This window comes from Nuphar pumila, chromosome 8, assembly GCF_984573655.1.
Source record: "Nuphar pumila chromosome 8, dmNupPumi1.hap1.1, whole genome shotgun sequence".
Classification (NCBI taxonomy): Eukaryota; Viridiplantae; Streptophyta; class Magnoliopsida; order Nymphaeales; family Nymphaeaceae; genus Nuphar; species Nuphar pumila.
The window spans coordinates 86,085,850-86,230,028 of NC_143256.1; positions in this window are offsets into that span (position 1 = coordinate 86,085,850).

The following is a 144,179-nucleotide window of genomic DNA, read 5'->3' on the forward strand; positions in this document are numbered from 1 at the left end:
GGGACAAGGCTCCTATATTTTTGGGTTTTTCAAAATTCAAATTTTCAAAAGGAAAGCTTGTGTGACACCACCTCAGTGTGGGTCCCACATTGCTTCTTTATTGAAATAAGGATAAAACCACAACTTCTTTTTGGAATTTTCATAAAATCTGGACTAATGGGCAAAACAGGAATTTTGGAAAGAGTTGGCCCTTGTAGGGCGATTTTGTAAAAGAAAGATATTTGAAATTGTCAAAAAGGGCAAAATCTGAGGTGAAGTGACTGAAATCCATATTGAAAACTATCCAGATGGTTTTCCTGAGGAAATATTTTGGAATTCAGAGTCCTGGGGGTAAAATGGGAAAAATTGATAATTTTGAAGACCCAGGGTTTTGAAATCAATTTTGAAAAGAGTTGAAATTCTAATCTGGATTGAAAATTTTGAAATCAAGAGTTCTGGACCTCGAAATGACATGCTGTGCAGTGCAGTGATTTGAAATGCTCATGCAATGATATGCAATGTCATGTCTTATGAAATGCAATCTTGAATCAAGACTTGGAGATGTCTGTCTCCTGTCAGGAGTAAAATTTTGAACATCTGAGCTAAAATTAGAGAAATTTTGAGAGTTGCAGATGAAATTTGGACTTTTGCAAGGTCCGAGCTCAGAAAATGACCATTTTGCCCTCCAGCGATTTCAGAGGCTGGATGTTGATGCTTGGTGGAAATGTTGGGGAGGTGAGTGAAAATTTGGGGTGTTTACACCCCTGATTACATTTTCTGAGCAATTGAGTCACTTTTAAATATAAATCCCATTTTATTTCTCAAGTTTTCTGAAATTAAAATTCATTTTGTATATCTGAATCAATTTCGGATCAGGATCCAGATAAAAGATCCAAACCTGATATTCATTGTCCCAATTTTTTAAATCAAATTTTTAAAATTACCAAAATAACCTTTTGAAAGGATCAGACAATCCATCCAACATCCGTTTGGATCCATCAAGTGTATTTCTCGATTCGAGGTTTAAAACTCGAATATTTTCTTAAAACTCGGGTTCGAACCCATTTGCTGAAGAAATTTCCCCAAAAGATAAACCCAAATTCTCAGAAAATACTTCTTTGATAAATATTTATAAATTTTTGCCAAATTAATTTAAAAACCCTTTAGTTTTCAAAATTTTATAGAAAATGCAAAGAAAAAGAATAAAAAATTCAAAAATAAAAAAATAAACTCGAAAAAACTAGCTTTTAAACACCCTTTTTGAAAAAGAGGGCGAGAGAACCCCTGTTTTGAAAATTTGAAAACATGAAAGGCCAGCTTTTTGAAAAAATCAAATTTAAGGGGGACCTCCTTTGAAAGAAACCCAACGGCCTCCTGTTATAAAATAGAAGGCGCATCTCCCCGATTTCTCATCCATTTTATCCATCCCTTGCCTATCGATCCCCTGCCTATCTACCATTCGCCTCCCCTCCACGATCTGATCCCCTCCCTTCCTCCTTCCTCCTTCATGAACCTTCTTCCCTCTGAGAGATCGCCCTCCTCCCCCTCTCCACTGTGCATCCTCTGATCCGTCTTCACCCGTCCTGGTTCGCCCATTACCTTCTGATCCGTCTCCTACATCTCCACTGATCATTCCCGAATCCCTCCAATTTCCTCTCCTTCTCTCTTCTTTGGAAAAGATTTTCAGAAGAAAAGCAAAACGAAAGCTCTCTCCATCTCCAAGATATTCTGCAAGATCAAGGTAAGAGTTTCTTCTCTTTTCTCTTTTTGTTTTCTAATCTCCTCCTGATTTCTTCTTTTTTTTATTTTTATTTACTTCTCGTCTTTACTCCTTTAACGCATCATGGATTGTGCTGGGCTGCTGGTAGCAATTTTAACACAATCCCGTGCAACAACAACAGAATGGAATTGTTCCAACATCACCTTAGATTTGTATTTATTTTTTTTATTACTTTCTTTTTCCACTTTCTCCGATTATATGTTTTGAATTTTCTTATTTCAGTAGTACATTCCATTGGCTTCTGTTCGTAGCATTTCATTCATCCTAATATTCATCTTATGCATTTATTCTTCTGCTTTAATGCAAGATGCTCTGCATCTCGATTTTTTTTTATCGTCATTGTGCATACTTTCTAATTTCTCTTGCAAATTATGTCATCTCTAGCATTTTTGTTAATGATGTTCTGCCATTTCTAAGGAGTTCTGCATTTCATGCGCATCACACTCCCTCTTCCCCTTTTACTGGTGGTGATCTCTGCATCACTCAAGACCAGTGATATTAGGGCTGCGGTCAAGCTTCAATAGATGCCTCGATTTAGCTTAATTAGCAGTGTCTTCTGAATTCTCATTCAATCCTCATATCCTCTTCATCAAACTCCGCGTTATATGGTTCATTTACGTTCTTTTCCTTCAAAAAATATTCACCAATACTTTTATATCCCATCGTAGTTTGCATAATATTCTCATGTAGCCAATGCTGCTCCATTTAAGAAGTTTTCTATATATTTATCGGCAATAGTCCCAATGTTGAACCTACCTTGTCATATGTAGGGGATTTGTTCACCTGTTTGTGTTATAATCCACTGATGAAGCCATTACTCTGTGCATTATATACTATCAGAACCATATTTTCACCAACACCCATGCATCGTTGGCTTTCCCCCCTTTGTTAATTTTTCTTTTAGATAAGATAAGGACAGGTGATTTCAGTCTCCAGAAGATAATTGAATTGTAAATGGTCGTGAGATTCGTACTTTGCAAATCTGGAAGGTATACAGTTAATGTTTAGGCTATAGATTGGCCATGGCATTGATAACCCAAAGGGAATGTGTGTTTCATTCACAGAGTAAGTGGTTTTGCTCTCATACACTTAGGAATTTAGGAAAAGGTAATTATCGACCCCTGAGTCGTTCTTGAACACACGCTGAAGTTATTTTTTTTTTTTTTCTCTTGATCTAGTTTTTAATTTGTTCCTGTATATGGGTTTTCAGTGTCATGATTCCATTGATACATCCACTTGTCTTCACAGGTAATTATCATGTAATTGCTCTCATTCTCGTATGCATTCCTTTTAAAGCTATAGAAGATATTTTCCTTTTGTATTGCTAGCATGTTGTTCAACTATTGTCCTGTGTTTCATTACATTCATATTATGTATAGCAGCATTTCCACTTACTCTACACAGCCCCCCCCTTCACAAGCATTCCTCCATATATCATTTTTTTTTGTACTCTATAGTATCCCCTCTTAGCCTTTGCTTTACCTGCTACAATAGCATTCTGCATAGTATACATGTATCATGGAGTGCATCCGGGGAATGCCAACTGAATGTGATTTTCCCTACATAAAATATGCTATATCACATAAATATGTTATTGCATTCAAACTCTATTTATTATATGGGAGTCCAATCATCTGTATGATTGATGTCTATATAACACCCTTTTTTTTTTTTAGCTTGATTGTGATCTTCTGCTTTCCATCATAATATCTCATTTTTTTTTGTCTCCCAAATACAAACCCAAGAGTTGACCATTATCATTAACATCTACAGTCCTTGCCACTGCAAGAGCCGTCATTCCAGACCCTGTATGTAGCCAGCCTTATCTTCTCACTTTGCTGGTTTGGTCAGCGTTAGGGCTGTTTTGCTGTATTTTCTTAACAACATAGTGGTGTCTTGTGGTTTCATGACATAACAGTTTTAAGCATCACCACTATCTTACATTCCACATTTCACCTGCAAGTAACATTAGTCACCTCCCTTTTGTCTTTGGTATCTTCCATCCTGTGCACGGCTGGTGCGCATCACCTACAACACCATCACTCCACTTTACATCAACTATAGCTTCCTAAATTACCGGGGACTTTCTCAAGATTATCCCAGTTCCCCTCCAAAATTAATCCCAACATGGATCTTCTTAATGGTGAAAATCATCAGTCTTCAGCTAGTGAAGATGTGTTAGCTCGAGTTCCAGTTGGTGAGCCAAGTTCTAGGTCATATGGGTCATAGATATTGTCACAATAATATAACATATCCAGATCAATTCTCTCAGGTTTTGGCAGCCGATCCTCTCAATCCTCAGATGGCTTTACTGATATCTCAGGTAATCTTCTAATCTTGATACTACAAGAGCAATAGTAAGTACAACCTATACCACCTGCCAATGGGATTATCCTAAACCATGGGATCATTTCTATAGTTGTAGCAACAAACACAGCCTATATTCAAAAGGAATTATCCTGATCGCAGAGGTACTTTAACATTTTTTCCTGTATACCTATCTGCTATATCATTTTCTTCATAGCAATACCTCACTGCTGTATATTTGCACTAATCACCACAAGTAAATTAGTATCCTTACATCCATATACTTTTTTTTTTACCTCTTACATACCACTTTACTTACATTTCACAATGTCTTTACATGATTGTCACTATCTGTAATACCCAAAATTTTTAATGATTTATAAATTCTGAAGAAAATTCAAGTTTTAATTTTTATTTATTCTGAATGTGAATTATAGTGTTAAAACCCTTATTTTTATGGTTAGTATTGTTCAAAGTAAAGATCTGAATATATATTTAAAATCCTGATAAAATTTTGTTGAGGCTTGTTCAAAAATCAGAATTCAGGGACATTCTAGTCATTAATCAAATTGTCAAAGGGTAGCTTAGTAATTTGCCAATTCAGTGGCATTTTTCGGTAAAATACCCAACTATATAAGGTCAAAATAGTAATCTTTCTTTTAGGATATTTTCAGGGAATTAATAAAATTGTCAGGGACGAAAATGGTAATTTACCATTTTCAATGGCAGACTATGTAATTTATTGAACTACAGAAGGACACTCAAGTAATTCTAAATCTCCTATGGCATTTCTGAAAGATGGAATTGAGCCAAGGTTAACTTGGGTATTAAAAAGTAGCAAATTGAATAAAATATATTAATTTATAATATTTTAATCTCAGACCATGGTTTTAGAAAAACCACTGGCCCAAAACCATGGACAGGCCATGGTTTTCCAAAACCATGGGAGGACAAGTGTCACTCCTCAGTGAGGAGGTGACACTAAGCCTCTCTCTCTCTTTGACACTTGTCAGAAGAATGACAAGTGTCATTCAAAAATTAATTTTTTAATTACTTTGGTGACAAATGTCACCAAAGTGGGCCCCACAAGGGGGGGGCGACCTCCCTTCTCTCTCCTATAAATACCCCTCACCCCCTCTCTCTCTACTCAAGTTCAAAACCCTCCCTTCTCTCTCTAAGCTCTCTCTCTCCTACTTTCTCTCTCTACCTTTGATTTTTTCTCTCTAACTTTTAAACCAAAACCTCCGTAGAATCTCAGATTTTTTCTGAGAAACCTCTTCTAGCCCTTTTCCTCTTTCTTTTAGCAAAGTCTGTTCTTCTGCAAGAAGCTCCGTCAGATCAGAAACAGCCTCAGAAGCACTACCTGCAGGAGTTCTGCTAAACTTAGCAGAAAAGTCAGATTTGGATAGCGGAAGCGCTGCTCAAATCAACTAAACAAGGTTAGTATTCAAGAACCATCTTCTGAATTCAAATTCTCCTTCTAAACCCCAATTCTACTTTGTGTGGATTTAAATTTTGACAATTTTGTCAAAATTTAATCCAACCCAGCCTCTACGCAAGGGAAGTTCTGTTCAAATTTTTCTAAATATTTTTAAGTATTCCAAACTACTTTAGCAGTAGTTCTGGCAAAATTTTATAAAAGACTTTTGAAAAATTAAGTTTTTATAGCAGGAGTTCTGTCAAAATGATTTAAAGATTTTTGAAAAAAGTAGAATTAGTATAGCAGTAATTCTGACCAAATTTTTAAATAATTTCTAAAGATTAATTATTTTAATCAGAATTTTGGCAAAAGCTTTTCAGATAGTTTAGAAATTTTTAGTAGAAGATATATCAAAATTTTTATAATTATTTCAGAAAAAAATTTGATTTTTATAAAAGAAATTTTGTTAAAATTTTTCAAAAATCCTTTTAAATATTTAAATCAAAATTTTTGAAAAACCTTTATAAAAATATTTGTGACGCAAAGTCATGTTCGAATTCTTACAACTCGAATTCAAGTTCAAACCTTTTTTCGAACATTTGAGTTATTACAGAGGAAACTCTGTGAAAATTCTTATAAAAGTTTTAAAGTCAATTACAAATAAATTTTTTTAGATTTTTAATAATTTCTTCAAAAGATACTTCTTTAAATCATAGGGCAAATACTACTCAAAATTTGATATAAAAATATTAACTAATATAATGAATTCTATCAGATTAAATCAAAGCACGAGCGCTTTATCCTATCGAAATCCAAGTAAGTTATTCTATCAAAATCTTATAATTTTATATTAGACATGCTTTTGATTCATGTTTTTGATTCATGCATGATTATCTAAATTTGATTTATGATCAAATGCATATTTCAATATCTGCATATTTCAATTTCAAATCTTATGATTTTAAATCGAATACTATGGTTAAGACATTGATGATATTGATAAATAGAAGAATTTTGTATAGCATGTTGATTTTTGAAAGATTTTATTGCTGCATGAGTCATGTCTACACAAACTTAATTCTCGCCTTCACAGGCGAATGCTCGTTATGATAGAGCAAAATTCTGGATGGGCTGGATACATATGAACCGTGTTTATTTGAAAGGAATGATTTGGCTATTGAGCCTAGTTTTTTTGAAAAGATGAAAAGTCCTATAAAAGAATCCTTCAAGCCCATCTAGGTTTAGCCTACCCTGGAAGGGGTAGTGGTACAACCAGGAGTGACATTGTGAAGATGATAATTGTTGGGAGCGATAGATTCCCTGGACCTCCTGTCACTCGGGTTGAGGAGGTCGAGACAACGGGTCTCAAGGCTGCCGCATGCCAGTGGATGCATCCAACTCTCCTTGTTTGCTCGCCATTGCTGAGAATCTTCCCGGTCGTTGACCGCTCGCATGGGAGCCCGTTTCACTCAGGTATCCGGGTAATCCACAATAGAATAATATACCCCCGGAATACTTAGTTTGAGATCGGAGTACTCTCCACCGTACCAGGAGGGCGTTAATATCGAAACAATGACCTCTTTCTTTCACAGAATTTGATCTGAGATTATGCATTATTTTAAATTGTTTTTAATTGCCTTATTTTGCATAATTGTTCTTGAATAAATGCATTTTGATTTGTAAATTATTGAAATCATGCTTAATATTTGAATTGTATGGTTTTGATTAATGACTTACTTGGCTATCATAAGTCTAACCCTGTTTTATGGGGATTTCAGGTTCAAATATGGAATAGGAAATATTACAATGGATGTTGGACAAGTGTGGCATCGAAGAATCCAGATTCCCAAGATCCTGAGATTAATTTAGGATTTATTTTAAATTTAATCCTAAATGTTTTCATTTTTGAACCTTGTGAAAAGACTATGTATATAATGTTGATATAAATTATTGTTGTTTTTGTTGTTAATTGGAATGTGACGTGCCTGAGGTTTAGGAAACCGAAAATCAAAAAATTATTTCCGCTGTTTAAAAAAAAAAAAAAAAAATCTGCATTTTTAAAGGTTTTAAAACCCCGGGGCGTTACAGTTGGTATCAGAGCAGAGTTTTGGGAAATCTGGTTCGAGATCCACCTTGTTCATACATTACACTGTAAGTATGTACTTTAGATTTTTATTTTATTATTATTGTTAAATCATTATTCTTCTTATAGATGACTCCTCAAGATCTGGTCAATATCATTAAAGAACTTGTCAAGGATGTTCAAAAGCTAGAAGAATCACAGACAGTACAAAAACGGCTGGTGGATAATTTAGAAAATCAAGTTCTAAGTCTCACAAAAGAAAAAGAAAACTTAGAAAAATGTCATAGGTGTTTACAGACCCATTTATCACAACCTTGCCCACTGGAATTGGAAGAATGTTTATTTTGTGGAGAAGTTGGGCATATAGAAAAAGAATGCCAAGTGAAGACGGGTTGCATTAAAAGACAGCAAGCCGCTGAAAACCTACCAGATCAACAATCCCGTGTGGATATTCTTGCTCCTCCTCCTCCAATGGAACCTATTGTCATTTCATCCGACTCAACCATAATACCTGCTCCTGCACCCACTTTAACTCCTTTGGACTTTGTATTTTCACTCCAACCTCCTGATCCTATATATACCCCAAGGGAACCTACGGATGACCTTAGCTTATATTTAGGAAATCCAGATAAACAAGTTTATAATATAGATCCAAATATTGCAGGGCCTTCTCATCCACCAGAGCGGATTTGAAACAAGAGAAATTATTTGGGAAAATTCCTCAAGCTTCCATAGGATATCTTTTGTTTACTTTTGTTAAATATGTAAATTCTTGTAAATATGGGTTTTGATGTATATATATGTTCATATGAATAAATGTTCTTTCTACTTTAATCTAAGTCTGATCATTATTTATCAAGGATGCCTCGTCAAACATCAAAGAAGCAACCCAAGGAGCAGAATGGTCAACAAGAATTCATTATGGAAACATTAAATAATTTGGCAGCTGTTATAAGAGATCAGAATCAGAATAGGCAAGACTCAGCTACATCTTCAAAATCCTATCAAAACCATAATGAAGTATCTTATGAGAAGTTTCTCAAATTAGATCCACCTACATTTTCAGGAAAGATGGATCCAGAAGCTGCTGAGGTTTGGATCCGAGAAATAGAAAAGATTTTTCGTGTTCTGACCGTACCTGAAGATCGTAAGGTGAACTATGCAGCATACAGATTAAAAGGAGATGCAGAAAGATGGTGGGCATCCACCTTAGAAATTAAATTTAGCAATGGATCCGTTACTTGGGAGCAATTTGTTGAAGTTTTCTATGCTGCATATTTCCCCAAGCATGAAAGAAGCCGTAAAATGAGGGAATTCCTTGAATTACTACAAGGAGGACTCTCTTTATCTGAATACATTACTAAATTCAGAAATTTAGAGAAGTATTGCCCAAATGTCTATAATACGGAAGACGAGAGGGCAATGAAATTTACTAGAGGATTGAAACCAGTTCTACGAACCAAAGTCCTCACTAGTAGGCCAGAAACTTTAGACAAGGCGGTGGAAATAGCTACATTGATACAAGAAGATTGGGAAGAAATACAGAAGAATCAATCTGGCAGAACGGTTTCTCAATTCAGAGGCCAAAGGAGTTGGCCTAAAAGAAATTTTGAAGGAAGAAGGTTCATCCCTCCAGCAAAGAGGCCACGACAGCAGTTTCAAGTCAATCAACCACAATTACCAGCTACACAACTACCAGCTAGATCGTGTCAGAATTGCTATCGATCCCATCCAGGACAACCCTGCCCCCGAACAACTGGTGGTTGTTTATATTGTGGTAAGTCTGGCCATTTCATTAAAGACTGCTATAAAAAGGAAATGGATGAACATGCTCGAGGCCTTATTAGACCTCGCCCTCAGCAACAACCCCAGTATCCGTACCAGCAACAACAACAACAGCAGCAACAACAACAACAACAACGACCGCAGAATAAAAAAGTACCAGGTCGCGTTTATACCGCCAATGTTGATCAACTACCTAAGGGTGACCTGATTCAAGGTACTTTATCTATAGCTGGACATGCTGCTTTTACTCTATTTGATTGCGGTTCAACTCATTCTTTTATTTCCAAGAAGTTTACTACTTTACTTAATATGCCTATCAAGTCTTTGAACTGTGCTCTGGAAGTGGTCAACCCAGTAGGATGTAAATCTTTTTGTGGGTTATACTTGCCGAATCTAGAAGTATATATTGAAGGACAGAATTTACCTGCTGACCCAATTCTATTAGACATGTCAGATTTTGATATTATATTGGGTATGGATTGGCTACATCAACATCATGCAAGAATATTTTGTCAGGAAGGAAAAGTTACTTTTTCTCAACCAGGTATTCCTAAGGTAGAATTTAGATTATCCAATTCTACTCCTAAAAATCGAGTTATTTCTTCTTTAAAGGCCCAGAAATATTTGAGGAATGGATGTACAGCCTTTCTAGTCAGCATTACTCTTGCCAGACCAGCAGAAATTTCTCTTGAAAGTCTGGATATTGTTCATGAATTTTCAGATGTTTTTCCTGATGAATTACCAGGACTTCCTCCACATAGAGAGATAGAATTCGGTATTGAGTTAATGCCAGGAACTGCACCAATTTCTAAAGCTCCTTATAGGATGGCTCCAGCAGAACTCACAGAATTAAAAAAACAATTATTGGAATTAATGGAGCTGGGATTTATTAGACCAAGTATGTCTCCCTGGGGTGCACCAGTATTATTTGTAAAGAAGAAAGATGGGTCATTAAGATTATGTATAGATTACAGACTTCTTAATCAAGTTACCATAAAGAATAAATATCCGTTGCCACGAATTGAAGATTTATTTGATCAATTACAGAAGGCTAAGGTATTTTCAAAGATTGATCTTAGATCTGGATATCATCAACTTAGAATCAAGAAAGAAGACATTTCTAAGACAGCCTTTCGGACAAGGTATGGACACTATGAATTCACTGTCATGCCTTTTGGACTTACAAATGCACCAGCAGCCTTTATGGATCTTATGAACCGTGTGTTTAGACCGTTTGTAGATACATTTGTGATTATTTTTATTGATGATATTTTAATTTATTCTGAAAATAAGGAACAACACCAGGAACATTTAAGGATTATTTTGGATACTTTGAGGAAAAATCAGTTATATGCCAAATTTTCTAAGTGCGAATTTTGGCTGGAAAAAGTTATGTTTTTGGGTCATGTAATTTCAAAAGATGGAATCTCAATAGATCCTGCTAAAGTGGAAGCAGTATTAGAATGGAAACAACCTAAGAATATTACAGATATTCGAAGTTTTCTTGGACTTGCTGGATACTACCGAAGATTTATTCAAGATTTTTCCCGTATAGCATCACCACTGACTAGACTTCTGAAGAAGGGTGTTAAATTTGATTGGGACATTAAATGTGAAGAAAGTTTCCAAATTTTGAAAGAAAAGCTCACTACATCTCCAGTGCTTACTTTACCCTCGGGACATGGTGGATTTGAGGTATATGCAGATGCTTCTGGTACTGGTCTAGGTTGTGTATTGATGCAACACGGAAAAGTTATTGCTTATGCATCAAGACAGTTGAAAAATCATGAGAAGAATTATCCAACCCATGACTTAGAACTTGCGGCAGTTGTTTTTGCACTAAAGATCTGGAGACATTATTTATATGGAGAACAATTTGAAGTATTCAGTGATCACAAGAGCCTCAAATATTTGTTCTCGCAGAAAGAATTGAATATGAGACAACGACGTTGGCTAGAATTTATTAAAGACTATGAGTTCACACATTCTTATCATCCTGGAAAGGCGAATATTGTAGCTGATGCTCTTAGTCGCAAAACTAGAGACACTTTGGCAAGTCTCATAGACAAAGAATGGAAACTTATTGAAGATTTCATTAATTGGAAACCCTTTGCAACTAATACAGGAAGGATTTTATTATCAAACTTAATTGTTCGACCAGAAATCCTCATCCGAATTATTTCTGAACAAAGTAAGGATTCTCAACATGAAGAATTTTTAGCTCGAGCCCAACAGGATGATGATGTTTCTTTTCGACTTAAAGAAGATGGGAGTATTTTGATGAATGATCGAATATGGGTACCAAATAACCCTGAATTGAGAAATGAAATCCTTGAAGAAGCCCATAAAAGCAAGTATACTATCCACCCAGGAAGTACAAAGATGTTCAAAGTTTTGCAAAGAAAGTACTGGTGGACTGGTATGAAGAGAGATGTGGCAAATTATGTTTCAAAGTGTTTGATTTGCCAACAAGTTAAGGCAGAACATCAGAAGCCAGGTGGAATGATGCAACAAATTGAAATTCCACAATGGAAATGGGAAGAAATTACTATGGATTTCATAGTGGGTTTACCAAAAACTCGAAAACAGCACGATGCAATTTGGGTTATTATTGACCGATTAACTAAATCAGCTCACTTTCTACCTATTCGTATAAGTCAATCTTTGGAAAGTTTGGCAGATTTATACATTCAAGAGATTGTAAGACTACATGGAATACCATTTTCAATTATCTCTGATCGTGATCCCAGGTTTACTTCTCGATTCTGGAACCAACTTCAGCAGGCTTTGGGAACAAAGTTAAAGTTCAGTTCTGCATTTCATCCCCAAACTGATGGACAATCAGAGCGTACTATTCAAACTCTGGAAGATATGTTACGCGCCTGTATGCTAGAATGGAAAGGAGATTGGGATATTCATATTATGCTAGCTGAATTCGCTTATAATAATAGTTATCATACCAGTATTGGAATGGCGCCATACGAAGCTTTATATGGAAGACCTTGTCGATCGCCACTCTATTGGAATGAAATTGGTGAACGAAAGTTAGAGTCACCAATGATACTACAACATTATACTCAGCAAGTAAATTTGATCCGAGACAGACTACGCGCTGCCCAGAGCCGACAAAAAGGATATGCTGATCAAAGACGGAAAGAACTCGCTTTTGAAGTTGATGATATGGTCTTCGTCAAAGTATCTCCAACCAAAAGTGTGTTCAGATTTGGAAAGAAGGGAAAGTTAAGTCCTAGATTTGTAGGACCTTTTAAGATTCTAGAACGAATCGGTGAAACTGCTTATAGAATCGAATTGCCTCCTCAGTATGCACAGATTCATAATGTATTTCATGTTTCAATGCTGCAAAAATATGTTTATGATCCATCTCATATTATCCAGCATCAAGATATAGCAATTCGAGAAGACATGACTGTTGAGGAAAAGCCTATAGAAATTATGGATAGAAGAGATCAAATTTTGAGAACAAAGATTATTCCTCTGGTTAAAGTCAGATGGCAGCATCACGGAATTGAAGAATGTACTTGGGAACCTGAAAACAACATCAGAGAGAAGTATCCAAAATTGTTTGTTTAAATTATACATAAATTTCGAGGACGAAATTTTTTCTTTTAGGGGGGTAGAATGTAATACCCAAAATTTTTAATGATTTATAAATTCTGAAGAAAATTCAAGTTTTAATTTTTATTTATTCTGAATGTGAATTATAGTGTTAAAACCCTTATTTTTATGGTTAGTATTGTTCAAAGTAAAGATCTGAATATATATTTAAAATCCTGATAAAATTTTGTTGAGGCTTGTTCAAAAATCAGAATTCAGGGACATTCTAGTCATTAATCAAATTGTCAAAGGGTAGCTTAGTAATTTGCCAATTCAGTGGCATTTTTCGGTAAAATACCCAACTATATAAGGTCAAAATAGTAATCTTTCTTTTAGGATATTTTCAGGGAATTAATAAAATTGTCAGGGACGAAAATGGTAATTTACCATTTTCAATGGCAGACTATGTAATTTATTGAACTACAGAAGGACACTCAAGTAATTCTAAATCTCCTATGGCATTTCTGAAAGATGGAATTGAGCCAAGGTTAACTTGGGTATTAAAAAGTAGCAAATTGAATAAAATATATTAATTTATAATATTTTAATCTCAGACCATGGTTTTAGAAAAACCACTGACCCAAAACCATGGACAGGCCATGGTTTTCCAAAACCATGGGAGGACAAGTGTCACTCCTCAGTGAGGAGGTGACACTAAGCCTCTCTCTCTCTTTGACACTTGTCAGAAGAATGACAAGTGTCATTCAAAAATTAATTTTTTAATTACTTTGGTGACAAATGTCACCAAAGTGGGCCCCACAAGGGGGGGGCGACCTCCCTTCTCTCTCCTATAAATACCCCTCACCCCCTCTCTCTCTACTCAAGTTCAAAACCCTCCCTTCTCTCTCTAAGCTCTCTCTCTCCTACTTTCTCTCTCTACCTTTGATTTTTTCTCTCTAACTTTTAAACCAAAACCTCCGTAGAATCTCAGATTTTTTCTGAGAAACCTCTTCTAGCCCTTTTCCTCTTTCTTTTAGCAAAGTCTGTTCTTCTGCAAGAAGCTCCGTCAGATCAGAAACAGCCTCAGAAGCACTACCTGCAGGAGTTCTGCTAAACTTAGCAGAAAAGTCAGATTTGGATAGCGGAAGCGCTGCTCAAATCAACTAAACAAGGTTAGTATTCAAGAACCATCTTCTGAATTCAAATTCTCCTTCTAAACCCCAATTCTACTTTGTGTGGATTTAAATTTTGACAATTTTGTCAAAATTTAATCCAACCCAGCCTCTACGCAAGGGAAGTTCTGTTCAAATTTTTCTAAATATTTTTAAGTATTCCAAACTTCTTTAGCAGTAGTTCTGGAAAATTTTTATAAAAGACTTTTGAAAAATTAAGTTTTTATAGCAGGAGTTCTGTCAAAATGATTTAAAGATTTTTGAAAAAAGTAGAATTAGTATAGCAGTAATTCTGACCAAATTTTTAAATAATTTCTAAAGATTAATTATTTTAATCAGAATTTTGGCAAAAGCTTTTCAGATAGTTTAGAAATTTTTAGTAGAAGATATATCAAAATTTTTATAATTATTTCAGAAAAAAATTTGATTTTTATAAAAGAAATTTTGTTAAAATTTTTCAAAAATCCTTTTAAATATTTAAATCAAAATTTTTGAAAAACCTTTATAAAAATATTTGTGACGCAAAGTCATGTTCGAATTCTTACAACTCGAATTCAAGTTCAAACCTTTTTTCGAACATTTGAGTTATTACAGAGGAAACTCTGTGAAAATTCTTATAAAAGTTTTAAAGTCAATTACAAATAAATTTTTTTAGATTTTTAATAATTTCTTCAAAAGATACTTCTTTAAATCATAGGGCAAATACTACTCAAAATTTGATATAAAAATATTAACTAATATAATGAATTCTATCAGATTAAATCAAAGCACGAGCGCTTTATCCTATCGAAATCCAAGTAAGTTATTCTATCAAAATCTTATAATTTTATATTAGACATGCTTTTGATTCATGTTTTTGATTCATGCATGATTATCTAAATTTGATTTATGATCAAATGCATATTTCAATATCTGCATATTTCAATTTCAAATCTTATGATTTTAAATCGAATACTATGGTTAAGACATTGATGATATTGATAAATAGAAGAATTTTGTATAGCATGTTGATTTTTGAAAGATTTTATTGCTGCATGAGTCATGTCTACACAAACTTAATTCTCGCCTTCACAGGCGAATGCTCGTTATGATAGAGCAAAATTCTGGATGGGCTGGATACATATGAACCGTGTTTATTTGAAAGGAATGATTTGGCTATTGAGCCTAGTTTTTTTGAAAAGATGAAAAGTCCTATAAAAGAATCCTTCAAGCCCATCTAGGTTTAGCCTACCCTGGAAGGGGTAGTGGTACAACCAGGAGTGACATTGTGAAGATGATAATTGTTGGGAGCGATAGATTCCCTGGACCTCCTGTCACTCGGGTTGAGGAGGTCGAGACAACGGGTCTCAAGGCTGCCGCATGCCAGTGGATGCATCCAACTCTCCTTGTTTGCTCGCCATTGCTGAGAATCTTCCCGGTCGTTGACCGCTCGCATGGGAGCCCGTTTCACTCAGGTATCCGGGTAATCCACAATAGAATAATATACCCCCGGAATACTTAGTTTGAGATCGGAGTACTCTCCACCGTACCAGGAGGGCGTTAATATCGAAACAATGACCTCTTTCTTTCACAGAATTTGATCTGAGATTATGCATTATTTTAAATTGTTTTTAATTGCCTTATTTTGCATAATTGTTCTTGAATAAATGCATTTTGATTTGTAAATTATTGAAATCATGCTTAATATTTGAATTGTATGGTTTTGATTAATGACTTACTTGGCTATCATAAGTCTAACCCTGTTTTATGGGGATTTCAGGTTCAAATATGGAATAGGAAATATTACAATGGATGTTGGACAAGTGTGGCATCGAAGAATCCAGATTCCCAAGATCCTGAGATTAATTTAGGATTTATTTTAAATTTAATCCTAAATGTTTTCATTTTTGAACCTTGTGAAAAGACTATGTATATAATGTTGATATAAATTATTGTTGTTTTTGTTGTTAATTGGAATGTGACGTGCCTGAGGTTTAGGAAACCGAAAATCAAAAAATTATTTCCGCTGTTTAAAAAAAAAAAAAAAAAAATCTGCATTTTTAAAGGTTTTAAAACCCCGGGGCGTTACAGTTGGTATCAGAGCAGAGTTTTGGGAAATCTGGTTCGAGATCCACCTTGTTCATACATTACACTGTAAGTATGTACTTTAGATTTTTATTTTATTATTATTGTTAAATCATTATTCTTCTTATAGATGACTCCTCAAGATCTGGTCAATATCATTAAAGAACTTGTCAAGGATGTTCAAAAGCTAGAAGAATCACAGACAGTACAAAAACGGCTGGTGGATAATTTAGAAAATCAAGTTCTAAGTCTCACAAAAGAAAAAGAAAACTTAGAAAAATGTCATAGGTGTTTACAGACCCATTTATCACAACCTTGCCCACTGGAATTGGAAGAATGTTTATTTTGTGGAGAAGTTGGGCATATAGAAAAAGAATGCCAAGTGAAGACGGGTTGCATTAAAAGACAGCAAGCCGCTGAAAACCTACCAGATCAACAATCCCGTGTGGATATTCTTGCTCCTCCTCCTCCAATGGAACCTATTGTCATTTCATCCGACTCAACCATAATACCTGCTCCTGCACCCACTTTAACTCCTTTGGACTTTGTATTTTCACTCCAACCTCCTGATCCTATATATACCCCAAGGGAACCTACGGATGACCTTAGCTTATATTTAGGAAATCCAGATAAACAAGTTTATAATATAGATCCAAATATTGCAGGGCCTTCTCATCCACCAGAGCGGATTTGAAACAAGAGAAATTATTTGGGAAAATTCCTCAAGCTTCCATAGGATATCTTTTGTTTACTTTTGTTAAATATGTAAATTCTTGTAAATATGGGTTTTGATGTATATATATGTTCATATGAATAAATGTTCTTTCTACTTTAATCTAAGTCTGATCATTATTTATCAAGGATGCCTCGTCAAACATCAAAGAAGCAACCCAAGGAGCAGAATGGTCAACAAGAATTCATTATGGAAACATTAAATAATTTGGCAGCTGTTATAAGAGATCAGAATCAGAATAGGTAAGACTCAGCTACATCTTCAAAATCCTATCAAAACCATAATGAAGTATCTTATGAGAAGTTTCTCAAATTAGATCCACCTACATTTTCAGGAAAGATGGATCCAGAAGCTGCTGAGGTTTGGATCCGACAAATAGAAAAGATTTTTCGTGTTCTGACCGTACCTGAAGATCGTAAGGTGAACTATGCAGCATACAGATTAAAAGGAGATGCAGAAAGATGGTGGGCATCCACCTTAGAAATTAAATTTAGCAATGGATCCGTTACTTGGGAGCAATTTGTTGAAGTTTTCTATGCTGCATATTTCCCCAAGCATGAAAGAAGCCGTAAAATGAGGGAATTCCTTGAATTACTACAAGGAGGACTCTCTTTATCTGAATACATTACTAAATTCAGAAATTTAGAGAAGTATTGCCCAAATGTCTATAATACGGAAGACGAGAGGGCAATGAAATTTACTAGAGGATTGAAACCAGTTCTACGAACCAAAGTCCTCACTAGTAGGCCAGAAACTTTAGACAAGGCGGTGGAAATAGCTACATTGATACAAGAAGATTGGGAAGAAATACAGAAGAATCAATCTGGCAGAACGGTTTCTCAATTCAGAGGCCAAAGGAGTTGGCCTAAAAGAAATTTTGAAGGAAGAAGGTTCATCCCTCCAGCAAAGAGGCCACGACAGCAGTTTCAAGTCAATCAACCACAATTACCAGCTACACAACTACCAGCTAGATCGTGTCAGAATTGCTATCGATCCCATCCAGGACAACCCTGCCCCCGAACAACTGGTGGTTGTTTATATTGTGGTAAGTCTGGCCATTTCATTAAAGACTGCTATAAAAAGGAAATGGATGAACATGCTCGAGGCCTTATTAGACCTCGCCCTCAGCAACAACCCCAGTATCCGTACCAGCAACAACAACAACAGCAGCAACAACAACAACAACAACGACCGCAGAATAAAAAAGTACCAGGTCGCGTTTATACCGCCAATGTTGATCAACTACCTAAGGGTGACCTGATTCAAGGTACTTTATCTATAGCTGGACATGCTGCTTTTACTCTATTTGATTGCGGTTCAACTCATTCTTTTATTTCCAAGAAGTTTACTACTTTACTTAATATGCCTATCAAGTCTTTGAACTGTGCTCTGGAAGTGGTCAACCCAGTAGGATGTAAATCTTTTTGTGGGTTATACTTGCCGAATCTAGAAGTATATATTGAAGGACAGAATTTACCTGCTGACCCAATTCTATTAGACATGTCAGATTTTGATATTATATTGGGTATGGATTGGCTACATCAACATCATGCAAGAATATTTTGTCAGGAAGGAAAAGTTACTTTTTCTCAACCAGGTATTCCTAAGGTAGAATTTAGATTATCCAATTCTACTCCTAAAAATCGAGTTATTTCTTCTTTAAAGGCCCAGAAATATTTGAGGAATGGATGTACAGCCTTTCTAGTCAGCATTACTCTTGCCAGACCAGCAGAAATTTCTCTTGAAAGTCTGGATATTGTTCATGAATTTTCAGATGTTTTTCCTGATGAATTACCAGGACTTCCTCCACATAGAGAGATAGAATTCGGTATTGAGTTAATGCCAGGAACTGCACCAATTTCTAAAGCTCCTTATAGGATGGCTCCAGCAGAACTCACAGAATTAAAAAAATAATTATTGGAATTAATGGAGCTGGGATTTATTAGACCAAGTATGTCTCCCTGGGGTGCACCAGTATTATTTGTAAAGAAGAAAGATGGGTCATTAAGATTATGTATAGATTACAGACTTCTTAATCAAGTTACCATAAAGAATAAATATCCGTTGCCACGAATTGAAGATTTATTTGATCAATTACAGAAGGCTAAGGTATTTTCAAAGATTGATCTTAGATCTGGATATCATCAACTTAGAATCAAGAAAGAAGACATTTCTAAGACAGCCTTTCGGACAAGGTATGGACACTATGAATTCACTGTCATGCCTTTTGGACTTACAAATGCACCAGCAGCCTTTATGGATCTTATGAACCGTGTGTTTAGACCGTTTGTAGATACATTTGTGATTATTTTTATTGATGATATTTTAATTTATTCTGAAAATAAGGAACAACACCAGGAACATTTAAGGATTATTTTGGATACTTTGAGGAAAAATCAGTTATATGCCAAATTTTCTAAGTGCGAATTTTGGCTGGAAAAAGTTATGTTTTTGGGTCATGTAATTTCAAAAGATGGAATCTCAGTAGATCCTGCTAAAGTGGAAGCAGTATTAGAATGGAAACAACCTAAGAATATTACAGATATTCGAAGTTTTCTTGGACTTGCTGGATACTACCGAAGATTTATTCAAGATTTTTCCCGTATAGCATCACCACTGACTAGACTTCTGAAGAAGGGTGTTAAATTTGATTGGGACATTAAATGTGAAGAAAGTTTCCAAATTTTGAAAGAAAAGCTCACTACATCTCCAGTGCTTACTTTACCCTCGGGACATGGTGGATTTGAGGTATATGCAGATGCTTCTGGTACTGGTCTAGGTTGTGTATTGATGCAACACGGAAAAGTTATTGCTTATGCATCAAGACAGTTGAAAAATCATGAGAAGAATTATCCAACCCATGACTTAGAACTTGCGGCAGTTGTTTTTGCACTAAAGATCTGGAGACATTATTTATATGGAGAACAATTTGAAGTATTCAGTGATCACAAGAGCCTCAAATATTTGTTCTCGCAGAAAGAATTGAATATGAGACAGCGACGTTGGCTAGAATTTATTAAAGACTATGAGTTCACACTTTCTTATCATCCTGGAAAGGCGAATATTGTAGCTGATGCTCTTAGTCGCAAAACTAGAGACACTTTGGCAAGTCTCATAGACAAAGAATGGAAACTTATTGAAGATTTCATTAATTGGAAACCCTTTGCAACTAATACAGGAAGGATTTTATTATCAAACTTAATTGTTCGACCAGAAATCCTCATCCGAATTATTTCTGAACAAAGTAAGGATTCTCAACATGAAGAATTTTTAGCTCGAGCCCAACAGGATGATGATGTTTCTTTTCGACTTAAAGAAGATGGGAGTATTTTGATGAATGATCGAATATGGGTACCAAATAACCCTGAATTGAGAAATGAAATCCTTGAAGAAGCCCATAAAAGCAAGTATACTATCCACCCAGGAAGTACAAAGATGTTCAAAGATTTGCAAAGAAAGTACTGGTGGACTGGTATGAAGAGAGATGTGGCAAATTATGTTTCAAAGTGTTTGATTTGCCAACAAGTTAAGGCAGAACATCAGAAGCCAGGTGGAATGATGCAACAAATTGAAATTCCACAATGGAAATGGGAAGAAATTACTATGGATTTCATAGTGGGTTTACCAAAAACTCGAAAACAGCACGATGCAATTTGGGTTATTATTGACCGATTAACTAAATCAGCTCACTTTCTACCTATTCGTATAAGTCAATCTTTGGAAAGTTTGGCAGATTTATACATTCAAGAGATTGTAAGACTACATGGAATACCATTTTCAATTATCTCTGATCGTGATCCCAGGTTTACTTCTCGATTCTGGAACCAACTTCAGCAGGCTTTGGGAACAAAGTTAAAGTTCAGTTCTGCATTTCATCCCCAAACTGATGGACAATCAGAGCGTACTATTCAAACTCTGGAAGATATGTTACGCGCCTGTATGCTAGAATGGAAAGGAGATTGGGATATTCATATTATGCTAGCTGAATTCGCTTATAATAATAGTTATCATACCAGTATTGGAATGGCGCCATACGAAGCTTTATATGGAAGACCTTGTCGATCGCCACTCTATTGGAATGAAATTGGTGAACGAAAGTTAGAGTCACCAATGATACTACAACATTATACTCAGCAAGTAAATTTGATCCGAGACAGACTACGCGCTGCCCAGAGCCGACAAAAAGGATATGCTGATCAAAGACGGAAAGAACTCGCTTTTGAAGTTGATGATATGGTCTTCGTCAAAGTATCTCCAACCAAAAGTGTGTTCAGATTTGGAAAGAAGGGAAAGTTAAGTCCTAGATTTGTAGGACCTTTTAAGATTCTAGAACGAATCGGTGAAACTGCTTATAGAATCGAATTGCCTCCTCAGTATGCACAGATTCATAATGTATTTCATGTTTCAATGCTGCGAAAATATGTTTATGATCCATCTCATATTATCCAGCATCAAGATATAGCAATTCGAGAAGACATGACTGTTGAGGAAAAGCCTATAGAAATTATGGATAGAAGAGATCAAATTTTGAGAACAAAGATTATTCCTCTGGTTAAAGTCAGATGGCAGCATCACGGAATTGAAGAATGTACTTGGGAACCTGAAAACAGCATCAGAGAGAAGTATCCAAAATTGTTTGTTTAAATTATACATAAATTTCGAGGACGAAATTTTTTCTTTTAGGGGGGTAGAATGTAATACCCAAAATTTTTAATGATTTATAAATTCTGAAGAAAATTCAAGTTTTAATTTTTATTTATTCTGAATGTGAATTATAGTGTTAAAACCCTTATTTTTATGGTTAGTATTGTTCAAAGTAAAGATCTGAATATATATTTAAAATCCTGATAAAATTTTGTTGAGGCTTGTTCAAAAATCAGAATTCAGGGACATTCTAGTCATTAATCAAATTGTCAAAGGGTAGCTTAGTAATTTGCCAATTCAGTGGCATTTTTCGGTAAAATACCCAACTATATAAGGTCAAAATAGTAATCTTTCTTTTAGGATATTTTCAGGGAATTAATAAAATTGTCAGGGATGAAAATGGTAATTTACCATTTTCAATGGCAGACTATGTAATTTATTGAACTACAGAAGGACACTCAAGTAATTCTAAATCTCCTATGGCATTTCTGAAAGATGGAATTGAGCCAAGGTTAACTTGGGTATTAAAAAGTAGCAAATTGAATAAAATATATTAATTTATAATATTTTAATCTCAGACCATGGTTTTAGAAAAACCACTGGCCCAAAACCATGGACAGGCCATGGTTTTCCAAAACCATGGGAGGACAAGTGTCACTCCTCAGTGAGGAGGTGACACTAAGCCTCTCTCTCTCTTTGACACTTGTTAGAAGAATGACAAGTGTCATTCAAAAATTAATTTTTTAATTACTTTGGTGACAAATGTCACCAAAGTGGGCCCCACAAGGGGGGGGCGACCTCCCTTCTCTCTCCTATAAATACCCCTCACCCCCTCTCTCTCTACTCAAGTTCAAAACCCTCCCTTCTCTCTCTAAGCTCTCTCTCTCCTACTTTCTCTCTCTACCATTGATTTTCTCTCTCTAACTTTTAAACCAAAACCTCCGTAGAATCTCAGATTTTTTCTGAGAAACCTCTTCTAGCCCTTTTCCTCTTTCTTTTAGCAAAGTTTGTTCTTCTGCAAGAAGCTCCGTCAGATCAGAAACAGCCTCAGAAGCACTACCTGCAGGAGTTCTGCTAAACTTAGCAGAAAAGTCAGATTTGGATAGCGGAAGCGCTGCTCAAATCAACTAAACAAGGTTAGTATTCAAGAACCATCTTCTGAATTCAAATTCTCCTTCTAAACCCCAATTCTACTTTGTGTGGATTTAAATTTTGACAATTTTGTCAAAATTTAATCCAACCCAGCCTCTACGCAAGGGAAGTTCTGTTCAAATTTTTCTAAATATTTTTAAGTATTCCAAACTACTTTAGCAGTAGTTCTGGCAAAATTTTATAAAAGACTTTTGAAAAATTAAGTTTTTATAGCAGGAGTTCTGTCAAAATGATTTAGAGATTTTTGAAAAAAGTAGAATTAGTATAGCAGTAATTCTGACCAAATTTTTAAATAATTTCTAAAGATTAATTATTTTAATCAGAATTTTGGCAAAAGCTTTTCAGATAGTTTAGAAATTTTTATTAGAAGATATATCAACATTTTTATAATTATTTCAGAAAAAAATTTGATTTTTATAAAAGAAATTTTGTTAAAATTTTTCAAAAATCCTTTTAAATATTTAAATCAAAATTTTTGAAAAACCTTTATAAAAATATTTGTGACGCAAAGTCATGTTCGAATTCTTACAACTCGAATTCAAGTTCAAACCTTTTTTCGAACATTTGAGTTATTACAGAGGAAACTCTGTGAAAATTCTTATAAAAGTTTTAAAGTCAATTACAAATAAATTTTTTTAGATTTTTAATAATTTCTTCAAAAGATACTTCTTTAAATCATAGGGCAAATACTACTCAAAATTTGATATAAAAATATTAACTAATATAATGAATTCTATCAGATTAAATCAAAGCACGAGCGCTTTATCCTATCGAAATCCAAGTAAGTTATTCTATCAAAATCTTATAATTTTATATTAGACATGCTTTTGATTCATGTTTTTGATTCATGCATGATTATCTAAATTTGATTTATGATCAAATGCATATTTCAATATCTGCATATTTCAATTTCAAATCTTATGATTTTAAATCGAATACTATGGTTAAGACATTGATGATATTGATAAATAGAAGAATTTTGTATAGCATGTTGATTTTTGAAAGATTTTATTGCTGCATGAGTCATGTCTACACAAACTTAATTCTCGCCTTCACAGGCGAATGCTCGTTATGATAGAGCAAAATTCTGGATGGGCTGGATACATATGAACCGTGTTTATTTGAAAGGAATGATTTGGCTATTGAGCCTAGTTTTTTTGAAAAGATGAAAAGTCCTATAAAAGAATCCTTCAAGCCCATCTAGGTTTAGCCTACCCTGGAAGGGGTAGTGGTACAACCAGGAGTGACATTGTGAAGATGATAATTGTTGGGAGCGATAGATTCCCTGGACCTCCTGTCACTCGGGTTGAGGAGGTCGAGACAACGGGTCTCAAGGCTGCCGCATGCCAGTGGATGCATCCAACTCTCCTTGTTTGCTCGCCATTGCTGAGAATCTTCCCGGTCGTTGACCGCTCGCATGGGAGCCCGTTTCACTCAGGTATCCGGGTAATCCACAATAGAATAATATACCCCCGGAATACTTAGTTTGAGATCGGAGTACTCTCCACCGTACCAGGAGGGCGTTAATATCGAAACAATGACCTCTTTCTTTCACAGAATTTGATCTGAGATTATGCATTATTTTAAATTGTTTTTAATTGCCTTATTTTGCATAATTGTTCTTGAATAAATGCATTTTGATTTGTAAATTATTGAAATCATGCTTAATATTTGAATTGTATGGTTTTGATTAATGACTTACTTGGCTATCATAAGTCTAACCCTGTTTTATGGGGATTTCAGGTTCAAATATGGAATAGGAAATATTACAATGGATGTTGGACAAGTGTGGCATCGAAGAATCCAGATTCCCAAGATCCTGAGATTAATTTAGGATTTATTTTAAATTTAATCCTAAATGTTTTCATTTTTGAACCTTGTGAAAAGACTATGTATATAATGTTGATATAAATTATTGTTGTTTTTGTTGTTAATTGGAATGTGACGTGCCTGAGGTTTAGGAAACCGAAAATCAAAAAATTATTTCCGCTGTTTAAAAAAAAAAAAAAAAAAATCTGCATTTTTAAAGGTTTTAAAACCCCGGGGCGTTACAGTTGGTATCAGAGCAGAGTTTTGGGAAATCTGGTTCGAGATCCACCTTGTTCATACATTACACTGTAAGTATGTACTTTAGATTTTTATTTTATTATTATTGTTAAATCATTATTCTTCTTATAGATGACTCCTCAAGATCTGGTCAATATCATTAAAGAACTTGTCAAGGATGTTCAAAAGCTAGAAGAATCACAGACAGTACAAAAACGGCTGGTGGATAATTTAGAAAATCAAGTTCTAAGTCTCACAAAAGAAAAAGAAAACTTAGAAAAATGTCATAGGTGTTTACAGACCCATTTATCACAACCTTGCCCACTGGAATTGGAAGAATGTTTATTTTGTGGAGAAGTTGGGCATATAGAAAAAGAATGCCAAGTGAAGACGGGTTGCATTAAAAGACAGCAAGCCGCTGAAAACCTACCAGATCAACAATCCCGTGTGGATATTCTTGCTCCTCCTCCTCCAATGGAACCTATTGTCATTTCATCCGACTCAACCATAATACCTGCTCCTGCACCCACTTTAACTCCTTTGGACTTTGTATTTTCACTCCAACCTCCTGATCCTATATATACCCCAAGGGAACCTACGGATGACCTTAGCTTATATTTAGGAAATCCAGATAAACAAGTTTATAATATAGATCCAAATATTGCAGGGCCTTCTCATCCACCAGAGCGGATTTGAAACAAGAGAAATTATTTGGGAAAATTCCTCAAGCTTCCATAGGATATCTTTTGTTTACTTTTGTTAAATATGTAAATTCTTGTAAATATGGGTTTTGATGTATATATATGTTCATATGAATAAATGTTCTTTCTACTTTAATCTAAGTCTGATCATTATTTATCAAGGATGCCTCGTCAAACATCAAAGAAGCAACCCAAGGAGCAGAATGGTCAACAAGAATTCATTATGGAAACATTAAATAATTTGGCAGCTGTTATAAGAGATCAGAATCAGAATAGGTAAGACTCAGCTACATCTTCAAAATCCTATCAAAACCATAATGAAGTATCTTATGAGAAGTTTCTCAAATTAGATCCACCTACATTTTCAGGAAAGATGGATCCAGAAGCTGCTGAGGTTTGGATCCGACAAATAGAAAAGATTTTTCGTGTTCTGACCGTACCTGAAGATCGTAAGGTGAACTATGCAGCATACAGATTAAAAGGAGATGCAGAAAGATGGTGGGCATCCACCTTAGAAATTAAATTTAGCAATGGATCCGTTACTTGGGAGCAATTTGTTGAAGTTTTCTATGCTGCATATTTCCCCAAGCATGAAAGAAGCCGTAAAATGAGGGAATTCCTTGAATTACTACAAGGAGGACTCTCTTTATCTGAATACATTACTAAATTCAGAAATTTAGAGAAGTATTGCCCAAATGTCTATAATACGGAAGACGAGAGGGCAATGAAATTTACTAGAGGATTGAAACCAGTTCTACGAACCAAAGTCCTCACTAGTAGGCCAGAAACTTTAGACAAGGCGGTGGAAATAGCTACATTGATACAAGAAGATTGGGAAGAAATACAGAAGAATCAATCTGGCAGAACGGTTTCTCAATTCAGAGGCCAAAGGAGTTGGCCTAAAAGAAATTTTGAAGGAAGAAGGTTCATCCCTCCAGCAAAGAGGCCACGACAGCAGTTTCAAGTCAATCAACCACAATTACCAGCTACACAACTACCAGCTAGATCGTGTCAGAATTGCTATCGATCCCATCCAGGACAACCCTGCCCCCGAACAACTGGTGGTTGTTTATATTGTGGTAAGTCTGGCCATTTCATTAAAGACTGCTATAAAAAGGAAATGGATGAACATGCTCGAGGCCTTATTAGACCTCGCCCTCAGCAACAACCCCAGTATCCGTACCAGCAACAACAACAACAGCAGCAACAACAACAACAACAACGACCGCAGAATAAAAAAGTACCAGGTCGCGTTTATACCGCCAATGTTGATCAACTACCTAAGGGTGACCTGATTCAAGGTACTTTATCTATAGCTGGACATGCTGCTTTTACTCTATTTGATTGCGGTTCAACTCATTCTTTTATTTCCAAGAAGTTTACTACTTTACTTAATATGCCTATCAAGTCTTTGAACTGTGCTCTGGAAGTGGTCAACCCAGTAGGATGTAAATCTTTTTGTGGGTTATACTTGCCGAATCTAGAAGTATATATTGAAGGACAGAATTTACCTGCTGACCCAATTCTATTAGACATGTCAGATTTTGATATTATATTGGGTATGGATTGGCTACATCAACATCATGCAAGAATATTTTGTCAGGAAGGAAAAGTTACTTTTTCTCAACCAGGTATTCCTAAGGTAGAATTTAGATTATCCAATTCTACTCCTAAAAATCGAGTTATTTCTTCTTTAAAGGCCCAGAAATATTTGAGGAATGGATGTACAGCCTTTCTAGTCAGCATTACTCTTGCCAGACCAGCAGAAATTTCTCTTGAAAGTCTGGATATTGTTCATGAATTTTCAGATGTTTTTCCTGATGAATTACCAGGACTTCCTCCACATAGAGAGATAGAATTCGGTATTGAGTTAATGCCAGGAACTGCACCAATTTCTAAAGCTCCTTATAGGATGGCTCCAGCAGAACTCACAGAATTAAAAAAACAATTATTGGAATTAATGGAGCTGGGATTTATTAGACCAAGTATGTCTCCCTGGGGTGCACCAGTATTATTTGTAAAGAAGAAAGATGGGTCATTAAGATTATGTATAGATTACAGACTTCTTAATCAAGTTACCATAAAGAATAAATATCCGTTGCCACGAATTGAAGATTTATTTGATCAATTACAGAAGGCTAAGGTATTTTCAAAGATTGATCTTAGATCTGGATATCATCAACTTAGAATCAAGAAAGAAGACATTTCTAAGACAGCCTTTCGGACAAGGTATGGACACTATGAATTCACTGTCATGCCTTTTGGACTTACAAATGCACCAGCAGCCTTTATGGATCTTATGAACCGTGTGTTTAGACCGTTTGTAGATACATTTGTGATTATTTTTATTGATGATATTTTAATTTATTCTGAAAATAAGGAACAACACCAGGAACATTTAAGGATTATTTTGGATACTTTGAGGAAAAATCAGTTATATGCCAAATTTTCTAAGTGCGAATTTTGGCTGGAAAAAGTTATGTTTTTGGGTCATGTAATTTCAAAAGATGGAATCTCAGTAGATCCTGCTAAAGTGGAAGCAGTATTAGAATGGAAACAACCTAAGAATATTACAGATATTCGAAGTTTTCTTGGACTTGCTGGATACTACCGAAGATTTATTCAAGATTTTTCCCGTATAGCATCACCACTGACTAGACTTCTGAAGAAGGGTGTTAAATTTGATTGGGACATTAAATGTGAAGAAAGTTTCCAAATTTTGAAAGAAAAGCTCACTACATCTCCAGTGCTTACTTTACCCTCGGGACATGGTGGATTTGAGGTATATGCAGATGCTTCTGGTACTGGTCTAGGTTGTGTATTGATGCAACACGGAAAAGTTATTGCTTATGCATCAAGACAGTTGAAAAATCATGAGAAGAATTATCCAACCCATGACTTAGAACTTGCGGCAGTTGTTTTTGCACTAAAGATCTGGAGACATTATTTATATGGAGAACAATTTGAAGTATTCAGTGATCACAAGAGCCTCAAATATTTGTTCTCGCAGAAAGAATTGAATATGAGACAGCGACGTTGGCTAGAATTTATTAAAGACTATGAGTTCACACTTTCTTATCATCCTGGAAAGGCGAATATTGTAGCTGATGCTCTTAGTCGCAAAACTAGAGACACTTTGGCAAGTCTCATAGACAAAGAATGGAAACTTATTGAAGATTTCATTAATTGGAAACCCTTTGCAACTAATACAGGAAGGATTTTATTATCAAACTTAATTGTTCGACCAGAAATCCTCATCCGAATTATTTCTGAACAAAGTAAGGATTCTCAACATGAAGAATTTTTAGCTCGAGCCCAACAGGATGATGATGTTTCTTTTCGACTTAAAGAAGATGGGAGTATTTTGATGAATGATCGAATATGGGTACCAAATAACCCTGAATTGAGAAATGAAATCCTTGAAGAAGCCCATAAAAGCAAGTATACTATCCACCCAGGAAGTACAAAGATGTTCAAAGATTTGCAAAGAAAGTACTGGTGGACTGGTATGAAGAGAGATGTGGCAAATTATGTTTCAAAGTGTTTGATTTGCCAACAAGTTAAGGCAGAACATCAGAAGCCAGGTGGAATGATGCAACAAATTGAAATTCCACAATGGAAATGGGAAGAAATTACTATGGATTTCATAGTGGGTTTACCAAAAACTCGAAAACAGCACGATGCAATTTGGGTTATTATTGACCGATTAACTAAATCAGCTCACTTTCTACCTATTCGTATAAGTCAATCTTTGGAAAGTTTGGCAGATTTATACATTCAAGAGATTGTAAGACTACATGGAATACCATTTTCAATTATCTCTGATCGTGATCCCAGGTTTACTTCTCGATTCTGGAACCAACTTCAGCAGGCTTTGGGAACAAAGTTAAAGTTCAGTTCTGCATTTCATCCCCAAACTGATGGACAATCAGAGCGTACTATTCAAACTCTGGAAGATATGTTACGCGCCTGTATGCTAGAATGGAAAGGAGATTGGGATATTCATATTATGCTAGCTGAATTCGCTTATAATAATAGTTATCATACCAGTATTGGAATGGCGCCATACGAAGCTTTATATGGAAGACCTTGTCGATCGCCACTCTATTGGAATGAAATTGGTGAACGAAAGTTAGAGTCACCAATGATACTACAACATTATACTCAGCAAGTAAATTTGATCCGAGACAGACTACGCGCTGCCCAGAGCCGACAAAAAGGATATGCTGATCAAAGACGGAAAGAACTCGCTTTTGAAGTTGATGATATGGTCTTCGTCAAAGTATCTCCAACCAAAAGTGTGTTCAGATTTGGAAAGAAGGGAAAGTTAAGTCCTAGATTTGTAGGACCTTTTAAGATTCTAGAACGAATCGGTGAAACTGCTTATAGAATCGAATTGCCTCCTCAGTATGCACAGATTCATAATGTATTTCATGTTTCAATGCTGCGAAAATATGTTTATGATCCATCTCATATTATCCAGCATCAAGATATAGCAATTCGAGAAGACATGACTGTTGAGGAAAAGCCTATAGAAATTATGGATAGAAGAGATCAAATTTTGAGAACAAAGATTATTCCTCTGGTTAAAGTCAGATGGCAGCATCACGGAATTGAAGAATGTACTTGGGAACCTGAAAACAGCATCAGAGAGAAGTATCCAAAATTGTTTGTTTAAATTATACATAAATTTCGAGGACGAAATTTTTTCTTTTAGGGGGGTAGAATGTAATACCCAAAATTTTTAATGATTTATAAATTCTGAAGAAAATTCAAGTTTTAATTTTTATTTATTCTGAATGTGAATTATAGTGTTAAAACCCTTATTTTTATGGTTAGTATTGTTCAAAGTAAAGATCTGAATATATATTTAAAATCCTGATAAAATTTTGTTGAGGCTTGTTCAAAAATCAGAATTCAGGGACATTCTAGTCATTAATCAAATTGTCAAAGGGTAGCTTAGTAATTTGCCAATTCAGTGGCATTTTTCGGTAAAATACCCAACTATATAAGGTCAAAATAGTAATCTTTCTTTTAGGATATTTTCAGGGAATTAATAAAATTGTCAGGGATGAAAATGGTAATTTACCATTTTCAATGGCAGACTATGTAATTTATTGAACTACAGAAGGACACTCAAGTAATTCTAAATCTCCTATGGCATTTCTGAAAGATGGAATTGAGCCAAGGTTAACTTGGGTATTAAAAAGTAGCAAATTGAATAAAATATATTAATTTATAATATTTTAATCTCAGACCATGGTTTTAGAAAAACCACTGGCCCAAAACCATGGACAGGCCATGGTTTTCCAAAACCATGGGAGGACAAGTGTCACTCCTCAGTGAGGAGGTGACACTAAGCCTCTCTCTCTCTTTGACACTTGTTAGAAGAATGACAAGTGTCATTCAAAAATTAATTTTTTAATTACTTTGGTGACAAATGTCACCAAAGTGGGCCCCACAAGGGGGGGGCGACCTCCCTTCTCTCTCCTATAAATACCCCTCACCCCCTCTCTCTCTACTCAAGTTCAAAACCCTCCCTTCTCTCTCTAAGCTCTCTCTCTCCTACTTTCTCTCTCTACCATTGATTTTCTCTCTCTAACTTTTAAACCAAAACCTCCGTAGAATCTCAGATTTTTTCTGAGAAACCTCTTCTAGCCCTTTTCCTCTTTCTTTTAGCAAAGTTTGTTCTTCTGCAAGAAGCTCCGTCAGATCAGAAACAGCCTCAGAAGCACTACCTGCAGGAGTTCTGCTAAACTTAGCAGAAAAGTCAGATTTGGATAGCGGAAGCGCTGCTCAAATCAACTAAACAAGGTTAGTATTCAAGAACCATCTTCTGAATTCAAATTCTCCTTCTAAACCCCAATTCTACTTTGTGTGGATTTAAATTTTGACAATTTTGTCAAAATTTAATCCAACCCAGCCTCTACGCAAGGGAAGTTCTGTTCAAATTTTTCTAAATATTTTTAAGTATTCCAAACTACTTTAGCAGTAGTTCTGGCAAAATTTTATAAAAGACTTTTGAAAAATTAAGTTTTTATAGCAGGAGTTCTGTCAAAATGATTTAGAGATTTTTGAAAAAAGTAGAATTAGTATAGCAGTAATTCTGACCAAATTTTTAAATAATTTCTAAAGATTAATTATTTTAATCAGAATTTTGGCAAAAGCTTTTCAGATAGTTTAGAAATTTTTATTAGAAGATATATCAACATTTTTATAATTATTTCAGAAAAAAATTTGATTTTTATAAAAGAAATTTTGTTAAAATTTTTCAAAAATCCTTTTAAATATTTAAATCAAAATTTTTGAAAAACCTTTATAAAAATATTTGTGACGCAAAGTCATGTTCGAATTCTTACAACTCGAATTCAAGTTCAAACCTTTTTTCGAACATTTGAGTTATTACAGAGGAAACTCTGTGAAAATTCTTATAAAAGTTTTAAAGTCAATTACAAATACATTTTTTTAGATTTTTAATAATTTCTTCAAAAGATACTTCTTTAAATCATAGGGCAAATACTACTCAAAATTTGATATAAAAATATTAACTAATATAATGAATTCTATCAGATTAAATCAAAGCACGAGCGCTTTATCCTATCGAAATCCAAGTAAGTTATTCTATCAAAATCTTATAATTTTATATTAGACATGCTTTTGATTCATGTTTTTGATTCATGCATGATTATCTAAATTTGATTTATGATCAAATGCATATTTCAATATCTGCATATTTCAATTTCAAATCTTATGATTTTAAATCGAATACTATGGTTAAGACATTGATGATATTGATAAATAGAAGAATTTTGTATAGCATGTTGATTTTTGAAAGATTTTATTGCTGCATGAGTCATGTCTACACAAACTTAATTCTCGCCTTCACAGGCGAATGCTCGTTATGATAGAGCAAAATTCTGGATGGGCTGGATACATATGAACCGTGTTTATTTGAAAGGAATGATTTGGCTATTGAGCCTAGTTTTTTTGAAAAGATGAAAAGTCCTATAAAAGAATCCTTCAAGCCCATCTAGGTTTAGCCTACCCTGGAAGGGGTAGTGGTACAACCAGGAGTGACATTGTGAAGATGATAATTGTTGGGAGCGATAGATTCCCTGGACCTCCTGTCACTCGGGTTGAGAAGGTCGAGACAACGGGTCTCAAGGCTGCCGCATGCCAGTGGATGCATCCAACTCTCCTTGTTTGCTCGCCATTGCTGAGAATCTTCCCGGTCGTTGACCGCTCGCATGGGAGCCCGTTTCACTCAGGTATCCGGGTAATCCACAATAGAATAATATACCCCCGGAATACTTAGTTTGAGATCGGAGTACTCTCCACCGTACCAGGAGGGCGTTAATATCGAAACAATGACCTCTTTCTTTCACAGAATTTGATCTGAGATTATGCATTATTTTAAATTGTTTTTAATTGCCTTATTTTGCATAATTGTTCTTGAATAAATGCATTTTGATTTGTAAATTATTGAAATCATGCTTAATATTTGAATTGTATGGTTTTGATTAATGACTTACTTGGCTATCATAAGTCTAACCCTGTTTTATGGGGATTTCAGGTTCAAATATGGAATAGGAAATATTACAATGGATGTTGGACAAGTGTGGCATCGAAGAATCCAGATTCCCAAGATCCTGAGATTAATTTAGGATTTATTTTAAATTTAATCCTAAATGTTTTCATTTTTGAACCTTGTGAAAAGACTATGTATATAATGTTGATATAAATTATTGTTGTTTTTGTTGTTAATTGGAATGTGACGTGCCTGAGGTTTAGGAAACCGAAAATCAAAAAATTATTTCCGCTGTTTAAAAAAAAAAAAAAAAAATCTGCATTTTTAAAGGTTTTAAAACCCCGGGGCGTTACACTATCAATCTCAATTATCATCCTAGGTCATCTGTATGCATCTTGCCATCCCCTTGCATTGTCCAGCATTTCCTGCACTCCCTGCTGCACTGTTATAAACGCCATCTTAGGAATCTCTTACATTATTTCCCTGCCATTTCCTAACCATTTAATTGTACCATGTGTCTGATTGGCATACTTCACCTACATTGCATATAGGCCACACACACGCACACACATATATATATATATATATATATATATATATTATATACATATGCATATATATATATACACATATATATATATGTATATGTATGTATATACATATATGTATATAGGCATATATCACTTTTCATCTGTCCATATGAGCATCTCATTTTGCATCTTTGAAATCAAAGTGATATTCTTTTCATACTAACTAAGTGTTTTTGCAGGGAATATGTGGAAAGATCATTATTTGGAGTTGTGAATTCAATTTTTATGTATTGTAATAGTTAGATCTTAATGAGAACTTACATTTCTTGTTTTAGATAGAATGAATGAGCATTGTAAATATCATAAATTGCTTATTTTCTTGCATTTTTTCCTTTATTTCTCAAAATCTCACAATGGTGAAACATGAATGGCACGTGCACCATTTTGTAAGTGGTAATTAACCCTAAGTTGATGATTTACATCAATGGCCATAGTCAGGATGTAAACAAAACTTAGGATTTTTATCTTTTACAAAATAACATTGGATCCCCACTTGATCCTATTCAAAAATCATCATATTTTCAAATATTTCCTTCTTTTATTAGAGTTTAACTTAAAATTGGCTCAAAATATATACCAATGGCCATAGTCAGGGTATATTGAGAGTTAATTTCATTTTAAACTCTATAAAGGCACAAAAATATGTTTTATTCTTCACTTGAATTTAAATATAGATTATTGTATAATACATTCAATGACCATAGTCAAGGATGTATTATATTTTCAATCTTATTTCAATTCATGTAAAGAATGAAATACGATTTTTCAAAATCCAATTTCAAAATTTAAATTCATTCATCATTTAGGATAGAACTGCATCATATTTTCGAAATTCTTTTCAAAAATCCAAATGATCTCAAATATCCTTCTTCAATCTCTATTTCAATTCATTCTTCTATCTTATTTCAAAGATTTAGATTTCAATTTCAAAGTCCAATTTGACTTTGAGATTTCAAAAATTCAATTTTATATTAAAAAATTCTAATTCAAATCAGATTTCAAAGTTCAATTTGACTTTGAAATTCCAAAACTCATCTTGTATTCAAAACTCCAATCAAGTTCAAAGTTCAATTTAAACTTTGAAATTTCTGATTCATCTTCTGATTACAAATCCAAACTTCAAATCCAAAGTCTAAATTGACTTTGAAATTCATTTGTATATTCAAGATTCAAATTCTAAATTTCATTTTCCAAGTTCAATTCAAACTTGGAAGTTCTTGATTTAAAAACTCCAAATCCATTTTTAGGATCCAGGATTCAACTTTCATATTGGATCTCAGACTTCAGATCCAATTCCATTTTTAGGATCCAGAATCCAATTCCACCTTGGATCTCAGACTTCAGATCCAAATCCATTTTAGGATCCAGGATTCAACTTTCATATTGGATCTCAGACTTCAAATCTAAATCCATTTTAGGATCCAGAATCCACTTCCACTTTGGATCTCAGACTTCAGATCCAAAATCCATCTTAGGATCCAGAGTCCAACTCTACCTTTGGATCTCAGATTTCAGATCCAATTTTATTTAGGATCCAGAATCCAATTCCATTCCCAATTCTATATTCCAAATCCAATTCCATTTTCAGATCTCATCTGAACTTCCTAAATACATTTCTATACCATTTGATTTTCTCAGATCCATGTTGATTTCAAATTTGAAATTCAATTTCCATTTTAAATACTCATTTCCTTCCTAAATCCATGATTAAAATCAAAGTCCATTTCTGACTTTGAAACTTCATTTCCTTTCATTTCAAAGCTTTAAATCATTCTTTCTCCAAGTCAAGGGTTATTCTTCCAACTCTGGTTTACTTCAAAGACTTAGAAATTCTCTGATTTGTCTAAAGTTCTAAGTCAAATTCAATCATCTTTTCACTCTCTTACCAAGTTCATCTCAAAGTACTCGGAAATTTTCAAAACATCTTTCAAAAAGAGCATACATTCTTGCATTACACAGGCATGATTCTTTGTGCATTTAGAGTTAGAATAAATTCTTAGATGATATTTAGGCAAAGCAAAAGGCATAGATTCAATCCTTGGTTCGATTACCCCTGGTAAAGGCGCTAGGAATGGTCAAACCTCGTACCGACGAGCGAATCCCGTCTCTCCATTTTTCCCGCAAATTTTCAAAACGGAGGCGAGTTAAATTTTCTAAATATTTTCAAATCAAGGTCAAGTGAGACCCCGCAAAAGAGTTCCTCTTCTCTTTTTCTTCTTTTCTTTTTTTTCTTCTCTCTTTTCTTTTCTGTCTTTTTTGATTTTCTCCCTTCAAAAAGGAGGAAAATAGAGGTTAGAAAAGGAAAAGAGAAGGAAGAGAGAGAAACCACAAGAGAGGAAAAATTTTGTGATGATCACAATGACAAATGAAAAAAAAAAAAAACTAGTTTGAAATGTAAAGGCATGGTGGATTAGTTCAAATGTGAGGAACTTTACCTGGTTGTGACGTTAAGGCAGGAACGACCTACCTTGAATCTGATGAATATCCATCCTGTGGCCATTCCCAAAGGAATGTGCGTCTGATCTTAAATCCCAGATAACATATTCTCAAGTTAATTACCTGCGAATGCTTGCAACAATTCAAAATGGATGGGATTCATGATGAGGTCAAACCAGAGACCATCGACACACTATCGTTGGGTTTTAAAACTCCCATCACCACTGTTAGCCATAAATGGCCATTCGTGAATTCGTGTGGATGCAAAGTAAAAGATCAAGAAGACATAGATAAAGGATAATCTATTGAATCTAATAGAGAGGAATTTATGATAAAGTTGCTAATCACGGCGATCCACTGCATACGGCAAATACAGGGGGTCTTCAAAGATATCCCGATGATATTGGGCTAAAATGCATATAACACACTTGTGAATCAGATTGGATACAAAGAAGACTGATGTTACTGTAAAAAAAAAATGGATAGAACGAAGGAAAAGCGTCCCAACATTATCATTTAGCCGATTTTAGAAAGAGAATCTGATGTCGCAGATGATGCCATAAACAACACTAAATAGGAAATATGAAAGAAAGAAAGAAAAGAAGAAAAAAAAAGAAAAAAAATTATAAATAAGAAAGAAGATGTTGGAATGAAATCACTCTGTCGATGTTGCAATGGATGGATCAATTCTGCATATATTTCAGGTCGATTCCACCATTTTTGCTTGGTAATAAAAGAAAGGAAATGAAGAAAAATGAAAAACCATAGCAGATGAATGCTGAAAGCGAAGGGAAAGAAACGCTTATAGAAAAAGAAGAGACCAAACAGAGGGAGATGGTCACTTACCTATAAAAGAGGCACCGTGAAGGAGGAGTTGATGGCAGCCGCTTGCAGAGGAGGCACCGTGAAGAGGGGTCGATGGTAGCTGCTTGCAGAGAAGGCACCGAAAGGAAAGGGGTTTAGAGAAGGGAAAAGAGATGAAGGTAAAAAAAATGGATCCGAAGGAAAAAAAGAGAAGTCCGATGGTGGTGAAAAATGAATTAGTGAGGGGAGAAAGATCAGACGCAGTGAAACCCAAAAGAGATGGCTGCCTTTTGATGGTTGTGATCGATGTCCTCTCCCTTGACCCCCCCCCCCCCCTATGCTTGCTTTTATAAGAAGCGGAGGAAGGATCGAGAAGGGTGCCAAACGGTTAGGGATGAACGGGAGATAAGGCATGCGATGGAGGGGAGATTGATCGAGCGGGCGAGAAAGGGAGAGATGCAGAGGCCGTTGGAGATTGAGGGTCGATGATGGCCATGGTTGATCGAAAGGTGGTGGTTGCTCGACGATGGAAGAAGAAGAGGATCGGAGGGCGGTGGAGAGGAGGTTGCACATGGGGAGGAGATGGTTCTGGAAGAGGAATAGAAGGGGAGGGATAAGGCCAAAGAACCGAGAGTATGCGAGAGAGAGTGGAGAGAGAATCTGAGAGAACCCTAACTCGTTTGCAAAAAAAAGAAAGAGAAAAAACAAAATTTTCTCAAAACGGGTCTTTAAAGCCATTTTTTTTTATAATTTTCTTCATTATAAGGATTTTTTCATTCTTTTCTCGATATTTCCTGATTTTTTTTGTTATTATTTTTTGAAAATATAATTCTAAAACCTAAGCAGTGCGAGAGAAAAAACTATTTTTTGTATTTTTGGGAAAATATTTACAAAAAGAGGGGTTTTCTTAAAATTTGGGTTTGATTTCTTCAGAAAATGGGTTTGGACCCAGGTTTTGAGAAAATATTCAAGTTTTAAACCTTGAATCGAGGAATATAACATGATGGATCCAAATGGATACCGGATGAACTTGTATGAGCTTTTTAAAAGTTATTTTGGTAATTTTGAGGATTTTGTTTAAAAATTGGATGACGAAACTCAGATTTTGGATTCTGATATTGGATCCGGATCCAAAATTGAGTCAGATATATAAAATGAATTTACTTTCAGTAAAATTTGAGAAATAAAATGGAATTTAGATTTAAAACTGACTCAATTGCTCAGAAAATGGGTTCGGGGGCAAAAAGGGAAATATTTACAATATTTTGAAAAAATTGGGGTGTTCACAGGGTCTCACTTGACCTTGATTTGAAAATATTTAGCAAATAACTCGCCTCTGTTTTGAAATATATTGCGGGAAAAATGGAGAGACGGGATTCGCTCGTCAGTACGAGGTTCGACCGTTCCTGTCGCCTTTACTAGGGGTAATCGAACCAAGGATCGAATTTATGTCTTTTGATTTGCCTAAATATCATCTAAGAATTTATCCTAAGTCTAAATGCACAAAGAATCATGCTTATGCAATGCAAGGATGTATGCTCTTTTCAAAAAACTGGTTTATAGAAATCTCCAAGTATTTCTGAGATAGATTTGATAATAGAAAGAAGAAATGATTTCTGAATGATTGAATCTAGCCTAGAACTTGAGATAGATCAGAAAAGATATATGAAGTTCTAAGTATTTGAAATAATGAGAGTTTGGAAGGATAAATCTTGATTTTGAGAAAGAATGATTTGAAGCTTTGAAATGAAAGGAAATAAAGTTTCAAAGTTTCAAAGTCAGAAATGGACTTTGAATTTGGATTTTAAACTTGGATTTAGGAAAGAAAATGAATATTTGAAATGGAATTTTCAATTTTCAATTTTGAAATCAGAATGAACTTGAGAAATACAAATGATATTAAAATATAAAAATGGATTTAGGAAGTTCAGATAAGATCTGAAAATGGAATTTTGGATTTGAAATCTAGAATTTGGGAATGAAATTGAATTTGAAAGTTGGAATTGAAGATAGAATTTGATTTGAAATCTGGAATGGAATTCAAATCCAAAGTCTGGATCTTAAGATGGATTTGGATCTGAAATCTGAGATCCAAAGTGGAATTGGATTCTGGATCCTAAAATGGAATTGGATATGGAGTCTGAGATCCAAAGTGGAATTAAGTTATGGATCCTAAGATGGGTCTTGGATCTTAAAACGGGTTTAAGATCAGAAATCTGAGATCCAAGATAGGGTTGGACTCTGGATCCTAATAGGGATTTTGGATCTGAAGTCTAAGATCCAAAGTAGAATTGGGTTCTGGATCCTAGAATGGTGTTGGATCTGAAGTCTGAGATCCAATGTAGAATTGGATTCTGGATCCCTAAATGGATTTGGATCTGAAGTCCGAGATCTAAAAAGTGGAGATTGTACTTGGAAATCTGGATCTAAGTTGGGATTAAGATCTAACTTTGGATTTGGATTTTGAAAGTCCAAATGGGACTTTTGAATATGGATCTGGGTTTTGAAAACCCAGATTGAATTTAAAATTTAGAAAAAGACTTGAATCTTGAGATTCAGAACCAATCTCAAGAGGATTTTGAGGATAAGAAAATAAACTTGATTTTGAACTTGAAATGAGGAGATGAATCTGAAGTTTCAAAGTTAGATTAAACTTTGAAAATGGAATTTTGAGATATTGAATTTGGATTTGAATCATGAATCTTGACAATGAATCTTGGAATTTTGGTTTGAAAATTGAATTTTGAGTATACAAATGAATTCCAAAGTCAAATGGGACTTTGGAATGTGGATTTTGAATTTGGAATCAGATTTGAATTGGAATTTTTGAATATAAATTGAAGTTTGAAATCTCAAAGTTAAATTGGACTTTGAGATTGAAATAGAATTGAAAAATGAAAAGATGAATAGGATTTTACAAGAATTGTAGATTGATTGAAGAAGATATAAACATCACTTGGAATTTTGAAAAAGAAATTTTGAAAATATGATGCAGTTTTATCCTAAGTGATGAATGAATTTGAAGAATTAAAAATTGGATTTTGAAAAGCATATCTTGTTCTTTAAATGAATCAAAATAAGATTGAAAATATAATACATCCTTGACTATGGTCATTGAATGTATTATATAATAATCTATATTTAAATTCAGGTGAAGAATAAAACATATATTGGTGCTTTTATAGAGTTTAAAGTGAAATTAACTCTCAATATACCCTGACTATGGCCATTGGTATATATATTGAATCAATTTTAAGTTAAACTCTAATAAAAGAAGGAAATATTTGAAAATATGATGATTTTTGAAGAGGATCCAGTGTGGATTCAGTGTTATTTTATAAGAGATAAAAATCGTAAGTTTTGTTTACATCCTGACTATGGCCATTGATGTAAATCATCAACTTAGGATTAATTACCTCTTACGAAATGGTGCACGTGCCATTCGTGTTCCCATTTGTGAGATTTTGGAAAATAAAGGTAAAAAGCATGAAAACGAGCAATTTATGATATTTACAATGCTCATTCATTCTATCTAAAAGCTGGAAATGTAAATTTCTCATTCATACCTAATTTATTACAACTTTGTATTGCAAATATCAGAAATTTCTAATCCAAGAGAGAAATTCAAGTTTCTCATATCTTCCTGCAAAACAGAGTTAGCACAGGACATTGAATATATAATAGACGGATGTTATATTAAGAACTGATATATATCTATGTAGGCAATGTACATATATATATATATATGTATACATACATATATATATAGGTATATATATATATATATATATCTATATATATATATATACATATATATATATATATATATATATATATATATATATAGAGAGAGAGAGAGAGAGAGAGAGAGAGACACAGAGAGAGAGAGAGCTGGTACAGTTGTATTTGTGCTAGCAGCACTGCTGGGGTGGATTATGGAGTAGTTCCTTGAATGAGGGCAGCAGCTGGAGTTGAATTGGCTGGGCGGTAAAAGGGGCAAGGCGAAAAGGCTGTTTATGAGAATGGAGATGTGATAAACAAGAAGAGATAAAGTGATGAAGGTGGTCATAGCAAGGTGGTGCTATGGAAAAAGAGATGTTGTACAAGAACCTGCTGAATTGCAGGGGAATACCTGGGAAAAATGATAGTGAAATGCAGCTGGATGTTAAAAAGAGGCAGTACTGAAATGCTGATGCAATTATGCTATAGTAGTGGCTGTGTAAATGAACATAAAGGTAAGGATGGGAAGCTGCAGTGATAAAAATGAGGGGTAAAGAATGTTGTGATAACCAGCCAGACCTAACTGATGATGCAGAAGTAAAGATGGATAACAGCATAGCCTAACCATGGTATGGGTTCTGACTTACAACAGAGAAATGTGAGGGTGCATCAGGGGATGATATAGATATACCTGTAATAGTAAATGGAGTGAGAGTTTGATACAGGTGTTGATAGTGTAACTACTACCAGCAGGGATATGACAGGGAAATAATGGGCTGGAAGTAGGTGGGAGTAATGGGTAGATGAAGGGATGTTGTACATTGTGTGCAAGTAAGGGTGAGGCAGCCATGGTGACAATAACATGTTTGTTGTGCGTTAGGACAGATAGCACAGATGGTTGCTGGGTGTAGGTTATGGAGATGCAGCAAATCATTGTTGTATTGTAAATGCACAAGGGAGCAATGAGGGTATGATGATGGTGATGTGTGATCAAATGGAGTGTTGGAAGGTACAGGTGGTATAATATGCATGTTGTGATGATATAGGGCAGTGGATAACTTGTTTCCATAGAGACGGTAGGCTAGGGCTGGGAGCAGTATTAAGGGAGGAACTGGCGTAGCAAGGATTCCAATTGGTGAATGAGTGCTGATAGTGCTTGTGTGTAACAGGAGTAACAGTGGAGATGTGGCAGGAGAATGTGTTTGGATGCCTTACAAGTGCAGAAAAAATATGTGTAGCAGGGTGGATACAATAGGGAATGAATTAGGCATGGTGAATGATAGCAGAGCAATGATAAAAGGCGACGTACGATGGATGCCAATGCATGAAACATGGTGAGAGACAGATGAACACTTGAATGACCAACATATGAGTGTCTAACCTGATGCAAATGTTAATAAACAAACTATCATACAAACAAATTAATAGATTAAATTCAGCAGGTGGATAACTCGAATTGGCAAATCAATTTATCGCAGCATATTCTCTTAGCGAGCCTCCTTCAGCAGCAACAAATTGACCATCAATGATATCATGACAATGTGTGATGGCTGCATTAATACAGTGAATGTAGGAGAATTGATGCTAATGATATATACCGTAAGGTGAGAGAAATAAAAATTTTCAATTTACCACCATTTGCTATACTGGCAGTTTCCCTCATATAAGGAGAAAGGAATAGTTAGACCTCCACTTGAAATGGCTTCTCATGTCTAAAAGGAAATATTGAGAGGTTTGGTTCGTGTAAAAGACTTGATCAGCTAGTCCTCAAAACTCCAGATGGTTTCTCCTCTTTGCAGTAACAGGTAGCCTTCCAACGAAAAAAAAAATTGACAGATGGAGGCAACTAAAGTTTCTATTGAGTTGGCCTGGACCTAATAGGGTTTGGTCTGTTAGGTTCATGGAATGACCAGACCCTGCCCAGACTTAATCCCTTCAAAAAAAAAAATTCAAATTCAATGCAATATACTAGCTGCTTCAGAAATGAGATAGAATCTCCAGGGGTACACACATAATAAAGAAACTAAATGAAACTGGAATGAGCACGGGAGGGACACTGAGGTAAAATTGAAATGGACAATGTTGAGAAAATGATATTGACTGCTGCAAACCAAAAGAAAAAAAAAGAAAGAAACATGCAACGTATCAGGTTATGCTCATGATGAAGTAAAACACATACAAATGCCCAGCTGAATATACTGATCTGATGTTATGAATGTATATGAAAAGGGTAATTTATTGCACAGCAGATGCATATATCATTAAAGATGGGTATACCACAATACAAATAATAAAAATAAAATAAACATACTACAGAATGAGAGCTAAGGAATCCACATCTTCAATTGAAAACTCAGAGAGGGAACTCACTTTCAACTCCATCCTTCTGATTAACTAGTTGTTTTGATTAATTCAGAGAGGAAACAAGAGAACTAAAATATAATCCATGTTGGATGATAAGAGTTCTGAAGGATTGTTTATATTGAAAGAGGCAAAAGAGATCAAACCTGAATGTTGAAAACATATGAGAGGGGTATATTCTGCAACATACAGATATACATTAGCATCTTGAAAACAATTAAAAGAAAAACCTGATTCTTAAGCAAAGACGAAGGCAACTCAATATGAGGGATCTAAAACACAATGCACTAACTTTGAAATGAAAGTTAGTAAATAACAACACACACTAATGTATGACTATAAACTAATGCATGACTATGAAATGATGGGTAGGTAATTTGCAGATTATTACAGAAAATATATATGTCTCTCTCATCACCTACAAGGCGACGAGTAATTTCTTAATTGGCACCAGCAGCAATAGTTATAAAACATGATTCCTTTGACCTGCGGTTGTTCTGAATCTCCAATACTTACCTCATCCCATTTTTTTCTTCTTTGACTTAAGAAGGTGGGAAAAAGAACCGATGTATTGATATGAAGACGATGGAGGTTTCCCAATATAAAGTTAATGGTTAGAGTGTGACCAAATAATGTGGTAGATGTTATGCCAGTAAAAATTGTGACAACAGTTGATGGATATTTCTTCAGAATGGTATCTGCATATTTTCCCTGTTGCCAATAAAAATTGTGACCACAGGGAAAAATATAGTACTATTCAAAAATTGCTGCGTAGATGGAGAAGGGCGTGAAGGGGCTGATGAAAGAGATTTTAACAGGGGACGCAATGTAATAGCAGATATAATACACCTGTGGAACATAGAAGGTATAATGTAAAGGGGAAGTTGCTTGCTATTGCACAGGCCATGCACAGAAAATGAAAACAAAGAGAGAACATAATAAAAAGCAATACAAACGAAGCCTACTATCACACTAAAGCAGAATCTTAGGTTTGGACACCATCTTAAAAGAAAAACTCAAGATTATACTTATGGAACTTAAAACCAGAGAGTACCTACAGAAAAATATCAATAAAGCAAGAGGTTGGAACCTAAGATTTTCCCCTAAAATCAAGATTCTAGTACCAAAAAGTGTAGAAACCGAGGTAGGTATTTTGAAAGAGGGACCTATCTAAACAATGGCTGAATGTTGAAGCGGAACCTCAGGACCAACACAGGGACTAAGCAAGAAACCTGTAGCAAAAGATAACTAAAAATCAAAGATCGGAAGGTACTTTATAACAGTAAATAGTAAATTGAAGCTTCAAAGAAAATGAACAAAAAAAATAAAATAAAATCTAAAGAAATATCAGAAGGCATCAAGTTTAATACAACCAGATATAAGTAAATCAAAGTGACTTATAAATGGATCTAAAGAAATGAAAAGAAAGAGTGCAGGGAGATTGGTATAAGGTGATAAAGATCCGGAACACAAATACAGTAAGTGCATAATGATTTTGAAAGTAAATCATAAAAGAGTCCATGAGGAATTGGGTACAAACCTCCACAACGAGTTGATGCAGATGGCACTCAAGATGAAATAGAACCGAGGGTAGCCAGATATCAGACTTGCTTGCAGAGATTTTGAAGGAGGGAGCTCCACCTTGATTCAATCGGCTGAAGGCTTCTTCGCTGGTTGCTGGAGAAGAAGCTAGGGAATCGTAGCCGATGCTCCAGAGTGGTCACTCTCCTTCAATCAAACGGAAGAAAACCGGGGGCAGTAAGAGATGGGCCAGAGGAAGAAGAAGGGTAGTGGAGAGCGTGTGGGGGATATTAAATAAAGCAAAGACAACGAGAATATGCGGTTACTTGAGGTCCTTGCAGAGGTAGCCGGCCTCCTTCGGCTTGCTTGGGAAGAAAACAGTAGAGACCAGAAAAAGAAGGAGAAGAAGAATGAAGGAGGGTGAAGAAGAATGAAAAAGAAGGGGAATCAGGAGCGTGGTGGGGTGAAGGCGGATGTTTCGGTGGATGGCAATGGAGAGGTAGGAGACCAATCGTGAAAGAGAGTGAAGAGGATGCTGGGGTGAAGAAGCGGTCCTCCTTGTTAGCTGGGGAAACCAGTAGAAAAGGAGAAGAAGGGGGTGTGATGGTGAAAAACGGATGCTGAAGTTGAAGGAAGGTGTGGGGGTGAAGAGCGGTCCTGAATCCTTCCCCTTCGTGCTTCTCTTAAGGAGGAGAAAGGGGGATTCAGTTGCAGATTGAGGGTTTACAGAGGAGGAGATGAAGGTTGTTGGGAGATGAACGGTAGATGGTGAGGAGATCGCACATGGGGGCGTGTGATGAGGGTTTGGCTGGAGGGTTTCGGGCGATGGAGGTTGAGAAGAAGCTTCTGGAGTTCTTTTGGAGGGGAAGTGAAGGGGAGAAGGCGAGAGTTAGGGTTTTCAAAACCCTAACTCGACTCTTAAACATTGAAAATAAAGTTTTTCACAAAAGGGCCTCTTAAAAGGTCTTTTCCAAAAAACGGGTTTCTAAAAAAAACCATTTTTTTTTGTAATTTCCTTCATTATTTTTTGATTTTTTTGTTTTTTTCTTGAATTTCAATATTTTTGTGTTTTTTTTCTTTGAAATGAGATTCTAAAAACTAAGAAAAAAAATGATTTTGCAAAATTTTTCAAAAATATTTACAAAAAAAAGGTTTTTCTGAGCAAATTTTGGAGAAAAATGGGTTTGGAATCGAGTTTTGAGAAATTATTAGAGTTTTAAACCTCGAATCGAGGAATACTACGCAATGGATCCAAACGGATGCCGGATGGACTGTCCGAGCTATTTAAAAACTATTTTCGATATTTTTTGTAATTTTAATTTAAAAGTTGGACAACGAGACTCAGATTTGGATCTGGACAATGGATCCGGATCCGAAATCAAGTTAGACATATAAAATGAATTTAATTTTAGTAAAATTCGAGAAATAAACTGGAATTTAGATTTAAACGCGACTCAATTGCTCAGAAAATGATATTAGGGGCAAAAAGGGGATATTTAAAAGATTTTGAAAAAAATTTGGGGTGTTTACAGATGCCCCTCTTTGCTACTAAGCCGGTTGAAAGCCGAGCTTAGTGGCAAAGAAAACACTCCAAATTTTAAAAATGCCCCAGTCAGCAGATCTGAACTGGGTGTGGAAGAATTGATTTGAAAGACATGGCTTCTCAGGCTTAATACCTTATCCTGAATGGCTTTGGGAAGACGAAATCCTCGAAAATGATATGATTGAGTAGAAAATGAGGAAATCGTGATGGGACTTTTGGTGAAGATCCCGAAATGATGAAAGGTAATAATTTTGATCAAGTCTCACGGGTGAGACAAGATCAACTTTTCATAATGACTCAGGTTTAACCCTTAACCTGGATGGGACGAATGTATCTCAAAATAACATGAATGGGGAAAAGAATATATGATGACCTTGATGGGACATTTTTGGAAAATGCCTTGCGAGATGAAACTCAAGTAGGATCCTGTCCTGGGTGGATATACAAAGCATGGATTCCTCGATGGGAAGAACCATGATGGGACTTAAAGAAAACACCTCGTCAAAGCGAGGAAAACTCATTGGAACGAGATTCAGGTTTAACCAAAACCTGAAAAAGGAAGATACCTCGAGGGGCGAGGTTCATGCTTAACCCTTATCCTGAAGGAGGCGACCAAATGGAATCCTCGAATGAAGAAACCATGATGGGACCTTCAGAGTTTGGACGAAAAAATCCGAAATGGGTTTGCGAAAGGAGGAAAATGAGGTTCCCTAAAGCTTGGAAAAGGGATGATCTGGAGGTGTCTCATTGCTGAGACTGAAATAGCTTTTGAATTCAAATGACCTCTCGCAGAGAATTCAGGTTTTGACCCTTAACCTAAGTGGGAACAACCATACGGATTTCTCGAAACCGTGATGGGACAAGAGAGATACTTCAACTGAATGGGGCAACTCTTCTGGAAGATATAAACAACGCTAGGTTGCATCAAAATGGATATTGAATATTTATTTTATTCTTAGAATATCTAGAAAATTTTGCCAATAGGATAAATTTATAGTTGACTTTAACGCTTGAAAATATGCACATATGTGCAAAAATATTCCCTCTTTTACCCAAAGTATTTCCCCCAACGAGGTTAACCTCTTGGTCTTAAGAGTCAAATTCAAAATTTTAGCGATGATGACTTTCTTCAAGGAAGCTATCCATTTCCCTGATATGAGAAGAGAAGAAATATTCTCACTTTCATAAAAGTAAGTAGTGAAAAGATATTGATAAAAGATATTTTTCATAAGAAAAGATGATCTCTGGCAATTTTGGCAGTTTGATATCTGGATGTTTTCTCATGATAATATTTTTGCACTCTTTTTTAGTCATTGAACTTTTTCGGGCTTTTTACATCATCCTTCATTTTGGAGATGTCCTAACTTTTCTCTCTTTTTCCAGGAAAGGTACGTCACAAACTCCTTCATCTTGAAGATGTTTCGATCCTTCTTTTATCTCAAGGATTCTATTGATGATATTGGCTCAAAAGGTCTATTGATGATAGCAGAAATCAAATATCATTTAGGGTTTGTCGGTAGGTTCATCACACTCGCCTTCATCTCGACGGTGATTTAAACTTTCTCTGGAAGGATCCTTCACAAACTCCTTCATCTCGGTAGATGATCCAGATCTTTTTTGGCCGCAGGGGTCTGCTCGCATATTTGCCTTCATCTTGACAACAATTGAGAGATCTCTTTTGCAGATATTTGATTGCAGCTTTAGAAATGAGAAGATATGGATTAAGTGGATTCTTTTTGTAGCTTAAGATATTTCCACTGTCTGATTGCCAGAAAATCATCTTTAAACATGCGTCATAGCCATGATCAATATCAATTCGCTTCTGGCTTTTCAATGTCATCGAATATTTTTTTCGCCAATCATACCGAGGATACTTCTCTCATCCTTTTGGTTGCTCAATAGGGAAAAGATTTGAATTTTACCTCTTTTTCGCAAAAAGTTTCACATTTTTGGAAAGAATACTAAAGGTAATTTGAGGTGATTCTTTTTGTGTAGAATATTGGAATCAACAAATATTTTTAGCAAATTGGCAAAGTTTTCATGAATTCTTTGTGAAATAATCACTCAATATAGATTTTCATGCGACCTTTAGTTGTAATTTATGATTTTGGACATTCTGACCAGTAAAACTGGGACCTTTCATTTAACGACCAACGAAGGAGCTGGAACCTTTCATTTAACGACCAGTGAAGTAGCTGGGACATTTCATTTAACGACCAACGAAGGAGTTGGAACATTTCCTTTAACGACCAGCGAAGGAGTTGGGACCTTTCATTTAACGACCAACGAAGTAGCTGAGACATTTCATTTAATCATTTAACGACCAGCGAAGTAGCTGTGACATTTCATTTAATCATTTAACGACTAGCAAAGTAGCTGGGACATTTCATTTAACAACCAGCGAAGTAGCTGAGACATTTCATTTAACGACCAGCGAAGTAGCTGGGACATTTCATTTAATCATTTAACGACCAGCGAAGTAGTTGAGACTTTTCATTTAATCATTTAACGACCAGCAAAGTAGTTGGGACTTTTCATTTAATCATTTAACGACCAACGAAGTAGCTGGGACTTTTCATTTAATCATTTAACGACCAGCGAAGTAGCTGGGACTTTTCATTTAATCATTTAACGACCAGCGAAGTAGCTGGAACTTTTTATTTAATCATTTAACGACCAGCGAAGTAGCTGGGACTTTTCATTTAATCATTTAACGACCAGCGAAGTAGCTAGGGCTTTTCATTTAATTATTTAACGACCAGCGAAGTAGTTGGGACCTTTCATTTAATGACCTGATTTAAGTTCGAAACTTTTGAAAGACAACCAGTTTGAGGACTGAACTTGATCTTTAGATTTGAAAACTTTAGCAAAATAACCAGTGCGAGCACCAGGTTTTTCCAACTGAGAGTCGGGAAGGAGACCAGCATTCTTAAGATATTTAGAGATTGAAGCAGGTATGATTGCCGGGGTTTCAGGATTATCCCTTATCCTGAAGGGGAAATAGAAGATTTTATGAAGAGATAACCTGAGACTTGAATTTAGAAGGGATGTGACAAGATTTAGAATTTATGATTTAGATGGGCCAGGTATGCGGTCCAATTTTAAGGATTAAACCCTTATCCTGAACGGGGAAATGAAAGAATAAACTTTGAGAAGACAGAAGGATATAGAACTTTGAAAAAAATGTTGAACATTTGAGGAAATTGATTTATTTTTGTAAAAAGAATTCTCACAGGTACCATGGTTGCCCCTATGAGTGATCTCAGGATTATCCCTTATCCTGAATGGGAAAAAGAATAGAATTAAAAGAGAAATGGATATAAATTTAGAAATCAATAAGGATCGATAAAACTTGTATTTGCAAAAAGAATTCTCATAGGTAGCATTGTTGCCCCTTCGAGAGGTCTAGGGATTATCCCTTATCCTGAATGGGAAAAGGAATAGAATTTAAGAAAATTTAATAAAGGGCAATTGATATAAATCTAGAAAATCAACAAAGATTGACAAAACTTGTATTTACAAAAGAATCCTCATGTATAGCGTTATTGCTCCTACGAGGGGTCTCAGGATTATCCCTTATCCTGAATGGGAAAAAGAATTTAAGGAATTTTAATGAAGAGAAATTGATATAAATTTAGAAAATCAATGAAGGTTGACGAAACTTGTATTTACAAAAGAATCCTCATAGGTAGCATTATTGCTCCTACGAGGGGTCTCAAAATTATCCCTTATCCTGTATGGGAACACCTCGGACAACGAGGGTCAGGTTTATCCCTTAACCTAAGGGGGGACACCTCGGACAACGAGGGTCAGGTTTATCCCTTAACCTGAAAGGGCAAAAAAGAAGATTTAGAAAATACCTCATGGGAAAGAGGCATCAGGTTTATCCCTTAACCTGAAAGGAAAATGGATTTGATAAAATTTAATAGAATTGAGGAAAATTTGATAAAACTTGATAAAATTGATGTCAACTTGATAAAAATACGAATAATGAATGAAACTGATAAAGATATCAAAATTAACTGAAGATTTATAAGATTTGAGAAAAAGGAGTTTTTCTGATCCTGCCTGCATATGGGATCTTTGAAAGGAAAATGTTTATTTAAAAGATAAGTGAGAAATCGTTTTGGGGGAAGAAAATCCACAACAAGATGAATGATCAGCGCGAGATCTGATCCTTTAAATCAAACATGAGAGATCATCATGAGGGTCAATTTTTTGAAGGCAATGGTTTGAAAACCTATTTTTAAAGAAGAAGATCAACAATAGATCTGATTTCTAAAAATAACAGTTTGAAATTGATAATAAGATCAATACAAGGGTTGATCTTTGAATATAATGATTTTTAAAACCAATCTTGGAAGATAAGACCAACACAAAAGTTGATCTTTGAATATAATGATTTAAAATCAACACAAGGGTTGATCTTGGAATGATTCGAAACCCATTTTGGAAGATAAGACCAACACAAGGGTTGGTCTTTAGATATAAAGATTTGAAATCCATTTTGGAAGATAAGACCAACACAAGGGTTGATCTTTGAATATAAAGATTTAAAATCCATTTTGGAAGATAAGACCAACAAGAATGTTGATCTATAAAGATTTGAAATCCATTTTGGAAGATAAGACCAACACAAGGGTTGATCTTTGAATATAAACATTTGAAATCCATTTTGGAAGATAAGACCAACACAAGGGTTGATCTTTGAATATAAAGATTTAAAATCCATTTTGGAAGATAAGACCAACACGAGTGTTGATCTATAAAGATTTGAAATCCATTTTGGAAGATAAGACCAACATGAGTGTTGATCTATAAAGATTTGAAATCTATTTTGGAAGATAAGACCAACACAGGGGTTGATTTTTGAATATAATGTTTTGAAACCAATCTTTTGGAAGATAGGATCAACATGAGTTTTTGAAATTTTAATGCAATGGTTCGAACACTTATTTTTGAAAATATGTTCAACACGAGGGTTGATTTTTGACAAAGGTTTGACCAAAGAATATTTGAACTCTTTGGTCATAACGAAGACTTTTTAAAATTTCATGATTTTCGAAAACCCCTCATAGGTAATATCATTTCTCTCATGAATGATGTCAGGATTGTCCTGCATTCTGAAAAGAACAGAAATTTAAATGCCCCAGCATGGCAAAGGAAAAAAAGAAGTATTGGATATAAAAGGTATATAAAGGAAATTGACATTTCATTGATAAGCATAAGGTCTGATAACAAAACTAAATATTTACAAGAATTTTGAAAGGAAAGGATTAAAAAAGACTGGGCTGACTTGCCCCTACAAGATAACTAACAAAAAGCGACGAAAGCAAAAAACTTTGGCTTTATCAATTCTTCGAGTGGTCCGGAAATGGTTTTGTCAGGACTACTGGCTGCTTTTCTTCCTTGTCCTCTATCAGCTCACTTCTGTCAATGCAGTCTTGTATCATGTGCTTGAGGATGAAGCAGTGCTCTGTGTCGTGCCCTGTTGCCCTTTGGTACTTGCAGAATTGGTCCTTGAACTTTCCCAAGATTACGAGAGGATCCGCTATTTTAGGGAGTTTGATCATCCCATGCTTTAAAAGGTAATCCAGAACTGCTTCCAAAGTTTGATCTAATGGAGTGAAGACTCGATCTTTCTCCCACTTGATGTACTTGGGCTTCTCTTGAAGATCAGCCTTTTGCTGAAGGCCAATTGGAAGTGGTTTGTCATTGTTCTTATAAGATCTTTCCTTCTGCCCTTTGCTCTAATCTATTTTCTGGCCACTGCCACTCTTGTTTCTGTTTCCTTTGCTGCTATTGCCAAGATTATTGCAGGAGACATCAATTGAATGAGTGAATTGCGCCTTCTTCTTCTGGTCTTGGATATTCTAGACCAGAGGCGTGCCCTCGTAAAGCCCGCTTTCTATTCCTACTTTGAGCCATTCGGCTCGCTCAATCAATTTGATGAAGGATTTCGTCGGGGAAGTGGCGACGAGGCTCCTTATGGGCTGAGAGAAATTGTTGAGGATCACCTGCAATGAGTGCTCCTCTGGAATGGGTACCTTCATCTTATTACAGGTGCTTCTCTACCTGTGAATGAAATCACTTGCTCTTTCAGTCTCTCCTTGCTTCAGGTTGTAAAGATGATTTAATATAGGTGAGGTTTCAGTGTTGAATAAGAAGTGCTCGATGAACATATTTACTACCTTATCGAACTCTCGTAGTTCGATAGGATTTACGTGGTCAACATACCATCTGGCTGCTACGCCCTCTAGACTGCGGGGAAAACAGATGAACAAAGCCCTGTTATCTTTTCTGAAACGGTTGCACTCTGCATAAAATGTGCCTAAGTGGGCTTTAGGGTTGCCAGTTCCATCAAACTTGAGAAATTTACGAGGAAGGTTCTCGAGGTTATCATCCCCATCTAGACCATCGTAAAAATCTTCGCCGGTGTAGGTCTGCGTTCCCTTACCCTTGGCTTGAATATCCTTGATTGCTCGATTCATCTCCTTCATCTGCTTGCTCATCAGGTCTTCTGCTGGAGCCCCAGACTTGGGCTTGTTGACGGATTCGGGCTCTTCTGCAGCTATCTGTACGGACTGTCTCAGAGGATTTTGTTTGTAGACAATCTGCTCTTCCTCTTCTGATTCTTCCTCGACTGACTCTGATTCCTCGGAAGCAGTGTTTGGCTGTACCTTCTTTTTGATGATTCTGACTTGCTTTTTTACAGGCTTCTTCCTCAGCTTGCTTTTAGAAACTGCCACTTTTAGCTTGGCCTTGGCTTGCTCCGACATCATTCTTGCCATCATCTTTTGGAACATATCATACATAGCGGGGTCGATGTCATCTTTCTTGTTCTGACCCTGTCCCCTGACTGGTTTAGGAGAGCTCATCCCTTCCGCCCCACTGTCGCTGTGTTGAGGAACTGTTTCTTTTCATGCTCTTGTTTGAACCATTTTTTTGAATATCAGCGCTCTCTCTGTGGAGGAAAGTGGAGGTTTTTAGACCAAAGAAACTTTTTTGAGAAGTTTTGACAAAAGGAAGGATTTAGGTTGAAATCTAAAATTTGTAACCTATTTACTAGGGATTGAGTCGCCACAAATTTTGTGACAATTGCGTTGTTTACTCTACGAGGGGGAGTAACCAACTAAAACATGAAGAAAAAATATTTATTTTGAAAAGGATATCTCTTGATGAAAAGAGATTTTTATGAAAATATAAACAAGAATATAAACTCAGAAGAAAATAATTGAAAAAAAATAAAATTTGGGAATAAATGGTAAAGATTTAAAATTTGAAGAACTTGCAGGTAGGATCAAAGAATTTTTGAAGAAATCAGAAGAAAAAGACAATACACCTGGGTTTTAAAAGAGGAAATTTTGAATAATATATACCCATGGTTTTAGAAAATATAAGGAAGATATATATATATATAATATCATTCAATCACAGACATACAAGCAAGGATGCACAAACAACACTCCCTAAAGCTGACTCTATATGCAATATTTGAAATGGAAAATAGGATCTTAATCCTAACTCTAAGATTTAGATCATCTGATTCCAATCAAGATACGCCGATATACTCAAGCCGAATCTTGAAGTACGTGGCATATAAGATATCTCTCTGATTCTAAGGTAAAAGGCTTCCCAACATCCTTGAGCACCTACCGATATACCTCAGACTATGGCCCTTAGGTACGTGGTAGGGGGGCGCGAACCCAAATAAGTGGTCCAGTTGTGAGGCTCTCTCCCGAACTATGGTTCAGTGAGACAACCCAGTAACGTGAAGACCGGGACAATATAGGTAGGGATGTTTTCAAAAACATGATCAACATGCAAATAAAACCAGAAAAGCTTTAATGCAAGTCCTAAAGAGATAGAATTTCAAATGAAAAGAAGCATACACTTGCATACATTGTTTACATTCAATCCCTAAAATTGAGGAGTGTTGTATTTCAAACCTAAATCTAATGTGAACATGGAATAATCTCCTCAATATGGTCCTACCAAACCATACTTAGATTCTATATGCAATGATGTCAGCTTTAGGACAGAGTCTAGGCTCCTAAGTTTTGCATGGAAATGAAGCTGACATAGAAGAATAAAGACTTAGAAAATATTAAAGCAAAGCAAAGGCATAATTCGACCAGACGGAGATGAGTCCCATCACGGTCGCCAAAACTGTGATCATCGCAAAATTTTTCCTCTCTTGTGGTTTCTCTCTCTTCCTTCTCTTTTTCTTTTCTAACCTCTATTTTCCTCCCTTTTGAAGGGAGAAAAATAAAAGATAGAAAAGAAAGAGAGAAGAGAAAAGAAAGAAAGAAAAAGAGAAGAGAAACTCTTTTGCGGGGTCTCACTTGACCTTGATTTGAAAATATTTAGCAAATAACTCGCCTCCATTTTGAAATATATTGCGGGAAAAATGGAGAGACGGGATTCGCTCGTCGATACGAGGTTCGACCGTTCCTGGCGCCTTTACCAGGGGTAATCGAACCAAGGATTGAATTTATGCCTTTTGCTTTGCCTAAATATCATCTAAGAATTTATCCTAAGTCTAAATGCACAAAGAATCATGCTTGTGCAATGCAAGGATGTATGCGCTTTTCAAAAAAATGGTTTTTAGAAATCTCCAAGTATTTCTGAGATAGATTTGATAATAGAATGAAGAAATGATTTCTGAATGATTGAATCTAGCTTAGAACTTGAGATAGATCAGAAAAGATATATGAAGTTCTAAGTCTTTGAAATAATGAGAGTTTGGAAGGATAAATCTTGATTTTAAGAAAGAATGATTTGAAGCTTTGAAATGAAAGGAAATGAAGTTTCAAAGTCAAAAATGGACTTTGAATTTGGATTTTAAACTTGGATTTAGGAAAGGAAATGAATATTTGAAATGGAATTTTGAAATCAGAATGAACTTAAGAAATCCAAATGATATTAAAATATAGAAATGGATTTAGGAAGTTCAGATGAGATCTAAAAATGGAATTTTGGATTTGAAATCTAGAATTTGGGAATGGAATTGAATTTGAAAGTTGGAATTGAAGATAGAATTTGATTTGAAATCTGGAATGGAATTCAAATCCAAAGTCTGAATCTTAAGATGGATTTGGATATGAAATTTGAGATCCAAAGTAAAATTGGATTCTGGATCCTAAAATGGAATTGGATCTGGAGTCTGAGATCCAAAGTGGAATTAAGTTATGGATTCTAAGATGGGTCTTGGATCTTAAAATGTGTTTAAGATCTGAAATCTGAGATCCAAGATAGGGTTTGACTCTGGATCCTAATAGGGATTTTGGATCTGAAGTCTAAGATCCAAAGTAGAATTGGGTTCCGGATCCTAGAATGGGGTTGGATCTGAAGTCTGAGATCCAAGATGAAATTTGGATATGGGGTCTGAGATCCAATGTAGAATTAGATTCTGGATCCCTAAATGGATTTGGATCTGTAGTCCAAGATCCAAAAAGTGGAGATTGTACTTGGAAATCTGGATCCAAGTTGGGATTAAGATCTAACTTTGGATTTGGATTTTGAAAGTTCAAATGGGACTTTTGAATATGGATCTGGGTTTTGAAAACCCAGATTGAATTTAAAATTTACAAAAAGACTTGAATCTTGAGATTCAAAACCAATCTCAAGAGGATTTTGAGGATAAGAAAATAAACTTGATTTTGAACTTGAAATGAGGAGATGAATCCGAAGTTTCAAAGTTAGATTGAACTTTGAAAATGGAATTTTGAGATATTGAATTTGGATTTGAATCTTGAATCTTGACAATGAATCTTGGAATTTTGGTTTGAAAATTGAATTTTGAGTATACAAATGAATTCCAAAGTCAAATGGGACTTTGGAATGTGGATTTTGAATTTGGAATCAGATTTGAATTGGAATTTTTGAATACAAATTGAAGTTTGAAATCTCAAAGTGAAATTGGACTTTGAGATTGAAATAGAATTGAAAAATGAAAAGATGAATAGGATTTTACAAGAATTGTAGATTAATTGAAGAAGATATAAACATCACTTGGAATTTTGAAAAAGGAATTTTGAAAATATGATGCAGTTTTATCCTAAGTGATGAATGAATTTGAAGAATTAAAAATTGGATTTTGAAAAGCATATCTTGTTCTTTAAATGAATCAAAATAAGATTGAAAATATAATATATCCTTGACTATGGTCATTGAATGTATTATATAATAATCTATATTTAATTTCAGGTGAAGAATAAAACATATATTGGTGCTTTTATAGAAATTAAAGTGAAATTAACTCTCAATATACCCTGACTATGGCCATTGGTATATATATTGAATCAATTTTAAGTTAAACTCTAATAAAAGAAGGAAATATTTGAAAATATGATGATTTTTGAAGACGATCTAGTGTGGATCCAGTGTTATTTTATAAGAGATAAAAATCCTAAGTTTTGTTTACATCCTGACTATGGCCATTGATGTAAATCATCAACTTAGGATTAATTACCTCTTACAAAATGGTGCATGTGCCATTCGTGTTCCCATTTGTGAGATTTTGGAAAATAAAAGTAAAAAGCATGAAAACAAGCAATTTATGATATTTACAATGCTCATTCATTCTATCTAAAAGCTGGAAATGTAAATTTCTCATTCATACCTAATTTATTACAACTTTGTATTGCAAATATCAGAAATTTCTAATCCAAGAGAGAAATTCAAGCTTCTTATATCTTCCTGCAAAACAGAGTTAGCACAGAACATTGAATATATAATAGACGGATGTTATATTAAGAACTGATATATATTTATGTAGGCAATGTACATATATATATATATATATATATATATGTATACATATGTATATATAGGTATATATATATATCTATATATATATACCTATATATACATATGTATACATATATATATATATATATATATATATATATATATATATATATATATATATATATATATATATATAGAGAGAGAGAGAGAGAGAGAGAGAGTGCTGGTACAATTGTATTTGTGCTAGCAGCACCTGCTGAGGTGGATTATAGAGTAGTTCCTTGAATGAGGGCAGCAGCTGGAGTTGAATTGGCTGGGCGGTAAAAGGGGCAAGGGGAAAAGGCTGTTGATGAGAATGGAGTTGTGATGAACAAGAAGAGATAAAGTGATGAAGGTGGTCATAGCAAGGTGGTGCTATGGAAAAAGAGATGTTGTAGAAGAACCTGCTGAATTGCAGGGGAATACCTGGGAAAAATGATAGTGAAATGCAGCTGGATGTTAAAAAGAGGCAGTACTGAAATGCTGATGCAATTATGCTATAGTAGTGGCTGTGTAAATGAACATAAAGGTAAGGATGGGAAGCTGCAATGATAAAAATGAGGGGTAAAGAATGTTGTGATGACCAGCCAGACCTAACTGATGCAGAAGTAAAGATGGATAACAACATAGCCTAACCATGGTAGGGGTTTTGACTTACAACAGGGAAATGTGAGGGTGCATCAGGGGATGATATAGATATACCTGTAATAGTAAATGAAGTGAGAGTTTGATACAGGTGCTGATAGTGTAACTACTACCAGCAGGGATATGACAGGGAAATAATGGACTGGAAGTAGGTGGGAGTAATGTGTAGATGAAGGGATGTTGTACATTGTGTGCAGGTAAGGGTGAGGAAGCCATGGTGACAGTAACATGTTTGCTATGCGTTATGACAGATGGCACAAATGGTTGCTGGGTGTAGGTTATGGAGATGCAGCAAATCATTGTTGTTTTGTAAATGCACAAGGGAGCAATGAGGGTATGATGATGGTGTTGTGTGATCAAATGGAGTGCTAGAAGGAACAAGTGGTATAATATGCATGTTGTGATGATATAGGGCAGTGGATAACCTGTTTCCATAGAGACGGTAGGCTAGGGCTGGGAGCAGTATTAAGTGAGGAACTGGCGCAGCAAGGATTCCAATAGGTGAATGAGTGCTGATAGTGCTTGTGTGTAACAGGGGTAACAATGGAGATGTGGCAGGAGAATGTGTTTGGATGCCTTACAAGTGCAGATAAAATATGTGTAGCAGGGTGGATACAACAGGGAATGAATTAGGCATGGTGAATGATAGCAGAGCAATGATAAAAGGCGACGTACGATGGATGCCAATGCTTGGAACATGGTGAGAGACAGATGAACACTTGAATGACCAACATATGAGTGTCTAATCTGATGCAAATGTTAAAAAACAAACTATCATACAAACAAATTAATAGATTAAATTCAGCAGGTGGATAACTCGAATTGACAAATCAATTTATAGCAGCATATTCTCTTGGCGAGCCTCCTTCAGCAGCAACAAATCGACCATCAATGACATCATGACAATGTATGATGGCTGCATTAATATAGTGAATGTAGGGGAATTGATGCTAATGACATATACTGTAAGGTGAGAGAAATAAAAAATTTCAATTTACCACCATTTGCTATACTGGCAATTTCCCTCATATCAGGACAAAGGAACAGTTAGACCTCCACTTGAAATAGCTTCTGATGTCTAAAAGGAAATATTGAGAGGTTTGGTTCATGTAAAAGACTTGATCAACTAGTCCTCAAAACTCCAGATGGTTTCTCCTCTTTGCAGTAACAGGTAGCCTTCCAATGAAAAAAAAAAATTGACAGATGGAGGCAACTAAAGTTTCTATTGAGTTGGTCTGGACCTAATGAGGTTTGGTCTGTTAGGTTCATGGAATGACCAGACCCTGCCCAGGCTTAATCCCTTCAAAAAAAAAATTCAAATTCAATGCAATATACTAGCTGCTTCAGAAATGAGATAGAATCTCCAGGGGTACACACGTAATAAAGAAACTAAATGAAACTGGAATGAGCAAGGGAGGGACACTGAGGTAAAATTGAAATGGACAATGTTGAGAAAATGATATTGATAGCTGCAAACCAAAAAAAAAAGAAAAAGAAACATGCAACGTATCAGGCTATGCTCATGATGAAGTAAAACACATACAAATGCCCAGCTGAATATACTGATCTGATGTTATGAATGTATATGAAAAGGGTAATTTATTGCACAACAGATGCATATATCATTAAAGATGGGTATACCACAATACAGATAATAAAAATAAAATAAACATACTACAGAATGAGCGCCAAGGAATCCACATCTTCAATTGAAAACTCAGAGAGGGAAATCACTTTCAACTCCATCCTTTTGATTCACTGGTTGTTTTGATTAATTCAGAGAGGAAACAAGAGAACTAAAATATAATCCATGTTGGATGATAAGAGTTCTGAAGGATTGTTTATATTGAAAGAGGCAAAAGAGATCAAACCTGAATGTTGAAAACATATGAGAGGGGTATATTCTGCAACATACAAATATACATTAGCATCTTGAAAACAATAAAAAACAACCTGATTCTTAAGCAAAGACGAAGGCAACTCAATATGAGGGATCTAAAACACAATGCACTAACTTTGAAATGAAAGTTGGTAAATAACAACACACACTAATGTATGACTGTAAACTAATGCATGACTATGAAATGATGGGTAGGTAATATGCAGATTATTACAGAAAATATATATGTCTCTCTCATCACCTACAAGGCGACGGGTAATTTCTTAATCGGCACCAGCAGCAATAGTTATAAAAGATGATTCCTTTGACCAGCGGTTGTTCTGAATCTCCATTACTTACCTCATCCCATTTTTTTCTTCTTTGACTTTAGAAGGTGGGAAAAAGAACCGATGTATTGATATGAAGATGATGGAGGTTTCCCAATATAAAGTTAATGGTTAGAGTGTGACCAAATAATGCGGCAGATGTTATGCCAGTAAAAATTGTGACAACAGTTGATGGATATTTCTTCAGAATTGTATCTGCATATTTTCCCTGTTGCCAATAAAAATTGGGACCACAGGGAAAAATATGGTACTATTCAAAAATTGCTGCGTAGATGGAGAAGGGCGTGAAGGGGCTGATGAAAGAGATTTTAACAGGGGACGCAATGTAATAGCAGATATGATACACCTGTGAAACATGGAAGGTATAATGTAAAGGGGAAGTTGCTTGCTATTGCACAGGCCATGCACAAAAAATGAAAACAAAGAGAGAACATAATAAAAAGCAATACAAACGAAGCCTACTATCACACTAAAGCAGAATCTCAGGTTTGGACACCATCTTAAAAGAAAAACTCAAGATTATACCTATGGAACTTAAAACCAGAGAGTACCTACAGAAAAATATCAATAAAGCAAGAGGTTGGAACCTAAGATTTTCCCCTAAAATCGAGATTCTAGTACCAAAAAGTTTAGAAACCGAGGTAGGTATTCTGAAAGAGGGACCAATCTAAACAATGGCTGAATGCTGAAGCGGAACCTCAGGACCAACCCAGGAACTAAGCAAGAAACCTGTACCAAAAGATAACTAAAAAGCAAAGATCGGAAGGTACTTTATAACAGTAAATAGTAAATTGAAGCTTCAAAGAAAATGAACAAGAAAAAAAAAAAGAAATCTAAAGAAATATCAGAAGGCATCAAGTTTAATACAACCAGATATAAGTAAATCAAAGTGACTTATAAATGGATCTAAAGAAATCAAAAGAAAGAGTGCAGGGAGATTGGTATAAGGTGATAAAGATCTGGAACATTAATACAGTAAGTGCATAATGATTTTGAAAGTAAATCATAAACGAGTCCATGAGGAATTGGGTACAAACCTCCACAACGAGTTGATGCAGATGGCACTTGAGATGAAATAGAACCAAGGGTAGCCAGATATCGGACTTGCTTGCAGAGATTTTGAAAGAGGGAGCTCCACCTTGATTCAATCAACTGAAGGCTTCTTCGCTGGTTGCTGGAGAAGAAGCTAGGGAATCATAGCCGATGCTTCAGAGTGGTCACTCTCCTTTAATCAAACGGAAGAAAACCAGGGGAAGCAAGAGATGGGCCAGAGGAAGAAGAAGGGTAGTGGAGAGCGTGTGGGGGATATTAAATAAAGCAGAGACAATGAGAATATGCGGTTGCTTGAGGTCCTTGCAGAGGTAGCTGACCTCCTTCGGCTTGCTTGGGAAGAAAACAGTAGATACCAGGAGAAGAAGAAGAATGAAGGAGGGTGAAGAAGAATGAAAAAGAAGGGGAATCAGGAGCATGGTGGGGTGAAGGCAGATGTTTCGGTGGATGGCAATGGAGAGGTAGGAGACCAATCGTGAAAGAGAGTGAAGAGGATGCTGGGGTGAAGAAGCGGTCCTCCTTGTTATTTGGGGAAACCAGTAGAAAAAAGGAAGAAGGGGGTGCGATGGTGAAAAATGGATGCTGAAGATGAAGGAAGGTGCGGGGGTGAAGAGCGGTCCTGAATCCTTCCCCTTCGTGCTTCTCTTAAGGAGGAGAAAGGGGGATTCGGTTACAGATTGAGGGTTTACAGAGGAGGAGATGAAGGTTGTTGGGAGATGAACGGGAGATGGTGAGGAGGTCGCACATGGGGGCGTGTGATGAGGGTTTGGCTGGAGGGTTTCGGGCGATGGAGGTTGAGAAGAAGCTTCTGGAGTTCTTCTAGAGGGGAAGTGAAGGAGAGAATGCGAGAGTTAGGGTTTTCAAAACCCTAACTCGACTCTTAAATATTGAAAATAAAGTTTTTCATAAAAGGGCCTCTTAAAATGTCTTTTCCAAAAAACGGGTTTCTAAAAAAAAACATTTTTTTTTTGTAATTTCCTTCATTATTTTTTGATTTTTTTGTTTTTTCTTGAATTTCAATAAATTTTTTTTCTTTGGAATGAAATTCTAAAAACTAAGAAAAAAAATAATTTTGCAAAATTTTTTAAAAATATATACAAAGGAAAGGTTTTTCTGAGCAAATTTTGGAGAAAAATGGGTTTGGACCCGAGTTTTGAGAAAATATTCGAGTTTTAAACCTCGAATCGAGGAATACTACGCGATGTATCCAAACGGATGCCGGATGGACTGTTCGAGCTATTTAAAAACTATTATCGGTATTTTCTGTAATTTTAATTTAAAAGTTGGACAACGAGACTCAGATTTGGATCTGGACAATGGATCCGGATCCGAAATCAAGTTAGACATATAAAATGAATTTAATTTCTGTAAAATTCGAGAAATGAACTGGAATTTAGATTTAAACACGACTCAATTGCAAAAAAATGATATTAGGCGCAAAAAGGGGATATTTAAAAGATTTTGAAAAAAATTTGGGGTGTTTACAGACCATGGGTTTGTACCCCCTGGTCTGGCCTAGTCCCTGGGTCAGACCAGGTCACTGGTTGACCAGCGTCCCATCAAGTGGGTGCGCCAAGCAGAACCCGGGTACTCAAGGCACCCAGTTTGCATAGGTGGCACCACCACCTGAGGGAGAAGAGGGGGAAACGACCCCACCCAACGGTGGACCCCCAGGTGGGTCTGGGCCCTCCGTGGCCCCGAGCCAACTGGCTCAAAGAGGGCTGCTGCAGCAGCCCTCACATCCCCCCTCGCCAAGGGGGCGCCCAACATGAGCCCGGACTGACCCACCCATGGTCAGTCTGGGGCTGTGCTGCTAGGGCAGCAGCCACGCCCAAGAGGGCCCTGGGCCCAGCTGCCCACCAAAAGGCTTGGGCTGGCCATGGAAGGCCCAACCTAGCAACCTTAGAACCAACCCTTCAAAAAGGGCGCTACCATCATAAAAGAGAACAAAAAAAACAAAGAGGAAAATAATTTATTTTTTTTTAACATGCATTAGTGTCATTGTTGGAAACCAGAGGTTTCCCCAGCATTCGTGGGTTTCACCTACCCCCGAACCCACTGCACCATGCGTGCAAGGGAGCGGTTTGGCCCATGCCCCAAACCGAAAGCAAAATGAATAAAAAAAAATGAAACGTATGAGGGGGGGGGGGGGGGGCTCACCTTGGTGCTGGGTCGGTTCAGCTGGAAGGGAGTCTGCAACGTGAGGGATGGAGGAAGGGAGAAGAGAGGAGAAAGAGAGGAGTTGGGGAAGAGAGGAAGAGGAGAGAGGGTGTCGACCCTCTCTCTCCCCTCTTCCTTCACTTAAAAAGAGGAAGGATGAGATGGGTGGTGGGGAGATGGGTGGTCTCCTTCTCCCACGCCCCACCCTAGTGGCTATGAGCCTAAAAAAAGGGTCAAGGGTGGCCCCAACCACTCCCCTTGATTTAAGGGGAGTGGTTGGCCTTGACCTCTCAAGGTCAATCTCAAGGTCAAGGTCAACCCTCTCATAAAAAAAAATCGATGTCTCTTATTTTTTTTTTTGAAGCCATTACTTTTTCTTCCTTTTTTTTTTGAAAAAAGTAGGGGCTACCCCCTAAGGGGCGCCCAGCCTACCTTCTCAAAACGTGGACTGAGCCCACTAATTTTTCAAATTGCCTTTTTAAGGCCCCCAAGCTTGCATTTTGCAACTTTTCTTTCTATTTTGAAAACTACTTTTATTTCTATTTTGAAAACTTTGGGCTGGAGTGGGGCCCATGCCCTCCACCTCTTATAATGCCCAAAACCAACCCCTCAAAACAATTTTTTTTTTTTGAAAAACCACTTCAAGGTTTTAAAAATTTTGCAATTCACTTTATAAAAACCCAATTCAATGGATATTTAAATGGACATGATTAAATTAATTTAAAAACTAAATATTTAAATTATATTTCATGAATTAAAGTCTAAATGATAATAAAGTATATTTAATTTCCCAATTCCAACGAAATTGGGCCTCGATATGACTCATAATTACCGATATACCCTTTTTCACCAAAATACATGAAATAACGAGGTATTTTTCTTGTTTAGGCTATAAATTCGAAGCGAACCCAAATGAATATAATATAAATCTAATCTACCAGTTTTGAGGTTTGATTCATCGCGGTTTACCCCGAATCACCTCGTAGAGCGAATCTACGCGATTCAAATCCTCAAAAAGCAATAAGTGCCATATTTACGAGCAATGCTTGTGCCGAAACAAGAAATTTCCCATCAATGGAATATATATCAATTAAAATTCTTCTGAAAAACAATGGGTAATGGGAAGGACCAAAGTCTTAACTTAGGAATCCTGTTACAATGACCAAAGGTGATGCTTCAAGGAGGTGCTTCAACGTTGGAGAAAGTGGAGCCACAAAGGGGGATGGCTGCTGTCAAGAGGCTCCTTGTGGCGCCGGTTGGAGAGAGTAAAGGACCTGGAAGCTTGAAGGTGGCTGTTGAGGGTGGCTGGAGGTGAAAACGTCCAGCAATGGGATTGTTTGAGGCTAAGCAATAGAGTTGGAGGTAGCTGTCACCGTGGCAAAGCTGGAGCAATGGTGGCTGCTTCAGCTATGCTGTGAATGGTGGCTTGGAGATGTTGGAGCAGATGCTGCACAGGCTGGAAATGATGGGCTGCCTTGGTGTGGCTGAAGCTGGAGATGGTGGAGACGTTGAAGCAATGGCTGCTGTCAATGATGCTGAACTGATGGGGAGTTGCTGAAGGTTGAAGTCTGTTGAGAATGAGCAGACGTGCAATGGCTCTTGTGTGATTACTTAGGAAAAAATAGAAAAATACCAAAGTTTCAATGAGAGATGGGTTTAATGTGAGAGGAGAGGTGTGCGTGAATGGGGAGGGAAGCAACAACCGCATGGAGTAGTTGAGAGAATAGGAAAGGGGCTAGAGTAATAAGGAGGGGAAGAAAGAAGGGAAAGAAAGGTGGGAAGAAAGGAAAGAGGGAAGAAGGGAGAAAAGGAAAGAAAGTAGGAAGGAGGGAAGGAAAAAAGAGGAAAAGAAGAGGGAGATAGGGTTGTACGTGAATGAGAAGGAGAGGAAGGAAAGAGAAGGAAGAAAGAAAGAAGAAGAAAAGGAAGAAAGAAAGAAAGAAAGAAAAAAAAGGAAAAAGGGATAGAAAGAAAAGAAGAAAAGAAAGAAGGGGAAAAAGAAAAGGGAAAGAAAAAGAGAGGGAAAAGAAGAGAAATCTGGATTTTTTTTTTTTTACATGTGGTGCCACCTTGGAGTGGGCTCACGTGCTTTTTCAAAAAGGGTTTCAAAGTGGGCACCACTTTGGAGTGGGCCCACACGATTTCTTAAAAAGGAAATTTTAAAACCCGAAACGGTTTCAGTGTGACGCCACTTAGAGTGGGTCCCACTTTCAATTTTGAAATTTATTTTGAAGACCAAAGGGTAAAATGGTCTCTCAAAAAATTTCTGGATGAAATGAGCTATTTTTGGCAGTTTTTGAAACGAGCTCAGAATTTGAAGTTCCGCACCTCATTGCGAAGCAAATCCAATTTAGAATTTGAAAAAACAAGTTTGAAAAGAATCCAGATTGTTTTCTCGAAAAATATTTCCAAATTTAGAATCTCAGGGGTAAAAATGTTAAATTTGAAAATCCAGGGGTTGAAATTGATTTTTGAAAACTTTAAAACTCAAATCTGGATTGAAATTTTCAAAACTGGAGTTCTGGATCTCGAAAATGAAATGAAATGTTATGAAATGATGAGAAATGATATGAAATGCCATGCAAAATGCTAACCGTGGATGAAGAAATTTGGATATTAGACCCCGATTGACAGTTGTACCAGTTCAGAAAATGATAATTTTGAAAAAATGGGCAAAATGGTTCAAGAAATGATTTTTGTCACTGTCGAGCCAGAGTGACACTGAAAATTAGAGTTTGAATTGAAATGAACTAGATTGAACTGGGTTTTATGGTTTCAGAACTTGACTGGACTGACAAGACACTAACTCAACTGAACTCCTAGACTGAATTGTTAAGAAAAGCTGTCATTTTTAGAGAAATGGTGATAAATGATCACTAGAGTAAAGTGAATTATAAACATGAGTTGTGTTTGAGCTGGAACAAAGGTCAGTAATACTGAGATGAACTAAAATCGAAGCTCAAACACTAGCTCAACTGGCTGGACTCAGCTCAATTTTAGTTGAATGAGCTGAAACATGCTAAAATGGGATCCTAGAAACTTGAAAGTAGTTTTGAACTGAAACTGGAGAACTTGAACTCCTAGTGAGCTCAAGCTAGACTCAGAGGAATACGATTGACTGAGAATGACTGACTCAGAGATAATTGGCTTGGATTTGAGTGAAAACTAAGCTCATTTTTTAAGAAATGATCCCATTTTGGTAGGAATGGTCAGAAATTAACATGGTCGACTCACTGTGATCTCAAGTGAGCTTAAAATGACTGATATTCTAATTGTTCTAAGCTTATAAATGAGCTTGGCCGAATCTGACTGACACATGAGTCTGGGACGACCTAGGGGTAAAATTATAATTTTCCTAATAAAAGTGGGTAAAATGGTAGTTTCCTAAGATAGACTCGGGATTAGACTCCTACATTGTTTTATCATGGTTGGCATTCACACGAGGAATGTGTCTGAAAATGGATGAGAAAAATTTGGGATGTTTATAGATGCCCCTCTTTGCTACTAAGTCGGTTTAGAGCAGAGTTTAGTGGCAAAGAAAAACACACCAAATTTGAACTATAAAAATGCCCAAGTTAGAAGGATCTGACTGGATATGAAGATTAGCCCTGATGAAAATGGTAGGTATGAAATGGAGAATGGAGAATGGAGAATGGAGAAGAAAATTTGCTTTGTAAGAGTGAAGCTTAGGTTTTGCCCTTAACCTGGATGGAACGGAAGATACCTCGTGTAGAAACGAGGCTCATGTTTGACCCTTAACCTGACCGGGAGATGAAATTCCTGTGAGAATGAGGCTCAGGTTTAACCCTTAACCTGATCGGGAGGATAGAAAATGGTATGTTGGATGGCGAATAAGATAACTTTTTTGAAGAAGAATAAGGCAGCTTTTTTGACAACGCAAAAGATGACAAAGGTGATCCAAAGGAACAGGGCGATTCTTTCGACAACGCGAAAGATAAATTCTTTCGATAATGCGAAAGATGATAAAGGCGAACCAAAGGAGTGGGGTGATTCTTTCGACAATGCGAAAGATGAGTTATTTCGACAACGTGAAAGATGACAAAGGTGATCCAAAGGAGCAGTGTGATTCTTTCGACAATGCGAAAGATGAGTTCTTTCGACAACGCGAAAGATGACAAAGGCGATCCAAAGGAGCAAGGCGATTCTTTCGACAATGCGAAAGATAAATTCCTTCGACAACGTGAAAGATGACAAAGGTGATCCAAAGGAGCAAGGCGATTCTTTCGACAATGTGAAAGATAAATTCTTTCGACAACGGGAAAGATGACAAAGGCGATCCAAAGGAGCAAGGCGATTCTTTCGACAACGTGAAAGATGAATTCTTTCGACAATGCAAAAGATGACAAAGGCGATCCAAAGGAGCAAGGCGATTCTTTCGACAACGCGAAAGATGAGCAAGGCGATCCAAAGGAACAAGGCGATTCTTTCGATAATGCGAAAGATGACAAAGGCGATCCAAAGGAACAAGGCAATTCTTTTGACAATGCGAAAGATGAATAAGGTGATCCAAAGGAGCAAGGCGATTCTTTCGACAACGCGAAAGATGATAAAGGCGATCTAAAGGAGCAGGGCGATTCTTTCGACAACGTGAAAGATGAATTCTTTCGACAACACGAAAGATGATAAAGGTTATCCTTTCGGAGAGAAGGCTAATCTTTCAACGACGCGAAAGATGACAAAGGTTGTCCTTTCAGAGAGAAAGCTAATCTTTCAACAACACGAAAGACGACAAAGGCTACTTTCTCAAGGAGGTAAAAGGTGATGCCAGAATGTGTCAAGATGGGCATCGAGCTTCTTACTTCATCGGGATAACTAGAAAATATTGCCAAAATGTTAAAAATTATTTGTTGATTCAAAATACTTGAAACTGATGTATATTGGTATGAAAATATTTCCTCTTTTCTACTCAAAGTGTTACCTCCATTTGGGCTTACTTCATAGAATTGAGATTCGAATTCAAATTGCTTGCAATTGACTTTCTTTCGAGGAGGCTATCAATTTCCTTGATATGAACAAAAAAGAGAGTATTCTTGATATTGTGAAAGCAATTGGTGAAAAAATATTGATAATAGAAATTCACAAAATTTAAAGAGGATTCTTGGCAGACTTAGCAGTTTGATATCCTGGGATTCTTTTCTCATGATGATCTTTTTTTTTTTTTGCCCTTTTTTTTTTACAGAATTGGAGCTCTTTTGGGTTTTTGTGGATTACATCATCCTTTATTTTGGAGATGTCCTGACTTTTCTCTCTCTCTTTTTTTTTTTTGAAGGGTACGTCACAAACTCCTTCAACTTGGAAATGTTCTGATCCTTCTTTGCCTCAGGGATTTTCTTGACGATATTGGCTCATTGGTTGGAAATCTCTTGATGATAGCAGAAATTAAATATCTTTTAGGGTTTGCCAGGAGGTTCGTCGCATTTGCCTTTAACTTGGCGGTGATCTGAACTTTCCCTGAAAGGATCCGTCACAAACTCCTTCATCTTGAAGATGATCCTAATCTTCTTTGGCCCGGGGGGTCTAACTCATCCATCAGCCTTCAACTTGACGATGATTGAGAGATCTCTTTTGCAGATATTTAATTGCAACTTAAATGATTGAGGAGATATGAAAATTGAGTAGATTTTTCTATATCACCCAGGATATTTCGACTGCCTTATTTCCACAGGAATGATTTTTAAAAATATGTCATTGACTGTGATCAATATCGATCACTTATGGATTTGCGACAACATTGAATTTTCTTTGCTGGCCATATCGAGAATCTATTCTTTATCCTTTTGGTTGGCCAATAAAAAGATTTTGAATTTTGAATTCTTCTTCGCGAAAGCTTTGTCCTTTCAGAAGTAATACTAAAGGTATTCTGAGGTAATTCTTTTGTGTAATAAAGATTTTGAAATCAACAAGCATTTGATGAAAAATTGGCAAAATATTCTTGAAATCTTTCGTGAAAGCGAGCATTTGAAGCACGACTCAACGCATCCATGGCAAAAAATTTCCTCTCCTTTCTTCAAAAGAGAAGATTTAGAAATGGAAAATAGAAAATACTCCTCTCTTACCTGAAGAGGAGGCGTTTGCAAAATGAACTTTCGAAGAGAAATTAAGCTTTTTGTCAATACTTCCTAACATTAGGCTTCTCTTATGGAAATAGGGCCGGTAATGGTAAGATTGGTGAATTGGTCATGAATGAACGAATCCATCACACTCTCCCTGAAAAGAGGGTCCTCCATGATGAAATGGCCTAGTATAGAAATTGGGGGGGGGGGGGGCATAAGGAAAGCGAGCCTCCATCGAAGCTCTCCCTGAAATTAGGGTTCCTTGTGTGAAATTGGAAATTGGATGACCCGAAGGTCAAAATTGAGAATCGGGTGACCCGAAGGTAGAAATTAGAAATTAGAAATTAGAAATTAGAAATTAGAAATTAGAAATTAGAAATTAGAAATTAGAAATTAGAAATTAGAAATTAGAAATTAGAAATAAGAAATAAGAAATTAGAAATTAGAAATTAGAAATTAGAAATTAGAAATTAGAAATTAGAAATTAGAAATTGGAAATTAGATGACCTGAAGGTCGAAATTGAGAATTTGGAAATTAGAAATTGGAGATTGGGAATTTGGAAATTGGGTGGCCCGAGGGCTGAAATTAAAAAATGGGTGTCCCAAGGGCCGAAATTGGTATAGATCTTGAATTTTGATGAATAATCAGCATGAAGATTAAACCTAAGAGATTGACTGACACGACCAACCAGTGAGACACTAATACGAGTGCTAAATTTTGAAAGAATGCCAGTATGAGTACCAGGTTTTGAAAATGTATCAATATAAGCATTGGATTTTAAAAATTTATTAGCAAGAACACTGAATTTTGGAAATGAACCGGTGTAAAAACTAGATTTTGAAAATCAACATTGTTTTTGAATCGAGACTTGAATTTTTGGAAAGAGACCGACGCTCTAAAAAAATTTGGGAATTATGACGGGAATGATTGTCAGGGTCTGAGGATTATCCCTTATACTGAATGGGTAGCTCAGGTTTATCCCTTAACCTGAAAGGGAAAGGAATTTGATATAAATGGATTCAAATGAATACAGATGAAAATGCAAATGAATGCAAATATATGCAAATGAATGCAAAATGATGTAAATGGATGCACATGCGTACAAAATGAGAGATTTGTTTGATCCTGCCTACATATAGGATGTTTTGAAGACAATTTTCAAAATAATGCCCCAGTGTAACTGGGGAGTGAGAGGTTGGATGAAAGGATAAGTAATTGATATTTGAAGAATGCTCTCTGACTTTTGATTGATTCTGGAGGGACTCTAAAGAGGTCATTCCTTATGAGAAATATCTTGCAAGAGAAACAAGGTAAATTGATGTTTATTGATGTACTAGAAAAATAAACTGATAGGAGAATTGGGGCTACATCTTCTTTTCAAAATGACAAAAGTAAGATGGAAAGGATGAGATCATTAGTATCATCATTCTTCTTTGTGTTTAGGTAAGATAGCTGATTGATATTCTGACTCAGCTCTTACAAGCAATCCTTTGTCGATGCAATCCTGCACGATGTTCTTGAAGATGAAACCATGGTCAATATCGTGTCCTACTGCCCAATGGAATTTACAGAACTGGTCCATGAATCTTCCCATGATCGTGGGAGGATTTGTGGCTCTTGGGAGCTTTACCATTTTTTTGGTCAACATATATTCAAGGATTTCATCGAGAGGCTGCTCAAGAGGAGTAAACTGGCGATCGTCACCCCAACCATCCCGCTTTATCTTTTCTTTTTGTTGACTCAATTTTTCATTCTTCTTTGAAGACTTTTCTTTCTGCCCCGTATGATTGCCCTTGCTACTTTTGCTGTCACTGCGGCCGACATTGGCGGAGAAGGTGAAATTTGCCTTCTTCTTTGAATCTTGATTATTCTTGACGAGGGTGATGCCATCATAGACCCCATTCTCCATTCCCATCTCGAGCCACTCAGCCCGTTCAGTAAGCTCAATGAAAGATTTGGAAGGCGAGGTGGAGATAAGGCCTCTCAAAGGCTGTGAGAAATTGTTCAGAATAATCTAGAGTGTGTGCTCCTTTGAGATGGGATTTCTCATTTTGTTGCAAGTGCCCATCCATCTGCAGATGAAGTTTCTGGCTTTCTCATTATCCCTTTGCTTGGTATTGTAGAGATGGTTTAGCATTGGCAGTGCTTCAGTGTTGAAAAGGAATCATTCAATGAACAGATTGACCACCTTATCAAACTCTCGTAGCTCGATTGGATTGATATGCTCGAAGTACCACGTGGCGGTGGTGCCCTCCAGGCTACGAGGAAAATACCTGAACAAAGCACGGTTGTCTCTCTTGAATCGATTGCATTCTACAAAGAACATAGCCAGGTGAGCCTTGGGGTCGCCAGTCCCATCAAATTTGACAAATTTACAAGGGAGATCCTCTAGGCTATCATCCCCGTCTAAACTATCATAGAAATCTTCACCTGTGAAGACTTTCTTGCCCTTGTCGCGGGCTTGCAAATCCTTGACTATCTTGACCATGTCTTTGAGCTGTGGTTGTTCAGGGTCATTAACAGATTGATACTTGAACTTATGGGCCAACCTCTGTCCTTGAGTCTACTTGCAAAATGTTTGCTGAATCTCACATTCTTCGTTGGTCTCATCTATTGACTCTACCTCATCTAATGTATCCTCATGTTGAATGCGCTTCTTGGATATCTTCACCTGCTTCTTGACTGTGCGGCCCTTAGCCTTTTTCTTGCTAGAAATCTTTTTTGAACTGGCCCCTACTTGCTCATTCAACATTTTCTTCATCATTTTCTGAAACAAAGCGTACATCTAGGGATCAACATCATCATTGGTTTGTTGACTCTGGTTCCTAGCAGATCGCGTAGAATCCATCTCTTGCTTGTTGCTACTGTTAGGGTACTGATGAAACATTGTTTTCTTCCTGGATATGGTCTGAACCATTCCACGATGCTGAAACTCTTTGTAAGATAAATAGGATGATTAGAATGAGGGAAAATTCTTTAAGGCAATGACTTGAAGAATAGATGGAAAATAATGGATGAAGATCTGAAATTAGGTTGACAATTTGAAGGATATCCCTTTACCGGGGATTGGATTATTGTTGGGATCGCAACAATTGCGTTGTTACTCTATGAGAGGAAATAAACAACCGAGATATGCCTTGTTACCTAGGCGAGGTCGTCAACCATGAAGAAAAAGACATTTTGAAGGAATATAACAAAGTAATGCATAATTGGTAATGAGCTTCCCTATGAACTTGGGAGATTATCTGAGAAGGAAGGCAAGAAGAATTTTTCAGGGAAAAACATTCATCACAAAGGGCATATTGCATGAGAGTTCAGAAAATAATATTATGAAGAAAATGACATCCAAATATAAAGAAAATTGATGATTTTATTGATGTCTTGGAGGAAGGATGACAAATTTAAAGAAAACAACAGGGGACTACATTTATTCAAAGAAGCAAAAGCAGAAATGATAGAAATGAGAAAGTATTGGCATTTGTCATCTTCATGAATGATCAGGGAAAGGCTCGGTCATACCAGCCGACTGATCATCTTCTTTAACAGGGAGATTCTTGTCAACACAGTCTTAAACGATATTTTTGAAGACGAAGCATCGCTCAGTATCATGCCCTATAGCTCGGTGAAATTTGCAGAAGCGATCTTTCCATTTCCCTAGGGCGACCGGAGGATTAACAATTCTTGAAAGTTTAACCATTCCTTTGCTCATCATGTATTCAAGGACCTTTTCGAGAGGCTGATCTAGAGGAGTGAGCTTGCGGTCACGCTCCCAACCGTCATGCTTTGGCTTCTTTTGAATGCTTGTTTTCTGCTGGGAGCAGTATTGAAGGGGTTTCGCCAGGACAGTTGGCTAGTCTGCTGTTTTGTTTTCCCCTAGAATATTCTTATCAACACGATCCTAGACAATGTTCTTGAGGATGAAATAATTTTCTGTGTCGTGTCCTATTGCACGATGAAACTTGCAAAATTGTTCTTTGAATTTTCCCATAATTGCTGGGGGATCAATGAGTTTTGGTAAATGGACCATGCCTTTTGAGAGCAAATTCTCTAGAACAGTCTCGAGCTTCTGATCCAGAGATGTGAACTTTCGATTAGTGCTCCAGTCTTTGTGTTTTGGTTTTTTCTGACTATTCCTTTTTTGTTGAGGGTTGGACTGGAGAGGTCGGGCATCCTGCTTGTCCATCTTATCCTTTTGACCTGCGTGGTCCTCTCTGCCTGGATTTGGGTTTCTTGATCTGCCAGTATGATTTTTTCTACCACCTCTTTTGCTTTTTCCATTGTTGTTGCTCTCAATGTTCATAAGGAATGTGACTGGGGCTATCTCCTCGACTGGCTCCTTTCTGATGCTTGACTGGGGTAGCTCCAATAGCATCTTTGTCATCATCTTTTGAAATATCCTGTACATGACTGGATCAATGTAATCTTCACTTGCCTAGTCCTGCTTCTTGATTGGTCTCGGGGAACTCATCTCTTTGACACTGCTTGGTGTTGTTCTCTTTCCCGACCTTGTTTGAACCATGGTGAAAATGCCATTGTTTCTCTGCAGAATGAAGGAATGGTTTAGACTGAAGAATTTTTTAGAGAAATAGAGATGATGAAGGAGATGTCTAAGGACTTGGAAAGAGATGGAAATTTTGAATAGAATTTGGAAGATATATATGAAGAAAAGAAGTTTGACAAGACTTGAAAATTTGAAAAATTGTAGGCAGGATAAAGCTAGAAATTTGAGATCTAGAGGAAAGGTAGGAAAAGGGAAATCGCCTGGACCTTTTTAAGAAAAATATGAGGTTTTTGAAAATCGTCCAGGGTTTTGATAAAACTGTTAGAAAAATAAATGAGAAATGATGTAAAAGGCAAATAAAGGGAAATGAGAAATAAAGGAGAATGTATTCAATCACATCCTGCACAAACAATTATACACATTCAACACTCCCTAAGAAGCCGACTCTAAAATGCATCAATTTTGAAAATGGTTATAGGACCCTAATCTTGATTCTAAGCTTAGATCAACTTTGTCCAATCATGCTATGTCGATATACTCGAGTCGAAACCCGAAGTACGTGGCATAAAATTCATCTCCGGTTCTAGGCTTGTGTTTTCCCAACATCCTTGAGTGCCTGCCGATATACGTTGGACTATGGCCCTTGGTACGTGGCAGGGGGCGTTAGCCCAAATAAGTGGCCCAGTTGTGAGGCTTTATCCTGAACTATGGTTCTGGAAGAAAGCCCAGCAACGTGAAGACCGGGTAGACGTAGGTGGGGTAGTTTCTGAAATATGAGCACATGCAAATAAACAGAGGGCTCTAAAACCTAAAGAGATAGAGATTTTTGAAAAATCTTGACGAAGCAAACATTGTTTTCATACAAATCCTAGATTAAGGAGTGTTGTATTTCAGACCTAAGTCTATGTGAGCATGGATAATTCTCCTCAATATGGTCCTACCAAACCATGCCTAGTCTACATGCAGTCCATGTCAGCTGGGTTCAAGTCTAGGCTCCTAGGTTCACATGATATCATAAAATAAAAGCTGACATTTTATAGAACACGATTTTGATAATTGAGCTAAGTCCAACACACAATTGATCAGACGAAGACAGGTCCTAACATGGTCACCAAACTTGTTATCATCGCAAAAATTTTCCCCTCCCTCTGTGAGAGAGAGAAACGATTCTGCGGGTCAAACTCGACCAAAGTTTTGAAAATTGGTTTTGAAAATTACTCGCCTCCATTTTAAAATTTTGCGGGAAAATTTCGTGGAATGGGATTCGCCTGTTAGTACGAGGTTCATCCGTTCCTAGTGATTTTACCAAGGGTAATTGAACCAAGGATCAAATGTGTGCTTTAACTTGACTCAAATATCTAAATCATGTTCTATTTTTCTAGAATGCACATAGAATCAGACATGTGCTATAGAATTTTGAAAAGATGCAAGTTTGAGAAATATGATGTTTGCTTTGGAAAATTGAGATGTACTTGGAAAATGACTGGAAAAGTGCTTGAAAAGGAAATTCCTGGGAAAATCTTTGAATTTCATTGGAAATCAAGAATTGTATTGGAAAATGACTTTTGAAGGGAAAAATGATCCTCAGGAAAACTTGGACTCTCAGAAAATCGAATTTGAGATTTGGAAAAACCAATTTCATATGTAATTCAAGGACTTTGGGAAAATCAATTTTAGGATTTGAAAATGAAATTGATAATGCGGAAATCTTGGGAAATCATGATTTAAACTTGGGAAATATCTTTAAATGTCATTTGAAAATTCAGTGTTTTAAGAAAATCAAATCCTGAGAAAGGCTTAGAAAATTCTCAAAAAATCAATCTCTCTGAATTGAAATTGGGAAATGAGTTTGAAAATGATGCAAACTGAATAAATGAATATGTATTTGAAAGTTAATTCTATGAGGAATTGGGAAAATCCTTTTGAAATTTTGAGAAATGCAATGCATTTTTTAAGTTAGCCTAAGTAAGTGTAGGCTGAATGTGTCTAATATGAAGATCATAAATTTGGGTTTTCTTCGTATTCTGACTATGACCATAAATACAAATTTCACCAAGTTTGTGAACTCCCTAAGAGCTTGTGCATGTGCCATTCGTGTCAACCATAGTGGATTTAGAAAAATGTGCATGAATGATACATCAGATATTGAATTTACGAAAGTAAACTATATGCAATGCATCCTATTCTAAGCAAAAATGTAGTTCTTATTCCAAATATTACATATGATATTACATTGAATTAAATAAAACAAATAAATAAAAGTCTTCTTCTTAAATATTCTTGCAAAACTAGAAAACATGTTAGCACAAAAATGTAGGTTTATCTGGATTTATCCAAAAATATTGGGAAATTATCGTATATTATCCAAATATAAGCCCTGATTCATACCTCCCTGATATAAACATAAGAAATATATGATAAAATGAATGGGAATTCCAAAAATGAGTTTTGAAAATTCAAAATTGGGGTCAGAATGACCAAAATGCCCCTGATAGGAAGACTATGGCCTTGAAATCAAGGTTTTTCAGAAAAAGATATTTTGTAAAAATACGATTTTGAAATTCAAATGAAAATAAATCAAACCCAATATGATATGATATAATTGAAGATATGAAAATCAAAGTTTAGAATTTCGAAATTGAGGTCAAATGACCAAAATGCCCCTGATAGCAAGACTATGGCCTTGAAATCAGGGTTTTCTGAAATAATTTTTGTAAAAATGTAAACTTTGAAATTCAAATGCATGAAAATGACATGGAAATCAACTATAACATGATATTAAATGACGATATGCATATTAAAACCATAAAATTGCAAAAAGATCACAAAACACTAAATTTCGCTTATTTTTCGCTTGAGTTTCGCCTTTGATTTTAAAAATGAACTAACCCAAAAGGTAAATGAGCTTGGAATTACCTCAAATTTGGTATGGACACCTAGACTAATCCTAAAAACAGAATGGAACTCGAAAATCTATTTTTTGACATTTTTTTAATATGAAAATTAATTAAAAATCATAAATAATCAAGATTTTTGCCTAAAATTATAAATCTAACCTAATGAAAACTGAATTTCGGGTACTAACCTACCATAGAAATTCCCCAAATTTTATGGGGTGACATAAGACAGTGGCAAAGACTTTTTCCTTCTACAGATTTTGGATTTGATCTATGGTCGGAGCTTGACAGCTCCGGCAAGTCGGATCGGAATCTAGTGACTCTGGAATTTAAGGCAGACTGACAGGTTTTCACAAAAATTCAAGGAAAAATGATAAATAGAGGCCAAAACCTCTGAAATTTTAGGAGAATGACTCTAACACACAAGGAAACAGTTCCTCCTTTGACTGTTTCTGCAATGGACTTACGGATTGGATGGACATAGAGGATTATCAGACCTCTCATTCTGATAAAATCTAACTAACAGGGATTTAGCTAATAAACTTATAAAATCTGGAAAAATAAGAATCCAAACCCTAAAAATCCAAAAATTCTGGAAAATAACAAAGGAGTTTACTAAAAACAACTCCACTGTTGAAGGTTTTGACATTGGATCTACAGGTTGGAGTACCACAAAGGATTAGGGTCGGTCTGAACCCTGACAGGCAGGAAACAAAATTTTCACAAGAGGGTGTAAAATTTGATTTTTGGCAGAGACCAAATTTCCTTAGAAAAGTTCAGGAAAATACTGGAGGAGACTAAGTTACGAAAGAGATCTATAGTATTTTTTAGAGGAGGATTCAAATCTCCCACGAGGGAGATCTCAGGTCCTCAAGTCTGCTAAAATGAAATCTGGAATTTCTAGAGGGTTCAAAATCTGATTTAGGGTTTGATTTAATTACTATGGTTACAGACCCCAAATGAGTCTAGGGTTTTGGCAAGGAATCTAGAATACATTAATTTGTTTAGCATTAATTTGCCAAGATTTATTGAAGAAAACTCTTACATAAAATGAGGCTTGGACTGAATACATGACTTGAACTTGTGAAATGGCAATAAGAACTTAATAATCTAAACTAAATACACAAGGTAAACCTAAATAAAACTGTAAATCTAATTATGTTGCATTTGACAACATAAAATATGTAGGAGAAACACAACTAAATAGAAAGATAAATTGAAAGGCATGGTTATCTCTTGATGTGACTCTCAAAGTGAGAGATCCAATCCATTGAATGGATGGATCTCATCACTCTTTCGGTACATATGCATAAGATGCATGTTTTTATTTTATTTTATTTTTTTACTTCAAGACCATAAAGGGAATCCACACACCATTTTGGATCTGATTTTGAATTAGTTGTCCATTGGCCTTTATGAAAACATCACTCGAGCATTTAATTTCAATGGGCTTCAAGGGAAAATATCATGTAAACTCAATGGGTAATGGGAAGGACCAAAGTCTTACCTTGGGATTCCTGTTATAATGACCAAAGGTGATGCTTCAAGGAGGAGCTTCAACGTTGGAGAAAGTGGATCCACAAAGGGGGATGGCTGCTATCAAGAGGCTCCTTATTGCGCCGGTTGGAGGGAGTAAAGGAGCTGGAAGCTTGAAGGTGGTTGTTGAGGGTGGCTGGAGGTGAAAACGTCCAGCAATGGGATTGCTTGAGGCTAGGCAATAGAGTTGGAGGTGGTTGTCACCGCAGCAAAGATGGAGCAATGGTGGCTGCTTCAGCTATGCTATGAATGGTGGCTTGGAGATGTTGGAGCAGATGCTGCACAGGCTGGAAATGGAGGGCTGCCTTGGTGTGGTTGAAGCTGGAGATGGTGGCGACTTGGAAGCAATGGCAGCAATGGTTGTTGTCAATGATGCTGAACCGATGGGGAGCTGCTGAAGGTTGAAGGTTGTTGAGAATGAGCAGTCGTGCAATGCCTCTTGTGTGATTTCTTAGGAAAAAATAGAAAAGTACCTAAGTTTTAATGAGAGATGGGTTTAATGTGAGAGGAGAGGTGTGCGTAAATGGGGAGGGAAGCAACAACCGTATGGAGTAGTTGAGAGAATAGGAAAGGGGCTGGAGTAATAAGGAGGCGAAGAAAGAAGGGAAAGAAAGAAGGAAAGAAAGGGAGAAAAAGAAAGAAAAGAGGGATGAAGGGAGAAAAGAAAAGAAAGAAGGAAGGAGGGAAGGAAAAGAAGAGGGAGATAGGGCTATATCAATTCAAAGGTTGTAATAAATCAATTAATGAGAAGTTTACTTTATGCTTAGCTTAGAATGAATGAGCATGTAGTTTAACTTTCCATTTTCATAATCAATATGTTGCATTTTTTTTTTCATTTTCAATAACACTATGGTGAAACACGAATGTCACAAGCACCATTCTAATAAAAGGTGATTAAATCCTAAGTTGACGATTTGCATTTATGGCCATAGTCAAAATGTGAACAAAACTTAGGGTTTTCATCTTTTATGGAATAACATTGGGTCCATACTGGATCTCTTTCAAAAATCATCATGCTTTTCTAAATGTTTTCCTCCTTTATCAGAGTTTAATTTAAAATTAATTCAAAACATATATCAATGGCCATAGTCAGGATATATTGAGAGTTAATTTTATTTTAAACTCTATGAAGGCACCAAAATGTATTTTATTTTTCAATTGAATTTAAATATGATTATTATATAATATATTTTATGGCCATAGTCAGAAATGTATTATATCTTCAATCTTATTTCAATTCACTTAAAGAATGAAATATGCTTTTCAAAACCCAACTTCGAATTTCTTTTAGTGCATTCATCATTTAGGATAGAATTGCATCCGCATCTTCCACCTCTTTGAAACATTTTCAAATTTCCAAGTGAATTTTGAAACAATTTTCAAAAGGTTTTTTTCATTCCTAAATTCCAAGTCATTGTTTCATTCCACTTCATAAATCCAATCTTATTTCTCAATTTCATTTTCAATTCTCTTTAACTTTAAGTCTTATTTCAAATACTCATTTTTTATTCCCAATTTTTAGTTTTATTTTTAAATTTCTATATTTGAATTTTACATTCTAACTTTGAATTTTATTCCTCATTTCTCTCAAAACCCCAATCTCGATTCTCAATTCAATTCAGACCTCAAATTTCAAAAAACTGGACTTTGAATTCGATTTCCAAATCTTTGATTTCAGTGCTTTTAAATTCATTTTAAATTCTTGATTTTCAAAATCGTCATCTGATTTACGACATCTTTCAGTAAATCGCTATTGTGATTTACCGTACCTTTCCATAAATCATTGTGCGATTTACAATGACTTTTAGCAAATCACCCTGTGATTGACGGTATTACGATTTATCGTGTCTTTCAGAAAATCATTGTTGCGATTGACAGTATTCTGCAATAAATTTTAAATCAATTTCTGAACTTTTGGGCCATTTCTTAAAGGATGTTTTCAAAATCCATTCCCAAAATCACCTGGAAAATCTCAAATTTTCTGAAGCATTTCTAAAAATATGCATTCTTTTCAAGTTTAAAATCGTAGCACAAGCATGATTCAATGTGCATTTTAGACTTAGAATAAATACTTAGATAATATTTTAGCAAAGCAAAAAGGCATAAATTCGATACTTGGTTTGATTACCCCTGGTAAAGGCGCCAGAAATGGTTGAACCTCGTACCGACGAGCGAATCCCGTCTCTCCATTTTCCCACAAATTTTTCAAAACGGAGGCGAGTGATTTTACAAAACATTCCTTTGGTCAAATGAGACCTGGCAAAAGGGTTCCTCTCTCTTCTTCCTTTTCTTTTCTTTTCTCTCTTCTTTTCTATCTTTTATTTCCCCTTTAAAAAGGGAAATATAGGCTAGAAAGGCAAAGCGAAGGAAAAGAGGAACAAGAGGAAAAATTTTGCATGATCACAAAAGTTGGCGACCGTGATGGGACCCGTCTTCGTCCGGTCGAATTTGTGTCTTTTTGCTTTGCTTTGATATTGTCTAAGTCTTTATTCTTCAAATGTCAGCTTCATTTCCATGCAAACCTTAGGAGCCTAGACTCTGTCCCAGCTGACATAATGCATATAGGATTTAAGTATGGTTTGGTAGGACCATATTGAGGAAATTATTCCATGCTCACTTAGACTTAGGTCCGAAATGCAACTCTCCTTAATTCTAGGGATTAAATGTAAACAATGTATGCAAGTGTATGCTTCTCTTCATTTAAATTTTATCTCTTTTAGGACTTGCATTAGAGCTTTCTAGTTTTATTTGTATGATGAACATGTTTTCGAAAACATCCCTACCTATATTGTCCTGGTCTTCACGTTGCTGGGATGTCTCACTGAACCATAATTTGGGAGAGAGCCTCACAACTGGACCACTTATTTTGGGTTCGCACCCTCCTACCACGTACCTAAGGGCCACAGTCCGAGGTATATTGGTAGGTGCTTAAGGATGTTGGGAAGCCATTACCTTAGAACCGAAGAAATATTTTATATGCCACGTACTTCGAGCTACGACTTGGGTATATCGGCATACCTTGATTGGAATAAGATGATCTGAACCATAGAATTAGGATTAAGGTCCTACAAGCCATTTCAAATATTGCATTTTAGTGTCAGCCTTTAGGGAGTGCTGTGTGCGCATCCTTGTTTGTGCAGCTTTGGTTATGCGATGTTTCTCGTATTTTCTTATATATATATATATATCAAACCTTTTCAAAACTCTGGGTATATTATTCAAAATTTCCCCTTATTTTAAAAAACCCCAGGTGTATTTTTCTTCTCTTTTTTTTATTTCTTTAATTCTTTTCTGATCCTGTCTGCAATTCTTAAAATTTTAAATCTTTATCATCTGTTTTTAAATTCTTTTCATTCCTATCTTTCCAATGTATCTTCTGATTCTATTTTTCTTGTTTACCTTTTCATAAACGAAATCTCTTTCCATCAAGAGATATCTTTTTCAAAATAGCATTTTTCTTCGTGTTTTAGTTGTTTATTCCCCCTCATGGAGTAACATCGCAATTGTCATAAATTATGTGATGACTCAATCCCTAGTAATGGGATATAATTTAAAAAAAAAAAAAAACCTATTTTACCTGATTCCTTCTCTTGTCTAAACTTCTCCCAAAATTTCATCAGTCTAAACCCTCCCTTTACTTCACAGAAAAATATGGTTCAGACGAGGACAGGAAAGGAGACTGCTCAACAATACAGTGATAGTGAGGTCGAAGGAATGAATTCCTCCAAGTCAGTTAGAGGACAGGGTCAGGGCAAGGGAGATGATATTGATCCTGCTATGAATGGTATGTTTCAGAAAATGATGGCCAGGATGACGACAGAGCAAACCGAGGCCAGCCTGAAAAAGACAGTTCCTAAAGGCAAGCTGAAAAAGAAGGTTGTGAGAAAGCACGTTAGGATCATCATAAAAATATTTGTTGATTCCAATATTCTTACTGCACAGAAGAATCGCCTCTGATTACCTCTAGTATTCTTTCCAAAAAGGTGAAACTTTTTGCGAAAAGGGATAAAATTCAAATTTTTTTCCCTGTTGATCAACCAAAAGGATGTAAGAAATATCCTCGGTATGATTAGCGAAAGAAATATTCAATGATGTTGAAAAGCCAAAAGCGAATTGATATTGATCGTGGCTATGACGCATGTTTAAAGACGACTATCTGGCAATCAGACAGTGGAAATATCTTGAGCAATAAAAAGAATCCACTCGACCAATGTCTCCTCAATCCAGTTAAGCTGCAATCAAATATCTGTAAAAGGGATCTCTCAATTGTCGTCAAGGTGAAGACGAATATGTGAGCAGACCCCCGGGGCTAAAGAAGAATTGGATCATCTCCGAGATGAAGGAGTTAGTGAAGGATCCTTTCAGAGAAAGTTCAGATCACCGTCGAGATGAAGGCAAGTGTGATGAACCTATCGACAAACCCTAAAAGATATTTGATTTCTGCTATCATTTAAAGACCTTTTTGAACCAATATCATCCATATAATCCTTGAGATAAAAGAAGGATCAGAACATCTCCGAGATGAAGGAGTTTGTGACGTACCCTTCCCAAAAAAAAGAGAGAGAAAAGTCAAGACATCTCCAAAATGAAGGATGATGTAAAAACTCGAAAAAGTTCAATGACTCAAAAAGAGTGCAAAAGATCATCATGGGAAGAACACCCATATATCAAACTGCCAAAATTGTTAGAAGTCATCTTTTCTCATTGATGATACCAAAAGTGACATCGTCAAGCTTTTTGACAGACTGGAGGGCTACGATGACAGATCTTTGCATTTTGATAAGAAATTTGTGGATGCTAGCTATAATTGCATCAGTCATTCGTGGAGCCGCTGTATTCGCAGCAACTATTTCTAAGAAGCCTAATGTTCCATGAGACAAGATCTTGGGATTGGATAACTTTTTTTTTTTTTAAGGGTTGGAATTCCTGGCAGTGGCGAGGATTTATGCCTTCAACTTGGTTTATTGGCCATCTTGGATAACAATAGGATTTCCATTTCTCTGATATTGTCATTTCAGTTGTTATGCTTTATAGTCCATATCTCATTCCTCTGGATATCCATTACTAGCTGTAATTGAATTACATTATGCTCATTGTGTTTGTGTCACTCTTCACAGTAGCACATCTTTCTCGATACATACCTTCCTGCAAATTGTACTATTCACAACACATTTCACAACCACCTGCACCCTGTTACCTATGTTTTCTTGCACTTGTGATACCCTCACCTTCACAGGGTATTCAACATAGCTGTTACACCTTCACTTCCTTAATCACATGCAACATACCATGTACATATGCTCACCTGTCTTCAGCACTCACCTTTACCTGCTGTGATCTTGCTACACCTTATTCCCAATGTAATATAATACACCGACAGCACCACACCCCTTTCTTACAGCATCCCCTGCATCATCTGCATATCATGTTCAACCACTTCTTTACTGCTGCCTTAGTACTGTCATGTCACCAGCAATACCCCTTTGCACAATGCCTTTGTGCCTTCACTTAGGTATAGCTCACTCCTAGCATTACTGCACCTACACAGCCCCTTCACATTCAGCATCTCCATTCCCATAGCAAATGTCATTCATTTATGTCACACATACTGAATGTGAGCATATACATATATATATGTAAATATCATGCTTGGATACATATATATGTATGTGTATCACTCTCTATCTCTCTCTACATATATGTATGTATATATATATATATGTGTGTGTGTGTGTGTGTATATATATATATATATGTATATATATATGTATATTTTTTGTATATATGTACATTGCCTACATAGATATATATATCAATTCTTAATACAACATCCGTCTATTATATATTCAATATCCTGTACTAACTCTGTTTTGCAGAAATATATAAGAAGCTTGAATTTCTCTCTTGGACTAGAAATGTCTGATATTTTGCAGTTCAAAGTTGTAATAAATTAGGTATAAATGAGAAATTTACGTTTTCAGTTCTAGATTAGAATGAATGAGCATTGTAAAATACCATGAATTACTTGTTTTCATGCTTTTTGCCTTTATTTTTCAAAATCTCACATTGGTGAAACACGAATGGCACGTGCACCATTTCGTAAGAGGTAAATTAATCCTAAGTTGATGATCCACATCAATGGCCATAGTCAGGGTGTGGACAAAATTTAGTATTTATTTCTTTTACAAAATAACATTGGATCCACACTGGATCCGTTTTCAAAATTTATCATATTTTCCTTAAATATTTTCTTCTTTTATCAGAATTTAACTTAAAATTAACTCAAAATATATACCAATGGCCATAGTCAGGATATATTGAGAGTTAATTTCATTTTAAATTCTATAAAAGCACAAAATGTATTTCATTCTTCATCTGAATCTAAATATAGATTATTATATAATACATTCAATGACCATAGTCAAGGATGTATTATATCTTCAATCTTATTTTAATTCATTTAAAGAATGGAATAGCTTTTCAAAATCCAATTTTAAAAATTTAAATTCATTCATCATATAGGGTAGAATTGCATCATATTTTTAAAATTTCCTTTTTCATAAATCCAAGTAATTCTTTCCTTCATTTCTCAGATCAAATCCTATTCATAAATTCAAATTCAATTCTATTTCTCAAAAGGATTCAAGAAATCAATTTCAAAGTCCCATTTGACTTTGAAACTACAGAATCATCTTGTATTTCAAAATCCAAATTCTAGCTTAAGTTTAAAATCCAAATTGACTTTGAAATCCATTTGTATATCTAAAATTCAAATTCTAACTTCAAATTCAAAGTCCAAATTGACTTTGAAATTCATTTTATATATTCAAAACTCCAATCAAATCCAAAGTTCAAATTAACTTTAAGATTCTCTTCATCTTCTAAATTTCAAATTCACACTTCAAATTCAAGGTCTAATTTGACTTTGAAATTCATTTGTATATTCAAGAATCAAATTCTAAATTTCATCTGGAAGTTTTGGATTCACTTTCTGAATTTAAACCAACTCCAAATTCATTTTAGGATCCAGGATTCAACACTCAAATTGGATCTTAGACTTCAGATCCAATTCCTCTTTAGGATCCAAACTCCAATTTTACTTTGGATCTTAGACTTCAGATCCAATTCCTCTTTAGGATCCAAAATCCAATTTTACTTTGGATCTTAGACTTCAGATCCAATTCCTCTTTAGGATCCAAACTCCAATTTTACTTTGGATCTTAGACTTCAGATCCAATTCCTCTTTAGGATCCAAACTCCAATTTTACTTTGGATCTTAGACTTCAGATCCAATTCCTCTTTAGGATCCAAACTCCAATTGTACTTTGGATCTTAGACTTCAGATCCAAATCCATCTTAGGATCCAAAGTTCAACTCTACTTTTGGTCTTAGACTTCAGATCCAAATCCATCTTAGGATCCAGAACCCAATTCTACATTTGGATCTCAAACTTCAGATCCACTCTATTTTAGGATCCAGAACCCAAAGTCCATCTTGGATTTCAAATCTCGGATCCCTTTCTGTTTAGGATCCGGAATCCAATTCTAGATTCTAAATCTATTTTCGGATCTAATCTGAATCTCTTAAATCCATTTCTATTCTTAAATACCATTTGATTTTTTTCAGATCCATTCTAAAATTCAAATTCAATATCACTTCAAAACTTCATCTTCTTCTCCTAAATCCATGATTAAAGTCAAAGTCCATATCTGACTTCGAAACTTCATTTTCAAAGCTTCACATCATTCTTTTTTTTTCAAAATCAAAATTTATTCTCTCAGCTCTGTTATACTTCAAAAACTTAGAACTTCTCTGATCTATCTCAAGTTCTAAAGTTAGATTCAACCATTTCTTCACTCTATTATCAAGTTCATCTCGGAATACTTGGAAATTTTCAAAACATCTTTTAAAAGGAGTATACATTCTTGCATTGCACAAGCATGATTCTTTGTGCATTTAGAGTTAGAATAAATTCTTAGATTATATTTAGGCAAAGCAAAAGGCATCGATTCGATCCTTGGTCCGATTACCCCTGGTAAAGGCGCCAGGAATGGTCGAACCTCGTACCGATGAGCGAATCCCGTCTCTCCATCTTTTTCCCGCAAATTTTCAAAACGGAGGTGAGTTATTTGCTAAATATCTTTCAAATCAAGGTCAAGTGAAAACCCGCAAAAGAGTTCATCTTCTCTCTCTCTCTTTCTTTCTTTTCTCTTCTCTCTTCTTTTCTCTCTTTTATTTTTCTCCCTTCAAAAGAGAGGAAAATAGACGTTAGAAAAGGAAAAGAGAAGGAAGAGAGAGAAACCACAAGAGAGGAAAATTTTTTGCGATGATCACAGTTTTGGCGACCGAGATGGGACAGTACTAAGGCAGCAGTAAAGAAGTGGTTGAACATGATATGCGGATGATGCAAGGGATGTTGTAAGAAAGGGGTGTGGTGCTGTCGGTGTATTATATTACATTGGGAATAAGGTGTAGCAAGATCACAGCAGGTAAAGGTGAGTGCTGAAGACAGGTGAGCATATGTACATGGTATGTTGCATGTGATTAAGGAAGTGAAGGTGTAGCAGCTATGTTGAATACCCTGTGAAGGTGAGGGTATCACAAGTGCAAGAAAACATAGGTAACAGGGTGCAGGTGGTTGTGAAATGTGTTGTGAATAGTACAATTTGCAGGAAGGTATATATCAAGAAAGATGTGCTGCTGTGAAGAGTGACACAAACACAATGAGCATAATGTAATTCAATTACAGCTAGTAATGGATATCCAGAGGAATGAGATATGGACTATAAAGCATAACAACTGAAATGACAATATCAGCGAAATGGAAATCCTATTGTTATCCAAGATGGCCAATAAACCAAGTTGAAGGCATAAATCCTCGCCACTGCCAGGAATTCCAGCCCTTAAAAAAAAAAAAAAAAAGTTATCCAATCCCAAGATCTTGTCTCATGGAACATTAGGCTTCCCAGAAATAGTTGCTGCGAATACAGCGGCTCCATGAATGACTGATGCAATTATAGCTAGCATCCACAAATTTCTTATCAAAATGCAAAGATCTGTCATCGTAGCCCTCCAGTCTGTCAAAAAGCTTGACGATGTCACTTTTGGTATCATTAGTCATAGGCTGATCAATTTCAGAAGCGGCCAATGAGGCAACCCCAACAAGTAAAAAAAAAAAAATGTCATCCCATGGGCATCTGCGAGAATGCTACTTCTCTCATGACCCTGCTCCTTGACGGAGATCAAACTTTCAATTGAAATAGTAATAGTCAGGTAGTGAACTTGCATCTAAGGTAACATCATGTGTGTGTCCAAAATCAATCTTGACTATAGCTGAGATATCCAGATTTGAACAAACTCTTTTCTTCTTCTTTTTTATTCTTTTTTTTTTTTAAGCACACCCAATGGATTATTTTCAGGAAATTGGGCCCCTGCTGATCTAAAAGGGCTTTCCATTCTCTCAAAAGCAATGGTTAGCTAACATGATGGAGTAACAACATTAAAAAAAAAAATAAGTTAATGATAGAACTTGTAAAATGAAGATTATAACAACACATCAGCATAAAAGGTGGGAATAATAGATGTATTACAGAGATGTAACCACAGGTGAAGTGTAGAAAAAAAAAATCACCTGTTAAGAGATGAAGTAGGATGCTTAAATGGATTTAAGATAATACAATAAACAAAGGCCAAGACGTTGATGCTGAGTAATTGAAAAACGCTACTGATTTTTTTGAAAACCGATAATTCTCAGAATTCTCACCATCACCTTGTATACATGCCTCCACCTTGGTTAAAAATAACACTGAACCGGTGGTCTCATGTAGTTGAGAGTAATTTACTGCTGAACTGCTGCTGCTATCCAATATCGTGCTCCAATTTCATCACCCTCTAACATGAATTTCATCAGCTAAAAAGAAAAATGAAACGTTACCACCACAAATTGTATCAACAAAGTTAACTATGATGGTCGACATGAAGGCTTTCATAACTTATAAATATGCAATGAAATTAGGGTATCAATCAAGGCAGTTTCATTGAATCCGCAGAATGTGATAGGGGAACCCACAGGGGAGCTCCAAAAATACCAACAACCAGTCCTGGGCAAAGTTGCACATCAGTATACATACTGAGAGATATCGGTTGGCTCTTTGGGACCTCTTAACCATCAGCTGAGACGCATCACCAACATGCCTGTGCTTCAAGAACTATAGAGTCAAAGCATGAATAGCACGCCTATAATCATCTCAGAAAAAAAGTCACAATCTGAATAAGAAACATTTGGCATAACTGTTTATAAGTATATCAATCAAATGAGAAATACATAGTTGTCACTTACAGATTTATCGGAGATATATACGAATTGAACCCTGATATTCAGAGCGAAGGATTTAAATGACTCACGCAGAAATGATCTGGGGTTCTTGGAGTAGCAGATGCTAAATTACTCAAATTCTACCAACAAACTTGCAAATGAACTCCGATCCGGTGTTCGCATAATGTAACTTCTTTCAGTGACATTTTTTTAGTCGAAGAAATAATTGCTAAAAAAAAAGGGGAAAATAACCAGTATGAACGATTCTGATGCTATTTGCAGGGGATCAGCCCCGGACGAAGCTGCAACAGCTGCAGGGTGAGGACTGATAGCAAATAATGAACAATGATATTTGTTCAATGAGGAAATGCAGGGAGCGTAATGGAGGACCAGGAAGAGCATGCTCTCCTAACCCATGAAACAAACAAATATACTAGATGAAGCAGACGACCAAATCAGAGTCGAGGAGTTTAAAACACATGCTAACTAATAAAGCAACAAAAAAAAAAGAATGAAGATAACGACGAGCACTAGTAGGAGATATATAATTCAGTTGAGCCTTGTATAAACGGAGATAAGGTCCAGGTATATCATCCTGTCCGGATGAACCAGGATTCTTAAATCCGATGATATAAATGAAACAATGGAAGAACAAATTGATTATAGGCAATAGAAAGAAGATATCGGAGCGTGGATACTCCTTTTCATTTTGCACACAGGTAGATTGAGTTGCCATGAGCAAATCTAATGCTACCGATGGTGCGTAAAGGGGTTAAAACAGAGAATCAAAAGGAGAATTCAGAGAAAAACAGGCAGAGGGAAAAATATTTACCGTAATTTCAAAACCCTGAAAGATAGAGAAGAAGGCCTTCTTCCCCAGCGGGTGATCTTGCACGAAAAACCCAAAGGGAGGAGATTGATTCTTCTTCAGGGGAAGCAGGAGAGAAGTCTGATAGCTTTGCTTTGTTTGTAGGTTTTTTTTTTTTATGAGGAAGGATAGCTCTCTTCAGCAACTCCAGGAAAGACCAGAGGGATGTACCAGAGGAAAAGAGTGATGGATAAAAGGGGAGAAACGAGAAAATAAAAGGGGAGAAGAAGAAAAATATCTGAAGGGAATCCTCAAGTAGTGAGGTGAAGAAGCGGTATTGAAGGAGAAGATGTTGTGGTAGGGTGAAAACGGGTGGATTGGGGTTTTCTCGACGTTCCCCTCTTAAGGAGGGGGTTCGAAGGTTCGGGAGGGAAGGTTGTTGAAGATGAAGGGCGATGGAAGGAGGCTTGGAGATGGATGGTTTGAGAAGAAAAGCCATGGGGGAGTGCGGCTGAGAGTGAGAGAAGAAACTTCTAGAAGGAATGGATGTCGTTGGGGATCAGATGGCTGACGAGGAGGGTTTGGCGATGAAGGGCTGAAGATGAGGGTCGGCCATGGAGGGTTTGGGAGAGGCAAAGAAGAAGAAAGGGGGGAGGCGCCAGCCGGCTGGCCTCTTTCCTTGTTTACGAAGGGTTTTTCAAACCCTAAAAAAAGTTTTGTAGAGGATCCCCCCTGATTTTCGAGATTTTACAAAGAGGGGGCTCCTTTACGAGTTTTTCTGAAAAAGGTGTTTCCTTATAAAAACTATTTATATATATATATATATATATATATATATTTGTTCTTTTCTTCGTTTTCCACATTTTTTTGATATTTTTGGAATAAAATCCTAAAATTTACAGAAAAAACAAGGATTTAAACTAAATTTTTTTTGTATTTTTGTAGTAAAAAAACTAAAATTTTAAACAGAACAAAGTTTAAACGCTAAATTTTTGTATTTTTCTGAGAAATATTTGCAAAGAGTGTTTCTCCGAGAATTTCGGACCATTTTGGAGAAATTTCTTCAGAAAGTGGGTTTGGACCCAGGTTTTGAGAAAATGTTTGAGTTTTGAAACTCGAATTGAGAAATACAACACGATGGATCCAAACAGATGTCAGAGGGACTGTCCGGGCTATTTAAAAACTATTTTTGGTATTTTCTATAATTTTAATTTAAAATTTGAACAATGTGACTCAGATTTGGATCTGGACAACGGATCCAGGTCCGAAATCAATTTAAACATATACAATGAATTTAATTTCAGTAAAACTTGAGAAATGAATTGGAATTTAGATTAAAATGACTCATTTGCTCAAAAAATGAATTTAGGGGCAAAAAGGAAATATTTAAAAGATTTTGAAAAATTTGGGGTGTTCACACTCATGCAAAATATCTTTTATCAATATCTTTTCACTACTTGCTTTTATGAAATTAAGAATATTTCTTCTCTTCTCATATCAAGAAATGGATAGCTTCCTTGAAGAAAATCTTCAGCACTAAAATTTTGAATTTAACTCTTAAGACCAAGAAGTTAACCTCATTGGAGGAAATACTCTAGGTAAAAGAGGGAATGTCTTTTGCACATACATGCACATTTTCAAGCGTTTGAGTCAACTACAATTTGTATCTTATTGGCAAAAATTTTTAGATATTCCAAGAATGAAATAAATATTCAATATCCATTTTGATGCAACCAAGCGTTGTTTATATCTTCCAGAAGAGTTGCCTCATACAGTTGAAGTATCTCTCCTGTCCCATCACGATTTCTTCATTCGAGGATTCCGTATGGTACTTCCCGCTCAGGATAAGGGTTAAACCTGAACTTTCTACAAGAGGTCTTTTGTTGTTAAAAGCTGATTTAGTCTCAGCAATGAGGCCCCCAAGATCACCCCTTTTCTCAGCTTTAGGGAACCCCATTTTTTTCGCCTTTCGCAAAACCCTTTCGGATTTGTTCGTCCAACTACAGAGGTCCCATAATGGTTTCTTCATCCAAGGATTCCGTATGGTCGTCCCTTTCAGGTTAAGGGTTAAGCTTGAACCTCACTCCGTGAGGTATTTCTCCATTCAAGTTAGGGTTAAACCTGAATCTCGTTTCGACTAGATATCCTTTCTAGTCCCACCACGGTTTTTCTCATTCGAGAATTTTGTATGCTCACACATGCTCAGATTAAGGGTCAAACCTGTACTTCTTGCGAAAGCCATTTCAAAAGCTGATTTAGTCTCAGCAATGAGGCACCCAAGATCACCCCTTTTCTTAGCTTTAGGGAACCCCATTTTTTTTCTCCTTTTGCAAAACCCTTTCGGATTTGTTCATCCAACTCCGGAGGTCCCATCATGGTCTCTTCATTTCGAGAATTTCGTATGGTAGTCCCACTCAGGTTAAGGGATAAACTTGTTTGCCTCATGTTTCCATGAGGTATCTTCCTTTTCAGGTTTGGGTAAAACCTAAGTCTCGTTTCGACGAGGTTCTTTGTTTCAACGAGGTGTGTTCTCCCAGTCCCATCAGGGTCTTCCTCATTAAATAAATTCATATCTTTCATATCCACCCAGGAAAGGATCATACTTGAGTTTCATCTCACGAGGCATTTTTCTCAAAAATGTCCCATCAAGGTCTGCTCATATTCCTTTCCTCATCCAAGTTATCTTGAGATATCTTTGTCCCATCCAGGTTAGGGGCTAAACCTGAGTCATTCCAAAAGTTGATCTTGTCTCACCCATGAGACTTGATCAAAATTTGCATTTTTCTCATCATCCTGGAGTCTTCGCCCAAAGTCCCATCATGATTTCCTCATTCCTAATGTTCAGTCATATCATTTTTTTTTAGGATTTTGTCTCTCCAAAACCATTCAGGATAAGGTTTTGAGCCCAAGAAATCATGTTTTTCAAAATAAAATTCTTCCACACCCAGTTCAGATCTGCTGACTGGGGCATTTTTTAAAATTTAGAGTATTTTCTTTGCCACTAATCCCGGCTTTCAACCAGCTTAGTATCAAAGAGGGGCATCTGTGAACACCCCAAATTTTTCAAAAATTTTATAAAATTTCCCTCTTGGTCTCTGACCCCATCTTTCTGAATAAATTGAGTCATTTTTAATCCAAATTCCAGTTACTTCTCAGATTCACTAGAATCCAAATTCATGTTATATATCTGACTGAATTTCACATCTGGATACAGTGCTAGAATTCCAATCTGAGCCTCGTTATCCAATTTTCGAAATCAATTTTACAAAAGTACCAAAATAATTTCTAAAAGACACAGACAGTCCATTCGGTATCCATTTGGATCAATTTACTCTGTGTTTCTTAATTCGAGGTTCAAAACTCGAATATTTCTTCAAAACCAGGATCCAAATCCATTTTCTGAAGAAATCAAACCTGAATTCTCAAAAAACCTCTTTTTCGTAAATATTTCTCAAAAATACAAAAAAATAGTTGTAAACCCCTTTATTTATCTTTAGTTTTTAGAGTTTTATTTCAAAAACATAAAAAAAATATACAGAAAAAAAAAATAAATTGGTTTTAGGAACCTCCTTTTTAAAAAGCCTCTTTTAGCTTAAAGAGCCCTTTTCAGAAAAATCTTTTGTAAACAACCATCATTTTGCAAAAATCTCCTTTTAAATTCGTTATTTTTAAAATCCTCCTTTATATTTTGTTTAACTTAGATTTTAAAATCTTTAAAATCATAAAAAAACATTTTTTTAAGAAAGGTTGCCCGATGCTGCCTCAGCCCAAAACCCTCCAGAAAAAGGGGAAGAAAAGGAGGAGGAAACAGAGGAAGAAAATGAGGAAGAAAAGGAGGATTAAAGAAGGAGGAAAAGAAGCAAAAAAGAAGCAAAAATGAGCAGAAAAGAAGCAAGAAAATAAGTAGGAAAAGAAGAAAAAAGAAGAATAAGAAGAGAAATGAAGGAAGAAGAGAGGAGGACATTCAGCGATTGGTGGTCAACTCTCTCTCATCTCTCCTCTTCACTTGGAGTTTACGAAATTTGGAGAAGTTTTCACCCCTTTCTTTCAGACCCCTTCATTCAAGGTGAGTATTCCTCTTCTATTCCCTTAAAATTTCTTGTCATAGCATGATTAATGAATTAGAATCTGAGTTTTCATCTTCCCATTTGCTGCATTTTAATCTCTGTTTAACATATTTCGATTGAGCCAAAAGAATTGAAGTGATTTGATCTTTTTAGATCAAATCCTTCTTTCAAATGGGCTACAACAAATTAGATTTGTGCCTCATCCATTTTGGTTTTCTTTTAATGCATTTTCTGTCTTAATTTTTCATCATTCATGCATTCATTCATGCATTCATTCATGTTTCAAGGCATTAGATCTCATGTTTGAACATCTACGCATGTGCAGTTTGCTTTCATCATGTTCAGTTGCTTCCTAGATTGTATTTTCAATTCTGATGCATTTTAGATCTATCGATCGTATGTAATCAAAGATCATTTCAATCTGACTTTTTTACTGTAACTTCATAAATATGTCTTCATGCTCTCCAATAAAAATCAGATCAATTTAAGTTTGTTTGATCTACTTTAAAAATCGAGATTTAGAACCTATTATTTTGCACCGTCAGGATTTTAGCAGATTCAAGACCAACTTGCGGAAGTGATTTCTCCATAACCAGAGATGATCTGTTCAATCTATAAAATAGGGTGTTTTCTAAATTGAATCTAGTTTGTCCATATCAAATTTGACCGATTTCTATAGTGTTTTCATACCTGTTTTTGGTCGAAAACCACAACCCTGTCACCCTGTGTCATTTTAACGACTAAGATTTTGATCCATTTTGTCAAAATCTTATTTCCCTAATGGGAGATTATTTTTCAATTCTGTAAATCGAGTTCTCTTTGTTTATATGTCTAGTTCATCCCTGTAATTTTTCAGAATTTTTCACAGTCAATTTTTATTTTATTTTGATTAAATACAAGAACCCTGTATCCAGATTTTGTACATGTTCTGATTTTGGCCCCCATGTCATGCCTGTTGTAGCACACCTTCAATAAATCGCTATCTGATTGACAACATTCTTCAACAAATCATTGTTATGATTTTTTGGGTCTCTAACGAGCCTCACAATGATTTATAGTGTTGTCCGGTCTTTTAACTACGATTTGTAGTGTTTTCGAGTCTCCAACGAGCCCCACAACGATTTGTAGTGTGGTTCAGTCATTCTACAGCGATTTGTAGTGTTTTCCGGTCTTTTAACTACAATTTGTAGTGTTTTGGGGTCTCTAACGAGACCCACAACGATTTATAGTGTTGTCGGACCTCACTATAGTGATTTGTAGTGTTTTTCGCTAAACACTACAGCGATACAAATCGCTGTAAATCGCTACCAGAATTAGGACCAACTTGTCAGGGTCATATCTCCCTAACTAGAGATTGAATTTCAAATCCGTAAAAAATGGTGTCTTTTTTTATGGAGTCTAGTTTATTCCTATGAATTTTAAGCGATTTCTATGGTAATTTGTTGCCTCATTTGGATCTAAAACCAGATCCCTATCAGTTTGCCTTATTTGAGTGACACAGGTTTTAGTTCATTTTGTAAGAGTCATATCTCCTCAACAGAAGATCATTTTCCAAATCCGTAAAAAGGGTTTTCTTCCTCTATGTGTCTAGTTTATATCTAGAAAGTTTTATAACTTTTTATGCTCATTTAATATTTCAAACTTGTTGAAAACCAAAACTAGTTACAGAATTTCAAAATCTGTAACAGGTTCATTTCCTGTTTGGAAACAGTGACTTCTCGAAGTCGCCATTTTCAAATCAAAAATGATTTTTCAATTATGTAAACTGGGTTGGTTTCTTGATTAAATTGAACAACTTTTTCCTCAAATTTGGGAGAAATCGGGTCTGTTTAGCATGTGTAACATCCAGTTTACTGAAACCTGACTGTTAAAATTCAATTTCTTGTTTCTGAAATTAATGTTCTAATGTTTTGATCATAACTCTAGTTTCAGAAATGATTTTGATATTCTATAAAAAAGGAAAACTTTCTTGCTGTGTTGTAAATCCAGGGGTTTATTTTGAGTTAAAATCAAATCGTTTAAAACTTCTGTCCACTCAGAATGCTCTGACAGGTTCACCTGCAAAATCCTGATTCTGCAAAATCTTGTCTTATCTAGATAAGAGAATCCAAATTCGGGTTTTCCTCAGATGATTGCTTGGCATTTTTTATTCTACAACATTCATTAGATTGTTAAGCATCTGCATATCATTTTAGACATTTCTAAGGTCATTGACCATTCATTCATTGCATCTTTCAAAAACTGATTTCATAAAGAAGCATTGCTTTGTTAAAATGAAGTTAAAATGGGCATTTTGTCACTTTTAAATTCAAATTTTCAAACATAACTCCTGTATTTCATAAATCAAAAATGAAATTTATCAAGTTGGAATGCCTTGACTTCATTTCAAGCAAGCTTTGGAGTTTATTTGTCTTCATTTCAATCATTTTCAATAGATTTTCATAAAAATCTCAATTTCAAGGTTAAATTCACTTTGAATTCAAGTTTTAAAATGAATTTATATGTTTTAAAAACCAATTACAAAAATCTGAAACTCCAAAAATGCCTTTTCAAATGCTTTCACAAAATCATGCATCATATGTGTTTATTTTGTTTAATTTTCTTTATCTTTGAGGCATAAAGGGCTAATTTTGGATGTATTCTTCATTTTTTCAATAATTGGAGAAAAATACATAAAAGCCTATACTTATTTCTAACAAGTTTGCTCATTTTGCAGGATTTTCTATTTTGTTATTTCTTTTTTTAATCGTTGTATCAATTCAAAGGTTGTAATAAATCAATTAATGAGAAGTTTACTTTATGCTTAGCTTAGAATGAATGAGCATGTAGTTTAACTTTCCATTTTCATAATCAATATGTTGCATTTTTTTTTTCATTTTCAATAACACTATGGTGAAACACGAATGTCACAAGCACCATTCTAATAAAAGGTGATTAAATCCTAAGTTGACGATTTGCATTTATGGCCATAGTCAAAATGTGAACAAAACTTAGGGTTTTCATCTTTTATGGAATAACATTGGGTCCATACTGGATCTCTTTCAAAAATCATCATGTTTTTCTAAATGTTTTCCTCCTTTATCAGAGTTTAATTTAAAATTAATTCAAAACATATATCAATGGCCATAGTCAGGATATATTGAGAGTTAATTTTATTTTAAACTCTATGAAGGCACCAAAATGTATTTTATTTTTCAATTGAATTTAAATATGATTATTATATAATATATTTTATGGCCATAGTCAGAAATGTATTATATCTTCAATCTTATTTCAATTCACTTAAAGAATGAAATATGCTTTTCAAAACCCAACTTCGAATTTCTTTTAGTGCATTCATCATTTAGGATAGAATTGCATCAGCATCTTCCACCTCTTTGAAACATTTTCAAATTTCCAAGTGAATTTTGAAACAATTTTCAAAAGGTTTTTTTCATTCCTAAATTCCAAGTCATTGTTTCATTCCACTTCATAAATCCAATCTTATTTCTCAATTTCATTTTCAATTCTCTTTAACTTTAAGTCTTATTTCAAATACTCATTTTTTATTCCCAATTTTTAGTTTTATTTTTAAATTTCTATATTTGAATTTTACATTCTAACTTTGAATTTTATTCCTCATTTCTCTCAAAACCCCAATCTCGATTCTCAATTTAATTCAGACCTCAAATTTCAAAAAACTGGACTTTGAATTCGATTTCCAAATCTTTGATTTCAGTGCTTTTAAATTCATTTTAAATTCTTGATTTTCAAAATCGTCATCTGATTTACGACATCTTTCAGTAAATCGCTATTGTGATTTACCGTACCTTTCCATAAATCATTGTGCGATTTACAATGACTTTTAGCAAATCACCCTGTGATTGACGGTATTACGATTTATCGTGTCTTTCAGAAAATCATTGTTGCGATTGACAGTATTCTTCAATAAATTTTAAATCAATTTCTGAACTTTTGGGCCGTTTCTTAAAGGATGTTTTCAAAATCCATTCCCAAAATCACTTGGAAAATCTCCAATTTTCTGAAGCATTTCTAAAAATATGCATTCTTTTCAAGTTTAAAATCATAGCACAAGTATGATTCAATGTGCATTTTAGACTTAGAATAAATACTTAGATAATATTTTAGCAAAGCAAAAAGATATAAATTTGATCCTTGGTTCGATTACCCCTGGTAAAAGCGCCAAGAACGGTTGAACCTCGTACCGACGAGCGAATCCCGTCTGTCCATTTTCCCGCAAATTTTTCAAAACGGAGGCGAGTGATTTTTCAAAACATTTCTTTGGTCAAATGAGACCTTGCAAAAGGGTTCCTCTCTCTTCTTCCTTTTCTTTTCTCTCTTCTTTTCTATCTTTTAGTTCCCCTTTAAAAAGGGAAATAGAGGCTAGAAAGGCAAAGAGAAGGAAAAGAGGAACAAAAGGAAAAAATTTGCATGATCACAAGTAGGTATAGACATATGCATTTGTATTTTGATATAATATCTTTCATTTACCTTATGCTAACTTGGATTTTGCAGGAATTAGGTAGAAAATGTTATTTTCCTTCTTAGTTTAGAAATTTTACTTTAAATCTCAATTGAAAGTTGTAATAGCTAGATATTAATGAGAATTTTATATTTCCCGCATTACAAAAGAATGAGCATGTAAATATCATGAACTACCTGTTTCATATTATTTTTCTTTTATTTTAAAAAATCCACCATGGTGAAACACGAATGACACGTGCACCATTCTAATAAGCGGTAATTAATCTTAAGTAAATGATTTGCATTTATGGCCATAGTCAAAATGTGAACAATACTTAGGATTTTTATCTTTTATGGAATAACATTGGATCCACACTTGGGTCTCTTTCAAAAATCATCATATTTTCTGAAAATTTTCTTCCTTTGTCAGAGTTTGACTTGTAAATTAACTTAAAATATATATTCATGGTCATAGGCACGATATATTGAAAGTTAATTTCATTTCAAACCCTATAAAGGCACCAAAATGTATTTTATTCTTTATCTGAATTTAAATACAAATTATTTTATAATACATTTCTGACCATAGTCATGAATGTATTATATCTTTAATCTTATTTTGATTCCCCTAAAGAATGAAATATGCTTTTAAATATCCAACTTCAAATTCTTTTCAAATCATGTATCATTTAGGATAGAATTGCATTCTTTTTCATATTATTTCAAATCATCCAAGTGATTTTTGAGATAAATTTTCAAATGTTTTTCTCATTTCTCAAATCAATCTTCAATTCTTATTTATAAATTCAAATTCATCTTTCTATTCTCAATTCTATCTTATTTAAAAATGCAAACTTCAAACATTCCAATTTCAAAGTCCAATTCAACTTTGAAATTTTAAGTTCATCTCTAAATTCAAAATTCAATTTCCAACTCAAATCAAATTTCAAAGTTTAATTCAAACTTTAAAATTCCAAATTCATTTTCCAGTTCAAAGATTCAATCCCAAAATCAATTCAGTATTCCAAATCAAATTTCAAAGGTCAATTCAACTTTGAAATCCCAGATTCATCTTCTGATTTCAAAATTCAAGTTTAAAATCAAGTTTGTTCTCTGTTTCAAATTCCAAAATCTCCAAGTTCTATCTAAGATTGAGTCTTGATTCTCAATCCAATTCATTTATCCAAAATCAAAGTTTTGAGATTGATTTTGAATCTCAAATTTTTTTTTTTTTTTAAATTCAAGGCAGATTTCAAGATCAATTCAGGATTTCAAAAATCCAATTCCATTTTTCAACTTGATTCCAATTCCAGATTCAATTCCATTTTTTTATTTTTATCTGGATTCTTGAATCTAGAATCCATTTTCAAATTCCATCTTTCAAATTCAATCTGGATTTCTCACATCCAATTCTATTTTTAAAATTTCATCTGGATTTCTTAAATCCGATCCCATTTCTAAATTTCCATCTGGATTTCTTAAATCCAATTCCATCTTTAAAATTCCATCTGGAGTTCTCAAATTCAATTCTACTTTTAAATTTCACCTGGATTTCTCAAATCCGATTCCATTCTAAATCTCACCTTGGTTTTCAATTCCAAATTCAAATTCCAAATCTATCTTCAAAATTCACTTTTCAAATTCCCAAGTCTAAATTCAAATTTCCAAATTTAATTCCTATTTCAGGTCCTGAATTTAAGCTCAAGATCAAAATTTCTTTTCAAAACTGACTTTTGAGAATCAAATTCAAATTCAAAGTTTATTTTGACTTTGAAACTTCATTTTTACTTTAAATTCTATCTCAGTTCCAATTTTCCTTTTTTTTTCTTCATTCTTCAATTCAAGATCTATTTTCAAATCTATGATTATTCCAAGACTTAGAACTTCAAGTCTCTTCTTCCAGATCTATTTCAAGTTCTAAGTTAGATTCAAAATCTAACTTTCCAAATCATATTTCAAAAACCATTTCTTCAAAATATTTTCAAACTTATTTCAAAATCACTTGGAAAATCCCAAAATTTCTGAATTGTTCTTCTCAAAAGCATACATCCTTGCATTTGCATTACACAAGCATGATTCTTTGTGCATTTTTAGACATAGAATAATTTCTTAGACATTATTTTGGCAAAGCAAAAGGCGTAAGTTTGATCCTTGGTTCAATTACCCTTGGTAAAGGCATCAGGAACTGTTGAACCTCGTACCGACAAGCGAATCCCGTCTCTCTATTTTTCCCACAAATTTTTAAAAATGGAGGTGAGTAATTTCCAAATATTTTTAAAAGGTCAAGTGATACCTTGCAAAAAAGTTCCTCTCTTCTTTCTTTCTTTCTTCTCTCTCTTCTTTCTATCTTTTATCCCCTTCAAAAAGGGAAAAAGGCTAGAAAGGAAAGAGAAGGAAGAGGAAAAGGAAAAGAGGGAAAATTTTGCATTGATCACAGAAGTGGCAACCGTGATGGGACTCATCTTCGTCCGGTCGGATCTATTCCTTTGCTTTGCTTTGATATTGTCTAAGTCATTACTCTTCAAATGCCAGCTTCATTTTCATGCAAACCTTAGGAGCCTAGACTCTGTCCCAGCTGAAATAATGCATATAGGATTTAAGTATGGTTTGGTACGACCATATTGAGGAGATTTATGCATGCTTACTTAGACTTAGGTATGAAATACAACTCTCCTCAATCTACGAATTGAATGAAAACAATGTATGCAAGTGTATGCTTCATTATTATTAAATTCTATCTCTCTAGGACTCTGCATTAGAGCCATCTGATTTATTGCATGTTGAGCATGTTTTCAAAAACATCCCTACCTATATTATCCTGGTCTTCACGTTGCTGGGCTGTCTCCCTGAACCATAGTTCGGGAGAGAGCCTCACAACTGGACCACTTATTTGGGTTAACACCCCCCTACCACGTACTTAAGGGCCATAGTCCGAAGTATATCAGTAGGCGCTTGTGAACACTCCAAATTTTTCAAAATTTAGTAAATATTCCTTTTTTGCCCCTGGCCACCATTTTCTGAGTAAATTGAGTCAATTTTAATCAAAGTTCCAGTTATTTCTTAGATTCACTAGAATCAGAATCCATTTTCTATATCTGACTTGATTTTGGATCCGGATCCAGTGTTAAAACCCAAACTTGAGCCTCGTTATCCAATTTTCAAATAAAAATTATAAAAATACCAAAAATAGTTTTTTTGGCTCGGACAGTCCATCCGGTATCCGTTTGGATCCACTATTCTATATTTCTTGATTCGGGGTTCAAAACTCAAATATTTCCTCAAAATCTGGATCAAAACCCGTTTTCTAAAGAAATTTCAAAAAATCAAACCCGAATTCTCAGAAAACCCTTCTTTTGTAAATACTTTTAAATTTCACAAAAATATTTCAAAATCCTTTGTTTTCTCGTAGTTTTAGAGTTTTTGTTTCAAAAAAACAAAAAAAAATATAGAAAACACAAAGAAAAGAACAAAAAAAATCAAAATGAAAAAAGAAAACACGAAAAAATGGTTGAGAAGCCCCATTTATAAAAGTTGTTTTTAGTATAAACCCTTTTTTAGAAATTTTTTTATAAAGGAGTTGCTTTCTTGGTTTTTCTTAAAAATTCTTGGATCATTTTTTAAAAAGCCCCCAACGGCCTTCTATTATAAGAAGAACAGTGGGGGGGTGTCAAAGGGATCGTTCTTCACCCCCGCATTGGCCCCTCTCTCTCCTTCACGATCCGCTCTCACCTCACCATTTCATGAATCGATTTCCCCACCTCTTAATCTCCCTCTCTCCTCCTTCTGATTTTTCTCTTTTGATCTTCCCTCTCCACTGAAGAAGGCTCTCCTTCTCCCGTCAGAATCCCTGCAAAGACTACGGTAAGAACTCCTCCTCTCCCTGTTACTTCCTCCGATTTTTTTCCCTTTTTGGTTTTCTGATTTCTCCACCATCAAAAGCACCATTGGTAATGTTGAGTTGCCCCTGGCAATCCCAACCTACCTTGTGCAAAAGCAAAGGAATAATCTCATTCTACACGTCTTCTCCCCCATGTTATCATTTTGTTTATTATTACATTCTAGTCTATAATCATCTTATTTCTAGCTTCCTTCATTAATTTTAAATTTCTGGTTTGGATCTAATTTATGTTTTTTGTTGATTATCGGCTTGAATTTTTTTTTTCTATTTGCCTGTCGGCTCCCCTTTAATTTATATTCACTATTTTTTTTTTTGAATACTTGTTGATCTTGTCATGTCTCTAATCTCCTATTTCGTATCTAATTTCCTACTTCACGTCGTTCATGGTATTTGTTTATCACTCGTATAATCCTATATAACATCTACTTTATGTTCATTGTAACATATCAGATGTTCTAGATTAAAAGTGGATTTAGATTTGGATTCTGATTCAATCTCTTTGGAACAAGATGTTAATCATTCTGTATTTAATTTTGTCACCAAATCTGAGCTACATTCTTCTTCTTCTTCTTCTTTTCTTTTTTTCTTTTTGTTTTTTTCTTCTTTTTTTTTTATGTTTCCAATACCTTGTTAGTTTCATCAGTAATACCTTCTGATCCTGAATTCCTGTTATACTAGTGTTTAGATTCTGCTTTTTATCTTTGTGTTAGCATTGTCTATATCTATGGATTCCATATAACCTCATCACACGCCTTTTTCAATTATAGCCTTGTCACAAATTTCTTTTTGTTTTTACAAATTTCGTTCCAGTTCACAATTAGTGAGTTGTAAGGCAACAATCCATCTTGTTGAAACCCCCCAGTTGTTATGTGTTAATACGCTGCTGAATAACATTTTATTTTGTTTATTGCATTTGTATATGTATTTTCTTTAGTGTTACTTCTTCCCATCCATATTCTCTGCCCCTTTCATGAAAACACGGAGGATGCTGACAGGTTTGATATCAGATTTCATCTAGAACCTATCTGTCATACAATAACCCGATGCCCTGCAATTAAACAAAGTCTGATTTGTAAAGAAGAAACGGAAGGAGTTGGGTATTGGTTTCCTGCAAGGGTGTTGGGTCAATGTATTCCAGATTAAGCTTTTATGTAATGAGGTGGATGGCCAATAGAAACTCTTTCCAAAGTTCGAGAACTTCTTAGCAATGTTCATTGAGTCAATGTTAAGGATGAAGCAACACTATAGTTGCTTAAGCAAATTTTTGCTAAATGCCTTGCAAAGAGAAAATTGAGAAGATATCACAGATGATATGAAGGTGCTGAAAAGAAACTTCAAGCAAAAAATGATGAAGAGGTCATAGCCATGTTTGATATGCTTATTGTTTAAGGATTCAAAATAAATCAAAAGGTATGCCCATTTCCTTTCTCCTCCCATGCTCATCTACCGTGTGCTCATAATAATATATACAGTTTGATCCTATTTAAAAAAAAAATTTGATTTAGTAGCGTTACATGCGATAATGCTTATTTACTCTTATGCACAGATTTTGTTTGCATTATTTTCCTGCTTCAATCATATTAATGAAACCAATCGTTCATTGTGTGAGTCACTATGCATTTGTTTACCATGTACATGTCTCATTGTATAAATCATTATGTGAAGTCAATTATTCAGTGGGTGTTCCTGCTTTTTTTTTTACTCACTACATGATCTCACGATACCCTGTACCCTGGCCACTCCTTTTATTCATTTGATTCATACCAACTCCAGTCATTATCCCATCTCGTGATATCATATTTTCCCCTGTATATGGTGATAGCAGACTCGTATAACAAAACATCTAGCATCATCTAAATCACTCTCTGTCTGGTGCATCAAGACCTCACGCATGTCACTTTTTGCTCAGCATCGTCTTGCATTTTGTTTATAACATCAATAGACCCTTTTATGCATAGCTATGTTCCTGTAAACACCCCAAATTTTCACTCACCTCCCCGACATTTCCACCAAGCATCATCATTCAATCTCTGGGATCGCCAGAGGGCAAAATGGTCATTTTCTGAGCATGGAACCTGCAAAATTTCAGATTGCATCTACAACTCTCAATTTTTCTCTATTTTTATCTCAGATGTTCAAAATTTTATTCCTGACAGGAGACAGGCATCTCCAAGTCTTGGTTCAAGATTCTATTGCATAAGACATGACATTGCATATCATTGCATGAGCATTTCAAATCACTGCACTGCACAGCATGTCATTTCGAGGTCCAGAACTCTTGATTTCAAAATTTTCAATCCAGATTAGAATTTCAACTCTTTTCAAAATTGATTTCAAAACCCTGGGTCTTCAAAATTATCAATTCTTCCAATTTTACCCCCAGGACTCTGAATTTCAAAATATTTTCTCAGGAAAACGATCTGGATAGTTTTCAATATGGATTTCAGCCACTTCACCTCAGATTTTGCCCTTTTGACAATTTCAAATATCTTCCTTTTACAAAATTGCCCTACAGGGACCAACTCTTTCCAAAAATTCCTGTTTTACCAATTAGTCCAGATTTTATGAAAATTCCAAAAAGAAGTTATTGTTTAATTCTTATTTCAGTAAAGAAGCAATGTGGGACCCACACTGAGGTGGTGTCACACAAGCTTTTCTTTTGAAAATTTGAATTTTGAAAAACCCAAAAATATAGGAGCCTTGTCCCCTGGATTGGTGCCACTTGTCTTTTCTCTCTCCTCCCATTTCTATGCCAAGTGTCAGTGTGGGGCTACCTTAAGAAGCCGCCACATTTCATCCCATTTGTCTGCCATGTGTTAGTATCCTATCCTGCGCCATGTGTCATTCCAAGATTACCAGGAGATGCCAAGTGTCATAGGTTGTCCTGTCTAGAAAAAGTGGAGCTTGTCTCCTGCAGGGGACACGTGTCAACCTCTCCCTCCTTCTAGAAAAGTAGCCTGACACATGTCTCTCCCTACTTTTCTCAGAAAAGTAGGAGACACGTGTCACTCCTAAATTCCTCCAGAAAAGGTAGGCTTGTCTCCTCTGAGGTGGCGCCATTTGGAGTGTGTCTCCTGCAGAGGACACATGTCAATCTCTCATTTCCTCAGAAAAAGCAAATGCCATGTGTCATCCTCTACTCTTTTCAGAAAAAGCAGGTGACATGTGTCATTCTCTGCTCTTCTCAGAAAAATTAGATGCCATGTGTCATTTCCTGCTCTATTCAGAAAAGCTAGAATTCAAATATTCAAATCTCCTCATAGGTGGCGCAAATCCTGAACTTCACCTTTTCCATGTTGTCTGAGATGGCGCCACATGGCTTGTCCCTCCTTCTCTTCCCTCTGCCATGTGTCATTCTCTGCTTCTTTCAGAAAAAGCAGGTGACACATGTCTCCTTCTACCTCCTTCAGAAAAAGTAGAGGACACATGTCTTCTCCCTACTTCTCTCAGAAAAGTAGGAGACACATGTCACTCCTGGCTTTCTTTAGAAAAAGCAAACCATTCAAAAATTCAAACAAGGCCTAGGTGGCGCAAATCCTGAGCTCTAATTTTTCCAGATGGCCTATGAGGGCGCCACATGTCCCTTGCCTATCCCTCCTGCCACATGGCATTGTAGGAGCCACCCTGAGGTGGCGCCACATGTCCACCCCCCATTCCTCCAGGGCCAACCTCCATTTAAAATTCAAATCCCCCATGAGGTGGCGCCATCTGAAGAACCTCCTCCAGCAGGCTGACATTTGTCAGGTATGGAACCATCCTGGACTGCCACATGTCCAGATCTCCTTTCATCAGAAAAAGTAGAATTCAAACTCCTCTGAGGTGGCGCCTTCTGAGCCCACTGCTCTGTTCTTCTGACATGTGTCAAACACCTTTTGAGGTGGCACCATTCCAGAACTCCCACTTGGCTTCATTTGTATTTTTCATTTTATTTTTAATAAAAGGAGCCCACCATGAGGTGGCGCCACCTGAGGACTCCCTACAAAAGGTGATTTTGAAATTCAAACTCCAAGAGAGCACCCTCTGAGGTGGCACCATCTGGGAGCTTCCTGCAGAGAAAATCAAGCAAACCAAATTTTGAAAAATTTCAAATCCTGCTGAGGTGTCTCACCCACAAAATTCTCATTTTTTATTTTCTCAAAAATCAAAATAGCACCCCTGAGATGGCGCCACATGGAGGGCTCAGATTGAGCCTGTTTGAAATTCGAATTTTTTTCAGAAAGTTTATAAAAACAAGGCTCCACGCCCAGCAGAGGAAGAGACCATTTTTTTGAGAGAAGACCATCTTTTAAGAACTCTTGTTGGACTTGAAAATTCGACCTATCCTCTTGAGAATCCGATTTTTTCACTTTGGAATTCACGCCCCCTGTGGCTCAGTGAAGAAGACGGTGGGTCGATTTTGGTGAACCATCCGAAGCCCGGAGCGAAGGACGAACAAAGCTAGTGATAGCCGCCCCTTTCAAGAGCTCCTACGCTTCCTAACGAAACAATGTGCACCTCTTTTTCGCTTGATTTGATGTCATAGTTCGATTCGAGAGTCGTTTGAAGAAAGAGCTCATCCGAGAGATGGATTGAGCTATTCTCATAAAAAGACATACATAAAAATACTCAATCATGTTTCTTTGATGATTTTTAATATTCATGCATTTAGCTAGGTTTAATTTGCATTTTATTTCATTCATTTAGCACATTTCATGAATTAATTAGGATTAATTTAGCATTTATTTCAATTCTGCTCATTTTCAGTAGGTCTCTATTTTTGTCAGTCAGTACACACATCATTTCATGCATTTATTTTTTATTAAAAATCTCAAAAAAATCACGGAATGCGACCTTAGGTGTCCCTAAAATTGTGCCAAAAATTAGGAAGCATTTGAATTCGTTTACTAAGGTAAACATTCAAAATGGCAAGTCGGGTTTTGTTACCCGGGAGGCGTTTTGAAAATCATTTGCCGATTTGTAAAATCGAGATCTCCCTCATGAGATATCTGATTTTCGATCCGAAAGATGTTCTGAACTCGGGAAAATGTCTAGTTTTTACCCTGATTTTATCAGATTTTTAGAATTTTTTTTATGCCTGAATAAAATCCAAGAGTTCGGGACACGTGTCAGAGCCTGATTTGGGCCTCTGAGATCTTGGATCGACTTAGGGCTATGGTTTCTCTTTGTGTGTTGCTCCAAATCCAAAACTGTAAAAAGTGCCAGTTATGTCCGAGGTGTCCTCTGTTTGCATATGAAAGCCTGTGATTTTTAGAACAGTGTTGATACCTGCTTCGAATTTTTCTTGTCAGTCCCATGTTTGGTCACATTGGTCTGTTCTGTCAATTTAGGAACACAAAGTTATATTTTTATCCATGTTTATGTTGCTCAACTGCCGAATTCATGAACATGAAAGTTGTTCAAGTAGGTGTCGTGAGTAGCTCTGATTAATTTCATAAATTTTCATGGCTTTTTTATATGTTTTTAGCATTTTACATCAGATTAGGGTGATTTTACCTCTGTCAGAACTAAATCTCTGTTATTGAACTCACCATGGCTCAAATCCCGAAACTGTAAAAACCACAAATGTTCCATTTCGGGTCCTTTAACAGTCTGCAAAATATCAGAAGTTTTCATGGTGTAAATATTGCACTATCATATTAAGCATTGCATTTGGTTCGGATCAATAGGCGAAATCCACCATTTTAGGACTTTCTTTAAATTTTAGCATTTAAATCATATCATTTCGTGATTTTTAGCATTCTAGGCTGTTTATCAGAGTAAGTAGATACTTCATACCGAATTTGGTGCAATTTGGAATCCCTTTGAGGTTCAGATTAGCCATAATACCAAAACAGGGTCCCGCATGACCCAGATCCAAGCGAAAAACAAGCGAAATTCGTTATTTTTGATAAATTGCAAAATATCAAATTCTAATTTTACAGTCCTAATGTGTTTAGCAGCATGTCATCATGCCTCATACTGCATTTCATCATCATTGGATTCAATTTGAATTTCGAAATCTCAATTTTACCAAGTTTTCCTGCAAAAAACCCTGATTTTAAAGGTGTAACTTTAATTTTAGGGGTATTTTGGTCATTTTGACCCCAATTCCGAATTTCAAACTGTTTCTCACTGAATTCCCTGCATTTACATCATTTCAAATATTTAGTAAGCATGAGAATAGGGTTTATATCCAATTAAATCCAATAATTTCATAATATTATTGGAAAATCTTGGAAAAACCCACATATTTGAGCTAACCCTATTTTAAGTTTGGCAGGAACATTCAAAAGAAGGAGCTGAAGTCTGCAAATTTCTTTTATTTCCTTTATTTAGTGATGTAATAATGTAAATTTTGGAATAAAAGAGTTAATTTCCTGCTTAGACTAGGATGCATATCATATAGTTTGAATTTATGCAATATCCTGCTTATATGATTCATGCATTGTTATTTCAAAAGCACTATGGATGTTCACGAATGGCACATGCACCAACTCTTAGGGAGTTGATGAACTCGGTGGAATCCATATTTACGGCCCTAGTCGGAATATGGATGAGACCCAGATCCATCATCTTTCTACTAGTCACATTGAGCCTACACTCTTAGGCTATCTTAAAATGCACATCATATTTCCAAAGTTTTCAAAATCATGTGCATTAAATCAAATAAACTCTGAACATATTCATGGCCACAGTCAGAATATGTGAAGGATTTATTTTGACTTAATGAACATTTTCCAACAAATTTCCTAGAAAACCTTTCAAAGTGCATTCTTTCATTCATATCATTTGTATCATGAAATCATTGGTTTTCTTATGATTTTCTTAAGAAAATTTCATTCTCAAGAAATTGATTTCTCAAGAAACTCTAAGAATCTTTCAAAATCGGTTTTCTCAAGTCAAGTTTTCCACAGTTTTCCATGGGAAAAGGTCATTTTCCCAAGATTTTCAAGAGAAGTCTCTCATCTTTCTCAAAGTCAAAATCGATTTCCAAGTATTTCAAGGTTAAGATTCTCAGGTTTTCAACTTCCCAAGTTTCAATCTTCCTTTTCCACAAGGGCTTTCCAATGAATTTCCATCATTTTTCTAAGAAAACTCTCAAAGTCCAAGTTTTCCTAAGAAGTGTTTCCCTTTTTCAAAGGTTCACCTTTCCTCAAGAATCATTTCTATTTTCCTAGGATTTTCAATTATTCATGATTTTCCCACATCTTTATGAACTTTATCAGGATTTTAAAACCTTTTTCATCTGAGTTTCCTGAGAAATTGACTTTCATCTTTTTCCTGAGAAATGCATTTCAACTCCAAATATCTTCCAAGCATACATCATGTTTTCCCAAGCTGCATTTTTCAAAATCTCATAGCACATGCCTGAATTCTCTGTGCATTTAGGATAGAACACAATTTCGATAATTTAACTAAGTCAAGCACAATTTTGGTCCTTGGTTCGATTACCCCTGTTAAAGGCGGCAAGAACGGTCGAACCTCGTACCGACAGGTCGAGCCCCATCCCATGGATTTTCCCGCAATTTTTAAAACGGAGGCGAGTATTTCAAAACCATTTTCCAAAATCCGGTCAAGTTTGAATCGCGAAAGTGTTTCCCTCTTTCTTCGGCAAGGAAGGGAAGACAAGAAAAATTTTGCGACGATAACAGTTCCATCTTGAGAAAATAACTTGGCAGCCCTACCTAACCTCAGGGAGGTGTACTCGCTAGATAACATGTTGTCTAGCCTGCTCAATAGGAATCTTGCATCAAACATTTTGGAAACCTAAGTCTCCATGTTGAAAGATATGGAAAAAGCTATGTCAAAATCCATTATTGGTCTAGTAGCGGAGCCATTCTCTGTGCCAGCATGTGCCATCGTTTTGTGTCATTGTCTGGGACGCCCACTTTGCATATAATCCCTTTGGTGATGTCACTAGAATTCAATGATTTGCCTTGCAGAAATCTGTGTTATATGCTGATTTGTTGACTAAAAGGCTTTGACCAACTTACTGATTAAATTTTGTTGTTTAAAGTGCTCAAAGTCCATCTTTTAGATATTTCTGAAGGTGGTTAATCCAGATATCTCGAGTAAAGTTACTGAAACTTCTTTGATAATCCCTAGAGGGCAATCCCAAACAGTGTTGTTGAAACCAATGTGGGTGAAGGTTGATTCGCCTGTAGCAACTTGATCACGTATAACATGATCATCCCCAGCACCATGTCGTCTTATTTGATCGTCCTACTGCATATTGTATGAGCATGCCTCCTGTAGACTTGTATTTTACCTGTGCATCCCTTTTCTACCCACTCTCGACCCCTGTAGCACCATCCCACAAGCATTGTTATACTTACAACATTATCTCACCCATAGTTGCCCCCCCCATCTACCTTGTCACCTACTACCTTCATCCTACACCATGGACTCCCAGCCTTTTCTTTTCTTTCCCATTTGCTGCAACCTTGTGAACACCCCAAAATTTTCAAAATATTGTAAATATTTCCTTTTTGCCCCTGACCCCGTTTTCTGAGAAAATTGAGTCGATTTCAATATAAATTTCAGTTATTCTTTGGTTTTTCTAGAATAAGCTCCATCTTTATCCATCTGGCTCGATTTTGGATCCAGATCCATTGTCAAATTCTAAGACTAAGCCTCGTTATCCAATTTTCAAAATTAAATTTGCAAAAATACCAAAAAAAAAAAAAGAAATTCTGAAAGGCTCAGACAGCCGATCCAGTATTCATTTGGATTCGATGATCTGTATTTCCCGGTTCGAGGTTCAAAACTCGAACATTTCCTCAAAATCCGGATTTAAACCTGTTGTCTGAGAAAATTTCAAAAGTTTTTCTCAGGAAATTCCTCTCTTTGTAAATATTTCTCAAAATACAAAAATAGTTTTTAAATATCTCATTTCGCCCAAAAATCTATGGTTTTATTTAAAAAAAAATACAAAAAAATGTAGAAAACGTTAAGAAAAGAACAAAAAAACAAGAAAATGAAAAAAAGAAAATACAAAAAAATGGGGTTTTAAAGTTTCTTTTTACTTAAACCCCCTTTTTAGAAAAACTCTTAAAAGGAGCCCCCCCCTTTTTTTTTAGAAAACTTAAATGGTCTTCCCAATAGCCTCTCATGGCAAAGGGGAGATCACAGGGAAGGGGTCAGGAAGGAGCCTCATCGCTCTCCACCTCCTCTTTCCCAAACGGCTTCTCCTCCCTCTCTCTCTGCTTCATCTCCCATGATCGCCCATCGACAATCGGTTGAGCCCCCATCAGCCTCAGCCCTCGATCCCTAACTGCCTTCCTGATTCTTCCACCCCCTTCTATAAGATGGGCGCAAGAGGAAAACCCTGGGCACCAGGTTTTTCCCCTCCATGACTCCGATCAACGATCACTCTTTCTTCCTCTTCTTCTTCTAATTTTATTTTCTCTTTTTCTGTCGGCTGAAGCAAAAGGTTGTCGGCAACCTCCAGAAATCCAGCGGAAGCACGCACCATAGAGGACCATTTTTCACCTCTCGTCTCTTCTCCTCGACAAAACCACTTTCCACCCCAGCACCCCTCTTTCATGGATCGAAGGTTTTCCTCATTCCCATCGCATTCCAGCAAATAAGGTAAAAGCCCCTCCCCTTATTTCCTCTGGTTTGCTTTTAATTTTCTGATTCTGCCCCGTTAATGCACCATTGATGTGTTGGATTGCCTGTGCAATACCAATACATCCCTGTGCCACAGTAAAGGAATGAATCATTCAGACATTATTTCTTGTTTCTATGTTTTCTCGATTTTAATCTGATTATCTACTTTATATATGTTTGTTTTGGCCTCAATAATGCCCAATTTTGTCAGTTTCTCTTTTGTTCACAATATTTGATCCATTTTAATCAGATTTAAGCTTCCTTATATGTTGTATTTTTGTTTATCGTAGTCCATTTTTTTTTATTTGAAATCACCCCCCTCTGATTCATTTTTTTTCTTTTGTTTGCCTATTTATCAACGTGTTCTATTACGTTTTCCCTTTTTTTTTTACTTCCCTATGGTTTTCCTTGTTTTCAATCCCTTTCACGCACCAATGGTGGTGTTGGGTTGCTTGTGCAACACCAACCCAACCTTATGCCACAATAAGAGGAATAATCAGACTCCAACAGTTTTTGTGTTCTGTCTGTTTCGTTGATCTGCACATTTATTTAGTCTCTACCTATGTTATCAAATTTGATCATCTTACGTGTCCCTTCCTATTCTTCCGTTGATTCCCAATTTTTCTCAGGGCTTTTAATTTTCTGATTCATGTTATTGTCCTTATTCTTGGAATTCGATTTCCCGTTTTCGTTGGCGTTTACATTTTTTTTTACACTATGACTTCCTGTCTTACTTTATTTCATAGCATTTGGATGCTTTTATTACATTGCACCACATCGATCACATTTCTGGATCAATTCTGATCTATCAGAATATGGTTAAGGTTTGATATGATTAATTACTTGAATATGGTTTAACCGTGATTTGGATTTCTGGCGAGTCTTAAATGAACGGTATGATCTCCGGATGTGTTTTGAACATTGAACTAATGATCTTTGGATCAGTTGGGTGGATCATATTGTTGTTACATTTCTAATTTCCAATGGTCAAGTATTGTCAGAAGCTGATAAGTGGTGATATGTTTCTAATGGCCTTGAAAATGCTTCATCATAAGGGTGTCTTATCAACGTTGAACGCCCTTTTACTCAAAAAAGGGTTCTCTCCAAAAGGAATCTAGCAATCAAAGTCTTCAATTTGTTCAATTGGTTGTTTGAAGATAACCGATTGGAAGTCTGGATCGACTCTGGTCCATCGGTTCCTGTTTGGCACTGAGAAGAAGTTGTTTGGTTATCGATCAACAAAATTCAAACAATTGATTGTCTGAATCCTGGATCGATGTTCAAATTTAGACTTGTTTAGATCTTGATTAATCATCTCACTTCTGAGTTCGTTTGTTGAACTCTAGATCGACCATCTGATTGATGACGATTGGGATAACACCCTCAGCAATTCTTCTGCAATGATTATCGAGCAACAACAGCATGGAGTATCAAATTCACGAGAAAAAAAAAGCAGGCAGCTAGAGTTGAATTTTAAATGTGAAAAGATCCTAAAATCTCAATTCAACAACCACTCAGGGTCCCAGACAACACAAACAAAATGGGGATGGGCCGGGGTGAGGCTAATCTTGCAAAAACGTCACTAGATGCCAGGGTATTACAAAATGCAATTTTATGAAGATTCGACAGCCATGGGCGCATCATCTAATTATTCTTTTTCTCCTCACCACTTGTAGAGGCGCCAGGCTATGCACGGTAAGTAACATCTATTTATACTTGTGTTAAAATTTGCTTGCATATCATCTAATCATTTGGATGCCAATCAAACACATTAAGCATATCAATCTGCATATAGGCATAATTTACTGTTACATCATTGCACCCTTGCCATGGTCATCCCCATGTATTTCCCTGTTGTATTCCGTCCTGTCACCTTCCATTACATTGCTCATCTGTATAGGTTAGCTAATGCTCTCATGCTTATTGTTATTATAGCATCATCGATTTTTCTGCTTATTTGCTTACATTTCCTTGAATATACTGTTACATCTTTGTATGGTCTGAGTTGATGTATAGCATTTTCTTGATTGAATATCCTCTGCTCTAAGATGCCATCTGCATTCATAAGTATTGAATCCCTGCATTCAGTCCCCTTTACCTCCATATCTGTATATGCCCTGCACCTGTCATTTGCATATTCCCATTTATTGCATTTAGCACATCCCAATACCCCTTGCCTCATACCCCACAGAAGTAGCCAATTTGTTACTGGGGAAGGGCTTGTTGAGTAAATCTGACCTATCTGATAGCAGTGAAGCGATGTTATCAGGAATTTCTGTGGTGGCTACCGGCAAAAAAAAAAAAAACATGTTTGATTTAGTTGACTGGGATGACTGAAAACGTGTCATTAAAAAGTTATCTCATAGAAAGACTGATTTACTGCTGATAATGTTCAAGGCAGCTCTAGATAAAATTGATGCTTTTGCAGCTCAAAATTCTACAGCTGATGTTCAATGTGCTTTAACAATGCAATTCCAGAAGGAGAATCATAAGATAATAGAGAACATTGCTTCTCTGGCTTCTTGAATATCTGAAAGAGTTGGTTTATTCTGATCCACGTAATACCGATTGCAACAGTATGTATAATGTTATTTTGCGAGATAGATTGGAAGATTTGTTGCATGCCTACTTTGAAATGAGACAACAAAACCAAACTTATGAAGTAGACACTGCTGATAAGGAGTCAGACTCTGAATAAGAGGCATCTCTCAATGAAGCAGTGAAGAAGCTGGAACTACTGAAAAGGCATTGACAAAAGAGCAAAAGTAAAGTTGCCGATAAAGAAGAGGCAATATGGACTGTGGCCAAGTCATGGAAGCTGGGCCCAATTGGCATACTACCATCTTTTGAGCTCTGCTGGCAGGCTCCCTGTGCTTGAGAGGGTCAGCGATGACTCTGCATGTCCAGATACAACCAGGGAAGCATGTAAACGAGATGCAACTTGTGAGCCAGAATGCTCGGTCCATGACAGTAAGAGAATGAGAGAGACCAGAGAAGATGGCACCTCTGAGATCCGGGTAAGATGTGAAATAAATGCAGTTGAGATTGATGGGTCAGAGTTGGATGACAGCAACATAGTGACCACTACAATTGATTGCATGCCTGAGTCTCAGGCATGTTTCCCACCAGTTGAAGGTCGCAAAGAGAGGGAGACATATCTTGATTCAGAAACTGGTTTGACACCCATTAGAGGCACAGATCGGTCTGCACATTTTTTAAGAGATTGGTAGTCACTGGATGTAGTGGTTCCTAGCTTCCTTTCTCATTCTCTATTTTCCCCTTATGAAATTTGCCAGATAGTAAACTCTCACATCTTTCAGTAAAGTTTTTGTTCTTCCGAGTACATGCCCATATGGGGGTGTGCAATTTTGTATGATCACTCACTGGATATGATAATATTTTTCATAGTTTCTGGAGAACTCCCCTGCCACCTGCACCTTCTCCTGTTCACTGCTACCATGTTTTAGCACTCACCACCACTTCCATCACCTACAACTGCTCAAATGCAGTGCCCCAGTTGCACCCTTGCAGCATGACCTTGCCTCTTCACTGCGCCTTGATACAGTAACACTTGCACTTTCATACACTTCTCCAAGCATCATCCATTGTTTTTAACTGCATGTCATCTAACCAGAGCATCTTCACTGTGGCGGGTACCTACCTGTAAATTCCATCACATACATGTTCTTCTTCATCAATACAAGCACTATATATATTTCATTAGTTGCTGTATTCCCATTACATATGCATATTTTCATTAGTTTTGGCATTGCATATGCCTTCTTATATATATTTTCACATTAGCATAATGCACTTGCATATGCATTTTCCCATGTATTTTTCCATTAGCATATGCAATGTTAGCATCTTAGTTTCCTTACATAATTTTGTATTTTGCTTTATACTTATCCTGTTTTGCAAGAAATATGTGAAAACTGCTATTTTCCTTCTTAGATTAGGGATTTTAATTTCAATTCAATGGTGTAATAGATAGGTACCAATGAGAAATTTTCATTTTCGGCACTAGATTAGAATATATGAGCATGTATATACCTCAGAAATTGCTTGTTTCATCTCATTTTACCTCTTATTTCTCAAAATTTCACAAATGGAAATACGAATGACACGTGCACCATTCTAATAGGAGGTGATTAAATCCTAAGTTGATGATTTGCATCAATGGTCATAGTTAGGATGTGAACAAAACTTAGGATTTTTATCTTTTATGGAATAACATTGGACCCACACTGGATCCTTTTCAAAGATCATCATACTTTTTTAAATATTTTCTTTCTTTATCAGAGCTTAACTTAAAATTAACTCAAGACATATATCAATGGCCATAGTCAGGATATATTGAGGGTTAATTTCATTTTAAACTCTATAAAGGCACCACAATGTATTTTATTCTTACCTTGAATTTAAATATGATTACTATATAATACGTTCAATGACCATAGTCAGGGATGTATTATATCTTCAATCTTATCTTAATTCACTTAAAGAATGAAATATGCTTTTCAAATTCAATTTCAAATTCTTTAATTCATCTCATCACTTAGGATAGAATTGCATCATATTTTCAAAATTCTTTTTTTCAAAATCCAAGTGATCTTGAATATCTTTCTTCAAATTTCTATTTCAATTCATCAATTCTATCTCATTTCAAAAGTTCAAAATCCAATTTCAAAGTCCAATTTGACTTTGAAATTTCAAATTCATTTTATATTCAAAATTCCCATTCAAATCAAATTTCAAAGTTCAATTTGACTTTGAAATTCCAAATTCATTTTCATAATTCAATTTCAAAATTCAAATCAATATCTCAAAATTCAATTTCAAAGTTCAATTTAACTTTGAAATTTCTGATTCATCTTCTGATTTCAAAACTCAAGCTTTAAATCAAGTTCATCCTTTATTTTTCATTGAGTCTTGATTCTCAAAATTCAAAAACAAAGTTCTGAGATTGATTCTGAATCTCAAAATTCGATTTTTCCTAAGTTTTAAATTCAATCTGGGTTTTCAAAACCTAGATCCATCTTCAAAAGTCCCATTTGGACTTTCAAAATCCAAATTAGAACCCAATTCTACTTCGGATCCAGATTCTAGATTTCGAATTCAACCCCATTTTGGATTCCAGACTTCAGATCCAATTCCATTTAGGATTCAGACTTCGGATTCAACTCCATCTTGGATCCTAGACTTCGGATTCAATTCCATTTAGGATTCAGACTTCGGATTCAAATTCCATCTTGGATTCCATATTTCAAATCCAATTCTATTTCCAACTTCATATTTCAAAACCAAAATTCCATTTTCAGATCTCATCTAGACTTCTTAAATCCAATTTTATTTTCAAATTCCATTTGGATTTCTTAAATCTAAAACTCCATCCTGACTTCAAACTTTAAATATGGAATTCAATTCCATTTCAAATTCCATCTCTACTTCGAAATTCAGATTCAAAATTCAAATTCAAAGTCCATTTTTCACTTTGAAACTTCATTTTTTCTATCTCAACTTTAAATTCCCCTTTCTCTTTATTCTTTTCAAATTCTAGATTTATTTTCCCAACTCTGATTATTTCAAAATTTGAAACTTCAAACATCTTTTCAGATCTATCTCAAGTTCTAAGTTAAATTCAACTTTTCAAAAATCATTTCTTCACTCCATTACCACATTTATTTCAGAATCACTTGGAAAATCTCAAATTTTCAAAAGGATTTTCTCAAAAGCATACATTTTTGCATTTGCATTACACAAACATGATTCTTTGTGCATTTTAGACTTAGAATAAATTCTTAGATAATAATTAGGCAAAACAAAAAGGCATAAATTCGATCCTTGGTTCGATTACCCCAGGTAAAGGCGCCAGGAACGGTCGAACCTCGTACAGATGAGCGAATCCCATCTCCCAATTTTATCGTAAATATTTCAAAACGGAGGCGAGTAATCTTTTAAATATTTTCAAAATTAAGGTCAAGTGAGACCTTCACAAAAGAGTTCCTCTCTCTCTTCTTTTCTTTTCTTTTCTCTTCTCTCTTCTTTTTCTATTTTTTATTTCCCCTTCAAAAAGAGAAATAGAGGTTAGAAAGGAAAAAAGAAGGAAGAGAGAGAAATCGAGAGGAAAAATTTTGCGATGGTCACAGATTTGGCGACCATGATGGGACCCGTCTCCGTCCGGTCGAATTTTTGCTTTTGCTTTGCTTTGATATTATCTAAGTCTTTATTCTCTAAATGTCAGTTTCATTTCCATGCAAACCTTAAGAGCCTAGACTTTGTCCTAAGCGGACATAATGCATGTAGGATTTAAGCATGGTTTGGTAGGACCATATTGAGGAGATTTATCCATGCTCACTTAGACTTAGGTCTGAAATACAACTCTTCTCAATTCTAGGGATTGAATACAAACAATGTATGCATGTGTATGCTTCTCTTTATTTAAATTCTACACTTTTAGGACTTGCATTAGAGCTTTCTGGTTTTATTTGCATGTTGAACATGTTTTCGAAAAATCCCTGCCTATATTATCCTGGTCTTCACATTGCTGGGCTGTCTCACTGAACCATAGTTCGGGAGAGAGCCTCACAACTGGGCCACTTATTTGGGTTTGTACCCCCCTACCATGTACCTAAGGGCCATAGTCTGAGGTATATCGGTAGGTGCTCAAGGATGTTGGGAAGCCATTACCTTAGAAGTGGAGAAATATTTTATATGCCACATACATCGAGCTTCGACTTGAATATAGCAGCATACATATTGTAAACACCCCAAATTTTCCTCACTCATTCTCAAACAATCCTCCTCAGGCAATGCCAACCCTGTCAGGTCAGTGTAGGAGTCAAACCCCGAGTCAGTTTCAGAAAATCACCATTTTACCCATTTTCATTAGGAAAATTACCATTTTACCCCTAGGTCATCCCGGACCCCAGTCAGTCGGAGTCAACCAAGCTCATTGGTCAGTTCAAGACAGTTAGAATATCAGTCATCTCAAGCTCATCTGAGCTCACAATGAACAAACCATTTTCATTTCTGACCATTCCTGCCAAAATGAGATCATTTCTTAAAAAATGAGCTCATTTCTCACTTGAATCCAAGCCAATTGTCTCTAAGTCAGTCATTCTCAGTCAGTCATGTTCTCCAGAGTCTAACTTGAGCTCACCAGGAGTTCAAGTGCTCTAGTTTCAGTTCAAAACCATTTCCAAGTGTCTAGGAGCCCATTTTAGTCCATTTTAGCTCTTTCAGCTGAAATTGAGCTGAGTTCAGTCAATTGAGCTAGTGTTCAAGCTTTGATTTTAGTTCATATCAGTATTACTGACCTTTGTTCTAGCTCAAACCCAGTTCAGGTTCGTAATTCACTTCATTCCAATGACCATTCCATACCATTTCTCTAAAAATGGCAGCTTTTCTTGAAAATTCAGTTGGAAAGGTCAGTTGAGTCAGTGTCCGGTGAGTTCATTTGAGTTTTGAAACTCTAAAACCCAGCTCAATCCAGTTCATTTCAGTTGAATCCAGCTCAAACCCTAATTTTCAGTGTTACTCTAGCTTGGCAGAGCTCGAAAATCATTTCTTCAACCATTTTTGTAAATTTTGTCAATTTTAACACTTTTTGAACTGATACAAGTGTCAATCGGGGTCTGACATCCAAAATTCTTCATTCAAAGTTAGCATTTCGCATAGCATTTCATGTCATTTCTCATCATTTCATATCATTTCTCAGCATTTCATAACAATTCATCACATTTCATTTCATTTTCGAAGTCCAGAACTCCAGTTTTATAAAATTCAATCCAGATTGAGTTTTAAAAGTTTTCAGAAATCAATTTCAAACCTCGGGTTTCCAAAATTGGCATTTTCACCCCGAGATTCTAAATTTGGAAATATTTTCTTGAGAAAAACAATATGGATTTCTTCCAAAATCAAAATTTTAAATTCTATACTGGATTTGCTTCGCAACGAGCTATTAAACTTCAAAATCTGAGCTTGTTTCAAAAACTGCCAAAAATAGCTCGTTTCGTTTGGAAATATTTTCTCGAGAAAAATAATCTGGATTTCTTTCAAAATCAAATTTTCAAATTCTACACCGGATTTGCTTCGCAACGAGCTATTAAACTTCAAAATCTGAGCTTGTTTCAAAAACTGCCAAAAATAGCTCATTTCGTTTGGAAATATTTTCTCGAGAAAAACAATCTGGATTTCTTTCAAAATCAAATTTTTAAATTCTACATTGGATTTGCTTCACAATGAGCTATTGAACTTCAAAATTCGAGCTCGTTTAAAAAAAACTGCCAAAAATAGCTCATTTCGTCTGGAAACTTTCTGAAAAGACTATTTTACCCCTCTAATCGTAAAAATGAATTTCAAAATCAAAATTTGGACCCGGTCTGAGATGGCCCATCCATGTGCATTTTCTTGTTTTAATTTATAAGAAAAAAAAATTAATTATCTTTTTCTTTATTTTTTTGGTTTGTTTTATTTTATTTATTTTAAATTTTTTTTTTTTTTTATTCTTCCTAAGGTGGGACCCACAAAGTGGTCACCCAAATCTCCAGCCCCACTTTCCATTTTCTCATTTTTTTCTTTCCCTTTTCCTTTTTCCCTCCTTTTCTTTCTTTCCTTTCTTTTTCCCTCTTCTTTCCTTCTTTCTTCCTTCCTTTCTTCTTTTTTTTTTTTCTTCCAGCCATTCACGTAAGGCTGCCCAAAAAGGTCATTGATTATTATGAGAAACTTAGGTTTTAATTTTATTAAAACCTAAGTTATCAAAAGGAAAAAGGAGAACCTACGGCTGCCCAAAAAGAAAAGGAATTCACGCCTCCTCTCTCTCTCTCTCTCTCTCTTTTGGCTGCAGCCCTCCTTGCTGCATCTTCATCCAGCCAACAGCCACAACACTTCCAGCCATTACCAACCTCCTTGGCAGCTTCATCTGCCATCTCTCTCAGCCACTACCAACAGCCTTCATCACCACCAATAGAAGCTGAACTTTCAGCCATTCAAGCTCCAGCCGGACCTCCTTCCTCCAACCCTCTCTAACCATTCTTTGGTAACAGCTGATCCTCCACTTTGCTTCAGTCCCTCTAGACGTTGCAGCAAGCCCCTTTGGGTAACCTCCATCTCCAGCAACCCCCTTCGTTTCAGCTGCTCCATTTTGTTGCAAGGAAGAGCTTGAGGTAAGGCCCCCACCTTGTTATATTTGGTTTGAATGTGTAATAACCCTTTTCCATGCCATATGATGATAGAATGCTGTCATAAATTGCTTCATCAACACAACGTGAATCAGTTTAAAACTGAACTCATGTTGGTGAAAGGTTTTAGTTGTGGATAAAATTAAAAACAAAAAAAAAAGAAAAGAAAAGAAAGGGAAAATATGAAAAATACATATCTCATGTATAGGGGCTAATCAAACGATAAGGTCCATCCACTCAATGGATTGGATCTTCCGTTTCGCAAGCCAACAATAAAGAATATGTTGTATCCCCATTGATTTGTGTATTAGTTTTATATTTCATGATACTTTATGATAGAAAATGCATTTATGTTAGGATTGTTAATTTATTCCATTCATTTCAATGTACATTTCATTATGATCTAAGTTAGAATCCATAGAGTTCATTTCGGTACAAAGTCCATAGGTTATTTCATGTAAATTTTTGCATCTTTAAATTCTGTGAATTTTATTAATGTTAGATCTGTATGACTTTAGTTACTGTAAAAATTTTGATCTAATTTTAAATCATTATTATAAAAAAAAAAGGTGACAATGGGTTTTGGACCTGCCTGGAATTTCCAATATTTGTTTTAGCAGACAAGATCAGTCAAGATCACCCTTGTGGGAGATTCGGATTGTCCTTCAAAAATCACAGTGGATTCATAATTAAATATACTAGTGATCTGGAAATTTTTAGGTATTTCCAAGTAGTTTTGATCTCTTACAAAAATCGGATTTCCGAGACCCCTGGGAAAATCTCGATTTTCCTTTGTCAGGGTATAGACAGGCCCTAATGCATCAAGTCCGCCAAATCTGTAACCTGTCTGCAAAAACTTTCAACATGAAAGTTGTTCATAACATAATTTTCTATCATTTCCCAAAATTTGGGAATTTTTGGATCTGTTTCATTATTTTTCCCGGATTTTCTCTTTCTGTCTAACAGATTCCAATGTCCAGAAATTCCAGAGATTTAGGTCTCTGATAACAGTGTGGCCTTTTCCAAACCGTAACCCTAATCCCAATAGTGTCAAAATATAAAATTTTACTCTGTCTGTCAGGGACATTTTCCCACAATTTAAGACATTTTACCATCTGTCTGACATTTTTCCCACATTTTCTACCGAAACCTGTTTGTTTCCTTCATTTACTAGAGTCGCCGGATTCCGATCCGACTTGCCGGAGTCGTACAACTCCGACCATAGGTCAAAACCAGAAAGTGTAAAAATCAAAAATCCTTGAATTACTGTCCTCTGTCACCCCATGAAATTTGGGAAATTTTTATGGAAATTTGATATCCTAAATCCTCTTTAGAATCAATATTTTAGGCAAAAATCACAAAATTTAGGGTTTTTATTTGAATTTCCATATTTAAAAATACAAAAAAATTATATTTTAGAGATCCATTATGTTTATAGGGTTATTTTAGTTGTCCATGCCAAATTTGGTTTAATTCCAAGTTCATTTGCTCCATGTGTTAGTTTATCTTTAAATTCAAAAGCGAAAATCAAGTTAAATTCGATATTTTATGATATTTTCGCCTTGTTAGGGTTTGTATCATGTACATAAGCATGTAGAATCATATTAGGGTTAATTTTAATCTCATTTGCATTTCATATTTTTCAATTTTGCAAATTTTATTTCAGAAAACCCTGGTTTCAAGGCCATAGTCTTGTTATCAGGGGTATTTTGGTCATTTTGACCTAAATTTCGAAATTTCAATTTCTAATTCTCCAAAATTTCATGCATATCATCATATTTTATCATATTATGTTTGATTTATTTCATTTTATTTTCAAAATTCCAAAATTTATAAAAAATCTTTCATAAAACCCTGATTTCAAGGTCATCAGGGGTATTTTGGTCATTTTGAACCCCAATTTCGAATTTTCAAGTTTATTTTACAAATTTATTCATTATTTATTATGTTTATATCAAATGGGGGTATGAATTTGGGTTTATATCTGAATAATATCCGATAATTTCTCATATTTTCGGATAAATTCAGAATAACCTACATTTTTGTGCTAACCTTGTTTTCTAGTTTTGCAGGAACATTCAAGAAGAAGACTTAGATTTTATTTTTTTTATTTTAAGTCAATGTAACCTCAAATGTAATAATTTGGAATAAGAGTTACTTTTCTGCTTAGAATAGGGCTGCATTGCATATAGTTTAATTTATGCAAATTTCGATATTTGATGTATGATTCATGTGCATTTATTTCAAATCCACTATGGTTTACACGAATGGCACGTGCACAAGCTTTTATGGAGTTTATAAACTCGGTGGGATTCGTATTTATGGCCATAGTCAAAATACGAAGAAAACCAAGATTTATGATCTTTATATCAGCCACATTCAGCCTACACTCTTAGGCTAACTTAAAAAATGCACTGCATTTCTCAAAGTTTCAAAAGGATTTCCCAATTCCTCAATGAAATTCCCTTTTCAAATTCATATTCATTCATTCATATCATTCAAATTGCATTATTTTCAAACTCATTTTCCAATTTCAATTTCAGAAAATTCAATTTTCTCAAGAATTTCCAAGTCTTTCTCAGGATCTGATTTTCTCAAAATCCTAAGTTTTCAAATGACATTTCAAAGCATTTCCCAAGTTCAAATCAAGATTTTCCTATGTTTTCAAATTCTCAAATTTCAAAATCCCAAGTTTTCAGAAATCGATTTTCTTATATTTTCCAGTTTTCCTGAGAATTCATTTTCCATTTCAAAAGTCATTTTCCAATAAATTTCTTAGATTTTCTCAAGATTCTCAAATCCATTTTCTCATAAAAGCAATTCTAAGTTTCCAATCTCAAAACCAATTTTCTTAGTTTTTCAAGCTTTCCTGAGAAATCACTTTTCAATGCAAATTTCTGATTTCCAATGAAATTCAATGATTTTCCCAAAAACTCCAATTTCAAGCACTTTTCCAATCATTTTTCCAAATGCATTTCAATTTTCCAAAGCAAACATCATAGTTTCTCAAACTTGCATTTTTTAAAAATTTCATAGCACAAGCCTGATTTTTTGTGCATTCTAGGAAAAATAGAGCATAATTTAGCTATTTGAGTCAAATTAAAGCACGTAATTGGTCCTTGGTTCAATTACCCCTGGTAAAGGCGCCAGGAACGGTTGAACCTCGTACCGACAGGCGGATCCTATTCCACGGAATTTTCCCGCAAATTTTAAAAATGGAGGCGAGTAAATTTTCAAAATCATTTTCAAAACTTTGGTCGAGTTTGACTCGCAAATTCGTTTCTCTCTCGCAAGGGAGGGGAAAAATTTTGCGATGATAACAGGTTTGGCGACCGTGATGGGACCTGTCTTCGTCTGATCAATTATGTGCTTCGACTTAGCTCAATTATCAAAATCGTGCTCTTTGAACTGTCAGCTTTTATTTTCTGATATCATGTGAACCTAGGAGCCTAGACTTGAACCCAGCTGACATGGATTGCATGTAGACTAGGCCTGGTTTGATAGGACCATATTGAGGAGAATTATGCATGCTCACTTAGACTTAGGTCTGAAATACAACACTCCTCAATCTAGGACTTGTATGAAAACAATGTTTGCTTCTTCAAAAAAAATCAAAATTCTATCTCTTTAGGACTTAGAGCCCTCTGTTTGCCTGCATGTGATCATATTTCAAAAACCACCCCACCTATGTTTACCCGGTCTTCACGTTGCTGGGCTCTCTTCCAGAACCATAGTTCGGGACAGAGCCTCACAACTGGGCCACTTATTTGGGCTAACGCCCCCCTGCCACGTACCAAAGGCCATAGTCCAACGTATATCGGCAGGCGCTCAAGGATGTTGGGAAAACACAAGCCTAGACCCGGAGATGAGTTTTATGCCACGTACATCGAGCCTCGGCTCGAGTATATCGGCATAGCATGATTGGACACAGTTGATCTGAGCCTAGAGTCAGGATTAGGGTCCTAAAGCTCTTTCAAAATCAATGCATTTAGAGTTGGCTTCTTAGGGATTGCTATATGTGCATAATTGTTTGTAATTGAATATATGATATTCATTTTCGCCTTATTTTTTCAGTTTTTCCAAAATACCGAACAATTTTCCAAAATACCTCATTTTTCATCTTTTATGAAATATCTCCTTTTTCTCAAAAACCCTGGGCAATTTTTCCAAATCATCCACCTTTTCTTCAAAACTCCAGGAGATTTTCCATTCTTTCGTTCCTCTGGACTTCGAATTTCCAGCTTTCATTTTATCCTGCCTGCAATTTTCAAATTTCTTGTATTTTTCCAAAGTCTAATTTCAGTCTTCTTATCTTTCAGTCCAATGGCATTCAGCCAGCTCGATTCTGTTTTTCCTGAGGGTCACATCTCCTATGAGGTGCGACAAAGTCTTCCTGAGCATCGATCTCTTAGCACCGGACCCTTCTTTCCCCGGTGGTACTATGTCTGGTTCAAAAATTTCTCTCGTATGTTTCCGGACCACTTGAGCGATTGTGGGTTGGAATTGGCATCTGCAGTGGGAAAGTTGACAGTCAACGGCAATCTGATTCATGCACTGGCAGAGCGGTGGAATCCGCGCACTTGCACATTCTGGTTCCCGTGGGGCGAGATGACACTACTGATGGATGAATTTTCAGAGATTATGGGACTGCCTGAGCCAGCCGGTCAGCCTGGAGATCCGTTAGAGCAGCAGTTTCTGATCAATGTCAAGGGTCTGGACCCCAAAGATGCCGTAGCTCGCATGACAGGGCGCAAGTCTTGGCCACTGATTGAAGAAAATGGGAATGAGTACGTGAGTCTGATCGAGATCTACCGACAGTATGGAGAATTCGCAGAAGTCAGCTCGTTGTCCAGGACAGCTCGAGAGAGAATTCAGCATGCGATGGTTTTGTGTACTGTGGGACTTGCTTTCTTTCCAGATGGACAGAATTATGTGGATGTCAGAATAGTTCAACTTTTGAGAAGATGGGGAAGTCGACAGACCAGCCGTCTCTCTATAGCCATGGCCGCGCTTGCTTTTCTATACAGAGGACTGACCCGCTTCACACTTGGAGAATCCATCTTAGTCGAGGGATGTACTTATGCTCTTCAATCTTGGTTCCTTCAGCATGTACCGACCAGAGCTAGTTCATTCAGATACAATGGCAAGGAGCTCCTTCCAGTTGCGCGGTACCGATTCCTGATCGACTATCTGCAGGAAGAAGAAGTGGTGTGAGACTATTTTGATCGAGAATTATCGCCTCCCAGATACACCTATGCATATGGCAAGAGATTCAAGTTGCTTGGTCCATTCTTCCGTGCTTACTATCATCCGGAGCGGTGTGTTCGACAGTTTTCTCAAAGACAAAAGCACATAGAGATGCGGCTGCTATCAGGAGTCGTGCCAGAGTTCGACCTTACATCAGCACAGTGGTCCGGAGCATACCATTCTGCCAGATATGGCTGGGACTCTTTTGTTACTCTTCCGCTTTTTCCCAGTCCTCGTGTCTCTGCTAGTTATAAAGAGTGGTGGCAAATTGTCTGTCCGCCCCCTCTTTCTCAAGTTTATTATTGATGCAATCATATTTTCTTTCAATAAATAAAAATCTTGCAAATTCTTCAATTCTTGGTTTGACGACCTCGCCTAGGTAACAAGGCTTAATTTTCAGTTGTTTATTTTCTTTGCAAAGGAATGACAACGCAATTGTCGTAATTCAAGCGACGACTCAATCCCTAGTAATGGGATATTCTTTCAATTGTCTACCAAAATTCTCAGCAAATATCTTTCTTCCAGTCAAAAGCTCTTTCGAAAGCTTAACCCTCAATTTTGCCCTGCAGAGAGCATTTGTGACATTCAATGGTTCAGACAAGGTCAGGGAAGAAAACGACATCAGTTGAAGGCATCGCATATTCAACAGCTTCGGACGAAGAAATGGATTCCCCGCGCTCAGGCAAAAATCAGGGGCAGCAGGTTGAGGATGATATTGATCCTCAGATGTATGCCATGTTCAAGAAGATGATGACCAAGATGCTGGCAGAGCAAGCTAAAGCCAGTACAGAGAAAGCACAGGTGAAGCAAAAGACAAAAGGCCGGGCAGTCAAGAAAGCCTTGAAGATATCCAAGAAGCCCGCCCAGCATGTTGATGCAACTGATGAGAGGAATCAGCGGAAGATTCAGATGAAGAGTTTGAGACCCATCAGGCATTCCGCAAGTCTACCCAGGGGCAGGGGTCAGCCCACAAATTCAAAGAGCAGTCTGTCAATGACTCTGACCAGCTGCAGTTCAAAGATGTGGTCAGAATGCTTCGAGACCTGCAGGCCCGCGACAAGGGCAAGAAAGTCTTCACCAGCGAAGACTTCTATGATGGTTTGGATGGGGACGACAATCTCGAGAATCTCCCCAGAAAGTTTATCAAATTCGATGGTTCTGGCGATCCTAAAGCTCATCTCGCCATGTTCTTCGCTGAATGCTCCAAATTCAAGCGAGACAACTGTGCACTTTTCCTATGTTTCCCTCGCAGTCTGGAGGGAACCGCAGCTAAATGGTACTCAGAGCATGTAAATCCAATTGAGTTGAAAGAATTTGACAAAGTGGTAAACATGTTCATTGAGCGATTTCTCTTCAATGGTGAGGCACTTCCCACCCTCAGCCATCTTTGCGGCCTTAAATAGAGAGAAAATGAGAAGGCCAGAGATTTTATCCACCGATGGAGGTCAGCTTGCAACAAGATGAGGGACCCCATATCAGAGGGACATGCTTTGTCCCTAATTCTGAGTAACTTCTCACAGCCTCTAAGAGGCCTCATCTCTACTGCACCATCAAGGACATTCATTGAACTGACAGAGCGAGCCGAATGGCTCGAGTTGAGCATGGAAAATGGTTTCTACGAAGGCTTCACTTTCACCAAGAACAACGGCCAGAATGAGCAGAAGAAGAAGACTCACTTCACTCATTCTGTCAGAAATAATAATTGGAACCACTGTAAGGGGCAGAACAAAGATTTCTGTTATGGGGCAGGAAGTTCCAACAAGAACGATCAGAAAGGCAAGTCAGTGCCTCAATACAATAAGCCACTTCAATTAGAACAGGGACCGAAGCCCCAAGAAAAAGTAAAGCATGAAGGGTGGAGTTATGACAGAAAATTCACTCCACTAGACCAATCCCTCGAGACTGTGCTCGAGTATATGTTGACCAAAGAGATGATCAAACTGCCTAGGTTGGCTGATCCCCCTGTTCCCATGGGGAAATTCAAAGATCAATTTTGTAAATTTCACAGAACAGTGGGGCACAATACTGGGAACTGCTTCGTTCTCAAGAATATTGTTAAGGATCTCATCGACAAAAATCTTCTGGTAGAGGGTGCCAAAGATGAAAATATGGATATTCTAAAGAAACCCTTTCCCCATCATTCTACAGCGGTCGTCTTTGAATAACCTTTTCAGCCGCAGGAGCATATTAGGCCATGCTCTAAAAAGGATATACAAGTCCAACATCAGGTCCTTGTGCTACAGCAGGCTCAGTCCAAAGCTCAGAAAATGGATCTCATTGCAGCTTTTGGTAAAATGAAAGTATCTGATAAACCCGCTGGGGTATCTCCTGAGGTGGCTAAAAGAATGCCATGGCTCCCCAAGCACTTTATTAAGCCCGCTCCGGAGAAAGGTGAGACATCGGCACCAAAGCCGATTACTGCATTATCCCATGTCTCAATCTTGGATTTAGCCCAAGCTTCCGCCAAGCACCAACAAGTGTTGAATGATCCGTTGCGGAAAATCAAAGTGAAACCGAGCATAACTCCTGAAGACATGGCCCAGATAGTCAATCAGTCCATGACAAATGCTCCAATCACTTTCTCAGATGAAGATCTTTCTAAGCCGCATGCGTTTCACAACAACGCTTTGTATGTTCTGATTCGAGCCAGAGGAATGACTGTTCCTCATGTGTTGATAGATGGAGGCAGCAGCCTCAATATATGCCCAGAAATGACAGCCAAAGCTTTGGGCATTAGAGAAGAGGAATATATCCCGGACCCGATCACCATCTACGGGTTTGATAATCATGGCCAGACAGCTAAAGGGAAAATTTTCTTGGAAATTTTCATTGACTACTCGGTCCACTCTGTCCTCTTTCATGTGGTCAATGTACCCCCAACGTATAATCTGTTGTTGGGACGACCGTGGATTCACAACACGAACGCGGTGCCGTCTACTCTGCATCAGTGTGTCAAGTGGTCAAAAGGTGGAATGATCACAACAGTCTTGGGCGAGGATCTGGAGAAGAGGCTTGCACAACCCATGGTTTCTAGGCCCACTTTCACTACTGATATCCCTAGCATTAGGGGCATTGATGAGGTCAGCTTTGAAGAAAATTCGGGAATACTGCAGACGGCTGAACAGCCAACACATACAGTGGCCATGACTCGATGGAGAGGCCCACAGTTTTTCAAGATTGGAGGACGAATTGACTATAGTACATTCAAAGATCATCCACTGTTCTCCCAATTTATGAAGGCCAAAAAGGGATTCGATCTGTTAGTAAAGCATGGTTATCAGCCTTTTCAAGGCCTGGAAAAAAATGAGAATGGTCGTCTCGAGCCAGTAATTCCTCAGCACTATCCTCAGAGAGCCGGATTGGGCTTTAGTGGCAGAAGATCTCAGAAGGGCACTATCTTTATCAAAGGGACGCACTAAGGGCATCTGCTTGTCTTTCATTTCTATTCTTTTGTTTTCATATTTAGGATGATATCCCGTTTCATTTCAATCATTGTCCTCAATTCAATCTTTCAATAAAGTTGCAAATTTCCTTTGTCTATCTGGATGCCATTTGTCTCTTTACTTCTCGTTATCAAATCTTTGAAAATTTGCCATTATTCTTCTCTTTTATCTTTCAAATTATTTTCTTAACAAAAGTAATTTGTTTTATGATAGGAGATTTTCGTGAATCGATTTATTCTCCAATTTTCAGAATGTCTTCCCAATCTATCAAGAAGCTCGTTCTTAATCCAGAGGCCTTTTCAAAGCCAACAGTGATTCATCAGGTTAAAATAAGAGCAGAATGTAGTCAGATTACAAAGCAGTCAGAAGAACCTGCAGAATTTGATTCAGCTCTTCAAGAATTACCAGAATTTGCAGCAATTCAGAAACAAGATGAGCCATCATCCTTAGTTCAGGATCCGACTGAGGATATCAATATTGGATCAGAAGACGATCCTAAAATTCTCAAGATTGGCAGCAGTTTGAGCCCGGAAGAGAAAGAAAGGCTCACCCGTTTTCTCAAGCAACATGAAGAAGTGTTCGTGTGGACATATGAGGACATGCCAGGTCTAGATACCAAATTGGTTGAACATCGTCTCATCCTAAAACCAAATGTCAAGCCGGTTGAGCAGAAACTGAGAAAGATGGATCCTCGAGTGGAACAACAAGTTAAGGAAGGTCTAGAAGACCTACTCAAAGCAGGGTTCATTCGAACCATTGACTATCCAGATTGGCTAGCAAATATTGTTGTTGTTCCCAAGAAAAATGGTAAAGTTCGAATTTACATCGACTTCAGAGATCTCAATAAAGTGACTCCTAAGGATGATTATCCACTTCTTAATATTGATCTTTTGATTGATAGCACAACAGGTCACGCTATGTTCTCTTTTATGGATGGATATTCCGGATATAATCAGATCAAGTTGGCCGCTCGTGATCAGTCCAAGACATCTTTCACTACTCCTTGGGGCACTTTTTGTTATACAGTCATGCCATTTGGGCTAAAGAATGCTGGAGCCACTTATCAGCGTGCTATGGCTGTCATTTTCCATGATCAGATGCAAAAAATCATGGATGCCTATGTCAATGATATTTTGGTAAAATCCAAAGAAGAGGAAGATCACATCGAAACTCTCAATCAAGTTTTCAAGCGGCTCATTCTTTACAAGCTAAGACTCAATCCACAAAATGTGTTTTTGGAGTCAAATCTGGCAAATTGTTAGGCTTTCTAGTCAGCAAAAAGGGGATAGAAGTTGATCCCGCTAAGGCCAAAGCTATCATTGACATGTCTCCTCCGACTAATTTGAAAGAATTGCGTAGCCTTCAGGGACGTATGCAATCAATTCGGCGATTCATATCCAATTTGGCCATGAGATGTGAGCCTTTCAATCATTTGCTCAGAAAAGGAGTGAAATTCGAATGGGAACCAGAGTGTCAGCAATCGTTCGAACGCATCAAGAAATATTTGCTCAATCCTCTTGTGTTAAAGCAGCTAGAATTAGGGAAACCCCTACTGCTATACATTTCAGTTAATCAAGTGGCTTGTGGCGGATTCTTGGCGCAATACGAAGAAGGCAGTCTGATAGAGCATGCAATTTACTATGTGAGCAAAACCTTCATTGATTATGAGAAGAAATACTCTCAGATAGAGAAGACATGTCTAGCTCTGGTTTGGATGTGTCAGAAATTGAGACACTATCTGTTGACATCTGAAGTCAAGATCCTATCCAAATTAAATCCTCTCAAGTATATTCTAGAGCAACCCTTCCTCAGTGGACGGATTGCCAAATGGCAGGTTTTATTGATGCAATACGATTTGGAATATGTCTCTCAGCAATCTATCAAGGGCCAAGCAATTGCAGATCAATTAGCAGATTTTCCTTTAGTAGAGGATGTTAAAGTCGAGGATGATTTCCCCGATGAGCGGATCTGCAATATTCAACAATCCCCAATTTGGAATTTATTCTTTGACGGTTCCAAGAATATGGCAGGCATAGGAATCGGGATTCTGTTGATCACATCTGAGAAGGAGATGATCCCCTTTTCTCTCAAATTAGATTTTCAGTGCACTCATAATATGGCCGAGTATGAAGCTTTGATACAAGGTCTAAAAATTCTACAAGACTTCAATGTCAAAAGAGTGCATGCTTATGGCGACTCTTTGCTCGTCGTCAATCAAGTCTTAGCTGAATGACAAGTGAAGGATCAAAAGTTACTTCCTTATCAGAAGATCGTCTCAGCTCTTGTTAGCAATTTCGAAGAATTCCAACTTTTCCATGTCAAGAGAGACTTCAATCAAATTGCAGACAGTTTAGCCAATCTGGGATCCATCATGTCTTTCAGGAACGAAGAATCTTGTCGCTCCTTTGAAATTGGCAGACTTGATCAACCTGCTTTCGTCCCAGTAGAGCAGGTAAACCAAGCTGAGCAAAAGAAGAAGCCCTGGTATCATGACATCAAGAATTTCATTGAACTAGCGAATTTCCTCCAGAACTCTCAAAGAAAGAGCGGCGAGCAATTCAGCGCATGTCTGCTCGATATTTTATTCTTGCTGACGTCCTTTATCGTCGTGGATTCAGCTCTGAATATTCCAGATGTTTGGACGAAGAAGAAGCCAAAGAAGTTGTGCAAGAAGCACATGAAGGTATCTGCGGTGGTCATGTTGGATACCAAACTCTTGTCAAACAAATCATCCGAGCAGACTATTACTGGAGAACTAAGCAACAAGATTGTTATCGTTTTTTGAAGAAGTGCGTTCAATGCCAGATGCATGCACCTTCCATTCATGCGCCAGCGACATATTTGCAATCTGTCGTCTCGCCATGGCCATTTTTTATGTGGGCTTTTGATGTTGTTGGCCCCATTACTCCTTCTGCTTCAAATGGCCATAAATATTTTCTTGGTGCAACAGAATATTTTACTAAATGGGTAGAAGCAGTCACTCTACGCACAGTAGAAGGTCGACATATGGTCTCATTCATCCATAAGAATATCCTATGTCGTTTCGGCATACCACATGATATTGTGTCAGATAATGGCAGTCATTTCAAGAATGAGAGAATGAGGACTTTTTGTTTGAAGTTCAAAATTCATCATCATTTCTCCGCTCCTTATTATCCTCAAGGAAATGGCCAAGCAGAGGCCACCAATAAGATTTTGATTCGAATCCTTGAGCGAACTTTGAAAACAGGCTGTGACTGGCATGAGAAGATTCATGATGCATTGTGGGCGTATCGAACCACCATTCGAACTCCAACTAATGCTACTCCGTCAGAACTTGTCTACGGAACCGAAGTAGTATTGCCTCTACATGTTCAGAAACCTGCTCTGAAATTTGCATCACTTCTCGAATTACCTCTTGATCAGTATCAGCAACAGTGGCTAGTACAGCTTGATTTGCTAGATGAAAGAAGACTCAGAGCAACAGAGCACGCTCAATCATATCGTCAGAGGATAGCCAGACAATATGCAAAATCAATCATTGAAAGAAAATTTTGAGTCAATGATCTAGTGCTCAGATCAACGGCTTATCTCAAGCACCGCCCAGGTGGCAAGTGGTCACCAAATTGGGAAGGTCCCTATGTTGTCAAAGAGGCATTACCTCGTAATTCATATCGGCTCATAAATGCCGACGGAGTGGAATTACCAGATCCCATCAATGCTCGGCATTTGAAAAAATTCTATACTTAAACCATGTCTTATTCTTTGTAATTCCTCCAAATTTTGTTCAATAATGGTTAAATTCTCCTTTCCCAGTTATACTGGGGCATTTTTTTAAAATTTTGTTTTTATCTACAAATATCCTGTATGTAGGCAGGATAAACAAATCTCTCATTTTGCACGCATGTGCATTCATTTATATCATTTTCATATTTGCATACATCTGCATTCATTGGCATGCATTTGCATCAAGTTCGCTACCCATTCAGGATAAGGGATAATCCTGAGACCCCGACAATCATTCTCGTTACAATTCCCAAATACTTTAAGAGCATAGGTCTCTTTTAAAAATTCAAATTTCAAATTAAAAACAAGGTATATTTTCAAAACTCAGTGCTTAAACTGGTACAATTTTGAAATCCAGTGCTCAAACTGGTACACTTCCAAAATCCAGTGCTCGAACTGATATATTTTTTAAAATCCAATGTCTATGTTGACATATTTTCAAAACCCGGTATTCATGCTGGTGTTCTTTCAAGATTGAGCACTTGTGTTAGTGTCTCACTGGTGGGTCGTATCAGTCAACCTCTCGAGTTCAGTCTTTGTGCTGATCATTCATCAAAGTTCAAATTCCAATTACCAATTCGGCCCTCGAGCCACCCAATTTCCAAATTTCCAATTTTGACCTCCGGGTCAACCAATTTTCAAATTCGATCTTCGGGTCTCACAATTTCCAATTTCGACCTTCGGGCCGAGCAATTTCCAAAATTTCCAATTTCGACCTTCGGGTCAATCAATTTCCCAATTTCCAATTTCCAATTTCCAATTTCCAATTTCCAATTTCCAATTTCCAATTTCCAATTTCCAATTTCCAATTTCCAATTTCCAATTTTTAAATTCCAAATTTCCAATTTCAACTTTTGGGTCAACCAATTTTGACCTTCGAGTCAATCAATTTCCAGTTTCCAAATATCAATTTCCAAATTTCCAAATTTCCAATTTCAAATTCCAAATTTCAAAATTTCAAATTTTCCAAATTCCAATTTCATACCAATTCCAATCATTTCCTCTTGCGAGAGACCCTTTGTACAGGGAGAGTTCAAGGGAGCTCGTTCTTTTCGCATGCTATCCTTTGTTCACCTAGCCCCTTTTCAGGGAGAGTTTGAAGGGACTCGTGTCTATGTGAACCGTTTGCAAAACAAATTTCCAATTTCATACAAGGAACCCTTAATTCAGGGAGAGCTTCGACGGAAGCTCGCTTTCCTTGTAACCGCAATTTCAAATTAGGCCATTTCATCATGAAGGACCCTTTTCTCAGGGAGAGTGTGATGGACTCGTTCCTTCATGACCAATTCACCGACCTCATCATTACCGGCCCCCTTTCCATAAGAGAAGCCTAATGTTATGAAGTTTTGACAAAAGCTTAATTTCTCTTCGAAAGTTCGTTTTGCAAACACCTCCTCTTCAGGGAAGAGAGGAGTAATTCCTATTTCCAATTTCTGAATCTTCTCCTTTGGGGAAAGGAGAAGAAATTTTTTGTCATGGGTGCGTTGCGTTGTGCTTCAGATGCTTGCTCTCACCAAGGATTTCAAGAACATTTTGCCAATTTGTCATTAAATATTTGTTGATTTCAAAATTTTTATTGTACAAAAACATTACTTCAGAATACCTTCAGTATTACTTTCGAAAGGACAAAGCTTTCGCGAAGAAGGATTCAAAATTCAAAATTTTTCTATTGGCCAACCAAAAGGATGAAGAATAAATCCCCGATATGGCCAGCAAAGGAAATTCAATATTGTTGCAAAGCCATAAGTGATCGGTATTGATCGCAGTCAATGGCACATTTTTAAAGATCATTCTTGGAAAATAAAGCAGTCGAAATATCCTGGGTGATACAGAAAAATCCATTCAATCCCTATATCTCCTCAATCACCTAAAGCTGCAATTAAATATCTGCAAAAGGGATCTCTCAACTGTCGTCAAGATGAAGGCGAATTAGGCGAGTAGACCCCCGGGGCCAAAGAAGATTCGAATCATCTCCAAGATGACGGAGTTTGTGACGGATCCTTCCAGGGAAAGTTCAGAGCACCGTCAAGATGAAGGCGACTGCGATGGGCCTCCCGACAAACCCTAAAGGATATTTAATTTCTGCTATCATCAAGAGATTTCCAACCAAAGAGCCAATAACCGTCAATATAATCCCTGAGAGAAAAGAAGGATCGGAGCATCTCTGAGATGAAGGAGTTTGTGACGTACCCTTCTAAAAAAAAAAGAGAGAGAGAAAAGTCAGGACATCTCCAAAATGAAGGATGATGTAATAAAATCGCCAAAAGCCTAAGAGAGCTCTAATTCTGTCAAAAAAAAAAAAAAGTGGGCAGAAAGATCATCATGAGGAAAGAATCCCAGGATATCAGACTGCCGAATCTGTCAAGAATCTTCTTTAAAATTTGTGAAATTCTATTATCAATATTCCTTCACCAATTGCTTTCACAATATCAAGAATACTCTCTTTTCTATTCATATCAAGGAAATTGATAGCCTCCTTGAAAGAAAGTCGATTGCAAGAAATTTGAATTCGAATTTGGATTCTACGAAGTTACGCCCAGTCAGAGGTAATACTTCAGGTAGAAAAGAGAAAACATTTTCAAAACAATGTGCATCATTTTAAATTATTTTGAATCAACAATAATTTTTAATATTTTGACAATATTTTCTAGCTATCCTGACGTGAAGCGAGAGCTTGAGGTTCATCTTTGGCGCATCCTGACATCAGTTGTTATCCTATTTAAGGACTTGATAACAGGAGTTTTCAAGATTCCTTCCCTTCTGTTGGTATAATCTGAGCGCATGGGCTCTCAGATTCGCACACTTCCCTGTGTCCCCACTGTCCCACCATAGACAGTCCAATTTCGGCTTGAGGTTAAGCCACCAATAATTTTCTCGCAAAAGGTCATCAATTTCAAAAGTTATTTAGTCTCAACAATGAAGCGCCCAAAATCAAACCCTTTTTCAAGCTTTAGGGACCCCAATTTCATCCTTTTGCAAAACCCCTATCGGACTCATTGTGCGGAGATCCGAAGGTTCTATCATGGTTTCTTCCTTCGAGGATTCCATTCATTTTCCGCCCAATCAGGATAAGGGTACAAACCTGAGCCTCCTTTGATGAGGTATTTCATTTTCCGCCCAATCAGGATAAGGGTACAAACCTGAGCCTCCTTTGATGAAGTATTTCATTTCCCAATCTGGTTAAGGGTTAAACCTGAGCTTCGTTTCTACACGAGGTATTTCCTGTCCCATCCAGGTTAAGGGCAAAACCTGAATCTCACTTCTTTTGAAGTAAAATTTTCTTCTTTATTCTTCATTTCATATCTACCATTTTCATCAGGGCTAATATTTTCATATCCAGTCAGATCCTTCTAACTGGGGCATTTTTATAGCCCAAATTTGGTGTGTTTTTCTTTGCCACTAAGCCCGTCTTAAAGCCGGCTTAGTAGCAAAGAGGGGCATCTGTAAACACCCCAAATTTTCCTCACTCATTCTCAAACAATCCTCCTCAGGCAATGCCAACCCTGTCAGGTCAGTGTAGGAGTCAAACCCCAAGTCAGTTTCAGAAAATCACCATTTTACCAATTTTCATTAGGAAAATTACCATTTTACCCCTAGGTCATCCCGGACCCCAGTCAGTCGGAGTCAACCAAGCTCATTGGTCAGTTCAAGACAGTTAGAATATCAGTCATCTCAAGCTCATCTGAGCTCACAATGAACAGACCATTTTCATTTCTGACCATTCTTGCCAAAATGGGATCATTTCTTAAAAAATGAGCTCATTTCTCACTTGAATCCAAGCCAATTGTCTCTAAGTCAGTCATTCTCAGTCAGTCATGTTCCCCAGAGTCTAACTTGAGCTCATCAGGAGTTCAAGTGCTCTAGTTTCAGTTCAAAACCATTTCCAAGTGTCTAGGAGCCCATTTTAGCTCTTTCAGCTGAAATTAAGCTGAGTTCAGTCAATTGAGCTAGTGTTCAAGCTTTGATTTTAGTTCATATCAGTATTACTGACCTTTGTTCTAGCTCAAACCCAGTTCAGGTTCGTAATTCACTTCATTCCAATGACCATTCCATACCATTTCTCTAAAAATGGCAGCTTTTCTTGAAAATTCAGTTGGAAAGGTCAGTTGAGTCAGTGTCCGGTGAGTTCATTTGAGTTCTAAAACTCTAAAACCCAGTTCAATCCAGTTCATTTCAGTTGAATCCAGCTCAAACCCTAATTTTCAGTGTTACTCTAGCTTGGCAGAGCTCGAAAATCATTTCTTCAACCATTTTTGTAAATTTTGTCAATTTTAACACTTTTTGAACTGATACAAGTGTCAATCGGGGTCTGACATCCAAAATTCTTCATTCAGAGTTAGCATTTCGCATAGCATTTCATGTCATTTCTCATCATTTCATATCATTTCTCAGCATTTCATAACAATTCATCACATTTCATTTCATTTTCGAAGTCCAGAACTCCAGTTTTATAAAATTCAATCCAGATTGAGTTTTAAAAGTTTTCAGAAATCAATTTCAAACCTCGGGTTTCCAAAATTGGCATTTTCACCCCGAGATTCTAATTTTGGAAATATTTTCTTGAGAAAAACAATCTGGATTTCTTCCAAAATCAAATTTTTAAATTCTATACTGGATTTGCTTCGCAACGAGCTATTAAACTTCAAAATCTGAGCTTGTTTCAAAAACTGCCAAAAATAGCTCGTTTCGTTTGGAAATATTTTCTCGAGAAAAATAATCTGGATTTCTTTCAAAATCAAATTTTCAAATTCTACACCGGATTTGCTTCGCAACGAGCTATTAAACTTCAAAATCTGAGCTTGTTTCAAAAACTGCCAAAAATAGCTCGTTTCGTTTGGAAATATTTTCTCGAGAAAAACAATTTGGATTTCTTTCAAAATCAAATTTTTAAATTCTACATTGGATTTGCTTCGCAATGAGCTATTGAACTTCAAAATTCGAGCTCGTTTAAAAAAAAACTGCCAAAAATAGCTCATTTCGTGTGGAAACTTTCTGAAAAGACTATTTTACCCCTCTAATCGTCAAAATGAATTTCAAAATCAAAATTTGGACCCGCTCTGAGATGGCTCATCCATGTGCATTTTCTTGTTTTAATTTATAAGAAAAAAAAATTAATTATCTTTTTCTTTATTTTTTTGGTTTGTTTTATTTTATTTATTTTAAATTTTTTTTTTTTTTTATTCTTCCTAAGGTGGGACCCACAAAGTGGTCACCCAAATCTCCAGCCCCACTTTCCATTTTTTCATTTTTTTCTTTCCCTTTTCCTTTTTCCCTCCTTTTCTTTCTTTCCTTTCTTTTTCCCTCTTCTTTCCTTCTTTCTTCCTTCCTTTCTTCTTTTTTTTTTTTCTTCCAGCCATTCACGTAAGGCTGCCCAAAAAGGTCATTGATTATTATGAGAAACTTAGGTTTTAATTTTATTAAAACCTAAGTTATCAAAAGGAAAAAGGAGAACCTACGGCTGCCCAAAAAGAAAAGGAATTCACGCCTCCTCTCTCTCTCTCTCTCTTTTGGCTGCAGCCCTCCTTGCTGCATCTTCATCCAGCCAACAGCCACAACACTTCCAGCCATTACCAACCTCCTTGGCAGCTTCATCTGCCATCTCTCTCAGCCACTACCAACAGCCTTCATCACCACCAATAGAAGCTGAACTTTCAGCCATTCAAGCTCCAGCCGGACCTCCTTCCTCCAGCCCTCTCCAACCATTCTTTGGTAACAGCTGATCCTCCACTTTGCTTCAGTCCCTCTAGACGTTGCAGCAAGCCCCTTTGGGTAACCTCCAACAACCCCCTTCGTTTCAGCTGCTCCATTTTGTTGCAAGGAAGAGCTTGAGGTAAGGCCCCCACCTTGTTATATTTGGTTTGAATGTGTAATAACCCTTTTCCATGCCATATGATGATAGAATGCTGTCATAAATTGCTTCATCAACACAACGTGAATCAGTTTAAAACTGAACTCATGTTGGTGAAAGGTTTTAGTTGTGGATAAAAATAAAAACAAAAAAAAAGAAAAGAAAAGAAAGGGAAAATATGAAAAATACATATCTCATGTATAGGGGCTAATCAAACGATAAGGTCCATCCACTCAATGGATTGGATCTTCCGTTTCGCAAGCCAACAATAAAGAATATGTTGTATCCCCATTGATTTGTGTATTAGTTTTATATTTCATGATACTTTATGATAGAAAATGCATTTATGTTAGGATTGTTAATTTATTCCATTCATTTCAATGTACATTTCATTATGATCTAAATTAGAATCCATAGAGTTCATTTCGGTACAAAGTCCATAGGTTATTTCATGTAAATTTTTGCATCTTTAAATTCTGTGAATTTTATTAATGTTAGATCTGTATGACTTTAGTTACTGTAAAAATTTTAATCTAATTTTAAATCATTATTATCAAAAAAAAAAAAAAGGTGACAATGGGTTTTGGACCTGCCTGGAATTTCCAATATTTGTTTTAGCAGACAAGATCAGTCAAGATCACCCTTGTGGGAGATTCGAATTGTCCTTCAAAAATCACAGTGGATTCATAATTAAATATACTAGTGATCTGGAAATTTTTAGGTATTTCCAAGTAGTTTTGATCTCTTACAAAAATCAGATTTCCTAGACTTCTGGGAAAATCTCGATTTTCCTTTGTCAGGGTATAGACAGGCCCTAATGCATCAAGTCCGCCAAATCTGTAACCTGTCTGCAAAAACTTTCAACATGAAAGTTGTTTCTAACATAATTTTCTATCATTTCCAAAAATTTGGGAATTTTTGGATCTGTTTCATTATTTTTCCCGAATTTTCTCTTTCTGTCTAACAAATTCCAATGTCCAGAAATTCCAGAGATTTAGGTCTCTGATAACAGTGTGGCCTTTTCCAAACCGTAACCCTAATCCCAATAGTGTCAAAAGATCAAATCTTCCTATGTCTGTCAGAGACATTTTCCCACAATTTAAGCCATTTTCCCATCTTCCTGACATTTTTCCCACATTTTCTACCGAAACCTGTCTGTTTCCTTCATTTACTAGAGTCGCCGGATTCCGATCCGACTTGCCGGAGTCGTACAGCTCCGACCATAGGTCAAAACCAGAAAGTGTAAAAATAAAAAATCCTTGAATTACTGTCCTCTGTCACTCCATGAAATTTGGGAAATTTTTATGGAAATTTGATATCCTAAATCCCCTTTAGAATCAACATTTTAGGCAAAAATCACAAAATTTAGGGTTTTTATTTGAATTTCCATATTTAAAAATACAAAAAAATTTATATTTTAGAGATCCATTATGTTTATAGGGTTATTTTAGTTGTCCATGCCAAATTTGGTTTAATTCCAAGTTCATTTGCTCCATGTGTTAGTTTATCTTTAAATTCAAAAGCGAAAATCAAGTTAAATTCGATATTTTATGATATTTTCGCCTTGTTAGGGTTTGTATCATGTACATAAGCATGTAGAATCATATTAGGGTTAATTTTAATCTCATTTGCATTTCATATTTTTCAATTTTGCAAATTTTATTTCAGAAAACCCTAGTTTCAAGGCCATAGTCTTGTTATCAGGGGTATTTTGGTCATTTTGACCTAAATTTCGAAATTTCAATTTCTAATTCTCCAAAATTTCATGCATATCATCATATTTTATCATATTATGTTTGATTTATTTCATTTTATTTTCAAAATTCCAAAATTTATAAAAAATCTTTCATAAAACCCTGATTTCAAGGTCATCAGGGGTATTTTGGTCATTTTGAACCCCAATTTCGAATTTTCAAGTTTATTTTACAAATTTATTCATTATTTATTATGTTTATATCAAATGGGGGTATGAATTTGGGTTTATATCTGAATAATATCCGATAATTTCTCATATTTTCGGATAAATTCAGAATAACCTACATTTTTGTGCTAACCTTGTTTTCTAGTTTTGCAGGAACATTCAAGAAGAAGACTTAGATTTTATTTTTTTTATTTTAAGTCAATGTAACCTCAAATGTAATAATTTGGAATAAGAGTTACTTTTCTGCTTAGAATAGGGCTGCATTGCATATAGTTTAATTTATGCAAATTTCGATATTTGATGTATGATTCATGTGCATTTATTTCAAATCCACTATGGTTTACACGAATGGCACGTGCACAAGCTTTTATGGAGTTTATAAACTCGGTGGGATTCGTATTTATGGCCATAGTCAAAATACGAAGAAAACCAAGATTTATGATCTTTATATCAGCCACATTCAGCCTACACTCTTAGGCTAACTTAAAAAATGCACTGCATTTCTCAAAGTTTCAAAAGGATTTCCCAATTCCTCAATGAAATTCCCTTTTCAAATTCATATTCATTCATTCATATCATTCAAATTGCATTATTTTCAAACTCATTTTCCAATTTCAATTTCAGAAAATTCAATTTTCTCAAGAATTTCCAAGTCTTTCTCAGGATCTGATTTTCTCAAAATCCTAAGTTTTCAAATGACATTTCAAAGCATTTCCCAAGTTCAAATCAAGATTTTCCTATGTTTTCAAATTCTCAAATTTCAAAATCCCAAGTTTTCAGAAATCGATTTTCTTATATTTTCCAGTTTTCCTGAGAATTCATTTTCCATTTCAAAAGTCATTTTCCAATAAATTTCTTAGATTTTCTCAAGATTCTCAAATCCATTTTCTCATAAAAGCAATTCTAAGTTTCCAATCTCAAAACCAATTTTCTCAGTTTTTCAAGCTTTCCTGAGAAATCACTTTTCAATGCAAATTTCTGATTTCCAATGAAATTCAATGATTTTCCCAAAAACTCCAATTTCAAGCACTTTTCCAATCATTTTTTCAAATGCATTTCAATTTTCCAAAGCAAACATCATAGTTTCTCAAACTTGCATTTTTTAAAAATTTCATAGCACAAGCCTGATTCTTTGTGCATTCTAGGAAAAATAGAGCATAATTTAGCTATTTGAGTCAAATTAAAGCACGTAATTGGTCCTTGGTTCAATTACCCCTGGTAAAGGCGCCAGGAACGGTTGAACCTCGTACCGACAGGCGGATCCTATTCCACGGAATTTTCTCGCAAATTTTAAAAATGGAGGCGAGTAAATTTTCAAAATCATTTTCAAAACTTTGGTCGAGTTTGACTCGCAAATTCGTTTCTCTCTCGCAAGGGAGGGGAAAAATTTTGCGATGATAACACATATATATATCAAACCTTTTCCAAACCCTGGGTATATTATTCAAAATTTCTTCTCTATTTTTAAACACCCAGGTGTAATTTTCTTCTCTTTTTCTGATCCTGCCTGCAATTTTTCAAAATTTCCAAAATTTACCATCTATTTTCAAAATTTTCTTCTATGTATCTTCTAAATCTATTCCTCGCCTTTTACAATAAAAATCTCTTTCATCAAGAGATGTCCTTTTGATCATATTCTAAATTGTTTATTTCTTCTCACGAGAAAATGATACGATTGTCGTGCCTTTTGTGCAGACTCAATCCCTAGTGGTGGGGTATCTTTTGTCAATTTGATTTCTTCTTTTATCAAAATTTCCTCTGAAATCTTTCTAAAAGGGTCCCATTCTGTCCTACAAAGAGCATTTGGCATTGTCGAGTGGTTCAAACAAAATAAAAAACCGCACCACTCTAGCACCTCAGTCACAAGCAGAAAGTGAGAAATGGACTCTCAGAGGTTTACCAGAGAAGGAGTTCAGGACAACAAGAATGAGATTGATCCTGCTATATATCGGTTGTTCAAAAAGATGATGGTTGAGATATTATCCGAGCAAGTTGAAGCCAGTTTCGGAAAAGCTCCCACCGAGGAAGAGACACTTGTCACCTTCCCAATGAACAAGCACAATGATAGCAGTGCAGGAAGTTCTAAAACTAGCAGGGGTAGCAACAAAGGCAACCCAGGCAATCAAAGCAGTAATTTAGAGCAATCTAGAGGCCAGAAGGGAAAGTTCAACAAAGCCCAGGATAAACCGCTTCAATTCAGTCCTCAGCAGAAGGAGAAGAATCAGGAAGAGCCAAAACATAAAGATTGGAGCAATAACCGAGATTTCACTCCCATGGATGAGCCACTTGACAAAGTTCTTGAATATATGTTGACCAAGAGATTAGTCAAGCTCCCAAAGGCCACGAGTCCTTCCATTATCATGGGAAAATACAAAAACCAATTTTGCAGGTTCCATCGAACAACAAGACATGACATTGATCATTGCTTTGTCTTCAAGAACATTGTTCAAGACTGCATTGATAAGAATCTTTTTGTTGAAGATGAAGAAGAAAAGTTCCCAATCCCCCTAACCAAGCATGCTCAGTCAACTCTTAGAAAGGGGTCAGATCTCGACAAAAATCAGGCAAGTCAAAGGATGTTACGACAATGAAGCCATACATGATACTTCAAGTACAAGGTTTTGATGATGAGCAAGTGAAATCAACTGCATTTCAGCTAAGGCAATAAAGACATTGAAGAATTCGATGAAAAATCTTTGAAGACTAGTGTGCAAATGTTAAATTCATTAAAAGTCTTAGATTCTTGTAAGAGCCTTGCTTAGAGTGCATATTTAGGTTGCATTTCACCTAAAAAGTCTTTAGAAAAACTTTTCTAAAAGAACCCCTCATGAAAATATTTTTAGAAAACTCTTTTCTTAAATTTTCATGTTTATTAGTCGACCAATAGACTCACCAGTCGACTAATCCTTTTGCGCCATATTTTCTAAAAAAAGTCATTTTTGTCAATTTAGTCGACTGGACAGAATGTCTGTTTTCTGGAAAATTTAGCAGCAGTCGACTAATGACTTTATCAGTCGACTGGACAAAACATGTATTTTCTGAAAATTTAGCAGCAGTCGACTAACGGTTTTATCAGTCGAACGGACAGAATGTATGTTTTTCAGAAGATTTTAGCAGCAGTCGACTGAAAGGTTTTTCAGTCTACTGATGATATTATCAGTCGACTAATATTATCTCTAGTCGACTAAGTTTCAAAAGTTCAGATTTTCAAACGGCTCGATAAACAGATCAGTCGACCGACGATAACTATCAGTCTACTTATAACTAACTATTAGTCGACTAACTACTGTTCCAGTCGACTAATTTCGCTATTTTTTCTGAAACTTCAAAAAGGCGTGTCTTTTCATTTTTCAAACATTTTGATCATTCAAAATGGACTGTTTTGACACCCTTTCATAACCTCAACGTATGAAAACTTTTAACTATAAATATGAGTGCATTCTACACTCAAAAATATCAATTCCAATTGAATTACTTCTTGCTTTTCACTCCTATTCATTCGAGTATTTATTTTCTCACTCACTTGATATTTTCACTTCAATTTTTCACTCAAATTTCTTTGAGAGATAGTGAATTCGTGAGTAGAGTATTTCAACAACCTCAAAAGCCAATTGCATCTCATTTGCATTCAAAAGAAAGGCTCATAGGTTGTATTGTAAGTTGTTACTTATTTCAATTTTCTGTAAAAGGAAGGACTCCTTGGTTTAAAGGAGTTGTTTGCTTTTAGTAGGTGTGTTACTGAAAGTGAGACTAAATTTGTTCTGTATAGTTACACAAGGTTGATAGTGGAAATCTCAAGCGTGTTTTGCTTGGGGACTTGATGTA